Genomic DNA, 144179 nt, shown 5'->3' on the forward strand with positions numbered 1-144179 from the left:
CACGGAAGTTATGATTTCACCGCGAACTGATTGTCTGTTACTAGCGAAATTGAAGATTCAAAAGTACACATTGGTAGGGCTGCTCTGTTTGTCTGTCTGTATGTCAATCGCTTACAGGTCACATTTTTACTCCAATGTTTCACCACCTGGTAGAGGTGACAAGCTGGAAGCCTATTGGTTTTGAGGTCAAAGGTCAAGGTCACAGATTGTCAATTTTCAGCCGATTCACTTGGTGTCCATGTACAGTGCCTTCAAAAAGTATTCACACCCCTTGACTTTTTTCACATTTCGTTGTGTTTCAACCTGAATTTAAAATGGATTAAAATGAGATTTATTTTGTCACTGATCAAAACATAATACCCCAAAATGTCAAAGTGGAATTTTCGTTCTACAAATTTTTACAAAGTAATTCAAAATGAAAGACAGAAATATCTAATTTACGCTAGTATTCAAAGACCTGAGTCATTATTTTGTCGAGGTTCTTTTGGCAGCAATTACAGCTTCGAGTTTTCTTGGGTATGTCTGTATCAGTTTTGCACTTCTGGATTTGGGGGAGTTTCTCCCATTATTCCATGCAGATTTGCTCAAGCTTTGTCAGGTTGGGTGGGGAGCGTCGATGAACAGAAATCTTCAAGTCTTTCCACAGATTCTCAATGGGATTCAAATCTGGGCTTTGGCTGTGCCACTCAAGGACTTTCACGTTCTTGCTTTTAAGCCATTCCAGTGTTGCTTTGGCTGTGTGCTTGGGGTCATTGTACTGTTAGAATGTAAATGTTCATTGCAGTGTAATGTCTTTTACACTCTGAAGCAGGTTCTCCTCAAGGATTTGCCTGAATTTGGTTCCATTCATTGTTCCCTCTATCCTTACAAGTCTCCCAGTCCCTGCCGCTGAAAAGCATTCCCATAGCATGTTTGTGCCCCACCATACTTCATGCTCGGGATGATGTTAGATGGGTGATGAGCTGTGCTCGGTTTCCACCAGACGTAGCGCTTTGCATTCAGGCCAAAGAGTTAAATTTTTGTCTCATCAACCCACGAAATATTTTGCATCATGCTCTCAGTCTTTCACATGTCTTTTTTCAAACTCCAGGCGTACTGTCATGTGCCTTTTTCTCAGGAGTGGCTTCCATCTGGCCACTCTCCCATAAAGCCTAGATTTCTGAAATGCTGCAGAGACTGCTGGCCTTCTGGCAGATTCTCCCATCTCAGCCAAGGAACTCTGTAGTTCGTTCAGAATGGTCATTGGGTTGTTGGTCACCTCCCTGACCAAGGTCCTTCTTTCCCGGTTGCTCAGTTTGGTCAGACGGCCAGCTTTAGGAAGAGTCTGGGTAGTTCCATATTCCTTCCATTTCCTAATGATGGAGCTCACTGTGCTCTTGGGAACTTTCAACACTATAGAAAGTGTTTTAAACCCTGCCCCAGATATATGCCTCCTCAGAATTCAATCTCTGAGTTCTACGGACAGTTCCTTGGACTTCATGGTAGAGTTTCTGCTCTGACATGTGCTGTCACCTGTGGGACCTTATATAGAAAGGTTTGTTTCTTTCGAAATCATGTCCAATCAATTGAATTGGCCACAGGTGGACTCCATTCAAGTTGTAGAGACATCTCAAGAATGATCAAAGGAAATTGGATGCATCTGAGCTCAATTTGGAGTGTCATAGCAAAGGGGTTGAATACTTATTTACGCAAGACATTTCAGCTTTTCATTTTTAGTTAATTTGCAAAAATTTATAAAAAGAAAATGTTTTAGACAGGTAGACCTTTAGAGCCCTTTACACCTTTTATAATACAAGTAGTTCTCCAAATTTTTTGCCCACGACCCAAAACTTGAAATCACCTCGCAATCCATAGGGTCCCGGTACCTATAATAAAGTTGTCAGAAAAAATGCTTTTGAAGTGAAAAAACCCCCTCAAAAACTGGGATTTTGAGGTGTGGGGGGTTAAACTTTGAGTCATGACCCTGGTTTTGGGAACACATGCCATAGACCTTCAAGACCATTTTAAACATTTACACCCTTTTATATCCTTTGGACCTCTAAAACCCCCAATACTCTTTTAAGACCCTCTAAGATGCTTTAGACCCCAAAGACCCATAAGACCCCGAAGATGCAGAAGTTCTGGTGAAATCTCCCACGACTGCCCAAGATTACTGAAGTTCTGTTGGTACGCACTTTCCATCTTTGTGAGCATCATTGCTCCAATATTTCCTTTTCCGGTGAAGACAGTGAATGAATTGCATCCGGTAAACACATGTAGATCAATCAAACGGATACAGACATCAATACCTAGGTTTCTCGCTACCTAATTGACATGAATGTGTTTCTGACGGATCTGTGTCTACTTCTGGTAGAGTGGGCATGGAATGGTGTGACTGAACCCAAAGGTAAGCACAAGGATCTGTATCTTCAGCAGTAAGAACTACATCTTTGTACGCATCCTTTGCTGCGTTTTCAGTGTGAATCAGAACCCTCGTGTTGGCCTCGTCTGACCGTAGCTCACAGATTTCATCCTAGTTGTCTTATGTGATCCTGAAGCAGCAGTGGGTGCTCACATGTGACGTAAGGAAGCTTGTCACTCAGACTGACTTTGTGCTCCGACTACTTTCACTCTCGGCCCAGGATTTGATCAAGCTTGATTTGTTGAATGGGCTGCACAGAAAATTTCCCCACTGATGGATTTGTGTGACCCACAGATAAAATAATTTGATTTGTCTCAGAATTCCTGGAAACAATCCAAAAATTCCTGCATACCTGCTTTCTTCGTTCTTACTGGGGGCTGAGAGGATGGCCAGAACGTATGCAACCTACAAATTCCTGCCTTAACTCCTGCTGAGAGAGGGGCCACCCATATGTCCCCTTGCCTACAAACTGTTTTGGCAGAACCAAGGCTCTGAAACATAGAGTATATTAAGAACCAAGGCTCTGAAAGGATAAACACAGACATGTAGAGAGGAGATAGGGGTGGGGGAGGGAGCATGATGTGAGGGAAGTGAGAGGGGAATGGGGAGTCTGGGGAATGGGGAGGGACCAAGAGGTGAGGAGAGAGAGAGAGAGAGAGAGAGAGAGAGAGAGAGAGAGAGAGAGAGAGAGAGAGAGAGAGAGAGAGAGAAAGAGAAAGAGAAAGAGAAAGAGAAAGAGAAAGAGAGAGAGAGAGAGAGAGAGAGAGAGAGAGAGAGAGAGAGAGAAAAAGAGAGAGAGAAAGAGAAAGAGAGAGAGAGAGAGAGAGATAGAGATAGAGATAGAGATAGAGATAGAGATAGATATGGTGGAGAGAGGGTAGGGGGTAAGGGACAGGGGAGTGGGGGGAAGAGAGGAGTGGATGTACACAGGAAATTAGTATCCTACATCGGATTGGAGTTCCTACTGGAGAAGGTGAAACATGCCTATCCATTTTGAAATTTCCCATCCTTTATGCCAAATGCTTTGGGAGTCACCACATGTAGCTGTCAGGACACGCTCACCCAGCCCGCCTGGGGTACATTCTTAACCTGCACATTTTTACGCCGTAATTAGGATAAGTCTAGTTCTCGTTCTCTGTATTATTTAGCCTTGACGTGTAGCATGATTACCTAGAAAAACACCACTCCCTGACTCCCAGGAGCCACAACCCCAAAGTGTATAACTTACCTTATTTGCCAGAACATTCACAGTCTCATTCACTTTGCACTTCCTTGAAGTCGTCCTTTGACTTTTGCTCAGTTTCTTTCTTTAGCACTCGGGTCACCTGAACAGAAAGGCTTCTTTGTACCTCTCTTGGTAAGTTACATTCTGCATATTCTCATAATCGTGTGATTTCTCTGGAATATACAGGGTGTGTTTAATGTAAGGGTGGAAACAGGTCGGGTGGATTAAGAGAGCCTGTGCATTGGACCTGCTCTGGTTGATGATGTGTTGATATGCAATGTACGATAAATTTCTGCCCTTTAGACGAGACCAATGCCAAAGACTGGACCAAAGTCATAAATAAAACTGTTCATCTCGAAGGTCGAATTATTACCCGGCACATGCGGAGCGAAAAGCGGGGTTAAGCAGTTGGTTCACTTTGTCTGTCTGTCTGCCTGGCTGTCAGTTTGTCTAAAAATGTTAGTTTATGATCGAGGAATCCGTTTATGACTGAGGAATAACTTGATTTCAATTGAATGTTCCATTTTGAACACAAATCGGAACACGAACCTGTTGTTTTGCCGTACTTCAGATTTTTCAGATTTCAGTAATTCTTCAGACTCTGCACACGCAGAGAAGAATGAGATCATTTTTTTTTACTCTGTCTGCCTGTCTGGCAATAAAACAAAATTGAAAATCATTACAAACAGGAAAGCTACTGTTTTTAAGGCTGTCATAAAGGACACTAACAACAGGTATGAATAAATAATGCAATGTGTTAAATAAGGTGGTGTAAAAGACGCTGCATCAATGGCAGTAAACTTCCGAAAAAATATGTTTTTCTACAACCTTTAAAATCTTTATTTTATTTAAATTTAATTATAAATTTGAACAATGTAGAACACAAATCGCCTTTCTGACACTTTCAAAACCCTTCCGTTTAGCCGTACTTGGACAAAATATTACGGCATTTTACGTTATTACGGCCAATCAAATTTGCCACTTGCAGACCCTGCCAATGTCCTTGAAACTTGGTCGTCGGTGATAGCTCTAAATCTAGGGATTGGGGCAATGTGGGATTAGTTGTATCCGTCACTTTCTCTAGATCACAATTGGTTTTATTTACTGAGTAAATCCAATTTACTTTGTCGAACATCGATAACCTCTCTGGAATTGCCTTTAGAGGCCATTTTTCCCCACAGAGCAGGGGTTTGTCCTTTTGTGGGCACCTTGGTCCCCTTTTTGAAGCAATGTTTTATGGCCGGATGTCCTTCCTGCCACCAGCCCTGTTAGTCGCCTCTTGTGACACACAGGGAATTACCAGTGAGCTGGTACTCAATTTGCCGACCTCAGAGGTTAACCCCCTGGTGTTAATTCAGCGATCAACTGGGATTGGAACCGAGGATCCCAAGCCGGCACCCTAACCGCGAAGCCAACACCAGGCTGATAACCTCTCTGGCAACAGGTGAAATTAGTTAATTGCACTAAACTGATGAAAGGGGCTCAAAACAACTGACTACAACACCATATTCCTTGTATTTCAAATTGTCATTTTCTCTTGGTCTTCTTCCTTCAAACGAGAACAAATATCACACTGGTTCACAAAAAGGGACATCGCAATGATCTCACGATAATGTAATCGATATCGGTATCAGATTTCATCTTTAATCAGTACGGTACTAACATCACGCATCATCATTTTGGGTTTTACTCCACTCAATTGACCTTGGACGTGTTACTTTTGATCTGACAATGACAAATATTTGAACCACAACATAGTGGCCTCCTTGGATACTCTTTCACACAATATGAAGCATAGACAGTGGATGGGTTTAAACTAGAATTGAATGGGTACCTCAAAGCAGTGGGGATAGATGGGTACATGGATGTTGGCAGGATTCTGCAGGTTTGATGGGCCGAAATGCATCCGACTTAAGTCAGGTCAGTCATTTGGGACTTTTGGGACATGTAACCCAGCGGTACCTGCCGCATGGTCAGGTTGTCGGCAACTAAACCTACAGCCGTGGAGAAGAGGGTGGGTACGCAGCATTGCTGAAGACGAGTAAGGTATGTTCTCATCCGTCGTCCGAGGTGAACCTTAATCGTTGCGCCCCTCTGCCCCCCACGCCCTCCAATTAACTTTAGAAAAAGAATATTGTGCATTTTTATGAATAAAATTTATGCTTTATAATCAGATTTATTTTACATTAAAAAGGAAAATATAAATGATACTGATTGCACATTCTCATTGTCCTTCGCTTGCAGAGGATATTATGTACAAGAGGAAATTCATGTTCTAATGCATAATATGGCTCACGTGATGTCATACTATGTGCTCCTGACAATAAAAGCCTTGTGTATTTATAGTTTACATTTATACCTCTTGGGTGTTCATTATAATCTTTTATAGGAAGAGTACCCATCCCAAGTGACGGGAAAAGCTAGCAAAAGTTTCCCGCTCCTCCCTCTCCCTCCCCTTCTCACCCTCACCCCTTTCTCATCCTTCCCTCGCTCTCTCCCCCACTCCCCTGTCCCTCCCCTCCCTCCTCCACTCATCTCTTTCCCCCACTCCCCTGTCCCTTACCCCTACCTTATCTTCACCACTCCCCTCTCCCTCCCCTGTGTCCACCACCCTCCTGTCTCCCCCACTCCGCCCTCCCTCTCCTCGCCTGTTGGTCCCTCCCCTGACTCCCCATTCCCCTCTCCCTTCCCTCACATCATGCTCCCTCCCCCACCCCAATCTCCTCTCTACATGTCTGTGTTTATCCTTTTTAGTTTTACATCATCCACATACAGCAGATGCATCACTTTTCCTGTTTATTTGGGGATGTTATTTTATTAGATGTTCGGGTGTATCCGTGTCCTTGCTCATTAATGAGGTTACTTAGTGGTTCCAGGGCCAGGCAAAACAGGAGAGGAGAAAGGCTGTCTCCTTGGAAGATCCCAAGTTGTATCTTTACTTTTGGTATTTCAATCTTTCCTTCTGAGTGCTGCAGGATTAGTGTGGTATTCCATAGATCCATGTCTTTCTCAATCAGTTTGATTATTTGAGGATTTATCTTGTACATTTGCATGCACTTTATCATCCATGAATATAGGACACTGTCAAAAGCTTTTTTATAGTCTATCCATGCTGTGGACAATTAGGTTCTTCTCGTATTGCAATTTTCGAGTATGGCCTTGTTTAGTAATAGGTGGTCTATCGTTCCGTAACCTCCTCTCTTGCATCCCAGCCTCAAGGCTTCCTTGTTGTGTTAGATGGTGGTAGATTGTTTCTGTGATGATTCCTGTTAAATGTTTGTACGTTGTTGGTAGACGGGTTAATGGCCGGTATTTGTGGGGTAGTTGGGTCTCTCCAGAATTTGGGATGAGGAAAGTGTTACTTTCGGTGAGCCATTCATCCATTTCCTTGATGCCCTTGGATACGTTAATTGAATGCTCAAGCGCAGTGAATGTGGAGAGCATTAAATTGCTTTAACCAGAAGTTTGAGATCCCATCTGGGCCAGGGCTTTTGAAATTTGCCCTTTTTGCAAGATGTTATTTTCTATTTTCTGCATCAATTATTCCTCAAGATGTTGCTTCTTCTCTTTGAGGTTTTAGATTCATTCCACCTCCTTATTGTGTTATTTTCGAGCTTCATAAATTATTTTCCAGAATCGTTCCCGGTAATCTTTTTCAGGAGGGGATGACACATTCTGCTTCCGTTTCCCAAGTTCATGGTAGAATATTTTCGGGTTGTTTTCAAACATCTGACCTTGTTTTCTCATGTTATCCTCGTAGTTTTTTTATTTTCCTTGCTATCATTTCAATTTTCAGTTTGTTTTCAGCAACCAGTATGTATTTTATATTCGTATTTTATTTTCTGGATTCCCCTCTTTAGTTTTGGACTTTGGTTTCCTCTTTGGAATTGCTGTATTTGTCCTGTCTCCTTTCTGAGCATCTCCTTCCATCTCTCGAGTTGTTGCTTTCATGGTGGTGCTTGGTTTTTATCTGTGGAATCTGTTCTGCTCTTGGAATCTGTTTCCAATCTGTTTCCAATCTGTCTGTTTCCTTGTTACTTTTTCCTGTTGGAACCTGATCTGTCCATATCAGTGGAACGTGTGTGCGTGACTGCGTGTGTGTGTATGCATATGTATGTATGTATGTATGTATATATATATATATATATATATATATATATATATATATATATATATATATATATATATACATATATATACATATATATACATATATATACATACATACATAAATGTATACAGTCACGTGAAAAAGAAAGTACACACCATGTAAAGTTTTGACTTTTTCAACATATTTCAACACACAGCTATTTGATCTTCATTTTAAAAATATTGATAGATGAAGGTGATATAACATAACAATATCATGAAACATTTACATTTTGTAGTCCATTGTATAATTTAAATGAACATAAATGCAAATTTTGCATGTGGAAAAAGTAAGTACACCCCTACAATTATCACTACTTCAAATACCTAAAATTAGAATCAGGTGCACCCGCTCAGGTGCAAATGATTAGAATATCGTTAGAGAGGATCTTGGAGGAACCTGTCTTATTTAAACCTCAGACATTTAGTTTGGTTTGCTCTTTGTTGTTGAAGTGTGCGGCTTCACCATGCCTCGATCAAAAGAGCTCTCTGAGGCCTTCAGAAAGAAGGTTATAGATGCCTATGAGTCTGGGAAGGGATTTAAAAAGATCTCCAAACAATTTGAAATCAATCATTCGACTGTCCGGAAGATCATCTACAAGTGGAGAAGATTCCAAACAACTGCCAACTTGTTCAGGCCAGGCCGCCCCAGCAAGTTCAGCCCGAGAGCAGACCGCAAGATGCTGAAAGAAGTCTCTAAGAACCCCAGAATGTCATCACGGGACCTACAGGTAGCTCTTGCCACTGTTGATGTCAAAGTGCACAAGTTTACCATAAGAAAGAGGCTGCACAAATTTGATCTACATGGGAGGTGTGCCAGGAGGAAACCTTTGCTGTCCAGAAAGAACATCAGGGCAAGACTAAAGTTTGCCAATGCACACCTAGGCAAAGACCAGCACTTCTGGAACAATGTGCTCTGGACAGATGAGTCAAAGGTAGAGCTATTTGGCCACAGTACCAGAAGACATGTTTGGCAAAAACCAAAGACAGCATTTGACCACAAGAACCTGATACCAACTGTAAAGCATGGTGGTGAAAATATTATGGTTTGGGGCAGCTTTGCTGCATCAGGGCCTGGGCAGCTCACCATCATAGAATCCACTATGAATTCTTCATTGTACCAGAGGGTGCTTGAGGATAATGTGAGGCCATCTGTCAGAAAGTTGAAGCTCAACCGAAGGTGGACCTTGCAACATAACAATGACCCTAAACATACCAGTAAATCCACCAAGGAATGGCTGAAAATAAAGAAATTGACGGTTCTGGAATGGCCAAGTCAAAGCCCGGATCTAAATTCCATCGAGATGTTGTGGGGAGATTTGAAACGAGCTGTGCATGCAAGAAATCCCTCAAACATCGCACAGCTGAAAGAATTCTGCATGGAGGAGTGGGCAAAAATTTCTCCCAATCGATGTCAGAGACTTGTTGACAGTTATAAGAAACGCCTACTTGAGGTTGTTTCTGCCAAAGGGGCAATACCACCTATTAGAGCCAATGGTGTACTTACTTTTTCCACATGCGAAATTTGCATTTATGTTTATTTAAATTATACAATGGACTACAAAATGTAAATGTTTCATGATATTTGTTAGATTAAATCACCTTTATCTATCAATATTGTTGAAATGAAGATCAAATAGCTGTATGTTGAAATATGTTGAAAAAGTCAAAACTTTACATGGGGTGTACTTACTTTTTCAAGTGACTATATATAAATGTAAAATGCCATAAAATGCCCTAATGTATATATATATATATATATATTTGTATATATATGTATATACATGTATATGTGTATGTATGAATGTTTGCATTTTCTAACTAGTGCATTTTCTAACTAATGCATTTTATAACTGATGTGTTTTCCACTGATCGATAGGTGGCATGCCTCTTCCAGACTATGGCCCACCACTTTCACCAAGTAGCATGCCCGGCCGCTTCCATCGATTCAACAGCGTCACCCCCAAGGCAGCTGGTGATAAATTCAGCGATTACACAAGCAGACGGCGACACCTGAAGTCCATGTTTGGTTCTTGCTTGCGCCCTGGAAGTATTGATCATTCGCCTCGCTTCGAGGCTGATACTCATCATGCCTTTGATTTGGTGGACAAAAAATGGGGTTTGTTTCTCGCTTTCCTTTGATCACTTTTAACTTGATGTGTTTTTCTTTTCTCAATTCTCATTTTTGCTTGTCTGACAATGCATTTTTCTGATGTTTCCCAAATCGCCCTAAATGTCAGCCATATCCTTCCTTTCCTTCATCACCAATTTGCAATTTGTTTGGGTAGGGGGTTGGAATTAAAACAAAGATCATGAGTGTCGGGTTGAACCTAAAATTTCACCCTTGTATAATTTCCTAATTTTCTGATAATGTCAGAAATTTTTTGTAGTTGATATGTATCCGACTGACCCCACAACCAGATTCAAAGGAACTGAATGTGCAAAACGTGGATATGCTTGGTGCTGTTTTGGGGGACACCAAATTAAGGCATCATACAGAAGAGTTTGATCATACTAACCTGGTGGTGCGGAGAGGGGAGCCATTTTCGATAAGAGTGACTCTCAGCAATGTGTTCAACCCTTCTGAACACAATCTGCGCATTGAACTCTGCATGGGTGAGTAACTGGTATTGAGGTGATGGTGTTCATTGATGTTTCGTTCTCCTTGAAGCGGATATGTCATTGGTAGTTGCTTTAGGCCCAGCAACTCGTTGGATTATCACAGCACAACAAAACAAACTAGATGGGGTCTTTGGGTCACTCCTGGGAGATCAATCGGTTATATCCATGCCACGGGCCTGTTCGAGCAAAACTCTCATCAACAACATCAACAGCAACTTTCAGGGATGCGTCTTTGCAGTAGTTGTACCCCCCAACGCTAATTGGGGGCCAAATCCTCCACATTCTTCCCTGCTGCCCAGATTCGTCATGGCAGAACAGTCATGCACCAGCCCTTTCCCTCTTGCCTCTCTCTCTCTTTCTAACCCTGTCGTGGCCCTGACTTCGTGATGGTGGGGGTACACCATCCTATATGTGGGGAATCTCCGGGTCGTTCCTGGGAGATTGATCAGCTGTCTCCATGCTGTGGGCTTGTTCGAGAGAACTGTCTGGGGCTGTACAACACCAACAACATCAACAAACTTTGGCTTTACCTGGTGTTTACATGGTTCAATAAGCTTTACCTGGTGCTTTGAGGATCGGAGCCCATACACTAAATAAGTATTGAAATCTGGAGTGAAATCTGAAAAATTTAAGACATTCGCGATTCTTAAAACTAAATGCATTTATTTATTTATTTATTTAAGCAAGGCTGTCATCCCTCCTTCTGCTCTGTCGTCTTAATTCATACCTGTATAGGATAGGGTATCACTGTACTGTTCTGGGACCACTACCAGCGGTACTTGTCAGAAACCCGAAAATTTAGACCATCTGTTTTTAAAATTCCCTCGATATGACGGACCCAGATTCAGCAAAAGGTGAAATCCTTTTGGGCAGCATTTGTCTGGAATGTCTTACGAAACAGATAATGCATAGATTTTTATTTTATTTTAGAGCAGAGCATCTTGCTTTGACGAAGGGCTATAACATGAAAGCTACCAAAGCTTTTCATGCTTTGGCTGTCATGCTTTCATGCTTTCAGAATCATTGGAATCTCCTGCGATGAAGTCAACTCCGAGGGCCTTTCACTCACTCACCACAGGCAGGTTCGTGGTCTTTCTGTCTTCCACCGACTCCTCTCCGGCCTTGCTCCTCCATCTCTGTCTGTGCTCTGTCCCCCAAATATTCCTACAGGTCGCACAAGATCTGCCAGCCACCCTCTGATGGTTAAACTGCCAAAATCAAGACTCTGCTCACCTTCACTCTTTTTCCCCGCCTCTGGAACAAACTCCCTCACTCTCTTCATTCCCACTCTTCCCTCCATGTCTTTAAAACAGCTGTTGACCACCATCTCTTATCTTCCCCCATCCAAAACCTTGATCTTTTCTACCCCCGTTAATTCACCCCAAATCCACTTTTTTGAAATACCGACTTCCTTCCTGGAAGTCCTAGCAGTGTCCACGTGTTGTTGTTTTTTTTACCTCTCCCACCCCACCCCACCCCCCTTCCCATGCCTCCTCCCCCCAAGCCCTCTCCCTCCCACAGATCTCCCGATGTCCCTGCTCTCCATCTTGTTCTCCCGCTCCCTTTATCATATATTTTATGTTTTATGCGTCAATTTGTCTTTTTGTGATCAATGTTAGCTCTTACACTAGCCTCAATCTTGTATAGAAAAAAAAAAGAAAAAAAAAAGTCAACAATATGTTTTCAGGTGAGAGTGACTTCTCTTTTGAAACACTGTTTCTTTGCAGGTTTTTCTCCCAAAGTGAACAAAGGGACATTAGTTTCCCTACCAGTGACACTGGAACGCCAGCAAGACTACCGCGGAGCTTGGTTGCGGCAAGGCCAGGGTTCATGTGTGCTTGACATTGAGGTGACGCTCTCTCCAAAATGCCTTGTCGGACGCTTTGAGCTTTACCTGGTGCTAATGGGAGCCGATGGAAAGCAACGCTCGAAGAGAGTCCCTGAAACAGACATCTATGTGCTCTTCAACCCGTGGTGCCCAGGTGAAAGTTTATGACTGGACGGAAGCGTCCAGGAGAAATTTTGGCAAAGTTGTCTTGACTAAGAATGATAGGATTCACATTTATAATTAGTCACATTGATGTTCTTTACTTTTAAATACTTCACAAAAAAGCTCAAGTTAATAAACTTACCTTAGTAATGGAAAGCTGAAATTACGAATCAAAAGATGAATTCCATGAAAATCGTCACCCACGTGTGATTCCGTCACATTACCTGGTCTGCCTCACTGAGAGTAGTACTCGTCTGTAGCCATGTGACAGTTCTGGTTCAATACATATAATTGAATTCTCTCTGCTCTTCTTAGCATTCAAGATAATTACCTTATATGTTCAAAATTAGAGTGCACATGGTGATTCCGTCACGATGGAATTCATGAAAAGCTCAAATTAGTAATCAAATTAGTAAATAAAAGGCCTCTCTTGGTTAATCTCGTCAAATAAGGCTTACCACCCAACTCCTCTCTTATGTTCTCCTTTTCTCCTATTTGTGGAAATTCCAGGATGGGGAGATGGTTAAATCTTCCTCTTATATCTAGGAATTTGAACAGGTGGTTCCCTTATATCTACGATGGGGAGAGAATTTGGGGAGATGATTCAGACCAGATAATTCCATCTTAGATTTCCTGCAGTACCAGAGAAGTTTCCTGCAGTACCAGCTCATGTGCCATCCATCACTCCTCCCCATGTACATTATTTTCTACCCCCATTAACCCTACCTCACTCAACCCTCTGACTTGCCAATTACTGCAGTGTATTCATTCTCTCTCTTCCTGTTCAGTCATTGGCTTGCTCATTTCTCACATTATCAGTACTTTGCCTTTTTACCCTCTGCCACCCTGCTCTTCCAAACCTGATGTTGGTTTAATGGTTAACGTGGCTGGCTTAAGATCTTAGGGTCTTGAGTTTGAGCCCCTGTCGTACTGTTGAATTAACACCAGATGGATTGACTCAACCTGTCAGCTTACTGGTAACAGGGGCACTGCATTAGCAGCACAGCCGAGCTTCCAGGAAATGACGCAACAAGCAGCCATAGGCTGCATATGAAACACCAACAACCACACTCTTCCATGAGCTTCAGTGTCATATATATATATATATATATATATATATATATATATATATATATATATATATATATATATATATATATCATTGGTCAATCTCGCCCCAATTGACCATCGTAGAGCGGCCTGCGTGCCCCGATAACCCAATGAGTTATACTGGACAGGTCTAACGAAACCAGGCAGGTCAAAAGGTAGGGTAAACCTCAATGTCAAAAATCCTGATGTCGGCAGGAGGGCCTCAGTAGTTGAAATGACGAAGCCGAAAGACTTTTTACCCAGCATTTCAAAGATTTAAAAAAAAAAAACCCCCACCTTTAGAGGCCATTTTTCCCCGCAAAGCGGGGGTTGGCCTTTTTCGGGGACCGTGGTTGTTGTCGTTTTTCGGTCCCCTTTTTGAAGCAATGTTTTACGGCCAGATGCCCTTTCTGCCACCAACCCTGTTTGTCACCTTTTTACGACAAACAGGGAATTACCAGTGAACTGGTACTCAATTAGCCGACCTCGGAGGGTATGACAGGCTGAGTCAACCCCCTGGCGTTAATTCAGCGATCGACCGGGATTCGAACCCAGGATCCTAGGTAACATCCTAAGCTGGCACCCTAGCGGCTAGCCAAACACCAGGCCCAACACCATTTCAACGATGAAGATCATAAATTCTGAGAAAAAGAATGCTGCGTATTCATGTATAACTTGCGACCACATAAGTATAATTAGCAACCGAAAGAAGAAAGATATATATACAAATACAGATACATTCAAAGTACAGCGCCCCCATGCCAAATAATTAAATATCCTCCAGCTCATAGAGACTGTATTTGGAGGGAGAGTTGCACAATAATTGATTGATTAATTGCATAATTAAAATCAATAAAAGATTGTCATAAAATATTTTCTTAATCAATTGGCTAAAACTATAACTCAACCACTAGTGCCTCGTCCGAAGATGTAACTTTTAGAAATTTAATTAAATAAGTCATTAATAAAAAATAATAATAATTCTTTAATTAATGCCAAATAATTAAATATCCTCCAGCTCATAGAGACTGTATTTGGAGGGAGAGTTGCACAATAATTGATTGATTAATTGCATAATTAAAATCAATAAAAGATTGTCATAAAATATTTTCTTAATCAATTGGCTAAAACTATAACTCAACCACTAGTGCCTCGTCCGAAGATGTAACTTTTAGAAATTTAATTAAATAAGTCATTAATAAAAAATAATAATAATTCTTTAATTAATCAAAAAATAATTAATCGATTAATTGATCAATCAATAAATCAAAAATACCCTTTACAGCCAAATCATTTGATCATTGTCAAGTCCAAATATCAGCTTCGTAGCTCAGCTTCCTATCAGCTTCTTTTTTTTTTTACGGACGCATTTACGGTTTTTAATATAAATTTTAATTTATGTGTGCTTTTGTCATTTATATATATTATTGACATTTATTTCAGAGTTTACACTTATAGAAGTTACAATTTTCAAATGCTAGCTATTGATTGAGGTTTTTTTTTCGTTTTGTTTTTCACACATGCCTTTACGGTTTTGTGCTTAAATTTTCATTTCCGGACGCTTTACGACGGTTATGTGATTTTTTTTTTTCCCGATGTACCTGCTCGATGTCCGTCGGCACGCCAGCTTTATATTATATGTATATGTATGTATGTATATATATATATATATATATATATATATATATATATATATATATATATATATATATATATATATATATATATAAATATATATATATATATATATATATATATATATATATATATATACACATATATACGTATATATATATATATATATATATATATATATATATATATATATATATATATATATATATATATATATATATATATATAGTTGATACCAGTCTACATATTATGGTTGAAGCCTTTGGGGCTGCATTAGAATGTTACGTCTGAAAAGGCAGCACTGCCAAAAATACTGAATGGAAAAGAAAAATAAATAACCAAGAGTACCTTCTATTGCTCCATTAAGAAATATAAAACATCATTTATATGAGTTTGCTTTTCTTGTGTTATTATGTTGACAATTCAGCAGAATCTGAATCAACACCAGGAAGGATACACATGGGAAGATCAAGGAAATGCATTTGAGATCGCATAGATTGATAAAAAATATGAAGGTCATGCTGCGTCTCACAATGACCCTTTAAAATCTCTCCCTGTAAAAAGGAATAACTTTTACATTTGTAGAAAGTATTATTAAAAGTCCAAGTTGTAATTAAAGAATGTTTGCAGAATTTCACATATTTTCGAACATTTACTAAGTAAATCATGAAGTAGAATGCTGTGGCAATTTAAATCCAGTTCTGGCTCCAAAGTAGGCACGTGATGCTTTGCAGGTCTCCATTTCCACAATGGATTCAAATGATCACAGGGATGTGTCATTTCATTGTTTGCAGATGACTCGGTGTACATGGAGAGCGATTTGGAGAGGACGGAGTATGTTCTGAATGAAACGGGCATCATCTTCCAGGGAACCCAGAACCAAATTAGCAGCCGGCCTTGGGTGTATGGACAGGTTAGTTGAAATTGGATTAATAATGTTTCTAGTTCTCCCTCAAAATCCCTTCATATGGGGTGAGACCGGCCCGGAAGCTGCTGCTCTGTCCACAACACTCCTCCACCACCTTCAATCATTAGCCATTTCTCTGCACTCTCCATCCATCTCCACTTTTCTGACATCCATCTTCACACAATCCTCCCATCTCAACCGAGGCGTTCTCCATTTTCTCCTGCCTCACTATTTCAACACATCTGCTCTCTTTGGAAAGCAATCTACCTCCATCCCAACTTCAGCCAGCTCTTTATCAAACCTCCTGTCAAGCTCATCTGCATATGAATTTCCTCCCTCAGTTGGCCCATCCTCCTCCTATCCACACGCTTCACTCCCACAATCCTCCTGACCGAGCTCTTTATGCAGACCTGCAGCCTACGTTGTTGTCTCTCTGCCAGTGCCACCGTTTCCAGAGTGCAGAAGTAGGCTAGCGTAACACAAGACACCGAAACTTTCGCCTTCAATTTCTTTGACATCTTCCTGTCCGCCATCAAACCCCCAACTTTCCAACATGCATTCGCACCCACTTGTACCCGCCTCCATAGCTCGGTCTCCAAATGACCATCACTGGTCACCGTTTCACCGAGGTACACAAAACTATTTCTCTACCTTATCTCCTTCCCTTTTACCTTAATGCACAGTTTCTCTTTCTGCTGTCTGACCCACATTACCGCCATCTTCTCCAGGCTCATCTTCAGTCCATGCTTCTCAAATGCCTCCTTCTGCTCCTCCAGCACTTCGTGCATTTCCTGTTTGCCTTCTCCTACTATTGCCAGATCATATGCATACAGTATTTTCCTGAGGACATCTTTCATGCTGATCTTTCTGCCGGCTCGTCAAGAATCGTGGAAGAGCGAGAACACAGAAAGGATCAAGACACAACGGAACAAAGGGAACAGCAGAAAGAGAAGGGGGAAATGCCAACAGCAGGGCCGATGTACAAAATAGATGGAGACGGACAACAAGGGATGTGGGTAAGCATGAGGGGTAGTGGAGAATGCAGGGGGGTAGATAAGATGGATACAGAAGCAAACTCCCAGAAAGGAAAACAGGAAACCTGGTGGGGGAAGGAAGAGGAGAGTGGGGTAGGGGTGTGGGAGTGGTTTTATAGGGGTAGAAAAGATCATGGTTTTTGAATAGAGAGTGATGTGAGATCGTGGTGAATAACTCTCTTGTAGACCTAAAGGGAAGAGTGAGATTGAAGACAATGTGGAAATTGGTTCTGCAGGTGTGAAAAACAGGGAACAAATGAGTGGAGGTGAGCAGTAATCCAAGGTGGAATGACCTGGTCTGAATCCAAATTGGTGATCTGAGATGAGGTTGTTGAAGAAAAGGAATGACTTCATGTCAACTGAGGTGATGAATTCCATGACCTTGCTGATGATTGGAAGTAAGCTGATAGGTCTGTAGTTAAGGGGGTCGTTTTTTGCTCCTTTTTATTTAATTCAGTGATATAACCTGACTTCCAGGCAGACGGAAGATGATCCCGGGCAAATGATAGGGAGAAAAGGGCAGAGAGAGGAAGTGCAAGAGCAGCAGAGCAGGCTTTTAGGACATGTGAGCTGATGCCGTCCATTCCATTAGCAGAGTAGATTTGAGGGTTTCCAGAAACATGCAAATCCTTCTCATGTGCAAAAGACACAGAATCCAGGAGCAGTTGGGTGTGACTAGTAGGGTGGGTACAGAGAGGGAGGGGTTGGTTACGCAAGATTTGGATTAAGGGATTTGGCCTTCTCATGAGCACTCCTCCACCACCTTCGAAATGAAAAGTTCATATATATAGGGGCGCCCTGCATCTGGCAAATAAAATACATGCTTCTTCATGCAGCTGTATGAATCAAATGGACGCCCCTTTATATGAACTTTTCTGGAGCATTACTTGGTTCCTCCTCAAAACACAAGGGTAGTCCTGCATGCACACGAGATTTTTTTGAATGCCCCTTACTTTGTATTGTTTGGCATTTTCTACGAGCTATGGGATGTCCCTTCTTTTCTATACTTTGTCACATGGTACATACCCTTATATAAAGGGGCCTTTTCTATGCCCTGGCATTTTACCCAAGAATGAAGATGTAACTGTACACCACAATGGAATTCTAGGTTTTTTCAATTGTTGTTGTTTTTGGAGTGAAGAAGACATTTTTGTTGTTTGTATTTTTTGGAGTGAGTAGGGTAAAAGGATTAAGATGAGGGATCAGAGGTAACAATACTTTGGAGAAAAGGAGTGAAAACAAAGCATGTGTGGTCAAAATTGGAGAACGAAGCAAGAACTTGACTAGCCGAGCCCGACGCAACTAGGCCGGACTTTATCATTGACACAAATTTGACAATTCAAAACAACAAGGTACGGTTTGGCACAGAAACTTGGATGAAAACATGACCAGTAACAGAAGAATGAAAATAAAACAGTAAAACACAATGTATCTGGTCTGGGAAATATAGCTTTGTCGATCTCGACGAAGGAACTCACGAAACAGCAACACAGGTGTCCGCAACCCGGAACCGAAAAACTTATTTCACCCATACACGCCTTACATCATCATAACTTTTGTGTCTGGCGCTTCCATCCTTGTTAGCGTCACCATCACCATCTCGACTGGGACAGTGTCATTATAAGCCTTCTCAAGGTCCACACTTCCTATTGCCATTCTCCCTTACATCTCCAACCCCTTCACTCTCATCTGTCTGTACATAAACAACCCATCTGTCACCTCACTTCCCTTTTTAACCCCTGTTGTTCATCACCTATATTCTGTTCCACATTTTTTCATATCCTGCTCTCTATGAGCTACATAATGTGACTTAGAAGCATAATGACTGATCTGTACTTCCCCAGATCTTATACATACCTCTCCTTTCCTTTTCCATACTGTTATAATTAGACCAGTTCACTCCTCCGGAATCTTACCCTCTGTCCTACAATATATTGAACAGTTTGTTCATCAAACTGATTCCAATCTCACCAATTGCAATTAACATCTTCACACGTACCTTAGCGGCTAGGGTGCCGGCTTGGGATCCTAGGATCCTGGGTTCAAATCCCGGCCGATCGCTGAATTAACGCCAGGGGGGTTGACTCAGCCTGTCATCCTTCTGAGGTCCGCAAATTGAGTGCCAGTTCACTGGTATTTCCCTGTGTGTCACAAGAGGCGACTAACAGGGTTGACGGCAGGAAGGGCATCCGGCCATAAAACATTGCTTCAAAAGGGGGACCACGGTGCCAAAAAAAAGGCCAACCCCCGCTCTGCGGGGAAAAATGGCCACTAAAGGTGGTTGTTCTTCTTCTTCTACACGTACCTCAGCAATGCCTCGTGCTTTCCCTTTCTTCAGCCTCTTTAACACTGTCTGCACCGCCGCCTCCATAATCCCCACAACCTCCACTTTCCCCTCTATGTTGCGTGGCAACTTGAGCTCTTCATTGCTTCCGTCCTGGTTCAGCATACTCCTTGAAATAGGCTTCCCCTATCGTCAGTATGCTGCTTTCTTCTTCTGCCCAAACAAGTGCAACAACATTGCATCCAGTTGTGCTCCATCCTCTTCCAAACCTCCTTCTTGTAGACCATCTTTGCTACTTCCGCCCCACCTGGTTTATATTACCTGGTGTTGTGCCCTTTCCCGATGTTCTTCCACGCAGATTTTCACAACCCACGAATGCCTCTCTGTACTTCTTCCACTCCTCGTCCAGACCCCTGACTTATTTTCTAATTTCCTCATACTCCTCCTTCACCATCTTCTTGTACTCTACAATGACGTTGTCTTTGCACACACATTTATATAAAGAATTTGCATCCCTCCTCTCCCTCCCCTCCCAGACCACTGGCAAAGATAAAAACACCCCTATGCGCTAATTGGGGTCATGCTGATCCTATGTAGCAAGTCTGGATGTAATTGTCCCAGAACTGTAGGAGGAGTTGCATGACAAACAAACAAACAAACAAACAAACACCGGTCCGTGAATTATAGTGAGGATTGCGGCTCTCCCACTTCTGGAAGAATGAAGCAGTTACAGCAAGGCCGCTTTTTGCCACCAGCTCCACCAGATCATAACCCTCTCTTCCACGTTCCTCATCTGAATCTACTGACACACTCCTCTTCACCTGGCTCAACTACCCCCACATGCGCATTATTCACATGTTTCATGTGAAAAATAATAATAAATATAAATGGTATTGCATAGCACTACTTCATTATATAGCATTAGTTGGATTGGCTTATAACAGAATGTGGAACATTCAATGACAAAGCATATTCTTCCACCACTAATAATCTGGTTATCGAAAAGCCTGGACCCAGTGGGTTTCTCAAGAAGCTGTCATTGTCGTCATAAATAGTTATATTTATCCTCAAAGGCTCAGGATGACCTAGAGGAGGGCGCACTCATTTGTGAGCGGTCTAACCTGGCCTTGAAGCTCGATCAACCTATAAACTGTCACCCTGGTATTTTGGGAGCAGGGCGAGGCATCATTATGTGTCTGTACCACCCTTGGATGGATGCCAAACTGGCTGCGACTATGGCATTAATTGGTAGGGCGTTAAGGGTCTGACGGTGTTTTTCGATGAAAGGTAGCTAGGTTATTGCCAGAATCTTGAACAAGTTGCCAATTCCTGCCCTGACTAATGCTTGGAAAACAATGGTAAACCACCCAGTGTAATCCTTAACAGGAGACTGCTTCTGTAGCAAAAAAGCTGCCCTCATGGAGTCATACAGAGCACATGAAAAGAGAGAGATTTGACTGACAATATTGCTTCTTGAAAATAGTTGGCCTTCAGGTTGATACTTTAGGCTCATTTTACATATTTTCACCCCCACATAACCTTAAGGATCCTTACTATATTCATGGACCGGTGTGTGTTTGTGTGTTTTTTGTCACGCTACTTCTCCAACAGTTCTGGGCCCATAACATCCAGACTTGCTACATAGGATAAGCATGACCACAATTAGCGTATAGGGGTGTTTTCATCTTTACCCATGGTTTTGGTGCGGAACACAAATTCTCTATGTAAATGTGTATTGTGTAGCGCCTCCTCCAGGTGGGAAAGGGTATTACAAGTCCCACCCTTTATGGTACAGTATTCCTGTCCCCACTTTTTTTTTTTTTTAATACAAGATCGAGGCTCGTGTAAGAGCTAACATCAATCACACAAAAAAAAAAACGGACACACAAAACATCCAAAAAAGGAAGCGGGAGACAAGATGGGGAGAGAGAGGGAAGCACACAAGTACAACAGCAGAGGAGGACAGGGACAACGGAAGATCTGTGGGAGGGAGGGGGCTTGGGGAGAGGAGGCAGGGGAAGGCAGGGTGGTGGGTGGTAAAGTATAAAACACATAGACACTGCTAGAAATTCCAGGAAAGAAAAGAGTCGGTATTTCAAAAAAAAAAAAAATGTGGATTTGGCCTTCGTGCATGTAACCCGGGTTTTTTGGGGGGGAGCGATTGAGGGAGCTGTCAATTACCTATACACCACCCAAATAAAGGTATGTGTCAGAAGAACGTGTTGCAAGGTCGCCCGTAGAGCGGGTACTCTACGAGTATAACTTAATTATCCAGTGCTTCATATAACCTACAAATCAAAATAACCGCTCAAATTGTTCCTGTTTTGCTTCAGTTCAATGCAGGCATACTGGATGCATGTCTCTTCCTCCTGGATAAAGGTCAGCAACCATACTATGGACGAGGGGACCCTGTCAATATTGTTCGAGTGGTTTCAGCTTTGGTGAGTGTTGGTGACTTTTATATTATTGGTTGATTCATCTGGCATTCCAAAATATATTTTCTAAATCCGATAAATGCATGAACCACTGCAGGGTCACCAAAAGTGTGCTGCTGAGGTTAGTTCTCTCGAGGCTTGAACATTTGTGGACCACAAGCAATAAGGCACCTGAGGCTGACTCTGATCTTTCCTATTTGCTCCAAAATTGGAAGAGTGGAGTTTAGTTATTTTTATTGATTCAGCTGTGCCTTTTATATATCAAAAATGGATAATCCCAACCACATCAAACCATTGACGTGTATGTATATATTGTTGTAGAAATGGCTCTTAAGGGTTAATGCTACTTTGCATAGTTCATTTATTTAATGCATGTCTTAAAATAAGCCTGAGGTGATGTAGTCTTGAGCCAGGTGAAGATGCAGATATGCATATTTATATTTAATAATCAAAAACCTCAATCACTTTGACCTCATTTTAATGTCCTTACCTTTATAAATCCATCTAAATGTCTCCTTTAAGTGTTTGCAAGGCCTTGATATGCTACTTCTGGTGAAAAATTCAAGTTGCAGGTACCACCAGACTGAGCGGTCTGAGTCGTCAGCAGCTGCCGATGTGAAAGGCTCATGGATGGGTTTGCCCCGCCTACAGACCGAGCCGGCGACCAATGTTAAGGGAGAGAGAGGAGGCGCTTGGCGCACCAACAATGTCGTTATATTCCAAAGGGATAAAAGGGTGGAGCGAGGATGGAATCAGAGAGTTTTCAGAAATTTTGGAGGAGAAGTTTTGCCCATCACATGCTCCTGGTGAGCCAAAGCCACGCCTCACCAGAGCCACGGCAGTGCTCTCTCCTTTTCTCAGCCCGATGAGCACATGGGAATATCAGTTGCTGGGACATGCGGCCCATTGCCCTGCCGGGAAATCGAACCACGGTCTACTGCACGACTCTGCTGGGTTTGCCCAGAAACTCTTCTTGTCTCGTGGATTCCCTATTGTTTGTCTGTTGCGGTTTTGCTTGTCAGGCCCTAAGGCTTAGGAAATTAAGGATCTCTGTTGGCTTCATGGGTGCATATGGTTCAGTAATAATTAAGGCGCATTGGTTTCTTACCTCATTATTGGTTCATTGCTTCCCCTTGTATTTCCTTCCCCGTAACCATTGGCATTATAATTAAATATAGCTAGTCTTGGGGTGAATTCATTCAGGTTGTTGTGGTCCCTCATTTGGTGATTGGGAAAGCCTGTTGAAGGTTAATTTGTGGAGGTCATTAGGCCCATCAAGCCTGCACAATGGTTGCCAACTTATGATTGATTGTCCAATGCTGAATGTCAAGCAAGAAAGCAGCACGTGCCATTTGATATAAGCAGCACGGGTTGGGTTTGAACTGCCAACATCTCAGACTCGGAGCAGACGATTTAACCATTATACCACCGAGTCTGATTAAGTGGTCATTTCGGTGATATAGCAAAGTGTAATTGAACAAAAGCAGGAAAACAATATGCCATTTTGGTTACACTACAAAAAAAGCTCAAACAACACATACAACAAAGTATAGATAACTGTCTGATATAAATGGGGCACAGAATAATTTTATTAACCTCGTTCAGCCTCCAAACATCGTGTCTGACATGTTTCATCCATGTACTCTGTAGATTAACTTCAATGATGATAAAGGCATACTGGTTGGGAAGTGGACGGGAAACTACCGCGATGGGATTTCCCCAAATGCCTGGACAGGCAGTGAAGAGATACTTCTACAGTTCCACAAAACTGGAAAAGCAGTCTGCTATGGCCAGTGCTGGGTCTTTGCAGCTGTTTCAAACACTGGTATGGACTTATTTATTCGTTTTTTTTTTGTATTTTGCATCTGCCATTTCTAATATATTCAATTGAAATTATGGACAAAGCAGCTGGGCATACGCAAGCAATATATCTTCCACGAGCCGCGAGCATGACCTCGCAAGCATGACCGGCTTCTACATTCACGACCTTTTTCATGAATCAGGAACCGCCAGGAACCTATCCTCCCTCCCCCTCCCTTTCCCCATTGAAGCAATGCCCCCACATTCACGGTTTTGACATTCACGCCATTTTCCAGGAACGTATCCTCCACGAATGTCAGGGTCTCACTGTACATTGCTACTCCATCACCACCCTTTTTACATATATTTTTCCATACATACAAATTTTACATACAGAGAAACCAATAACATTAAATTGGAAGTTCAGAATATTTGGAAAATTAACAAAAGAATCAATATGCTTTTTCATGCTTCTTTAATTGAAGTGTGTAGTAGAGACTAGAAGAAACACATTTTGTCTAATTAAAATATTGTACAGGAGGAGGTGAAAAATGTGTGTCCATCAGACCAAAGTTTCAGAGAAAAAAAATTCATACTGATCGGATAAAGTGTTATACTTGTCGAATTATGACGTTATAATGAAGGCACCAATGACATCATCATTAACATATCTTATTCCCCATGGGGAGAACTTCATAATGAGCCTTGTTTAAATTTTTTTCCATTGCATTGTTTTGGAGATATAGAGGTATAACTTTTTTCCAATGTGGTGTCCGTACCACGTGACTGATGACGTCATAATTATGAATTATGAATAAAAAATTATACAGGCAGAGGCGCTCCGATGGTAACATTTCGTGTCAATCGGAGCAACGGTTGCCGAGAAAATGAATTTTTGAAATGCAGTCACGCATGTACGGCACATGTACCGTACATAGGCAATGATGATGTCCACTCCCACATCCGTACATACACAACCGAATACCTAACCCTGCTTTTCGCTTCGTGAGCGCAGGGTAAAAATACTTTGTGGTGAGTTTATAGTCCTGTATTACTAAGCTGGCTTTGCCTGCCAAGTTTCTAGTATTACATGTCATGTCAACCTCTGGTGTATGCTTCACCTCCATCCCCTTCCTCCCCCCAAATGGCATCACCACAGACTCTGCTGAAGCTCAGGCAGAATGTGTCAACTAGGCGTTTGCCTCCAAATCTTATGTTCCAAACACATCTCGCTCTGTGCCAATCTTAGCATCTCGTATCTACTGTCTAGTGGACCGTGTATCTTTATCAACTGAAAAGTGGAAACATTCTGTCCAGCCTCGACCCTACTCCAATGATGAGCCCAAATGACATCAGTGCCCATGTTCTCAATTTCTGCTCTGCTGCTCTTGCTTCTCCTTTGTCCACACTATTCAGCCTGTCCTTCTCGTTTGGCCACCTCACGTCAGCCGAGAAGTCAGTAAACATCCACAAGAAGGATGTATAAACCGATCCTCAACTTTGGATATGCAGCCGCTTCTGTTTGTAGAATGGATGGAGTCCCGAAATCTCAAGCAAGAGGTTAGGACTGTCTCTTTGTACTCGTACATATCTTGGGCAATCAACACAGTCTGGCATTCTACTCTATTTGCCAGGCTCTTTGTCTGTGGCAAACAAGGCTATCTTCATATTTTGCCAATTGACTTATATATTTATCTCACACAGTCGATGTGTTGCTATGAATGGAATCCTCTCCTCTCCTCTCCTAATGGAGGCTGGAGGTCCACAAGGAAGTATATTGAACCCAGTCTTGTTCCTCATTTAGATAATTGACCTCTCTGATGCTCTGGAAAAAGCTCTCCTCCAATTTACAGATGACTGTACATTTTGTCATACCGTTCCCAATCACCTTAACATGTAAAGAACAGATGTGACACACTCTGTTGATGTAGAACTGATTAGATACTGGTCTGATAAAGGTATAACATCTCTTTCAATCCTAGCAAATTTCTTAGTGTTAACCTGTGCCCCAGAAAGATTGTCAAACTAAGCCACCTTTCTTTTAACATGGTGAGCCACTGGAAAAAGGTTCAATCATCCTCAATCGTCCCAAGTCATTCCTGGAAAAATCAGAACTACTGACAGCCTACAAGGTGTTTGTCCATCGCTCAATGGAGGACTAATCTCCCATACAGGCCTGCTCCCCAGCATCACATCTGCTCCTCCGGAATACGTCGGATCAAAATCTCTCAATATTAATGCCATCTGCAACAACGAGGCCAAAGTAAAAAGCCTATATTGCTCTCATATCAAAGGCAGGTCCATCTTCTTTGAGATGAAACACATAGCTGGTGTAGGGCCACTGTGGTTGAGGGTGCGGCTGTGCCGCTGATGAAACACCTTCTGTAGGTTAGGTAATTTGGACAGGGTGCCGCCTTTGCGAAGGACACTGTGGGGTCTTTAACGTCCACCAACTAATACTGGCAGGCAGGACGCCCAGTTTAGCCTAGACATGAGGGCTCAGAGGTGTGTGTACATATCTCTAGGCCATCTTTCCAGTCCCAGACAGGTCAATGTCCTCTGTTGTTTTCCTGCTTCTCCTCTCTTGTATTTCCCTTTTGTTTTCTTATCCCTCTGACTCTTCCTAGAAACTTCTGCATGCACGAGTTCTCCCAGTAACCCACTCCTGGTTGAACTCCTCTAAATCAGGCTCACATTCATTCTTTTGTTCCTTGTTCATCCCATTTGTGTAACTGCCTTCCTGAGGCTGTTCAGTCCCACCCTTCGCTTCAGGGCTCCAAGCAGGCGGTACACTACCATCTCTTGTGATCCTGTATCTCTACCTGCAATCTCTCTACCCATATTTACCGTTCCTAATAACCCTAGGCTAGGCCTATACTTGCAGGTTCATGTTTCCGGATCCCCTCCTCTTTTCTTGCCCCTTCATTTTCCTGCTTATAAGGTATCCAACTGTTGTTCCAACAGTCCCACTGTTTGTTCATTGCCTTTTAGACTCGCTCACATCACTCTTCCATGAGCCTTCATCTTGTATTGAAAATAAAGCTCGTTGTTGCATTATCATGTCTAACACTGCCAATCTGTTTTGAGCATTTTTACTATGTTTTGCACACCTACAATTTGCTACGGTTATCTATACACAATCTAACCACTTACTTGTGATTTTATATACCCATGTTATCTTTAACTCTGAAGTATACATTTCTTTGTGCTTCTAGTTCTCAACATCCATGCATGCCCAAAGGGTATTCAGTAATTGTTTGGGTTGGGCTGTACGACACAGGCAGAGGAATCTGTTGCTGCAGATTTTGTCATAATTAAAATGGAATGTCGTGTGGCAAGTCCAGCACTGTAAAAAAAAAAAATTTCTTTTTGTATACAAAGTCGAGGCTCATGTAAGAGCTAACACATTAAACGTAAAAAACATAAACGGACACATAAAACATACACTCGGAACCCGTTAATAGCTGGCGAAGCCGGTGTTGTGAATGAACGCGAACGTATTATGTTGAAAAACCAGATTTTGCTGGATCTTTTGAGAATTCCAAGCTTTGACGCACCAAATCACTCAATGGAGGCCGCCATCTTGTGGATGCGGAAGTATGCATAAAAAATTGCGAAAAAGTTCAATAGGAGTTTGTTCCACCTGTCTTTTTTTGATTCACAATCTTATGCACCTCTAATTTGTAATTAAAATACTTTAAGACCAACCTCGTTCCCCGGGCCCGCATGGGCCTTGGTTATCTTCAACGAAAATCGTCACCAAACACCGGAACCAATGAGATTCGAGCATTTGAAAAAATATTTCAAAAACCAAATCGCTCCATGGAGGCCGCCATCTTCCGGATGCGGAAGTATGCATAAAAAAAATTGAGAAAAAGTTCAATAGGAGTTTGTTTCACCCGTCTTTGTTTGATTCACAATCTTATGCACCTCTAATTTGTAATTAAAATACTTTAAGACCAACCTCGTTCCCCGGGCCCACAGGGGCCCTGGTTATCTTCAACGAAAATCGTCACCAAACACCGGAACCAATGAGATTCGAGTATTTGAAAAAATATTTTTAGAAAGCTTATTACCGCGAGGCTGAAAACGGCGTCAAATATTCTAAAATTGACGAAGAATTATTTTTTAGAAATCTCGCGGCCGTAGGGGATAGTTTTTCACGGCCGGAAATATCCGAAGTTGAGACGGAATTCACCGAATTAATCAAGAAGGAACTTTTATAAATATTTAATCTCATCCAGAATGCAAATGGTGTCATTTTGAACTAGGTACGGTACCTACACCTACCTACTACCAACTACCTAACCTGCTGATGCCATAGTGATTTTGTATACAAGATCGAGGCTCGTGAAAGAGCGAACATTAATCACACAGAAAGACAAACCGACACATAAAACATATAACATAGGGAGCGGTAGACAAGATGGGGAGAGAGGGGGAAGGACACAAACACAACATTTGAGAGCAGGGACCGAGAGACATGGAGACATCGAGAGATCTGAGAGAGGGCGAGGGCTTTGGGGGGGGGGGCGTGGGAAGGGGGCAGTGGGAGAGGTATAAAACATATGGACACTGCCAGGACTTCCAGGAAAGAAGTTGGAATTTCAAACAAGGTGGATCTGGGGTGAATTAGCGGGGGTAGAAAAGATCAAGGTTTTGGATGGGGGAAGATAAGAGATGGTGGTGAACAGCTGTTTTAAAGACCTGGAGGGAGGAGTGGGATTGAAGGGAGTGAGGTAGTTTGTTCCAGAGGCGGGAGAAAAGAGGAATGAAAGAGTGAAGGTGAGCGGAGAGCCGAGATTTCGGCAGTTTAACCATCAGAGGGTTGCTGGCGGATCTTGTGCGACCTGTAGGAATATTTGGGGGACAGAGCACAGAGAGAGCTGGGGGTGCAAGGCCGGAGAGGAGTCGGTAGAAGACAGAAAGACCACCTACCTGCCTGCGGTGAGTGAGTGAAAGGCCCTCAGAGATAGCTTCATCGCGGGAGATTCCAATAATTCTGAAAGCTTTGGTTTCAACAGCGTGAAGCCGAGCTAGGTGTGAGGCAGGAGCACCGGCCCATAGGGGAGAACAGTATTCCATTGAGCTGCGGATGAAAGCCTTGTATGTGGTGAGGAGCTCAGGTGTGCCGAGGAAGGACTTCGCACGACGGAGGATGCCCAGTCGGCGACTGGCTTTGGAGGCCAGCTTGGAAATGTGGTTTTCCCAAGAAAGATCATGGCAGATAGTTTTTATTTTTGTGATGGGTAAAATAGTGGCAAGAGGCTTTGGCTTCGCCGGCTCATTGCGGCTTTGCAGTCGGGTACTCGTATGCGATTCATGGGAGCCAGGAAAAACGACCGTGTGCTAAGTGAGACCGTGTATTACCGATCTTCCAGCGCGAGCGTGGTGGCCGCCATCTTGGATTGTGTCAGGTGACGACGAGTGAAACTCGGTCAATTTTTTAAAAGCTACTTTTTCGTAATAAAACAACACACATGTATTAATACTTATACAATTTTTATTATACAAAACAACATACAAAGAACATAGAAAATAAAGAAATATTGTTCAAAATACAAATCCATTTGCATGGGTTAGTGGGGAAAACGCGTTGCCTTGCTGCAGACGCGGATACGAAACGTCGATGGAGTCATCACTGGTGATGGTGTTTATACAATGTTTATACATATTTATACAATAGTGTGACGTTGGGTGTGCTGGTGATGATGATTTAATTCATCAAGAAGTCATCCATTGCCTTTTGCTTCTTGGAGCTCTCAGCTATGTCCTTAGACTTCCTCAGAAGACTATCTGCCTGCAGTGCTTCAAGATGACCACCATGATGGTCAAACCAGTCAATGGCATCCTGTAGACCCTTGAACACTTCAGCAGCTCTAGGAATCTTCTTGGGTGTCCCCTCCTCCTCCTCCTCTTCCTCCTCTGGCTCTGCAGTGACTTCAGCTACAATGTCTTCATCAGACTTCTCTTCAGCAACCTGAAGATCATCATCAGCATGGGCCCATTCATCCATGGCTTCGCTGAGGTTCTCAGGTGTAGTCCCCAGATGAGCTGAGACTGCTGGGTGGCCTTCTCCTCCAGGTACTTGTTCTTGAAGCCCCAGAATGGCTGGTCATCTTCATCCTCCTCATCATCACTGAAGACCTCCCCATTCTTCACCACCCTGACAATGCCGTGTCTCTTCTTAAACCTGGACAGCCAGCCTCCAGAAGCCTTGAAGTCTGGTGCATCGGCAGATTCACCATGAATCTGCTTGTGCAGCTTCTGAGCTTGGGCCTTCAGGATGGGCCCAGAGATAGGAACATTATTGTTCATCTTCTGGGAAAACCAGGTGTATGTAGCACGGTCCAGCTGGGCGTCTGCTGCCTTCCTGGCCCTCTTCCTGGTTAGTCCATCACTGTGCTCGATGTCTCGGACGGAAGACCTCAATTCATCCTCCAATCTCCAGCCACCCACGGAGTGTAGACTCGTTCAGACCTCCTAGAGCTCTACACACCTGAACAAGAAAAAATACAAGGTTAGTAAAAGTGTATAAAACATCATCTCTCTTCTCTCTATATTATAAAAGAAAATTTTTGTTTGTTTGTCTGCGCAAGCTAATCTCCTGAACGGTGAAAGATAGGAGAAAACCTCTAATACAAAAAAAATGTCGGGACGGGCCCCGGGAAGGTTATAGGCTAGGTGGCGAGGCCGGGTGAGGCCGCTTCGGCCGGGCCGGGCCCATTTCGCAATTAAAAGCTGAGCTGAAATATCGTAGTCTATCTTCTACGGCCGTGAGTAAAAGCTGAATTATGGTAGTAAATTCATTCAAAAAGAACCAAAAATGTCGGGACAGGCCCCGGGAAGGTTATAGGCCAGGTGGCGAGGCCGGTCGAGGCCCACCTCGGCCGAGATGGGCCCATTTCGCAATTAAAAGCTGAGCTAAATTATAGTAGTCAATCTTCTACGGCCGCGAGTAAAAGCTGAATTATAGTAGTAAATGCATTCAAAAATAACCAAAAATGTCTGGACGGGCCCCGGGAAGGTTATAGGCTAGGTGGCGAGGCCGGTCGAGGCTCACCTCGGCCGGCTGGGCCCATTTCGCAATTAAAAGCTGAGCTGAATTATAGTAGTCAATCGTCTACGGCCGCGAGTAAAAGCTGAATTATAGTAGTAAATTCATTCAAAAAGAACCAAAGATGTTGGGACGGGCCCCGGGAAGGTTATAGGCTAGGTGGCGAGGCCGGTCGAGGCCGCGTCGGCCGAGCTGGGCCCATTTCGCAATTAAAAGCTGAGCTGAATTATAGTAGTCATTCTTCTACGGCCACGAGTAAAAGCTGAATTCTAGCAGTAAATTCATTCAAAAAGAACCAAAAATGTTGGGACGGGCCCCGGGAAGGTTATAGGCTAGGTGGCGAGGCCGGTCGAGGCCGCATCGGCCGGGCTGCGCCCATTTCGCAATTAAAAGCTGAGCTGAATTATAGTAGTCAATCTTCTACGGACACGAGTAAAAGCTGAATTATAGTAGTAAATTCATTCAAAAATAACCCGGGCAACGCCGGGTGCTTTCGGCTAGTAAATAATAAAATACTGATCCATAAAATAAACATCCTTTAAATAGAAAACTAACCTGAGCCTGGGTCTCTCAGTTCCGTACTCGCGTAACCGCATCCAGCTTTTCCTGCATCGTGTAGCTCGAGTTTTTTCTTTTTGCCTTGCGTGAAGAAGAACAAGATGGCGATTGGATTCGATTGCTCGAAAAAAACGTTTTCAAGTGATGTAAATGATGTAAACGCCGTAGAAACTGGAGGCGATATGATTTGAGTTGAAAAGGATGCCATATTTATACGGGAAGCACTGACAGATGAGTCGGGGAGAGAGACAGGTGTCAATGAGACACTTTGCAGTTCCCGGGCCCGGCCAGTGGAGATGAAAGGTTAAATCAGCTTACGTAGATAAACACTCGTGTCAATATCATATTAATAATAACTTGTGAAATGTTAAGTAAACCAGAGGTGTTATGATCGTTATGTTGGTGTTATGAGAGCGAACTTTTACGCGCGTGATTTAAAAAAAATCAAGATGGCGGCCGTGTACAATGTACTACATGCTCGATTCTTGTCATTTAAAAAAAAAATTCCGACTAATTTATCAAAATTTTTGGGTACCAAGTGTCGACCGTGTGCAATCCGAAATCGCATATTAATGGATCGCATATCAACGGGTTCCGTGTGTATAATAAAGGGAGCGGGAGACAAGAGGGGGGGGGGGGGGAGAGAGGGAAGCACACAAGCACAACAGTAGAGAACAAGGACGTTGGTAGATCTGTGGGAGGGAGAGGGCTGGGGTGGAGGAACGGGTACACGGTATAAAACAAATGGACACTACTAGGAATTTCAGCAATGAAGTCGGAGATTGAAAGAGGTGGATTTGGGGTGTGTTAACGAGGGTAGAAAAGATCAAGGTTTTGGATGGGGGAAGATAAAAGATGGTGGTGAACAGCTGTTTTAAAGACCTGGAGGGAGTAGTGGGATTGAAGAGAGTGAGGGAGTTTGTTGCAGAGGTGGGAGAAAAGTGGAATGAAAGAGTGAAGGTGAACAGAGAGTCTTTATTTTGATTATTTTTATTATTTATATTCATAATCATATTACAATGGTGTGTGTGCATGTATATGTGTAAATGCATGTATGTGTGTATGTATGTATGTGTGTGTGCATGCATGTAAGTATGTGTGTGTGTATGTATATGTGTATGTATGTGTGTGTGTGTGTGCATGCATGTATGTATGTATGTATGTATTGTTACATATTTATGTGAATGTATGTGAATTACCATTCAGGTCTTTGCTTATCCGTGTGTAGTATATTAAGTTGTTGTGTAGTTGTTGTGGTTGGAGGGTCAGGAGCCCTTCTGGAAAAGTGGCCGGAAACGGAAGTGACCGGAAACGGAAGGAAAAAGACACGAGGAAAAAAGGACGAGTATTCTTCTTCCTCGCCCGGCTCCGACGAAAGGTGGGATTGATTGAGCCGTGTGGAAACGCGGCGTTCCCGAGCCTGTCTGGCGAGAGGAGTTACCGGGGCGGATACCTGCCCGGTGGACGTCAAACTGTCGTGTGGCCGTGCACCGACCCAGCGTTTGGCGCCGTCCGCGACACCGTCTAAAAAGACGCGTACGGGTCGCCCGTTGGGGCCTAACACGCCTGGCAAGCGGCGTGGGGCATTTGGCTGGCTTTCCCGTACCCGCTCCGCGTGGCCACGAGGGGCTGTAGCCGGGGTGCCTGGTGCGATACCTGCCCGGGGGAAACACGTCCACCCGGGGTCCGTTCAACCGCCCGAGTGCGGCGACGCCGACCATCATCTTGGTCAGGAGGGGCCCAGAGACATTGTGCGGGACCGAGACCAAACGGGGGTCGTGAGTACTCACCGGGACACACATATATAAGATGGCCATCTTAATCATAGGGAATTGATTGTGAATTGGGAATTGTTGATGGTTGTGTATTGTTGATTGCTCGGGGAAAATCTCCGTGGTTGTATCGTTGAAATTGTATGGTATCATTACCATTGAAATATATCCTTGAACATCAGTTGTCTCTTGGGTGAAATTCATATGGATTGCGTGGCGAAAGCGCATATATAATACAGCTTTCTGGCGAAGTTCCTCTCACGGTCCGGGGGTCACCGAGACCAGGTATTCACCGAGGGGACCACGTAACAGAATTGGGGGCTCGTCCAAATTACGATTTGCGGTTTCGCAATTGGGTCTACGTCCGGGATTTAAAATTGTATAACATAATAAAATAATAATTTTTTATTAATTAAAATTTATTAATTAATTATTAATTGGTAAATTTTTGTTTGAGAAATTGGGGTAAAGTCTTGGGTGAAGGTTAACAGGTGTTAACGATAGGCACCATGGCGTTTGTGGCACAGAACTTTGTGGTAACCCCGAGTGAAGCACAGTTCCGAGCGTTGCTAAAGTCGGACCTCTTGAAATTGGCCAAACATTTTAACTTGGAGGTCCGAACTAATTTGAGGAAGGCAGAGTTGCAGGCCACGGTGATAGAATCTATGGTGGGATTAGGAACATGGGACGAGTTAGCCTGGGAGTGGCTACCCGAAGAACCAGAAGACGTTGAGCTCCGGAAACTGGAGTTGCAATTACGGAGCCAGGAACGGATTAAAGAAGAAGAAAGGAAAGCAGAAAAGGAAAGAGCAGAAGAAGAAAGGAAAGCAGAAAAGGAAAGAGCAGAAGAAGAAAGGAAAGCAGAAAAGGAAAGAGCAGAAGAAGAAAGGAAAGCAGAAAAGGAAAGAGCAGAAGAAGAAAGGAAAGCAGAAGAGAGGAGGGAAGAGAAACAAGCAGAGGAAAGGAGAGTGGAACGAGAACTCCAGGAAAAGTTAGCAGAAGAAGAAAGGAAAGCAGAAAAGGAAAGAGCAGAAGCAGAAAGGAAAGCAGAAGAGAGGAGAGAAGAGAAACAAGCAGAGGAAAGGAGAGTGGAAAGAGAACTCCAGGAAAGGTTAGAAGGGAGAAAAGCGGAGGAGAGGAGAGCTGCAAGGGACCTCGAAGCAGAGGAGAGAAAAGCGGAAAGGGAATTAAAGGAACGTGACATGGAGCTTCAGCAAGAAATCAAAGTCAAGGAGCTGGAGTTAATGAGAGAACGGGGAGAGGCACCACCCTTGCTGACGGGGTCGACACCTAACCAGAAAACCTGGGATGTGGGCAGACATGTGAGGCTGGTTCCACCGTTCAGTGAAAAAGAAGTCGCGAAATTTTTTCCACACTTTGAGAAAGTGGCTCGACAATTAAACTGGCCGGAGGAGGCCTGGACCATACTCGTGCAAAGTGTGCTGGTGGGGAAAGCTCAGGAAATTTATTCGGCGCTACCAATGGACCAATGTGCAGATTATGAGGTACTGAAGACGCACATCCTCAAAGCGTATGAGTTGGTTCCGGAAGCTTACAGGCAAAAATTCAGGAATGCCAGGAAGAGGGAGAGTGAGACCCATGTGGAGTTTGCCAGAGTGAAAGAAAACATGTTTGATCGGTGGTGTGAGTCAAAAGGAGTCGGGAAAGACTTCGAGACATTGCGGGACTTGATCCTGGTGGAGGAATTCCAGCAGTGTGTCCACGAGGACATCAAAGTGTACCTGCAGGAAAAGAAAGTACCAAAGTTGTGGGACGCAGCCACCATGGCAGATGATTATGCCTTAACCCACCGAATAGGGGTCCACGAACCTAACTCCTCGCCTAGATCTCCGCAGGGGAGGTGGGGAACAGCAGGTGCGGAGAACGACCATACATGGCGGCGGCCTCGAGATGATTATGGGGACAACTATGATACCCCACCTGTTCGAAATCAGAGGGATGCGGGCCCAAGACAAACTTATAGTTCGGGGGGCCCGAGGCAGACCACGAGTTTTTCCTCCGGGCCTACTTGCGCTTTTTGCAAGAAACCTGGACACTTGATGTCCAGTTGTTACCGCATGAAAAGCGAAGACCCAGAGCGGAGTCCGACTACGACGACTCCAAACGCAATGGCCATTGTGAGAAATCGCCATCAAAAGGGTTACCAACCATTTATTTCAGAGGGGTTTGTGTCACGGGATGGAGCCTCGACTAACCGGAAACCGGTTAGGATATTGAGGGACACAGGGGCACATCAATCTTTAATGCTTGAAGGCATTTTGCCATGGTCCGAGGAGGCGGCAACGGGGGATAGTGTTCGTTTACAGGGGATCGGGGGCGGTGTTAGTGCTCCCCTTCATGTCATCCATTTGGTGTCCGATTTGGTGTCAGGACCGGTCACCGTCGGTTTACAAGCCACGCTTCCTGTAGAGGGTGTATCTGTGGTTATCGGGAATGATTTGGCCGGGGGTCAAGTTTATGGTAACCTGAGGGTTGGTAAAGAGCCCAGCAGGGAAAAAAACGCCACACCAGCTCGGGATGGCGACAAAAGTGCCAAGTTATTTGTAGGGGGACTGAACTTCAAAACAGAGGAAGAAGTTCTGACCTCTGTCTTCAACAGATATGGGCCGCTGGTGGAAGTGCGGTTGGTAAGAGACTGGGAAACGCAACAGTCAAGAGGGTTCGGCTTTGTCACGTTTGCCAGCACAAAAGACGCCAGAGAGGCAGAGAAGAATTGGAATGGCAAGGATTTGGAGGGTCGGACCATAACCGTAGGGAAGGCATTTCGTAGACGTCGAGAGGTCTACAGGAGAGGACAACTGGGCGGTAGTTTTAGTGGTGGCCGCAATCAATATTATTATGGAGGCTCCCTGAGTTACGGCCGCTCCCGAAGGAAGGATTGGCAAAGTAGTGGCCGAGAAGGAGACCGCTATTCATGGGACTACAGGGACAAGTGGTCCCACCCTAAGTATTAGGGAAGTTCTGAGAAGTTGAAGCACTGAATGCGGCGGAGCCGCCGAGCCAAGATTCCTACACGGATTAACCGTGAACGCCGTTCCTAAAGGCGTCCATGTAGTGAACTTTCATGCACGGACTAACCGTGAACTCCACGTTCCTCAAGGCGCCCATGTAGAGAACTTTCCTGCACGGACTAACCGTGAACTCCATGTTCCTAAAGGCATCCATGTAGTGAATACTCGGCTTGGCCTCCCGGAAAAAGTGCTATCGAGTGGCTTAACTTTGGATCTTTGATCAACCCCTTAACCTTCATTCACAAGAAACTGACGGTCAAAGTCAGAGGGTCATGAGATGGAGTTTGATTTGGCAGGGACAATGTCGTTGCTGGTGATTAGTCCAGAGTGAGTAATCTGGAGGGGTTGTGGTGAAATTTTGGTTGCTTTATTTTTAAGTGATAACTGTGCCCGGGGGGAACTGATAATGTGGGGGGGTTGAGTTATCTGGTTTGTTTCTCCAAATTGGCCGGCAAAGAAAGTTTTCGCTGGGTTCAAACTTTCTTTCTTGAAGGGGGGGAGTGTTACATATTTATGTGAATGTATGTGAATTACCATTCAGGTCTTTGCTTATCCGTGTGTAGTATATTAAGTTGTTGTGTAGTTGTTGTGGTTGGAGGGTCAGGAGCCCTTCTGGAAAAGTGGCCGGAAACGGAAGTGACCGGAAACGGAAGGAAAAAGACACGAGGAAAAAAGGACGAGTATTCTTCTTCCTCGCCCGGCTCCGACGAAAGGTGGGATTGATTGAGCCGTGTGGAAACGCGGCGTTCCCGAGCCTGTCTGGCGAGAGGAGTTACCGGGGCGGATACCTGCCCGGTGGACGTCAAACTGTCGTGTGGCCGTGCACCGACCCAGCGTTTGGCGCCGTCCGCGACACCGTCTAAAAAGACGCGTACGGGTCGCCCGTTGGGGCCTAACACGCCTGGCAAGCGGCGTGGGGCATTTGGCTGGCTTTCCCGTACCCGCTCCGCGTGGCCACGAGGGGCTGTAGCCGAGGTGCCTGGTACGATACCTGCCCGGGGGAAACACGTCCACCCGGGGTCCGTTCAACCGCCCGAGTGCGGCGACGCCGACCATCATCTTGGTCAGGAGGGGCCCAGAGACATTGTGCGGGACCGAGACCAAACGGGGGTCGTGAGTACTCACCGGGACACACATATATAAGATGGCCATCTTAATCATAGGGAATTGATTGTGAATTGGGAATTGTTGATGGTTGTGTATTGTTGATTGCTCGGGGAAAATCTCCGTGGTTGTATCGTTGAAATTGTATGGTATCATTACCATTGAAATATATCCTTGAACATCAGTTGTCTCTTGGGTGAAATTCATATGGATTGCGTGGCGAAAGCGCATATATAATACAGCTTTCTGGCGAAGTTCCTCTCACGGTCCGGGGGTCACCGAGACCAGGTATTCACCGAGGGGACCACGTAACAGTGTGTGTGTGCATGCATGTATGTATGTATGTATTGTTACGTTTGTGGGGGTAGATGATGAAATACCATAGTGGAGGCAGGATCATATCGGTATATCATGGACCGTGGATGAGTAGGAGACATCTCGATGTATTTAAGCAGGGAAACTGGAGCTTAAGATTGCTTGTGTGTCTTCACACGGGGGGTGAAGCTGTGTTAAGTAGACAGGGGTTAAGATTAGTTTCCCCCAGTATGTGATTGCCCCCCTATGGCTTTTCCCCCACGTTTTTACAAACTACAACAAGGCCGGCCATTAACCAACCATAACCGACATAACTGCCGACAGAACCCCGGACATTCTCGATCGGCAAGTAAACCCCGCCTCCAAAGGATCGTAACTGGCAGGTCACGCCCTGAGCTTCGTCATTGGTCGTGAGAACACGGGGTGATTCGATGGGGCTCGGGATTGGCCAGAGTGACGTGATCGAGAAGGTTTGAGCAGGAGGAGGAAGAATCACTCTCTCGGTCACTTTTGTCTCTGGGTTTTCGGTTGCGGCTGGCCTATATTTCGAGATCCAGATCCAGCCTATCATTGGGATAAAAAACGTAAACTGTTCAGCCTGGCGGAGGTATACACTCTACCAAGTGCTCTTCTGGTTGCCCTCGCCAGAGGAGAGGTCATTACATTCAAGCCCGTTTGTTTGTCTGTTTTTCTGTTTGTCCGCACAGAATAAATATGATTTTCCCTGCAACTGTTGGTCCACTTGACAGGAAATTTTCACCATAGGTGCACCTCCTCCTGTATATTTTTTTACATGAAAATTATGACATCATAGGTCACGTGGTACGAGCGCCATCTTGGAAAAACCTAAAAACCTAGCACCTCTTTATCTCTGAAAGCGCTGCATAGAAAAAATTGAGGCATGGCTCATTGTAACGAATTCTCCATGAGGAATAACATATATTAATGATGATGTCATATATCCCTCCATTATGACGTCAGAATTCGACAAGTACAAAGTTCATCTGATTAAGACGAAGTTTCTTGAGCATCACCTAGGGATAAATTGGTGGAGAAAAAAAAAAGATGACCTCATCGGTCACGTGGTTTGGCCGCCATAGTTGTTTTAACAGAAAAGCCTTAAAACACGTCCTGGTGAGGGTTTGCAATCTCTGAATGCTCTTTCTTGCTTCTTTTGTTTTTGGAGATTTTTAAATTTCCTGTTCTTGCCCATACAGACATATTTCATTTTGAATTATGAAGAAGATTATCCTACATAGTACGAGCTGCCTTTCCTCAAAGAGAAAGCAATGTCCAGCCATTTGCTTTTATCAAAGTTCTTCCAATTCTGTTACAATCAAACTAGATGACCATTATCGTCGCACAAATCATGATAACCTCACTCAGTATTGGCTCTTCAACCTCTGCAGCTCATCAGAATTAGTGCTTCAACATTAATGATGATTTAAGACAAGCTTGACCAGTCTGCCAACCACACACCTCAAAAGAACATGAGTGGAGGAAGGCCTTCGTCCTGCAGGACATTGAAATGGGAAACCTCCTTGGGGTTGTCAACCCCGAGGGACGGCAGGATAGTTCAGGTTGACAGTGTGCTCATCGTGTAGATATTTGGTCATGGATTTGTGGGAGTTGTTTTCCGGTAGGGTTTAACTCTACTTGTCTGTTGCTATTCCAACCTGAAGAACCTGTTATCCAATCCTATCATCCATTGTTCCTTTTTTATTTTGGTGTTGTCTTGTCTTGGTGGCATCTTCAGTTTGATTGCTCTCTGAATCTGTTGTCTAGCTTCACAACACCCCATTAACCCCTTTCATAAACACTGATAGAGTTATTAGTGATATAGTTATTCAGTCTAAAGCTTCACTTCACAATTATGTTTCTGCATCTTCTCTTTGCAGTGTTCCGCTGCCTTGGCATTCCAAGCCGTGTCGTCACAAACTTCTCGTCTGCACATGACACGGATAAAAACCTCACTACCGACGTGTTTCTTGATAAGAACATGCGGCCCATCGAAAACCTCAACACGGACTCCATCTGGTAGAGTTGGGGAGGTGGGGAGAATGGGGGAGCATTGGTATGTATATATATATGTATATATATAGCATATAGTCATGGCCAAAAATATTGGCACCCTTGCACCTATTTCAAATAACTCACAATTTTCGCTAAAAATAAGTTGAAATTGACAAAAGTATTTGGTCTCCACAATTCTGTATTTCACTGTCAATATTACAGGACCATTGTTTTTGATTCAGAACTTAATATATCCTTTCAAATCAGAAAATAAAAAGAAATGCGATTGACAAAATTATTGACACCCGAGACTTAATATTTGGTAGCACAGCCTTTGGACAAAATAACTGCAGTAAAGTGTTTCCTATCGTCATGAATGAGCTCCCTACACCTCTCTACTGGCAGTTTGGCCCACTCTTCTTGTGCAAACTGCTCCAGTTCTCCCAGATTTGAAGGGTGCCTTCTCCCAACTGCTGTTTTCAGATCTCCCCACAGGTGTTCAATGGGATTTAGATCTGTACTAATTTTTGGCTACTTCAGAACAGTCCAGCGTTTTATCTTGAACCATTCCTGGTGCTTTTTGAAGTGTGTTTGGGATCATTGTCGTGCAGCAAGACCCATGACCTTTGACGGAGACCCAGCTTTTTGACACTGGGTTGAACATTGCACTCCAAAATGCCTTGGTAATCTCCTGATTTCATGATGCCATGCACACATTCAAGGTACTCAGTGCCAAAGGCACCACAGCAACCCAAGGACATCACTGAACCTCCTCCATGTTTGACTGCAGGGAAGGTGTTCTTTTCTTTGAAGGCTTCTTTTTGTTTTCTGTAAACATAGAGATTATGTTCTTCACCAAAAAGCTCTAATTTGGTCTTATCTGACCACAGGACATTCGCCCAGAAGGATTTTGGCTTGCTCAGGTGTGTTTTGGCAAATTCCAGTCGGGCTTTGTTAGCAGTGGGGTCCTCCTGGGTCTCCTAAAGGTGCTTTCTCCACCATTTGAACAATCCTTCGCTACAATGTTTGATCAGATTTTCTCTTGCGGCCACGTCCAGGGAGGTTGGCTGCATTGCCATGGGCTTTAATCTTCGTGATAACATTGTGTACAGTGGACACAGAAACATCAAGGTCTCTGGAGATGGACTTGTAGCCTTGAGATTGTCCATGCTTGGCTACAATCTTGTGTTTGACCTCCTCAGACAATTCTCTGGTTTTCTTTCTTTTTTCCATGCTCAATGCGATACACACCGTGACACAAAACAGCAGAATGACTCCTTTTCTCCATTCAAACTGGTTGAATGAGTGATTTTTATATTGCAGGAACCTGCAATTCACTACAGGTGAGTTCAATTCCAAAGAAAAGGAGAATCACCTGCTTGAAATCTAATTATTTCTAACAACTTTGAAAAGGTGTCAATAATATCGTCCGGTCCATTTTAGGATTTCTGTGTGGCATAAGCTAAGATTTAGTAGTTTTTTAAACTTTTTTTTTGTTCAACTGCAAACCAAAGAAATACACATGTGAATACGAAAATATTTTTTATTTCAACTATTTCCTGGAAGAAATGGTGCATTATTTGAAAAAAGTGAAAGGGTACCAATATTTTTCGCCATGACTGTACGTTTGTATTGGGTGGGTGGGGAGAGAGGGAAATTTTGTACCATTGTAAATACCTAGTAGATGATCTCTACTCACTTCTCAGCATGAACTCTACATCTCTATACCTATCTCACTTAATCTAGACAGAGTACCAGCACACAATGGCATATGCTTTTTAAGATATACCATAGGGTCTTCAACATTCACAACTTAAAGGCAGATCCAAAGGGTTATATCTGGCTCTGAGATGGAGATTTTTTTTACAGATTTGGCTTCAGAATGACCTTCAAGGGGAAAGGCCGTTCAACTTCTTTTATTATGTACAAGATATTGGGCTTGACTTTTCTGTTGGCCACACCCAGGGCTATGCAAAGTTTTCTTTGTCATTTCACTATCTTGCACCATCTACCTACTCCTCCCTCCACTACCCGCCATACCGACCTCTTCCTTGCGTAGTATTTTGTCTTTTCTGAATTAAAACTTGGCTAAAAGTAACATGAACTGATGTAATAAAGGCATTCATAAGCAAACTAACCCTTACGAAACAAACAACACAGGAACTTTCATGTGTGGAATGAGGTGTGGATGGAGCGCCGAGATTTGAAATCCGAGTATGGTGGTTGGCAAGCTATCGATGCCACGCCTCAGGAAACAAGCCAAGGTATAAAAGCCTTTCATACCTTTCTTGAAAAAGTTTTTGCAAATGCATTGTTTCTTGACTAACAGACGTCACGCCCTGACATTTTAGGGTTCTTTCGGTGTGGACCTGCATCAGTGAATGCTATCAAGCAAGGGCATGTTCATCTCCAATACGATACTCCATTTTTGTTTGCTGAGGTAGGAATGAGGAGTAACCTATATCATATCAAAGACGTGCCCAGTGCTGTTATAATCCATCCTGTTGGCATTTTGAAGAAATACAATTTTGTTTAAAAATATATTTTTGTGGGGACCAAAACACTTCCCTACACACACTAAGGAATGGGGTCAGGGCTCATTTAATATTTCCTTTCACATAGCTACAAAGATTTAGGCACTACAGAGGGATTAAAATTATTATTTTTTAATTCCCCAAAAATGTAACTTGAAAAATATATATATTTTTCAATTTTGTTTTGCATAAACACTCCCCGTCACTCACTGATGAAACTCTGAAAGTTTGACGAAAATCCGGTTGGGCATCTTTTAAAAATGGCAACAGACAAATCTCTATCTAGTAGAGATAATTACCTTTTTCCTTCATTTTTACACGTATTGTAATTTGTAGTTCATGAGGCACAATTTCATAGAAAAAAATAATTACAATATAAATGATGTATGATTAATTCATAAAATAATAATGATATATATAAAATAATAATGAATAGATAATTACCTTTTTCCTTCATTTTTACATGTATTGTAATTTGTAGTTCATGAGGCACAATTTCATAGAAAAAAATAATTACAATATAAATGATGTATGATTAATTCATAAAATAATAATGATATATATAAAATAATAATGATATATATAAAATAATAATGATATATATAAAATAATAATGATATATATAAAATAATAATGATATATATAAAATAATAATGAATAGATAATTACCTTTTTCCTTCATTTTTACACGTATTGTAATTTGTAGTTCATGAGGCACAATTTCATAGAAAAAAATAATTACAATATAAATGATGTATGATTAATTCATAAAATAATAATGATATATATAAAATAATAATGATATATATAAAATAATAATGATATATATAAAATAATAATGATATATATAAAATAATAATGATATATATAAAATAATAATGAATAGATAATTACCTTTTTCCTTCATTTTTACACGTATTGTAATTTGTAGTTCATGAGGCACAATTTCATAGAAAAAAATAATTAAAATATAAATGATGCATGATTAATTCATAAAATAATAATGATATATATAAAATAATAATGAATAGATAATTACCTTTTTCCTTCATTTTTACATGTATTGTAATTTGTAGTTCATGAGGCACAATTTCATAGAAAAAAATAATTAAAATATAAATGATGTATGATTAATTCATAAAATAATGATGATATATATACATAAAATATAATGATATAAATGAAAATATAAATAGGGCTGGCAGGATCGCCTCGAGGTGTCTCATTACCTCGAGGTAATCATCTGCGATGATTGAATCTCATCCCAGCTATAAACTGTCATCTTGGTGTTTCACAGGAAGTGCGAAGCATCACTGTGCGTTTCCATCCTTTGGATCATGGATGTTAAACTGGGTGTCACATCTACTGGCATTTGGTGGTATTAAAGATCCCACGGTGTTCTTCCCAAAGAGTAGGCAAGCTATTGCCGACACGCTGGCCAAATTCAAAATCCCTGCTCTAACCTAAAGGGGATACTGCATTCGTGGCAATACCGCATCGCTGAGAGAACTTCTGCTAATCCACAGCCAAGTTTTGCATACGAACGACGACGATGATGTACCGTGTGGTGAAGCCATTTTCCAAACCAAATATTCTGCTCTGCCTGCCAAGGGCCAAAAAGAGCCCCAAAAAAACGTTTTGATGGCATTTTTTTGTTAATGGCCAGCATCCATGCTTAAAATGTTCCTTAAGGCATAACAATCATCATCCATGGTGGATATTTAGGTTTAAGGTCATTTAGGGGTCAAAGGTCATCCAGAGAGCTTATTTTAGAAGTAGTATCATATTGGTGCAGATTTAACCACATAAACAGGCTTAAAACTGTCATATATCATAGATAGATGTCTACAAAAAGTATTTTGTCTGTTTTAAAAGAAACAAAAAACAAGTACAGATACATTCAAAGTACACCGCCCCCATGCCAAATAATTAAATATCCTACAGCGCGGACTTGCCGGGGCGCCTACAGCGCCCAGCAATACCGCAGTGCAGCTCTTACAGACTGCATTGGGAGGGAGAGGTGTACAATAATTGATTGATTAATTGTATAATTAAAATCAATAAAAGAGTATCACAAAATATTTTCTTAATCAATTGGCTAATAGCATAACTAAACCACTAGTGCTTCATCCGAAGATGTATCTTTTAGAAATTTAATTAAATAAGTCATTAATAAAAAATTAAATAATTAATTGATTAATCAATAAATAATTAATCGATTAATCAATAAATAATTAATTGATTAATCAATAAATCAAAAATATCCTTGATAGCCACATCACTTGGTCACTGTCATGTCCAAATATTAGCTTCCCAGCTCAAAAGGTGCCTGAGATATTGGCCAAATGAGAAAGAAAATAAATAAATGATTAATAATGAAAATAAATAAATAATAATCATGTAAAAATTAAATTATTAATCAATTCGGTCACAGAACACATAAACCACCACCATTTCATCAGAATCTGTAACTGAATTTTTTTTAAAAAATAATTAATCGAATAATTAAATAATTAATCGATAAATCAAAAATATCCTTGATAGCCACATCACATGGTCACTCATGTCCAAATATTAGCTTCCCAGCTGAAAAGGTGCCTGAGATATTGGCCAAATGAGAAAGAAAATAAATAAATGATTAATAATGAAAATAAATAAATAATAATTACAAAAAAATTAAATTATTAATCAATTCGGTCAGAGAACACATAAACCACCACCATTTCATCAGAATCTGTAACTTTAAAAAAAGAACATTTTAGTCATTAATCGAATAATTAAATAAATAATCGATTAATTGATTAATTAATAAATCAAAAATAGCCATTGCAGCCAAATCACCTGGTCATTGGCATGTCCAAATATCAGCTTCCTAACTCAAAAGGTGCCTGAGTTGATGGTCAGAAGAGAAAGGAAATTTGATTAATTTACAAAAAAAAAAACACCTTTAGAGGCCATTTTTCCCCGCAAAGCGGGGGTTGGCCTTTTTCGGGCACCGTGGTTGTTGTTTTTTTTTTGTTTGTCCCCTTTTTGAAGCAATGTTTTACGGCCAGATGCCCTTCCTGCCGCCAATGCTGTTTGTCGCCTTTTTACGACAAACAAGGATTTACCAGTGAACTGGTACTCAATTAGCCAACCTCGGAAACCAGTGAACTGGTACTCAATTTGCCGACCTCGGAAGGATGACAGGCTGAGTCAACCCCCCTGGCGTTAATTCAGCGATCGACCGGGATTCGAACCCAGGGTCCTAGGATCCTAAGCTGGCACCCTAGCCGCTACACCAACACCAGGCTCAAATTAAATTAAATTACAAATATAATTTAAATTATACAAATTAAATTTGATTAATTAAATAAGTACTTAATTAATCGCTAATAATTAAATAACTCCTCAATTAATTGATTAATCAAAAAACAAAAAATACCGTTTTTGACAAAGGACTTGCTCACTATTGTGCCGAAATTTCAGCTTCCTAGCTCAAAGGATAGCTGTGATATCGCCCGGACAAACAAACAAATAAACAAGAAAGAAAGAAAGAAAACAAACAAACAAGTACACATACATTCAAAGTACACCGCCCCATGCCAAATAATTAAATATGCTGCAGCGCGGCATTGCCGGGGCGCCTCCGGCGCCCGGCAATACCGCAGTGCAGCTCATTAAGGCTGCATTGGGAGGGAGGGGTGTACACTAATTGATTGATTAATTGTATAATTAAAATCAATAAAAGATTATCACAAAATATTTTCATAATCAATTGGCCAATCGCATAACTAAACCACTAGTGCTTCATCCGAAGATGTATCTTTTAGAAATTTAATTAAATAAGTCATTTATAAAAAATTAAATAATTAATTGATTACTCAATAAATAATTAATCGATTAATCAATAAATAATTAATAGATGAAATGATTAATCAATAAATCAAAAATATCCTTGATAGCCACATCACTTGGTCACTCATGTCCAAATATTAGCTTCCCAGCTCAAAACGTGCCTGAGATATTGGCCAAATGAGAAAGAAAATAAATAAATGATTAATAATGAAAATAAATAAATAATAATCATAAAAAAATTAAATTATTAATCAATTTGGTCAGAGAACACATAAACTACCACTATTTCATCAGAATCTGTAACTTTAAAAAAAAAAATTTTTTTGGGTCATTAATCGAATAATTAAATAATTAATCGATTAATTGATTAATTAATAAATCAAAAATATCCTTTGCAGCCAAATCACCTGGCCATTGGCATGTCCAAATATCAGCTTCCTAACTCAAAAGGTGCCTGAGTTAATAATGGTCAGAAGAGAAATGAAATTTAATTAATTAAATAAGTACTTAATTAAACGCTAATAATTAAATAACTCCTCAATTAATTGATTAATCAAAAAACAAAAAATACCGTTTTTGACAAAGGACTTGCTCACTACTGTGCCGAAATTTCAGCTTCTTAGCTTGAAGGATGGCTGAGATATCGCCCGGACAACCAAGAAAACAAACAAGTACAAATACATTCAAAGTACACCGCCCCATGCCAAATAATTAAATATGCTGCAGCGCGGCATTGCCGGGGCGCCTCTGGCGCCCGGCAATACCGCAGTGCAGCTCATTAAGGCTGCATTGGGAGGGAGGGGTGTACACTAATTGATTGATTAATTGTATAATTAAAATCAATAAAAGATTATCACAAAATATTTTCATAATCAATTGGCTAATCGCATAACTAAACCACTAGTGCTTCATCCGAAGATGTATCTTTTAGAAATTTAATTAAATAAGTCATTTATAAAAAATTAAATAATTAATTGATTACTCAATAAATAATTAATCGATTAATCAATAAATAATTAATAGATGAAATGATTAATCAATAAATCAAAAATATCCTTGATAGCCACATCACTTGGTCACTCATGTCCAAATATTAGCTTCCCAGCTCAAAAGGTGCCTGAGATATTGGCCAAATGAGAAAGAAAATAAATAAATGATTAACAAGTACACATACATTCAAAGTACACCGCCCCATGCCAAATAATTAAATATGCTGCAGCGCGGCATTGCCGGGGCGCCTCTGGCGCCCGGCAATACCGCAGTGCAGCTCATTAAGGCTGCATTGGGAGGGAGAGGTGTACACTAATTGATTGATTAATTGTATAATTAAAATCAATAAAAGATTATCACAAAATATTTTCATAATCAATTGGCTAATCGCATAACTAAACCACTAGTGCTTCATCCGAAGATGTATCTTTTAGAAATTTAATTAAATAAGTCATTTATAAAAAATTAAATAATTAATTGATTACTCAATAAATAATTAATCGATTAATCAATAAATAATTAATAGATGAAATGATTAATCAATAAATCAAAAATATCCTTGATAGCCACATCACTTGGTCACTTATGTCCAAATATTAGCTTCCCAGCTCAAAAGGTGCCTGAGATATTGGCCAAATGAGAAAGAAAATAAATAAATGATTAATAATGAAAATAAATAAATAATAATCATAAAAAAATTAAATTGGTAATCAATTTGGTCAGAGAACACATAAACTACCACTATTTCATCAGAATCTGTAACTTTAAAAAAAAATTTTTTTGGGTCATTAATCGAATAATTAAATAATTAATCGATTAATTGATTAATTAATAAATCAAAAATATCCTTTGCAGCCAAATCACCTGGTCATTGGCATGTCCAAATATCAGCTTCCTAACTCAAAAGGTGCCTGAGTTAATAATGGTCAGAAGAGAAATGAAATTTAATTAATTAAATAAGTACTTAATTAAACGCTAATAATTAAATAACTCCTCAATTAATTGATTATTCAAAAAACAAAAAATACCGTATTTGACAAAGGACTTGCTCACGACTGTGCCGAAATTTCAGCTTCCTAGCTCAAAGGATGGCTGAGATATCGTCCGGACAACCAAGAAAACAAACAAACAAGAAACCAGAGTGAAAACTGAGTACTCTCTTTCAGCGTGCGTCACTGCCGAGCCCCCTTTGGTGCCCGGCAATGACGATTTGCAATGCCTGGAGATGGCATAGGAAAGGAGCGGTGTACAATAATGAAAATAAATAAATAATAATCATAAAAAAATTAAATTATTAATCAATTTGGTCAGAGAACACATAAACTACCACTATTTCATCAGAATCTGTAACTTAAAAAAAAAAAAATTTTTTGTCATTAATCGAATAATTAAATAATTAATCGATTAATTGATTAATTAATAAATCAAAAATATCCTTTGCAGCCAAATCACCTGGTCATTGGCATGTCCAAATATCAGCTTCCTAACTTAAAAGGTGCCTGAGTTAATAATGGTCAGAAGAGAAATGAAATTTAATTAATTAAATAAGTACTTAATTAAACGCTAATAATTAAATAACTCCTCAATTAATTGATTATTCAAAAAACAAAAAATACCGTATTTGACAAAGGACTTGCTCACTACTGTGCCGAAATTTCAGCTTCCTAGCTCAAAGGATGGCTGAGATATCGTCCGGACAACCAAGAAAACAAACAAACAAGAAACCAGAGTGAAAACTGAGTACTCTCTTTCAGCGTGCGTCACTGCCGAGCCCCCTTTGGTGCCCGGCAATGACGATTTGCAATGCCTGGAGATGGCATAGGAAAGGAGCGGTGTACAACAAACAAGAAACCAGAGTGAAAACTGAGTACTCTCTTTCAGCGTGCGTCACTGCCGAGCCCCCTTTGGTGCCCGGCAATGACGATTTGCAATGCCTGGAGATGGCATAGGAAAGGAGCGGTGTACAACAACCAGAGTGAAAACTGAGTACTCCCTTTCAGCGTGCGTCACTGCCGAGCCCCCTTCGGTGCCCGGCAATGACGATTTGCAATGCCTGGAGATGGCATAGGAAAGGTTCAGTGTACAATAAATTTGGCTCAAAGGTCAAGTGTCAAAGGTCACAGCCCCAACGGTCAAATATAAGATATTTCACTAAAAAGTCATGGCTAATTGAACTTTTAAAAAATGACTATGTCTCTCATTCTCATTTTATATCGAGAATTAAAAAATATACAAAATAATTTGGGATGTTTTTTAGAAATTGTTTATTTCAACTTTTCAAAAGCATGATTTTATATTTTCAAAATAGCAGTTGTGTATTTTTATTGTACCAGTGCACACTCAGTTATACGGAGATATTCTACATTTCATCATCGAATAAACCGTCAATCTGCAGCAGCCTCTAAGGTCATTGGATTTGCGAATCTATCTGCGTCACACGCACACACACTCGTACGTGTAAATCTGGCTTGCACGATAACACCTGCAATCTCGCTGTGCTCCATTTGGTTTTACATCCACAGGATGGTAGTTTGATTTTTTTAAATGCCATCAAAACTTTTCTTTTTTGGCCCTTGGCAGGCAGACTAAAATGGATTGCACAGCACAGGTGGCCTCTTAATCAAGGGACCGCCTAATGAAGGTTTTCCTTTGGTCAGTTTTCCTCTTGTGGCCCCAAGAGTGGCCTTTGCCCTTGTGAGTTCCATAAAAAAGAGTAAGGATAAGCTTACTCCTTTGTTGTGCAACAGTGGAGCGAGTTTTTCAGAAGCTCCAATGACGGAAACTGCAGTCACCTTGGGGAAACCTTACGATCACCGCTGCCACACGTCTTTTGCAAAAGAGAAATCTGCTTTCATGAAAAATAGGGAAGTACATATTTCCTTGTAAAATGGCTTATGTTGTGTCGCCCTGGTAAGAAAAGTTCAGCAGTTTTTTTTTTTGTTTTTTTTTGTATACTGAATCGAGGCTCGTGAAAGAGCTAACATTTATTTCACAAACAAATCAGCCAGACAAACAAAATATACAAAAAGAGGGAGCGGAAGACAAGATGGGGAGAGAAGGGGAAGCACACAACCACAACATTTGAGAGCAGGGAGAAGTGTGGGAGGGAGAGGGCTTGGGGGCAGGAGGCGTGGGAGGGGGAGGGGGGGGGGATTTAGTTTTAGGTTTTAGGGTTTTAGGGTTTAGGGTTAGGAGGGTTTTAGATTTATTGCCTCCAAAGCTTTGTTTGACTGCATCAAATGTCGACCCACATATCCCCCACAGGTAAACAGCGATCGGATCTATTGGATGCAGCAAGATATCGGACATTTCACTCAACTGAATGTCGAGGAGAGGGTCGTTGGACAGTACATCAGCACCAAAGCTGTTGGAAGTGATGAGCGGAATGACATTACACATCATTACAAGTACAAAGAAGGTCCTCAAACCATTTTCACCACAAACGGTTTCCAAATATATAAAAACATATAATAGCATAGGTTTTACTCATTGTCAGTTTAATTCATCTATTGTTCATGATCACTTACTAATTACAGTATATGCTTATTTGAATATACTAGGACGTGCCCGTACGTGGGTGCCCGTTCCTTGCCAAAAAAAAAAAAAAAAATGTCTTCGCCCATGAGCCCATGGGCGTGCCCGTAAGTGCGTGATGTGACCGTACAATGAATGTATCGTCCCGACGCCGCAGCTCGGATGGCGCTGCAGTTAATCGGGCCTGTATCGGCAGAGTTATTATAAACGTGTACTACAATCGATCGTACCTTACAGCGTCTGCTCGCCACGTTCAGCATCAGTACGTCGTCACTATGACTATCCGTAAGTCCGGAAGTGACGTCCTCATTTGACTGTCCGGAAGGTCGCATATCGCAGTTACGATGAATCGCAAATTAGTTTTAATTAGTTTTAAAACATAGTTTAACGCCAACATAGCGCCAACATAGTTTGCCAACGTGAAATAAATGAATACGCTCTCAAATGTGCCGTCCGAGGCAGAGTCTGTTCGCCACGTTCGGCACACGTGATAGCTCGCTGCTCTCTGATTGGTTGAATCGTTTTTTGGACATAGCTCGGTAACTACTTGTCCGATTAATATGAAACCTTGAAAAGGCACATCCTCGGGTCCCCAGCAATATACCTGGCAAGTTTCAAGTATATCGGACCCGTGGTTGTCGAGAAACAGCGGTCACAGACAAACAAACACACAGACACACAGACACACAGAGATTACTGGAATTATAGATAGATGTATATGCTTATTTTAATTTAAATGGCGCACGCTTCCCCTCTTTTGGCTGGAGCTGCTGCTTCTCTTTTTCTTTCTATTTTCTTTTTTTTTGTACACAACATTGAGGCTCGTGTTAGAGCTAACATTAATCACAAAAAGACAAACTGACACATACAACATATGATAAAGGGAGCGGGAGACAAGAGGGGGAGAGAGAGGGAAGCACACAAGCACAAAAGTAGAGAACAGGGACATCGGGAGATCTGTGGAAGGGAGAGGACTTGGGGGGAGGAGGCATGGGAAGGGGGGTTGGGGGTGGGAGAGGTATAAAACACATGGACATTGCTAGGACTTCCAGGAAAGAAGTCGGAATTTCAAAAAAGTGGATCTGGAATGAATTAACGGGGGTAGAAGAGATCAAGGTTTTGGATGGGGGAAGATAAGAGATGGTGGTGAACAGCTGTTTTAAAAACCTGGAGGGAGGAGTGGGATTGAAGGGAGTGGGGGAGTTTGTTCCAGAGGCGGGAGAAAAGAGGAATGAATGAGTGAAGGTGAGCAGAGAGTGTTGATTTTGGCAGTTTGACCAGGAGAGGGTTGCAGGCAGATCTTGTGCGACCTGTAGGAATATTTGGGGGACAGATCACAGACAGAGCTGGGGGAGCTATGCCGGAGAGGAGTCGGTAGAAGACAGATTGTGGAGTTTTGCTGTCGTTAGGAGTTTGTTAAACCTAACACTCCAATGTAGGCATCATTTGTGTATCACAATTTTACGGTTAAATGAAATCTTTCGAATTCTCCACAATCCCATCAGCTACCTACACTGAGGCTCTCATATTGTACTCATGATGTTCCCTTATATTCTTCATATAGGTTCAGGAAGGGAGCGCGAAGCTGTGAAGACTGCCTGTCAGTATGGATTACTGTTACGCGAAGGATCGGCCGAGCCAGATGTGACCGAGTGTCCAGATTCAAAGGCCATCGTACTCACGGTGCGTGTGAAACCCGGTGTGGAATTGGGCGGTGCTGTCACTGTGGCTCTGCTGCTTTTTAACCAAGGCAAAGTGAGGCACACCCTCGACCTGCGCTGGCAAACGGAGGCAACTCATTATACCGGTGTACGGTGCGGCCGTGTTGCCCACAATGACTGCCAAATCGAACTCCAGCCCAGAGAAGGTTCGTTACTTCCTCTTTTATTTATGGCTGTCATGTTATGATTTTACTTGGCTGGATGAGACGAAGAGGTGTCGAGTTCCAATCATTTCCTGTTAATACAAGCAAGCGGCCATGGATATATAACAACCCACACACAAACACACTTCTCTTTTTAGCAATAAATGCAAAAGTCTAGTATATTTTCTCTCACGGCCCCGGAATCAAACAAGCAACATACGAGTATTTATAACGACACCGACAACCCCCCATACCTCCAAACCCACCCCAACCCTGCCCAGGTATGTTCATTCATAAACACCCAATGCAGATGCACAAGCTTGGTGTATTTTCACGTAGCGAAGATATCATTTGCTGAAGAGTTGGTTACCGTTACTCGGTAATGATGCACAGCATCGTCTTTCCAATTGTCGGCATCCATTAAATAAATTGTCCTGTCCGCAGCTGGTTACCACCCAGCCGTGGACGGATGAACCGAATTAGCTTTACCTCCCGAGGCGATCTCCAACTATGGCGGGTCTGAAGAACCACGAAACGTTTATTCTCACGAACACACAGGTTTTTTTTTGGTTTTTTTGGTTTTTTTTGTATACAAGATCGGGGCTCGTGAAAGAGCGAACATTAATCACACAGAAAGACAAACCGACACATAAAACATATAACATGGGGAGCGGTAGACAAGATGGGGCGAGACAGGGAGGAACACAAACACAACATCTGAGAGCAGGGACATCGAGAGATCTGTGGGAGGGAGAGGGCTTTGGGGGAGGGGATGCATGGGAGAGGGGGGGGGGGGGGGGAATTTCCGAATTAAGTTTATTCCAATAACAATACAACAAAAACGTAACAATCATTATTTACAACCAAACAAGGAATGGAATGAGAATAAATAGAATAAAGTGCTGAGGTAAAAATACTGCGATGAGGATCCTCTACACTACACAGACATAAAAAATATACACAGGGTGTGGTAAGAAAATAAAGGACACACCCCAGCACTCAGCTGGACCAAATGGATCCTGCGGTAAGTCAGCAGCCACAGAAGGCTGAAGCCACATCGGCGGAAAGCCCGGCCAAATGGTGGCAACGTCGAACGCCCATGCACCCAGGATTGAGGCGAGTGGCGAGATGGCCCTCTTTTTCTCCGGTCTCTCAAAATTCCACAATCCTTTTATTTGTGTGATCAACGAGATCCTCCTCCTGGGAAGGACAGTGTGGCCTTCAGCACACGAGCGGCAGTAGCACACCTCCACACGGTCACACCACCAAAATCCTCTCAGAGACTCTCGAACCTTCTCTCACACAGCCTTGCTTGGCGCTCGCCCCACCAACGTCATCGGGCCACGCCACTCCTGGAGGGGAGGGATGGGGGGTGTAGCCTGCCGATCCCATCCCCAGCCCATCGAACCATTGTAGCGCCACCTCTCCTAGGCAGGTCTTTGCCTTATCGTGTCTATTGGAGCGTGAATAACTTGGCCGGGCGATGTTATAAATGTTAGGAATGGCCACAGGGGGTATTACGAATAGGGGACAACAACAACACAACATGCATTTTAAAAGGCCATTTTCCCTGCTAGAGCGGGGGTTAGCCTTGCGGTCCCCATGACAATCTTCTCCATTTTGCCCTATTTTTTGCATCTCTCCTTGTTAACCCCCTTGCCCGCATTTCTTCTTCCACCATCTTTAGCCAAGTCTTTCTCGGTCTTCCCCGTCTTCTACTTCCTTCTACATTCATTTCCATCACTCTTCTCAACCAGTCACTTTCATCCTTCCTCAACACATGACTAAACCATCTCAACCTGTTCCTCTTCACAGCATCAATCACAGGCTCTATTCCCATCATCTTTCGCAATTCATCATTTGTCTTCCTCTCTCTCAACGATACTCCACACATCCACCGAACCATTCGCATTTCCACCCTTTCCAGCCTTCGTTGCTGCTCTACGTTAATTACCCATGTCTCGCTCCCATAAATCATAACACTTCTCACACATGCAGCATACACCTTTCCCTTCAGCTTCAACGACACTCCCCTCATCATCAGCACGCCACTCAATTCCCGAAACTTCTTCCTTGCACATCTCACTCGAGCAACCGTTGCCGAGTCTGATCCACCTTCTCCATTCAGCATGTCTCCGAGGTAGCAAAATGTTTTCACACCTTCCAGCTTCACGCCGTCTCCAAGATCCAACTCAACATTTCCTCCATCTGCAGCTCCCTCTGTGCACACCTTACATTTGAATGTAGCTGCCACACTGGTTAATGACCCTCTCAGACCACTACATTTTTGATGAACCCACTCAGCGCACATTGTACACTGAATGGAGTTCACTCCGACACCCTTCCTACACACAGCACAGGGCCACTTCCCAGTTCTTTCCACCTCACCACATGCTTTACCACTTGCCATCACCTTCGTCTTTCCGATATTCACCTTCAGACCTTTTGTCTCCATACATTCCTTCCACGTGTTCATCTTTTCCTTCAGTCCATCCATACTTTCCACAATCAACACCAGATCATCTGCGTACAACAACTCCCACGGTAAACCCTCCTTTACGTTCTGAGCCAGCACCTCCATCACAGCTACAAATAGCAGTGGACTTAGTACCGACCCCTGATGCACTCCCACCTTCACCTCAAGCTCACCACTGTTCCCGTCCTTCGTCCTTACAGCTGTGCGCGCTCTTTTGTACATTGCCATCACTACTCTGATCAACCATTTCTCCACTCCTAACTTCCTCAATGCCCATGTCAATACTTTGCGTGGAACCCGATCGAATGCTTTCTCCAGATCAACAAACCCAAGAAACAACTTCTTCCTCTTCTCCATGTACTTCTCCTGCAACTGCCTCACAATGAAAAGCGCGACTGTCGTTCCTCTTCCTGGCATGAATCCAAACTGCATTTCGTCGATCTTCACTTTCTTCCTTATCCTCCTCTCCAACACCCTTTCCAATACCTTCATTCCATGCTCCAATAATTTTATCGCTCGGTACGAGCCACACTCCAGAGGGTCACCTTTCCCCTTGTATAGAGGGACGAGGGTACTCAGTTCCCAACCACTGGAATGCGGCCTTCTTTCACCACCAGATTACAGATCTCTGTCATTCTCTTCACACCCCAACTTCCTGCTGCCTTCAACATATCTCCCACAACTCCCGTCGGCCCTCCCGCTTTTCTACCCTTCATTGCTTTTATCGCTTCCTCAACTTCATTCTCAGTTATATTTTCTGCTTGTCCTAAAACTGGGTTACTCTCTATGTTGCCATCCCATTCATTCTCTGTATTCAACAGCATTTCCATATATCTTTTCCATCTTCCTTTAATTCCATCTGGGTCGACAACGATTTGTCCCACTTCATCCTTCAAGCAACTCACCCCCATCACATCACACCTCTCTTTCGCTATCTGCTTTGCAATCCTGAATACTGCTTTCTGACCCTCTTCCGAATCCAAGCGTTCTCCGAACATTTTCCTACATGCCTCCTGCGCCTTTGCTACCTCTTTCTTTGCAGCCTTCCTGGCTGCCTTATAACTTTCATGCTCTGCTGTTTCTGCTCCCGTACCCTTCGCCTTCTGCCACTCCTTGAACCTCTTCCTCTTCTCGTCAGTCCTCTTTCCAACTTCATCATCCCACCACCATGTTTCCGAGTGCCTCGGTGGTCCTTTTGTCCATCCACATACCTCACCAACGGCTCCCAACAGACTAGCTTTCATTGACATCCAACCACTTTCAAGCTCAACCACATCATCCTCGACCCTACTCAGCCTCTCTTTTAATGCCTCCCTTACTGTCACCTCTTTCAACCTCCACACCTTCATTCTCGGTTGGTACTTCACCCGCCGAGCTCTCCTCGCACCTTTCACCCTTACGTCGCAGACAACCAAGTGGTGCTGTGAAACAGCCTCCTCCCCCGGGATCACCTTTGTGTCCCGGAGGTGCCCCCTATCTCGCCTACGCACCATCAGGTAGTCAACGGTTGTCGTCGACCCACCTGACGTGTATGTAACAAGCTTATTATCCTCTTTCTGGAACTGAGTATTACAAATCAACAAATCAGCTCCATCAGCAAACTCCAAAATCCTTTCACCTTCTCCATTTCTCACACCATATCCGTAACCCCCATGAACTCCGTCAAAACCATCCATACTCCTTCCCACATGTCCATTTAGGTCTCCTCCTACCACAACAACTTCCTCATCTTTCACGTTTTCCATCAGCTTCTCTATCGCACACCAGAACTTGTCCTTCTCTTCATCGCTTTGACCAACCTGCGGAGCATATCCCGAGATGACGTTCACCAAGAGCTTTCCAATCATCATTTTCACCATCATCAACCTATCACTCACTCTAGTCACACTCACCACACTGTCTACAAACTCCTCAGAAAACAGGACACCAACACCATTCATGCCCTCCGGGCACCCTTGCCAGAAAAACTTGTATTTCTGTCCCTGCCTACCCTTCACCATTCTCACACCACTTCCCTGCCATCTCGTCTCTTGCACACAACATATGTCCACTCTTCTTCTGACCAATACTTCCACCACTTCTCCTGATCTCCCTGTCATTGTCCCTACATTCCATGTCCCAAACCTCAGAAACCGATCTCCACTTCGGGCTGTACCCTGCCCATATGTCGTTGTAATTGTCATGGTTCTCTTTTTGAGGCAATGTTGTTATGGCCGGATGCCCTTCCTGACGCCAACCCTCTTAGTCACCTCTTACGACACGCAGGCATACGGCGTACCTATTCTTATCCAGGGTACACACTGGATAATATTACGAATAGGGGAAATTATCCTTAATCCCTACTACTAATTAACATGGCAACCCCCCCCCCCCCCCCACACCTCCCACCCCCTTATGATGCACATTTAAACACAACCTTAAGCTACATTTTCCCTACTTATTACATTGAAATGCTCCTACATGTCACACGGTCCATACTATTCCTATTCAATCCTACCTTTTCTGCGGTATTCTCTAATCTACCCCCTTAAACGTAACAAAATCATCAAAGCCTGCCATATTCACAGGAGATGCTCCCACAAGGTTCAAAATTCATTCACTGGTAGAGAGCCATCAGGGATCTGTCACGCCGGTCCATTTGGGATTTGCACCGGCCTACATGGCCGGGAGTTTTCAGAACAAGCAGCTACCCATTCAGCGAGCTTAGAATGTTCTCCGAGTCATTTCGTGTGCAGAGTGCAGAGGCGCAGCCCTTTCTCTCATTACATTACAAAGTATTTTCGACTTCATTAGAAGCATTTTGAGCCATTTCAGGTAACAATCCTTATCTCGTACACATTAAAATACTTTATTTTGCCCCATACACAGCCGTTTCCTGAGGATTCTGCACGTGCGCAACAAGCATTCGGGGGAGGATTACGTAATTTAGGAAGTCACTTATTGGCTGGCCGACCTTTGCTCATACAACGCGATAGCCATTCGTCACAAGCACAACCGCATTACTGATCCGCACAGGCTTCAACCGGCTGGAAGCATCCAAAGTTTTCCATGCCTTCACGTCTTCCAGGGTCTAAATATTTTTTGTAAACACAAGATAATTCACTATATCTGGATTTAAAATGGTTGTAAAGTTCATCTCGCTTTTTGACCTTGCTGTATTCGGCAATTCATATTGGTCTGTTTTCCCGATAACATGCATCGTTATAATATCGCTCCCTGGACAAAGTGTCCAACATATTGACATTTCCAAGCTTCAGGACGAGCTCTGAGCACAATTATTTGGCCATGAAAGTAAACAAAGCACAATAACTCAACCGATCGTGAAAGTGGTTTTATTTTATTGTTGCGGAGTTAAGCTCCGACTCGGATGGATTGTGGTGCAAGAGGTCCACTCCGGTGCGCTCCTGCAGGACTACACCACTACTCCCACCGACTGGTCCTGCTTTTATTTGGCATGTATTGTTTGTGATCCGAATCTGCCTCCCGTCGCGTCTCGGTGGTTATCGGCCAGTTTAAACTAGTTTTGAGAGAGAGACAGCAGGCGAAAATTGTGGCAGGATGTGATTATCCAGTTCAAACCGGTTCAAGAAGAAATGAGAAAGAAGAAAATGAGACGTTATATGATGAAAAGAAGACTGTGGATCAGGAAAAGACCATCAATTTAATACATACTCAATGCATATCTGTCCACATGTATTACAATACTCTGAAATAAGCAGTTACTTTGGAATAACTATTGTTGCACTATAGATGCATTCTCAACTAGCAGCTAGAACCACAAAAAATATGAAATTATGTGTCGTTATAGTTCTGTCAAGTCATGGTCGACTTCAGGTGACATTCGTGATCAGATTTCTCCAAACATCCTGTTCCTACATTCCTCCCCGAAACTCTGGCAGAGTGCAGTCTTTATCCCATCCATCCAGCACATACACGATCTCCCTCTACCTCTTCTGCAATCCACAATATTCCAGATGGGACCACACTAAGTTCCGATAGTGTTAAAACCACAACTTTTGACTTGCAATTGATCCCCTTGTGAATACAACCTAAAACCTGTCTGCTTACCCCCCCCCCCTCCTCCCCCCTTCCCTCCCCGTGTCTATTACCACCCCCAAATCCTTCTCCTGCGTGGCATGCTCCAAGATTGCCCCTTGCATCATGTAATCCCTATTTTAATTATTCTTACCCATCCCCAGCACCTTCCACTTGTTTAGGATAATCTGCATCTGCCAATCTTTTGCCCAATCTATGCAAGTATCAATACTTACCTGAATCTGATCACTACCTACTCTGCTATCTACCTTACCTCCAAGCCTTGCGTCATCTGCAAATTTGGAAAGCCTACTCTTGACCCCCACCATCCAAATTATTGATGTCAATAATGAATAACTAGCATGGGCTGGACCATCAGGCCCACCTCATTGTTGCCGCAAAACGACGTTTCACTGATCTCCGCCCCATTCCCGCAAGGGAATTGGGTGAGGAACTCCCTCCCTCTCTCTCAGAACACTGGCACCTATCTCCAGCATGGCTCATACCACCACTTAGGCCTCGAGGCTGCAGAATTGCTGAAGGAGGCGGGGCAGTCGGGCGACAGAGCTGCTTTGTAACCCGCCCGAATGCTTTAGTATGTACATTACTGTGGTTACCACAACATGAAATGTGAAGGAGATATTTACAACCTATTCATCCACCCATTGTACACCCCTCTGGCATTTTCATCACCTGTCATGAACATAACATAACTCTGAAGGAACTGCGCTCCAACGCGAGTCGAAAGAATTGACGCGACCAAAGACGGAATTCGTCCGAGTTGCTTTATTGAAACAAAACAGCTCAGGTATTCTGACAAGCCCGTTTATCGGGCAGCAATATATATACACATTTATGTCGGGAAGTTTGCCCGGCAAAAGCTATACCGGGCATGCCCGGGTGTCAAGGGCGAGCCTTGGAAAGGCGAGTCTGGACCTGCCCGGGCGTGTTTGGCTGCGGCCTGGCAAGTCGAGGCTGGGCGTGCCCGGGCGCTCTGGACGAGCCCTGGAAAGGCGATAGCGGGCATGCCCGGACGCTCTGGGCGAGCCCTGGAAAGGCGATAGCGGGCATGCCCGGACGCTCTGGGCGAGCCCTGAAAAGGCGATAGCGGGCATGCCCGGACGCTCTGGGCGAGCCCTGGAAAGGCGAGAGCGGGCATGCCCGGGAAAGACGAGACCGGGCGTGCCCGGGAGGTTCGGGCGTGCCCGGGAACAGTGAGTCCGGGCATGCCCGGGAGAGGCGCGTCTGGCCGTGTTCTGGCCGGTGCAAGGCGATTGTGTGCATCCAGCGGTAACCGCTACACACACCCCTCCAGAATCGACCTGCACCGGCAGGGTCAATTTAAGGGGGGTCTGGATGACCCGGCCGAAGCGACCCCTGGAGGGTCGTGGGGAGGGGTCCGACGTGGCGGGACGTCGGCACAGGGGCAAATTGTCGGGCGGCCTCCTGGAGGTCCGAGCGCTGGCGAGCGGCGGACCAGGGACTGGTAGCGTCGGGCACGAATTCGCCCGGGACGCGGAGCGGCTGGCCGTAGACGAGCTCGGCGGCGGACGCCTGGAGGTCTTCCTTGGGGGCCGTGCGAAGGCCCAAAAGGACCCACGGCAGCCGGTCGGCCCAACCGTCGTCCTGAAGGCCGGCCATGAGTGCGGCCTTCATGGAGCGGTGAAACCGCTCGCACAACCCGTTGGCTTGGGGGTGGTAGGCCGTGGTGCGGTGCAGCGTGACCCCCAACGAACGGGCGACTGCGCCCCAAAGCTCAGACGTGAACTGTGGGCCGCGGTCGGACGAGATGTCCGCTGGTGCGCCGAAGCGCGCGACCCAGGTGGCGATGAACGCCTGCGCCACGTCGGCGGTGGTGGTGGAGGCGAGGGGCACGGCCTCCGGCCACCTGGTGGTCCTGTCCACCATGGTGAGCAGGTGGGTGAACCCCCGCGAGGGGGGCAGGGGACCCACCAGGTCCACGTGGACGTGGTCGAAACGCCGTTCAGGCACGGCGAAAGGTGCCAGCGGGGCCTGGGTGTGGCAGTGGACCTTGACCCGCTGGCAGGCCGTGCAGGCGTTGGCCCAGTCGCGGATGTTTCGTCGAAGGCCGTGCCAGACGAAACGCGCCGACACCAGCTTCTGAGAAGCTTTCCGGCCCGGGTGAGAAAGGCCGTGGATGGAGGCGAAGATGTGGCGCTGCCAGGAAACGGGCACGATGGGGCGAGGCTGGCCCTGGGAGACGTCGCAGAGCAGGACGGTGCCCGCGAAGGGAATGTCGGCCAGGCGGAGGCCCGTGTCCGCCGCACGGAGTGCCTGCACCGAGGCGTCGGTGGTCTGGTCGGCCGCCATGAGCGCGAAGTCCACGCCGAGGTGGACCGCGTTCGCGCTGGCCCGAGAAAGACAGTCGGCCACGGCGTTGTCTTTGCCGGCGACGTGCCGGATGTCCGTGGTGAACTCCGACACGGCGGAGAGGTGGCGCTGCTGGCGGGCCGACCACGGCTCCGTGACCTTAGCCATTGCGTAGACCAACGGCTTGTGGTCGACGAAAGCCGTGAACGGGCGGCCCTCCAGCAGGTGTCGGAAATGGCGAACAGCCAGGAATAGCCCGAGCAGCTCGCGGTCGAACGTGCTGTAGTTTAACTCGTTCGGCCGGAGTTGCCGGCTGAAAAAAGCGAGTGGCTGCCAAACCCCGTCCACCCATTGCTCATGGACGGCGCCCACCGCGTAGTTGGAGGCGTCCGTAGTGAGGGCGATGGGCGCGTTGAGCACCGGGTGAGCCAGCAGCGTTGCGTCAGCGAAGGCCCGTTTGGCGCTGGCGAAGGCCGCGTCCATGGCCGCGGACCAAACAATGTCATGCTTGGCCGGCTTGCCCCGGAGGGCCTCGTAAAGGGGCCGCATGAGCTGAGCAGCGCGGGGCACGAATCGGTGATAAAAATTCACCATGCCGAGGAACTCTTGGAGGGCCTTGATGGAACGGGGACGCGGGAACGTGGTGATGGCCTCGACCTTGGTCGGCAGCGGCACGGCCCCGGTCTTGGTGATGCGGTGGCCCAAAAAGTCAACGGTCGTCGCGCCGAAGTGGCATTTGACCGGGTTGACAATTAAGCCGTGCTCGCTGAGGCGACCGAACAGTGTTCGGAGGTGGAGGAGGTGCTCGGCGCGGGACGTGCTGGCGACGAGGATATCGTCCAGATAGACGAAAAGAAACGGCAGGTCACGCAGCACGCCGTCCATCAAGCGCTGGAACGCCTGGGCCGCGTTCTTGAGGCCAAACGGCATCCGCAAAAATTCGAACAGGCCGAACGGCGTGATGACGGCCGTCTTCGGGACGTCGGCCGCCCGGACAGGTACCTGGTGGTAGCCCCGTATCAGGTCAATTTTCGAAAAGATGACCCGTCCCGCCAAACGGGTGGAAAAGTCCTGAATATGCGGGATCGGGTACCTGTCGGGGGTGGTAGCGTCGTTGAGACGGCAGTAGTCGCCACACGGGCGCCATCCACCCCCCGGCTTTGGCACGATGTGCAGTGGCGAGGCCCACGCGCTATCAGAGCGCCGCACGATGCTGAGGTGCTCCAACGCGTCGAACTCGGCCTTCGCCACGGCGAGCTTGGCCGGGTCGAGGCGGCGGGCCCTGGCGTAGACCGGTGGGCCCGTAGTGGGTATGTGGTGCTCGATCCCGTGCCGCACCGCGACGGCCGAAAACGTCGGCCGCGTGAGGGCCGGGAATTCCGCGAGCAGGCGAGCGAACTCGTTCGCTGCCGGGAGGGCGCACGCCAGTTCGGTCGGCGCGGAGCTGCTCATCGTGCACGCCAGGGAGCTGAAGGTCTCGGCGTTGACAAGGCGACGACGTTTGACGTCGACCAGCAGCCCGTGCGCGCAGAGGAAGTCGGCGCCCAGCCGACTCAAATCAAATCAAATTAATAAATCAAAAATATCCTTTGCAGCCAAATCACCTGGTCATTGGCATGTCCAAATATCAGCTTCCTAACTCAAAAGGTGCCTGAGTTAATGGTCAGAAGAGAAAGGAAATTTAATTAATTAAATAAGTACTTAATTAATCGCTAATAATTAAATAACTCCTCAATTTATTGATTAATCAAAAAAAAAAATACCGTTTTTGACAAAGCACTTTCTCACTATTGTGCCAAAATTTCAGCTTCCTAGCTCAAAGGATGGCTGAGATATTGATCTTGATCTTGGAGGGCCTTGATGGAACGGGGACGCGGGAACGTGGTGATGGCCTCGACCTTGGTCGGCAGCGGCACGGCCCCGGTCTTGGTGATGCGGTGGCCCAAAAAGTCAACGGACGTGGGGACGCAGGCGGTCACAAAAGTCCATTGAAAACGCTGGCTGCCGAAGCAGAGGGTGACGACGCGTGGGCCAAAAGTGCGTATGGCCGAGCCATTAGCAGCGACCAAAGAGGGGCCGCAAACGGCGTCCCGCCTGTCCTGCTCGGAGGCGGGTATGACGCTCAGTTGGGCGCCGGTGTCACACAGGAAACGCCGCCCAGACGCTTTGTCCCGAATAAACAGCAAGTTGCCCGAGTGGCCGGCGCTCATGGCTGGGAATGAACGCCGGCCCGGCCGTTTCCCGACCTGCCGAAAGTGCACGGGGGCCGGCACGTCCGAGCCTTGTGTCCGAACCTGGCGTGGTAATAACACCACGCCCGGTCAGGTGGAGGCCCCGGCCGTCGTGTCGGAAGCGGGCGGTGCGGCGTGGCGGCCGCCAGTTGCACCGGCAGTTCGGCCTCCAACCGCGCAGGGCGCTCGGGTGTCGTGGGCGTCGCCTCGGACGGCGGCAGGCTCCAGGTAACCGCGCCGATGTGCTGGCCCGCCGAGGAGATCTTATCGGCTTCCCTGGCGAGGGCGCGGGAATCCGTGATCAACGTGCCAGCCAGGGCGAGGCGTACCGGGTGAGGCAGCTGGCGAAGGAACAGCTCGCGGAACAGAAAATCCGGAGAGTGCTCACCGAGCAACGAGAGCATATAGTCCATGCGCTCGGACGGGCGCGTGTCGCCGAGCTCGGGCAGAGCGAGCAGGCGCCGTGCGCGTGCTGCCGGTGAGAGGGCGAAAGCGTCGAGGAGGAGTGTCTTCAGCGCGTCGTATTTGTCAGCAGCCGGCGGGTGCTCGAGGAGGCTCAAGGCGCGGGCCGCGGTGGCGGAACCGAGCGCCGCCACAACATGGTGGAAGCGGGTGTCGTCCGCGGTGATGCCTCGCAGGGCGAACTGAGAGTCCGCCTGAGCGAACCAAACAGCCGCGTGAGCCTCCCAGAAGGTAGGCAGTTTAATCGTCACTGCCGTATCCATGTCGGTAGGTCACCAATGAAGGAACTGCGCTCCAACGCGAGTCGAAAGAATTGACGCGACCAAAGACGGAATTCGTCCGAGTTGCTTTATTGAAACAAAACAGCTCAGGTATTCTGACAAGCCCGTTTATCGGGCAGCAATATATATACACATTTATGTCGGGAAGTTTGCCCGGCAAAAGCTATACCGGGCATGCTCGGGTGTCAAGGGCGAGCCTTGGAAAGGCGAGTCTGGACCTGCCCGGGCGTGTTTGGCTGCGGCCTGGCAAGTCGAGGCTGGGCGTGCCCGGGCGCTCTGGACGAGCCCTGGAAAGGCGATAGCGGGCATGCCCGGACGCTCTGGGCGAGCCCTGGAAAGGCGATAGCGGGCATGCCCGGACGCTCTGGGCGAGCCCTGAAAAGGCGATAGCGGGCATGCCCGGACGCTCTGGGCGGGCCCTGGAAAGGCGAGAGCGGGCATGCCCGGGAAAGACGAGACCGGGCGTGCCTGGGAGGTTCGGGCGTGCCCGGGAACAGTGAGTCCGGGCATGCCCGGGAGAGGCGCGTCTGGCCGTGTTCTGGCCGGTGCAAGGCGATTGTGTGCATCCAGCAGTAACCGCTACAACTCAATTTTTTTCAGTGGATCCTTCTGAAACTCTACTTGTCTTGTGTCTGGAGGTATTTTTGGATAACTGTCTTGATTTGGCTCCTCTTACTTCCCAATACTGTATTTTACCAGTTAATTTAGAAATTCTCTATATTTTGCTGATGCCTTTGGGTTCGGCTATCAGTATTCCCTCTGCCTCTATAGGAACTCCAACAACTTCTCTCTTCAGCCCAACATAGTCTTCCCAATTCCATAAAGATTTTAAACTTTTTGATATTAAATGTTGAGGTTGTCTTCTTCTTTGTATGCAGCACAAGGCTGCAGGGTAGCATCATTGGCTGATAAGGCTGAATGTCCCGTCTGCTGCCATTACTTGATGGATGTTAAACTACAACAATGCGACCGTGTCGCCAATATGCTTCCGCATAGTCCCATAACGGGTACATGCCCTCGTCCACTGTACTAAAAATAAGCAAGTTTGATTTAAATCTCTTCAGCTGTTCTCAAGTATCACATTTTTACCCGACATGACAGGTTTCACATCGATCGGTGAAGCAGTTTCAGAGAAGGGAATTTTTAAAATATCAGCATTCAAGCTGCATGGCATATGATTTCTAAAAATGTATACTCTGCATATGTATGGTTAGGGGATCACGTTTGTGAAGTTTCGTATTGATCGGATAAGGCTAGTTTTTCTATCCAAGATGGCTGCCAACCCACGTGACCTACGAAATAATCATTTTCAAACTATATGCAACAGTGCTGTTAGATGATATTTGTAAAATTTGGCATCGATAGCGTGAGTAGTTTCAGATATATAATTATTTACTATTTTCCATCAATCCAATATGGCTGCCAAACCATGTGACCTATGATGTCATAAGTTTTATATTTCAATATAAATGGGTCATAGATCATGTGCATGCAATTTCAGATATTTAGGATAAGGAATTCGATTAAAACATATTTGGCTGGTATACCACTTCACCTATGATGTCATTATTATCATGCTTTTGTTCCCCATTGGGAGTACTTGACAATGTGCCAAGTTTCAAATTTTCCATTCAGCGGTTTCCGAGAAATAATTATTTGCTTTTAATCCAAGATGGCTGCCATACCACGTGACCTATGACGTCACAATTATTATAAAAACATTCTGCATGGGTGTCACTCCCACCCTGAAAGTTTCAGCTCAATCGGTCATACGGTTGCTGAGAAAAACGAGGTTTAGCCCGTACGGACAGACGGACGGACAGACAACCCGAAAACATAATTCCTCCGGCGAGGCATAAAAATGCCACGGTTTTCCTCCTGATGAGTCGGCAGCTTATTGACATCATCCTTAACAAATCACAAATGTTTGCCTGGCCTGTGGTTAGCAAGCGCTCTGGTCTCGTAAGTTCCCTGACTTCAGGTACTACTACCTGCCATCTCATCATGTGATTACTGTCTGTGCACAAGCTTCTGCACAATAACAAATTGGACCAGGTCGTTCAAACGTTTTATGTGAATGGCCATCTTCAGATTTATAACGGGCAACGAATTCTACTCTATTCTGTTGTATTCTAAATTCCATAAGCTTCGACTTTGTATGCAAAATATAGAAACAATTTCTCGGCTGAATCCCTTGGATTTGTTTTGGTGTATGCAGAGATTCAGAAAGAGCTTCTTTTGAATCCAGATAACTACATGGATCAGCTGGCTGATCACAGCAGCATGTTGGTCACTGTCACCGGTTTCGTCCATGAAAATGGCCAAGTCCTGACCTGCCAGCACTCGTTTGCGCTCCAGCCTCCAGTCATCAATGTTGTGGTGAGACATACTGAATTGAAGAATTGTTATATGAGCAAGCTGTTTTTTGACATACTGAAAGATTCCTTTGTCTGAAATGTAATTTTGGTTTAAATGGTCAATTTGTATCCATTTGCTTACCTTTTTCAACTGAAGTGTTGTTTGTGAGTAATTATATATGTATACACAAAGAATTAAGTTAAGCACCCCCCCCGTTTTTTTACAACCTCGCACATTACAAGTTTGTTGTCGTCAAAACAGTGTAATATACCCATGATATTGCTATATTTTCTGGAGAAGTGATATTATGGTCACATAAAAACATAACAATCATGCCGTTTTCAATATTTTATTCTGAATAATTTAAGGTGAATTTTTTTGGGAATTTTAGGCATATTTTCACCTCAATTTAAGTATGGAGCTATAGGTCCATCACGGACAGTGTGGATGACGTTTATGTTTTCTAACGTACAGTCATTGTTCTGAGAAGACCTCTAGCGATCTTTGCGTCAATAACGTGTGTAGGACCCACGTGATCGGATCACTGACTCAACCCTACGTCTCATAGACCCTGTAAGCCGTCGTATGCGTTGCTGTGGCAGGTTGTTCCATTCCCGATGTAATGCACGTTCCAATTCATCCAGATTGGCTATTGGAGGGACCATCTTCGCAATTTGTCGTCCCAACATGTCCCAAACGTGCTCGAGGGGGTTCAGGTCAGGACTGTACGCAGGCCAGGGGATGGTTGTCACAGCACCTTGCTTCAGCAAGGCTCGGACGCGTCTCGCACGGTGAGGCCTGGCGTTGTCATCCATGAAGATGGGATTGACGCAAAGATCGCTAGAGGTCTTCTCAGAACAATGACTGTACGTTAGAAAACATAAACGTCATCCACACTGTCCGTGATGGACCTATAGCTCCATACTTAAATTGAGGTGAAAATATGCCTAAAATTCCCAAAAAATTTCACCTTAAATTATTCAGAATAAAATATTGAAAACGGCATGATTGTTATGTTTTTATGTGACCATAATATCACTTCTCCAGAAAATATAGCAATATCATGGGTATATTACACTGTTTTGACGACAACAAACTTGTAATGTGCGAGGTTGTCAAAAAACGGGGGGGGGTGCTTAACTTAATTCTTTGTGTATATATATACAGACTTGGCATTTAATATGGAATATTTTTTTTGTGGGGGTGAACTTACTTTTCAAGATGACTTAGAACCAAAAGTTCATTGGAATTATGTTGAAATTATTCTAGATTTTGTTAATGTGACCTTTAAAAGAAACAAAAACCACATTTGACATTTCGAAGCAAATAAATTGATCCTTGAAAGTGATGTAAACTGATATTGAACTCAATTCACGGACAGTACTGTGTTAAACTTCTGTGCGTTTTCCAGAAGTATCTCTTTATTTTGCACATTAGCCAAAAATATCTTTAAACAAAAACAAAAGTTAAATTACGACTGGGATTACGGACAGTAAAATTACAGTTCAGTACTTCGTGTAACCCCCATGAGCATTCAGGAGAGCACATACACGTCGAGGCATGCTGTTCACGAGATTTGCCAAGGTTTGGACAGGAATCGCTTGCCATGCAGTGACAATAGCCTGTTGCAATTCACGCACAGAGGCAGGCTGCTGGTCCAAGTTGTCGATTTGACGCGTTGATTCTGCCCACAAGTTCTCTATCGGATTCATATCCGGGGACATGGCAGGCCACTCGATATGCTCTTCACCACGGTCAGCAAGAAAGTGTTGGATCATGCGAGCACGATGAGGCCGTGCATTGTCATCTTGGAAGACAAAGTTTCCTCGAAAGGCTGCACGAACAAATGGAAGCAATTTTTCTTCCAGAATGGCTCTCTGCTTGAACTGGTTCAGGTTTCCATTCAGAACAACCAGGTCAGTTTTGCCCCCTGCATGAAAAGCAGCCCAAACGGTCACCCCACCACCTCCAGCTTGGACTCTTGGCACTGTACAATCTTCGTTGTAGGCTTCATGCACTTGTCTGCGCACTCGGACGTGGCCATATTGACGATAGACCAGAAATCTAGACTTGTCACTGAAGATCACGTGATTCCAGTGTCCTGGCTGCCATTGACGGTGCTCTCTGGCCCACTGCAATCGGTGCTGGCGGTGTTGTCTGGTCAGACGTGGCTTTCTCAGGGGACGCCTGGCACGATAGCCTGCTTGAACCAGTCGTTGGTTGACTAGCCTTCTGGATACAGGCACATTTGTCAGTTGCTGCCACTCAGCCCTAAGCCGATTAGCTGACTTGGTACGGCCATTGCGGACTAACCGGTGCAGCTGGCGATCATCCCTCCTTGTGGTTCTGTGGGGACGTCCTGACCTCGGTATTGGAGTAGGGACACCCCTCTGAGCATTTCGTTTCAGGATCTTTGACACCTGACCTTGAGTGATGCCATACTGCCGAGCAATAGCACGCTGTTTCATGCCGGAATTTCGTAAAGCCACCACTAAATGACAAACAGCATTGTCGAGTTGATGGACCATCTCCAGGGGAAGCGGCAATAACTTTTGTAGACGTGCAGCAGTTGTTTTCCACTAATACAGAACGCAACAACCCTTATATACCCGATTGTGAAGCCAATCGTCAAATGTACCTGTCCGTACATTTTGTCACGCCACCTGTGATATAATCCTGTTATTGACTTCTTGCTGCGACAAACAATCAGTGACATGGTTCTTTTAACAAAGAAATCACCGAAGCATAAAAGAAACTCGCCAGATTGATATACCGAGTTCAAAAAGTAAACCCAAGTCAAGAAAAAATATATATTCCATATTAAGTGCCAAGTCTGTATATAGGTCACGTTGAAAGTTTATTTGTTGTTGTGAATGTTTTTCTATTTTAATGCTACTTCGGGGCCCATTGGTCCATCGAACCAAATTTTCATTGGTCTTCACGGCCTTGGGCGTTTTTGCTAGTCTGAACAAAAACAATAGGTTTCCCAGCCTGGAAGCCTTGGAACCTTAATAATAATAATTAGAGGTCTTTTGGGGGTCTTGGGGGCCTTGGAACCTTAATAATAATAATTAGAGGTCTTTTGGGGGTCTTGGGGGTCTTAAGGGTCGAAGGGGTCTCAGCAGTCCAGTATAACTCCACAAAAAACATGGCTGACACATACACACATAAACACACACACATTGGGAGAGACTATTTTCAGGGTAAGCTGGAGACAGACAGTTGACGAGTTGGTACGGTAGTAAAATTCAGGCAGACAAAAAAAAAGAAAAGGGCAGGGCAAACTCTGGTATGAGACATAAAGGAGTGGAATTGTTAGAGATTGGCAGAGCAGATAAATGCATGCTTGGTCCTGCACATGGCTGGAAGAATGCTGGTGGCTTTTGTTCGGTGATGTTTTCATCTGTCTTCAAGAGTCTGCAATTCCACTGCACATGTTTAGGCAGATAATCCCCTTTCAATGACTGTGCCAAACAAAACACCGTTGTTCCCGCAAGTAGAGCACCCGTTTTCCCGCAAAGAGACAGCTTAGCACAACACAACGTTCACTGAGAAAAGGGGCGGAGCACCACCCACGCGGAGTGAGTCACTTCCTTAACAACACAACTTAAGTACACTAGAGTACATCATTTCTGGTGCTGCACTCTTTGCACAGTCGACACTGTGGTGCCAAAGTCGTTCTATAAGTAGTTGCTGCCAGCACTTGCTTCCCCCCAACTCTTCGTATCCTCACAACAGGTTTGATTCTCCCCCCCCCACCCCCCTCTTTTATATCACCGTTTAACCCTTCCAATCTTACTTGATTGCATCTTTCCACCTTTTTTCTCTAACTTCCCCTGTTGGCCCATAGCATTGCAACTTGCGTTATTGTAGATCTGTGGCCCTACAATGATAGGCCCTACAATGATAGGAATGATTGGCAATGATAGGAATGATACAATGTTGGCCCTACAATGATAGGGGGTCTGGCGATTATTGTTTTACACCGCTCCTTTCCTATGCCATCTCCAGGCGCTGCATGACGTCATTGTCGGGCACTGAAGGGGGGCCGGCAATGACGCATGCTGAAAGGGAGTACTCAGTTTTCACTCCAGCTTCTTTCTTTCTTTCTTTCTTTCTTGTTTGTTGGGCAATATCTCAGCCACACTTTGAGCTATGAAGCTGAAATGTGGGCACAATAGTGAGCAAGTGCTTTGGCAAAAATGGTATTTTTTGTTTTTTGATTAATTAATTAACTGATTAATTACTTAATTATTATCGATTAATTAAGTATTTATTTATTTTCTTTCTCATCTGGTCAATATCTCGGGCACCTTTTGAGCTAGGAAGCTGATATTTGGACACGACAGTGACCAAGTGATGTGGCTATAAAGAATATTTTTGATTTATTGATTAATCAATTAATTATTTAATTTTTTCCATTAACGACTCGTTTAATTAATTTTCAAAAAGTTACAGATTTGGATGAAACGGTGGTGCTTTAGGTATGCTATTAGCCAATTGGTTAAGAAATTAATTATTTTACAATTATTATTTATTTCTTTTAATCATTAACTACTAATTTATTTTCCTTCTCATTTGGGAAATATCTCAGGCACCTTTTTAGGTAGGAAGCTTATATTTGGGCACGACAGTGGCCAAGTTATTTTGCTGTAAAGGGTATTTTTGATTTACTGATTAATCAATTAATCGATTGATTATTTGATTTTTTCAACGAATTAATTAATTTTCAAAAAGTTACAGATTTGGATGAAGCAGTGGTGGTTTAGGTATGTTATTAGCCAATTGATTAAGAAATTAATTATTTTATGATTATTATTTATTTATTTTAATTCTGCTATTAATCAAGCAATTATTGTACACCACTCCTTTCCAATTCCATTTGCTATTCCACGCTGAAGGCGGTAATGTCGCCCACTGGAAAATATGTTATTTATTTATTTGGCATGGGAGAAGTGTACTATAAATGTATCTGTACTTGTTTAATTTCTGTTTTTGTCCACCTATAATATATTTGGGTTTTTTGTTTAATTACCAAGGTGGTGCTCCTTCAATTTTTTTTTTTTTTTTTTTTTTTTTTTTACCAAGGTGGTGCTCCTTCACTTCTGTGGTGCAATTACCCTCTCAGTTAAACCATTTGGGCGATTTAAGAGAATGGGTATCTGCATGAACTGTTTGGTGGTCTGAGCTCAGAATTATAAGAGGCCCACCCTCGGGGAATTGCAAAGTGCCGCCTCGAGATGCTTGGCAACATATAGTTTGCATTCCGTCATTACACTTACAATAAAGGTCTCATGATTAATTAGTGAGAGTCATGAAGCATTGGATTGCATTGCCTTAACCCATTGTGCGATTGTGGTACCATTGTAGAATTGTGATTTAGAGTTTGAATCAGTCGCAAAGCATTGTGTATATGGCAGTAAATTTTGAGTGTACAGTAAATTTTACCATTATGTTATGCACTGCGACTCTGCCAGGTTCCTGATAACATTAGAGTGGGTATGAAATGCACGCTGCGGATCAACTATGTAAACCCAGTACCTCAAACGCTGCGCCTGGTTGTATTTCGCCTTGAAGGTCCAGGAATTGTCAGGCCCCATGCTGTACCACACAGGTAAACCTTTTTTTTTTTTTTTTTAATAACTGCATCACGTTTCTTCTTATTTAATACTAATTTGTGGGCAAGATTTGCAGACACCGTTTGCAGATAAAATAAAACTACTGCTTTATATGATATTTTCTTGACCAGCCTATTTAGTCTTAACTAGCGGGACGAAGGCCTCCCTCAAAATGTTCCATGTTTTCTGTCCAATGAAATTTGAGGCCATTCTACTCCAGTAAATATTTCAATTTCATCTGTCCATCTCATCTTTGGTCAGGGCCTTCCCTATGTTGCTAGTTTATAATCCTTGTTGTCCACTGGATTTCCGTTCTTATTGCTACATTTCCAGTTCAGTCCCCTTTCAGTCTTTTATTTTTCATCATAATGATTAGGAATTCTACTTTCTGTTTGATCCATTATAGTTTGCATTCTTCTCCTTTTTGGTTATGCTAAGACAGCATCTTTTGATGGCTCTTTGTATGGGAATCACTGTTTGCTCCATCTTCTTTGCTGAAGACCACGACTCACCGCCACATGCCATTGCTGGAAGCACACCCTGATTATATACTTTCATTTCGAGATACAAGGGCAGATTCCTTTTCAAGAGATTTTTAAGTTTTCCAAATGCTGCCAATCCTGCTCTTGTACGTCTCTTGACTCCTTCAAAGTTATCCATACAAATTGTCCTAAGTAAACGCAATGGCCCATTTCTTCAATTTTGCGATAACCATTTTGAATCATCTTCCTTTTTTGCACATCAGTTGACAATTTTGTTGTTGTCATCTTCCTTTTTCATTTTGACTCTCCAAATTGAGCTCTTCCGTCATGATTTTCAATTCTAGTGTTGTATGAAGCTAAAACAATGCCCTCTGTGAATGGTAGGAGGTTTCGATTTTCTACATCGACATTTTTTTCCTCTATTTCCTCAGTTTAGCTGTTGGAACTCCTTGGCAGGCAGTGAATAATTTTGGTGAGATCACGTCCTGTAAACGCACTCCACCTGCAAGCTTTAAAGCTTATTTTCTTTAAAAAAAAAATTCTGTTTCTCTCATATTGAAGTTTCTTAGATTTTCGATGATGATGATGATGATTTATAGTGCGAGTCGTCGCTTTTTATGAATCTCTTCCCTTCGTTGGTGTGCTCACTAAGCATTGTGCGTTGTGCGATGGTGGTATAGTCCACTGCGGGACCCAGAGTGTCTACCACAAACATCACAGGTATAGACTGGTCCTTTTGCGGAGATGGACGTTGGCAGGTTTTCCTTTCTTGCCTCCGCTGTCTCTCGATAGCACGGCTCCCACATACAAAGTGGTCCAGGGTTTTGTGCCAAATGTTACGCCAAACTGACCTGCATATGGCCTGATGTTCCCAGGTGACAACTGGAATGGCACAAGACTTGAGTGTAGACTTAAAGACGTCCTTTAGAACTTTCCTTGTCCACCATGGGATGGTTTACCAAATATAAGTTATCCATAGAAAAGTGCTCTTGGGAATCCTTGGTCTTCCATGCGTGTGAGGTGTCCTGACCAGCTAAGCTGGGCTTGCATCAGGAAATACTCAATTCCTTGGATACGACAGCGATCTAGGATTGAGGTGTTGGGTATTCTGTCTCACCACATAATGCCAAGAACCTTACAAAGGCATCACATATGGAATTGATTAAGGTGCTTGATATGGGGACGGTAGGGTGTCCAAGATTTGCATCCGTACAGGAATGTCGACAAGACGACGGCACGATAGACACTGATGTTGCTCTCCAGGAGAATTCATTTTCTCTAATCTTGTTCTCTAGTCTTACTCAGCTCACAATATTCAAAATCTTCTTTCACTGTTATGCCTGATTTCAACTCTCCTCTTGAATGTTTGAAAAGACACTGTGTTGTGTGGATTGTACTTTGGAACATCATGACCACTGAACCCAGGTTGTACTATAATACAACAACAACCAGGATATTTGAATTACCAAAGTTAAGGTTTAATAGGTCGAATAAGTATGATATATACAGTGCATTCAGAAAGTATTCAGACCCCTTCACTTTTTTCACATTTTGTTATGTTGCAGCCTTATGCTGAAATCGTTTATATTCATTTTTTCCCTCATCAATCTACACTCAATACCCCATAATGACAAAGAGAAAACAGGATTTTAGAAAGTTTTGCAAATTTATTAAAAAGAAAATACGGAAATATCACATTGACATAAGTATTCATACCCTTAACTCAGTACTTAGTTGAAGCACCTTTGGCAGCGATTACAGCCTCGAGTCTTCTTGGGTATGACGCGACAAGCTTTGCACACCTGGATTTGGGGATTTTCTGCCATTCTTCTCTGCAGATCCTCTCAAGCTCTGTCAGATTGGAGGGGACCGTTGGTGGACAGCCATTTTCAGGTCTCTCCAGAGAGGTTCGATTGGGTTCAAGTCAGGGCTCTGGCTGGGCCACTCAAGGACCTTCACAGAGTTGTCCCTAAACCACTCCTGCGTTGTCTTGGCTGTGTGCTTAGGGTCATTGTACTGTTGGAAGGTGAACCTTCGGCCCAGTCTGAGGTCCTGGGCGCTCTGTTTCAGGTTTTCGTTAAGGATATCTCTGTACTTTGCTCCGTTCATGGTTCCCTCAACCCTGACCAGTCCCCCAGTCCCTACTGTTGAAAAACACCCCCACAGCATGATGCTGCCACCACCATGCTTCACCGTTGGGATGGTATTGGGCAGGTGATGAGCGGTGCCTGGTTTCCTCCAGACATAACGCTTAGAATTGAGGCCAAACAATTCAATCTTGGTTTCATCAGACCACAGAATCTTGTTTCTCACAGTCTGAGAGTCCTTTAGGTGCTTGTTTGCAAACTCCAAGCAGCTTTCACGTGTCTTTCACTGAGGAGAGGCTTCCGTCTGGCCACTCTGCCATAAAGCCCAGATCGGTGGAGTGCTGCAGTGATGGTTGTCCTTCTGGAAGTTTCTCCCATCTCCACACAGGATCTCTGGAGCTCAGCCAGAGTGACCATCGGGTTCTTGGTCACCTCTCTTACCAAGGCCCTTCTCCCCCGATTGCTCAGTTTGGCCGGGCGGCCAGCTCCAGGAAGAGTCCTGGTTGTTCCAAACTTCTTCCCTTTAAGAATTATGGAGGCCACTGTGCTCTTGGGAACCTTCAAGGCAGCAGAAAGTTTTTTGTAGGCTTCCCCAAATCTGTGCCTCGCCACAATCCTGTCTCTGAGCTCTGCAGGCAGTTCCTTCGACCTCATGGCTTGGTTTTTGCTCTGATATGCATTGTCAGCTGTGAGACCTTATATAGACAGGTGTGTGCCTTTCCAAATCATGTCCAATCAATTGAATTTACCACAGGTGGACGCCCATCAAGGTGTAGAAACATCTCAAAGATGATGAAGAGAAATGGGAGGCACCTGAGCTAAATTTCAAGTGTCTGAATACTTATGTCAATGTGATATTTCAGTTTTTTATTTTTAATAAATTTGCAAAACTTTCTAAAATCCTGTTTTCTCTTTGTCATTTTGGGGTATTGAGTGTCGATTGATGAGGGAAAAAATGAATTTAAACGATTTCAGCATAAGGCTGCAACATAACAAAATGTGAAAAAAATGAAGGGGTCTGAATACTTTCTGAATGCACTGTAGATAGGAACAGTATGCTCCTCAGATATAGGCCTCATATTGCTGTCAGATTGTGATGTAATAACCAAACTGTAATATTAAATTCTCCTTGTAGTGTCACAATGTGAAGGTCAAGTTGTGAGCTTCAAGATGTCAACTTACAGATTTGACCACTTTTGACTATTTTTTTTATTTTTTACTTTTACCTTTTCAAATTATCTCAACTTGCATTCACTCTTTCCTTTTGCTTCACCAGGGATATCCCACAGCGTGGAAAAGCAGCCATTACCATTCGATTTGTGCCATACAAGCCTGGCACGTTCCGTTTGGTGGTCAGCTTGTCATCCATACCACTCGTGCAGTCTCAGGGTGGTGTCCTCATCACTGTTTTACCTTGAATATCTTGGCCCGTTCGTCCCATTGGACCAAATTTTCATTGATACTTCTGTTATTATTGTTAATATTATTAATATTAATTTATATATGATTTGTTACAATGTTATCTTTCTTTTTGTTATTACCTCTGCTACCTAAGGTCGACAGAGGTTATGTTTTCACCCCAGTCTGTCTGTCTGTGTTTGTTTGTTTGTCTGTCTGTGAACAAGGTATCTCAAAAAGTTGTGGAAGGATTTTGATGAAATTTGGTGGAGAGGTTGGGTATGTGACAAAGACGAAATGATTAGATTTTGGTGAAGACTCAGATCTGGATCAGAAATTTTTAAAGTCATTCTTCACCAATAAGTGATAGGGTTAAAAACGATATCTAGCATGATATCTCAAAAATTTATGGACGGATTCAGCCGAAATGTTGTGGACTGGTTGCGTGAACGACAAGGACGCACTGATTCAATTTTGGTGAGAATCTGAATGCAGATCCTGATACAATAATATTTTAATTCTTCAAGTGATTCTTCACCATTGAGTGATAGGGTCAAAATCGATATGTAGCACGATATTTCAAAAAGTTGTGGACAACTTATAACAAAACTAGGTGGATGAGTTTGTTATGTGACAAGAACAAGCTAATTCGATTTTGGTTCAGGTCTGGATCCAGATCCGCCCTATCAGTGGGATACAAAATGTAAACTGTTCAGCCTGGCTGAGTTACGTGCTCCACAGATTGCCGTTCTGGTTTATTTTGTAATTAGAATGCCATGCCGCCCGCGCGGAAGGACGTGTTAAGCTGCCCTATACACCTTAATATGACATGCATTTAAAACATGGGTATTCTTCTGGATTTTTTGTATTTGATTAGCCTATCCAACTCAGGATATCATGACAATCATTTTGGTGTATCACATTCCTCATCAGAAAGCTGCACTAGAACTCCACAAAAACATGCCTCACACACACACACACACACAACTACTCCATTATGTAATAGATCTCAGGTTCATTTCAAGTATTTCATGCTTTCCAGCTGGAACATATCCAAGCGGTGGAAAATATAGGACAGAAAAATTAGTTCGTGGGAATATAAAGGGGTAAGTATATTTATGCACGATAATCTTCTTTTTTTTGTACACACAATTTAGGCTCATGAAAGAGCAATACACATAAGGACGCAATACAGATCCACATAAGGTAAATATATGATCAAACCATGATCATATATTTATGATCCACATAAGGTACACAAAAGGTAAATAGCATTGAACTGGCAGTGGGGCAACAGTTAGATACAACAAGCAAGGAATGTACAAACAGCAAAAAATGAGAGAGTAGAGAAGGAAACAAATTAACCTGAAAGTAAGAGGGTTGGGTCAGTTAGGCGCAACGGGGGTAGAAAGGATTGTGAGTACAGATGGAGAATAACATGGTCGTGGTTCACTGCTTACTGGGAAGCACTGGAGGGAAGAGTGCAATTGAACAGTCTCTAGAAAGCAGTTCCACAAATGGGGAAAAAGTGGTAAAAATAAAAGTGGTGGTGGGTGGAAAGCAATGGATTTTTGGAGTCCCGTATTTTTTTGGGGGGCACTAAAAAAAAAAAAGAACAGAGACCACAGAGCTGTCTCCAGTGTGAGAACAGCAGTCCTTGTGCTTCGGGCTCATTGGAGGAAATACCAATAATATTGATAGCTTTAGGGTACACATAATCCAGGAGAGATAGTTGTGATGCTCGGGTACCAGACCATCAGGGAGAACACTCCATTGAGTTACAGACAAAGGCAATGCAGGCTGTAAGTTTTTCTGATTTTTCAAGTAGGATGCCAGTCTGTAGCTGCAATTGGAGGCTGACTTTACCATATGGTTCGCCCAGGAGAGTTTGTGACTGATGGTGAGGACTAAAAGTTCAAGAGACTGAAACTCTACCAGTGGCCGACCATGGATTCCAGTGTGACACAGTGATATTTCCCAGGATTGAAGTACATGTTACATTTATGAGACATCTAATCAATAGCAGATCAGCAGACAGTGACACAGCTGCTGCTGTCTACCTGTCCATGCGATGCAGGTATGTATTTATGCTATAATGGTGAGTCATCTGCAAAATGGAATTGACGGTTTTTCAGAGCATTGGATAGGTCTTTTATGTAGATGAGGACAAGACTCGGCCTAAGAAGCTGCCTTGGGCAACTAAACCCTCGAATATGAGAGGAGTGGCGAGGATTCCATTGATAGCAACATGTTGACTATGTAAGTGGAGGAAGTCTGAAAGCCAGTACTAAGACAGCCTTGCATGCCACACACAATGAGTTTAACAAGCAGAGCAAGATGTCAAACTGCATTAATCATGACCTCTTGTTTGAGATTCATGAACTAAGAGGAGATTGGAATCATTTGATTCCAAAATGATATATCTACATTGCATATTTGGATATGAGAATTCTTCTGAAGGAAACTACAGGCAGTGGACAAAAAATTGGAAACACCAATGTTAAATCACTTAATCGGGCATTTTGCCACCATGTGCGGCCAGTACGGCCTGCATGCACCATAGCATACGGTCCACCGGCGTCTGTAATTCTGCAGGAGGGATGCGTCACAATTCTTCCTCGAGAAAGTAAATCAACTCACACCTGTTTGATGGAGGTGGAAAACGCTGTCTCGGGCGTCGTTCCAGAATATCCCATAAATGCTTGATTGGGTTCAGATGTGCCGACTGAGAAGGCCATGACGTATGGATAACATCAGTGGCTTGTTCACAAAACCATCGGGCAACCACAATTGCTCTGTGGATGCGGGCATTGTCATCCTGAAAGAGACCCCTCCTGGCAGGAACAAAATGCTTCAACATGGGGTGAAGATGATCACTCAGTTCCACAAAGTAGCGATTGGCATTTACCTTGCCTTCTAAGGGAACGACTGCACACAGACCATGCCAGGAAAATGTACCCCACTACATTACATAACCACCAGGACCCTTCACTGTTGGAACCAAGTACTCAGGGCTGTAGAGTTCTTTAGGTTGGTGCTCCACTGAGAACATGTTGAAGAATGATTTATCTGACCACTAGGAATCTAGAGTACCTGTCCCAAGTCATGGGAAAAGCTAGAGAAAGTATCTGCTTCCTCTCTCTCCCTCCACTTCTCCACCCCTCCCCTCTGTCCCGCACTTCCCTCTCCCTCCCATCCCTTCTCTCCTATCTCACCCACTCCTCTCCCTTCCCACTCCTTCACCACTCCCGTCTCTCCACCACTCCCTCCCATCCCCTTGCCCTCCCCCCCCCCCCCCCCACTCTGCTCTCCCTCCCCTCACATCCCGCTCCCTCCCCCACTCCCTTCTCCTCTCTCCCCCTCTGCCTCCCCCCACTCTGCTCTCCCTCTCCTCTCCCCCCCCCCCCCCTGCTCTCCCTCCCCTCTCCCCCTCTGCCTCCCCCCTGCTCTCCCTCCACTCACATCCTGCTCCCTTCTCCTCTCAAACGAAATACTGCATTCACAGGCATGTCAATGGGCTGAATGACCTCCTGCGCCAAAGTTCCTTTTATCGTATCTGTGTATGTGTGTGTGTTTTCATTTATATTCTGCTTTGTAGATAATTGGATTTTGTGGCTCTCATCTGGATTGTTTATTTCTGCTCATCAAGTTTGTTACAATTTTTTTTTAAAGTGTTCATGAACTGATAAGATGTCTTCAGAAATGTTTTTTTTAGCGATTCTAAAGGCCATTTTATACAAAGAGAACTACATTTTTGTAATTAACAAATACCTGCCATTTTCTGAAATGCTGGAACTACAATTATGGCTGTTATATTTACGTTACAATTGCTTCAATATATGCATCATTATCTTAACGTTACAAAGTTCTGCATTGTCCCAAGTGAGTGACATCACATGATTGCCGCATTCAGAGCCTTGAATATTCCATCCCATACACCATAACCAATGTTTTGTGAATTATTTTACATCTTAAGTTATTACTTTCATGATCGTTTGTTTATTCCAGCTGCATGTGTTTAGAGACTATTGTTTCTATTAAACTTGTAAAATGTTGACCGAGACAAATATATTTTCTACTCTTATTGTGAGTGAAGCACAAGAAAGGATGCCAAGTGAGAAATAGTTGGCTGTATCTGGCATTATTGGCTGGACAGCGAGATGTCATACGAGTGTGCATACATACTGTGTGGAGACATACTGTGTGTGTATATATATATATACAGTCACGTGAAAAAGTAAGTACACCCCATTTAAAGTTTTGACTTTTTCAACATATTTCAACATACAGCTATTTGATCTTCATTTCAACAATATTGAGAGATAAAGGTGATATAATACAACAAATATCATGAAACATTTACATTTTGTAGTCCATTGTATAATTTAAATAAACATAAATGCAAATTTCACATGTGCAAAAAGTAAGTACACCCCGACATGTATCACTACTTCAAATACCTAAAATTAGAATCAGGTGCACCAGCTCAGGTGCAAATGATTAGAACATCGTTAGCTAGAGGATCTTGGAGGAACCTGTCTTATTTAAACCTCAGACATTTAGGTGGGTTTGCTCTTTGTTGTTGAAGTGTGCGGCGTCACCATGCGTAGATCAAAAGAGCTCTCTGAGGCCTTCAGAAAGAAGGTTATAGATGCCTACGAGTCTGGGAAGGGATTTAAAAAGATCTCCAAACAATTTGAAATCAATCATTCGACTGTCCGGGAGATCATCTACAAGTGGAGAAGATTCCAAACAACTGCCAACTTGTTCAGGCCAGGCCGCCCCAGCAAGTTCAGCCCGAGAGCAGACCGCAAGATGCTGAAAGAAGTCTCTAAGAACCCCCAGAATGTCATCACGCGACCTACAGGTAGCTCTTGCCACTTTTGATGTCAAAGTGCATGAGTCTACTATTATAAAGAGGCTGCACAAATTTGATCTACATGGGAGGTGTGCCAGGAAGAAACCTTTGCTGTCCAGAAAGAACATCAGGGCAAGACTAAAGTTTGCCAATGAACACCTAGGCAAAGACCAGCACTTCTGAAACAATGTGCTCTGGACAGATAAGTCAAAGGTAGAGCTATTTGGCCACAGTACCAGAAGACATGTTTGGTGAAAACCAAAGACAGCATTTGACCACAACAACCTGATACCAACTGTAAAGCATGGTGGTGGAAATATTATGGTTTGGGGCAGCTTTGCTGCATCAGGGCCTGGGCAGCTCACCATCATAGAATCCACTATGAATTCTTCATTGTACCAGGGGGTGCTTGAGGATAATGTGAGGCCATCTGTCAGAAAGTTGAAGCTAAACCGAAGGTGGACCTTGCAACATGACAATGACCCTAAACATAAAAGTAAATCCACCAAGGAATGGCTGAAAAGAAAGAAATGGAGGGTTCTGGAATGGCCAAGTCAAAGCCTGGATCTAAATCCCATCGAGATGTTGTGGGGGGATTTGAAACGAGCTGTGCATGCAAGAAACCCCTCAAACATCGCACAGCTGAAAGAATTCTGCATGGAGGAGTGGGCAAAAATTTCTCCCAGTCGATGTCAGAGACTGGTAGACAGTTATAAGAAACGCCTACTTGAGGTTGTTTCTGCCAAAGGGGGCAATACCACCTATGAGAGCCAAGGGTGTGCTTACTTTTTCCACATGCAAAATTTGCATTTATGTTTGTTTAAATTATACAATGGACTACAAAATGTAAATGTTTGATGATATTTATTATATTATATCATCTTTATCTATCAATATTGTTGAAATGAAGATCAAATAGCTGTATGTTGAAATATGTTTAAAAAGTCCAAACTTTACATGGGGTGTACTTACTTTTTCACGTGACTGTATATATATATATATATATATATATATATATATATATATATATATATATTGTTACGTGTTGCCTCCCCAAACTCCGGTTACGGTGCCATTCAGAATCTCGAGAGGGAACGCGGCAGAAAGCTTTGTTATTTCGAGTGTTCTAATAAACCATGGTAAAACCACACCAATGCAATTGTGCAGAACAAAACAGAGAATTGTATGAATAATTCTCACATACAGGATAATAACACTCTTAAAGAAAGTACAATGAAAATATCACTTGCATCAAATGAACAATACATGTGATGGTTCCATCATTCCCCAATGCTCTCAGAGCAATAAACTCACGATACACCAAACGTGAGTGGAATGTAACATTCCCCAAAGTCCGTGAACAAATCCCAACACGGGGTGAATGCCGAAGTCGTGCAGAACGGCAAGAACAGGCAGGTATCGGCACGGCGGCGGGCGAGGAGTTACGAGGTGAGAGGTCGATATGGGAATTGTGCCGATATGGAAACCAACGACAATCAACACAATGATGTCGATATGGGAATCTAAATGACAAAGCACGATGCACCAGACAGACGGCCTCCTCGAGGGAAAATGGCGGTCGGCCTGTAATGGAGGCTCTTGCTTCCCCACCAACAATAGCTCACGCTTGGTAATAAAACCAGAGACGCAGGTTTAATAGCAATTGCAATATAGGATGATGTCGCGGGCAATCCCTTTCATGGGAAGCCTCAACTCATTTGCGACCAACATCAAAAAAGTCCGCTCGCAGCCTCACAGATGTATCTCTCTCATGGCCGTCTCGTCTCCTTCCTGCAGATCTCCTCCTCTCTCGTCTTCCGGTTTCTTTGCCGCGTTTTCCTTTTTCCTTCACAAACATTTATTTTTACCTTTTACTAAAGTCATCTCCATTTCACACAACAATATTACCTGAAACTAAAAATCCTACAAGTACATAATAACAACAAAGGTGGAAGTGACGAATCCACAACACTCCCCGCCTTCAAAGAAGAAAGTTCGAACACGGTGAAAACTCTTTCCATACCAAAACGTATCTTCAACAACCAAAAGTAATACTCACACCCATAAAACTACAAATCAAAACTATGGTTGATCAAGGCCCTTAAGAAACAAAAATTCCAAACAACGCACAGGAATCCTCAAGGTTAATTCACTCTGGATAAAGCATCGGCGACTACATTGTCTCTGCCATTTACATGCCTAATTTCCAAGTTGAACTCTTGCAAAGATATGCTCCATCTCATCAACCTCTGATTTTTATTTTTCATTTTTTGAATGAAGGTTAAGGGGTTGTGATCAGTGAAGACCTTTATAGGAAAGGTAGTAGTTCCCAGGTACACCTCATAATGCTGTAGAGCTAGTTGAAGAGCAAGGGTCTCTTTTTCTAGTGGCATAATTTTTCTGATGTTTGTCAAACTTCCTCGAATAGTAACACACCGGGTGATCAATGCCATCATCACCTTCCTGCAGTAGAACTGCACCAGCCCCCACACCACTTGCATCGATGGCCAACTTCAAAGGTTTTCGAAAATCCAGTGCTGCTAGGACAGGAGAGCTCATCAATATCACTTTGACTTGGGCAAAGGCAGCCTGGCATTTGTCATCCCAAACAAACTTGGTCTCTTTCCTCAGAAAATTCATTAAAGGGGCTACCACATCAGAAAAATTCATACAGAACCGCCGGTACCAACCAGCCATGCCCAAGAATCTCATAAGCTCCTTTTTCCCTTTTGGAATTTGGAAGCGATCAATGGCTTCTATCTTGGCTGTCATTGGTTGCACCTGACCCTGACTGACTACATGGCCTAGGAACAGCACCTGTGCTTTAACAAACTCACTTTTAGCTAAGTTGATGGTCAACCTTGCCTCAGTCAATTTCTTGAAGAATGCATGAATTTGTTTAAGATGATCTTCCATTGTCATGGTTTGGATGATGACATCATACGGTAAGCCTCCACCCGCTCAAGGTCTGCAATAAGCTTATTAATTAGTCGTTGAAACGTAGCAGGACCGTTTTTCAACCCAAAGGGAAGAACCTTGTACTGAAACAACCCATTTGGTGTGACTAAGGCCGAAATTTCTTTTTCCCGATCGGTAAGAGGAATCTGCCAATACCCCTTGTTTAGAGACTATTTTAGAGACCGATACCCCCAAATAAAGCAAGTCAAATTTGCTTACAAATTTAGCTGGGCCTATTCTATCAATACAGACATCAATCCTCGGGATGGGATACTAGTCTGCCTTTGTCACTGCATTAACCTGTTTTAAATCCGTACAACAGCGAAAACTGCCATCTGGGGTTTGGAACCAACACACATGATGAGCTACATTCACTGCTGCTTGGTTCGATGATGTCGTTCTCCAACATATACTGAACCTCCTTCTGAAGATAACATATCTTAATTAACAGGGTTCTTATATTATCCGGTAGAGATAATTGTCCTCGTTGTTCTCTCGTCAATGACCTAATTTCTGGTCTAGGTTCCTTAACACTTCATTGTTCGTAAATTTGGGGCAAGCCTGGTCATCAATGCCATATAACTTCACACTGGCCTCTGAGGTATAAAACAAATGGACACTGCTTGGACTTCCAGGAAAGAAGTTGGTATTTCAAAAAAGTGGATATGGGGTGAAATAACGGGGGTAGAAAAGATCAAGGTTTTGGATGGGGGAAGATAAGAGATGGAGGTGAACAGCTGTTTTAAAGACCTGGAGGGATGAGTGGGATTGAAGAGAGTGAGGGAGTTTGTTCCAGAGGCGGGAGTAAAGAGGATTTAAAGAGTGAAGGTGAGCAGAGAATCTTGATTTTGGCAATTTCACCAGAAGAGGGTTGCTGGCAGATCTTGTGCGACCTGTAGGAATATTTGGGGGACAGAGCACAGACAGAGCTGGGGGAGCTAGGCTGGATAGGAGTCGGTCGAAGACAGAAAGACCACCAACCTGCCGGCGGTGAGTGAGTGAAAGACCCTCACAATCAGCTTCATCGCGGAAGATCCCAATGATTCTGAAAGCTTTGGTTTCAACAGCGTGAAGCCGAGCTAGGTGTGAGGCAGGAGCACCAGCCCAGAGGGGAGAGCAGTATTCCATTGAGCTGCGGATGAAAGCCTTGTATGTGGTGAGGAGCTCAGGTGTGCCAAGGAAGGACTTCGCACGACGGAGGATGCCCAGTCGGCGACTGGATTTGGAAGCCAGCTTGGAAATGTGGTTTTCCGAGGAAAGATCATGACAGATAGTGAGACCCAAAATCTTGACTGACAGAACTTCTTGGAGATTATTGTTGAGAAAGTGGATGGGAGGGTTGTCCAGTCGGTCTTTTCGGAGAGACATAGTAAGAGTGTGAGATTTGTCAGGATTGAAAGACACGTTCCACTTTTTTGACCAGTCTAAGTTACTAAAGTCATCTCCATTTCGCACAGAAAAATCTTAACAACAGTATTGAAACTAAATATTCTACAAGTACACAATAACAACAAAGACGGAAGTGACGAATCCGTTACAATATATATATATCATAAGTGTGCTAACAAAGAGTTAGTAAATTGAAAACTCACCATTCGTAATCTAATGATTAGTTTTGTTGTAAAATCGTAATTTTCAGTAAAAAATAAAAAGTTTCATAAAAATACTTTTGGTAAAGATTTTCATAAAACCTTCAATTGAGAAAATGCATTTCTTGACTTTGCATTGATTTTATGGATTGTGAATGGTTATTCTACTGAAATTAGCTTGTCTTCCGCAAATTTAACATATCTGATCCACCCTTTAACTACACCTATGCTTCAGGTGAATTCACGTTGTACAACGTTGGTGTGAGTGAAACAAGTGTGTATTTTACTCCATAATTATGTTTTTTTTTTCATTGCATTATGCATCTCACCGAGTAACAACACAGGTGGTTATGGCTCGGATCCAGCTCTTTGAAGTTGCTTTCCCACTGTTAGGGTTTTGCAAGAGACAAATCCTTAAATTTCGCAAAATTACCTCTAGCGTCATGGGCGATTCCCTTTAAGTCCTGCAAGCTAATCTTTCCCTGCAGGGCCCACTAACCCACCTCGCTATATTATCTCCTGGGAGGAAAATCAAAACACATGCGGTGACAAACTTAATGAGGTGGCATGGCACCACAAGGCTCACCTGCTGTCGTAGCCCGATGGAGAACATGCTTCATGCTTACCCCTACACTACACAAATTTGGGACACAATGAGGCCACGCAAAAAACACTTACCCTACTTCGTTATCCCAGCGGCCGCAGACATCCAAACATGGTACCAATGGGGGGTGTGGAGGGGGGGGGGGGGGGGGGAGAGCGGCATCCCTACTATAACCTAACAATAAGAAAACTCATTTCTATTTTTACCATTACACTCCCCTACAGTAGTTCTCTGCAGCCAATCTACCCGTCGTCCCGCGTGTTGGTGCTTCATCACGTTTGGGCCGAGCCCTCAATTTTTTTGGCTGAGGCTATCACCAATATTCTCCCTCAAAACATGTTGCATTGCAGTTGAATAATACCCAGAATGCTTTGCTCAGGTATAACATCACTCCACAGTCCACACAGAAGTTGCCAAACATTGTTACAACCACATACCTTCATTGATTTGTCATTCTTTTAATGATTATCTACAACAAAAATTATAAGTTAGAACCTCGACACATCATCGCACTATGAACCCAAATATCTATCGTCATCGCACAATGAACCCAAACATCTATTGTCATCGCACTATGAACCCAAACATCTATTGCCATCGCACTATGAACCCAAACATCTATTGTCATCGCACTATGAACCCAAACATCTATTGCCATCGCACTATGGACCCAAACATCGATTGTCATCACACTATGAACCCAAACATCTATTGTCATCACATTATGAACCCAAACATCTATTGTCATCATACTATGGACCCAAACATCGATTGTCATCGCACTATGAACCCAAATATCTATCGTCATCGCACAATGAACCCAAACATCTATTGTCATCGCACTATGAACCCAAACATCTATTGCCATCGCACTATGGACCCAAACATCTATTGCCATCGCACTATGAACCCAAACATCTATTGTCATCGCACTATGAACCCAAACATCTATCGTCATCGTACTATGAACCCAAACATCGATTGTCATCGCACTATGTACCCAAACATCTATCGTCATCGCACAATGAACCCAAACATCTATTGTCATCGCACTATGAACCCAAACATCTATTGCCATCGCACTATGAACCCAAACATCTATTGTCATCGCACTATGAACCCAAACATCTATTGCCATCGCACTATGGACCCAAACATCGATTGTCATCACACTATGAACCCAAACATCTATTGTCATCACATTATGAACCCAAACATCTATTGTCATCATACTATGGACCCAAACATCTATTGTCATCACACTATGAACCCAAACATCGATTGTCATCACACTATGAACCCAAACATCTATTGTCATCGCATTATGAACCCAAACATCTATTGTCATCACACTATGAACCCAAACATCTATTGTCATCACACTATGAACCCAAACATCTATCGTCATTGCATTATAAACCCAAACATCAATTGGCATCACACTATGTACCCAAACATCAATTGGCATCACACTATGTACCCAAACATCAATTGGCATCACACTATGTACCCAAACATCAATTGGCATCACACTATGTACCCCAACATCTATCGTCATTGCATTATGAACCCAAACATCTATTGCCATTACAATATGTACCCAAACATCAATTGGCATCGCACTATGAACCCAAACATTTATTGTCATCGCACTATGAACCCAAACATCTATTGTCATCACACTATGAACCCAAACATCGATTGTCATCACACTATGAACCCAAACATCTATTGTCATCGCACTATGAACCCAAACATCTATTGCCATCGCACTGTGGACCCAAACATCTATTGTCATCACACTATGAACCCAAACATCTATTGTCATCGCACTATGTACCCAAACATCTATTGTCGTCGTACTATGAACCCAAACATCTATTGGCATCGCACTATGTACCCAAACATCTGTTGTCATTGTACAATGAACCCAAACATCTATTGGCATCGCACTATGTACCCAAACATCTATTGTCATCGCACTATGAACCCAAACATCTATTGTCAACTCACTATGAACCCAAACATCTATTGTCATCGCACTATGAACCCAAACATCGATTGTCATCACACTATGAACCAAAACATCTATTGTCATCGCACTATGAACCCAAACATCTATTGTCATCGCACTATGAACCCAAACATCGATTGTCATCACACTATGAACCCAAACATCTATTGTCATCGCACTATGAACCCAAACATCTATTGCCATCGCACTGTGGACCCAAACATCTATTGTCATCACACTACGAACCCAAACATCTATTGTCATCGCACTATGTACCCAAACATCTATTGTCGTCGTACTATGAACCCAAACATCTATTGGCATCGCACTATGTACCAAAACATCTGTTGTCATTGTACAATGAACCCAAACATCTATTGGTATCGCACTATGTACCCAAACATCTATTGTCATCGCACTATGAACCCAAACATCTATTGTCAACTCACTATGAACCCAAACATCTATTGTCGTCGTACTATGAACCCAAACATCTATTGGCATCGCACTATGTACCCAAACATCTGTTGTCATTGTACAATGAACCCAAACATCTATTGGCATCGCACTATGTACCCAAACATCTATTGTCATCGCACTATGAACCCAAACATCTATTGTCAACTCACTATGAACCCAAACATCTATTGTCATTGCACTATGAACCCAAACATCCATAGTCATCGCAAAATTAACCCAAACATCTATTGGCATCGCACTATGTACCCAAACATCTGTTGTCATCGCACTATGAACCCAAACATCTATTGTCATCGCAATATGTACCCAAACATCTATTGTCATCGCAATATGAACCCAAACATATATTGCCATTACACTATGTACCCAAACATCTATTGTCATCGCACTATGAACCCAAACATCTATTGTCATCGCACTATGTACCCAAACATCGGTTGTCATCACACTATGTACCCAAACATCAATTGGCATCACACTATGTACCCAAACATCAATTGGCATCACACTATGAACCCAAACATATATCGTCATTGCATTATGAACCCAAACATCAATTGGCATCACACTATGTACCCAAACATATATTGCCATTACACTATGTACCCAAACATCTATTGTCATCGCACTATGAACCCAAACATCTATTGTCATCGCACTATGAACCCAAACATTTATTGTCATCGCACTATGAACCCAAACATCTATTGTCATCGCACTATGAACCCAAACATCGATTGTCATCACACTATGAACCCAAACATCTATTGTCATCGTACTATGAACCCAAACATCTATTGCCATTGCACTATGGACCCAAACATCTATTGTCGTCGTACTATGAACCCAAACATCTATTGTCATCGCACTATGTACCCAAACATCTATCGTCATCGTACTATGAACCCAAACATCTATTGGCATCGCACTATGTACCCAAACATCTGTTGTCATTGTACAATGAACCCAAACATCTATTGGCATCGCACTATGTACCCAAACATCTATTGTCATCGCACTATGAACCCAAACATCTATTGTCATTGTACAATGAACCCAAACATCTATTGGCATCGCACTATGTACCCAAACATCTATTGTCATCACATTATGTACCCAAACATCTGTTGTCATCGCACTATGAACACAAACATCTATTGTCATCGCAAATGAACCCAAACATCTATTGTCATCACACTATGAACCCAAACATCTATTGTCATTGCACTATGAACCCAAACATCTATTGTCAACTCACTATGAACCCAAACATCTATTGTCATTGCACTATGAACCCAAACATCCGTAGTCATCGCAAAATTAACCCAAACATCAATTGTCATCCCACTATGAACCGAAACAGCCAGCACGCGTTGGTTGGTGGATGTTATAGATCCCATGGTGTCTCTCATGAGAGGTGGTCGAGTTATCGCCGGCACCATGGAATAAATGACAAACTTTTTTTTTAAAGAAAAAAAGTTTCAAAAAACCAACATTATATGTGACCCCGAAACTCTTATTCCCAATAACAACACGACAAGCCAAGCCAAAGTAAGCCTTTCGCGGTTCTTGTCTGGTGATAAATAATCCATGTAATGATGCGTTTATCATGTAAAACTACACGACGCTCCACACCATCAATTACCGCCGCTGCAGTTACCACTTTCAAAGTGGCTTTGCGGTTTCGCGTTCAAACGGCGCTCTTCCCCCAAAAGAAGCTGACTTCATTATTGCAGGTGACATGTCTGAAGGTATGCGCATTGCTTTATCCTCGAGTCTGGGCAGTGTTTTTGGTGTAAGGGGGTCGATCAATGTCTCAACATGGAAAGTGGGGGGGAAATAAAGAATTGTTCCGTTAAAATTGTCAGAATTTGCAGAGGAAATAATATTTGTGAGTGTATCATGACCGACGTTTTAATGTCGGGCTACTTTTCATAGAAGTTGGAATTTTAGGCCCAAAGCGGGCATCAGCCCCAGGGGTTTGTTTGCTGTCAGTCCGTTTACTTTTAATCATTTATTTATTTATTTATATACACTTTACCATCACGTCTAAGCCTGGTGCTGGCTTAACGGTTAAGGCGCTTGGCTTGAGATATTGGTCCTGTGTCCAAGCCCCTGTTTTTACTGTTGAATTAACACCACATCGGTTGACTCGGCCTGTCATCCTTCTGAGGTCGGCAAAATGAGTACCCGCTTACTAGGAAGAAGGAACCATTCGGGTATCCTGCGATGGAGTGGCGACCCATCCAGGTATGTGCCCACTAGCCTAGAAACTGGTTCGGCACCCCGACGCATCTGAAGATGTAAAATGGGACTCTTAGTGGTCTTAGCCAGATGGTCTTAGCATGGACCCGGTGGACCAGATGGACCCAGTGGTCTTAGCATCACCGCTACCTGAATACTACCCTTAATTATTTATTTATATGGCTTTTGGCATTCTACTGCAGTACTTATGCGTACATTCGTTCACCTTGAATTACTTATTTATTTATGTACACTTTATCAAGAAAGTACCTTTTGACCTTTTACTTTAAAAATACAATAGCTGTAAACTGTAAAATAAAGAGCTCATTCTGGTCACTCATTCTTTATTTACTCGATTTATTTAGCTGCTTGCAGAATGGAACCGCAATCCACTTCATCAAATATATATAGTTTATATTTACTACGAGGAAGAGTACCCGTCCCAAGTGATGGGAAAGCTAGCATAGAATCCCCCTCCCATCTGCACTCCCTCCCTCCCCTCTCAATTCCCTCACCCTCCCCATCCCTCTCTCCCCTATTTCCTTTCCCCGTCCCCTGTCGCCCCCTCCCTCCCCTCCTCTGTCTCCCTTCCCTGACTCCCCTATCTCTCCCCTGTCCCCACTCTCCCTTATCTCTCCCCTGTCCCCACTCTCCCTTATCTCTCCCCTGTCCCCTCTCTTCCTCCCTCCCCTGTCTCCCCTCTCCCTTCCCTGTCTCCCCTAACTCTCCCATGTCCCCCCTCTCCCTTCCCTTTCTCCCCTATCTCTCCTCTGTCTCCCCTCTCCCTTCCCTGTCTCCCCTATCTCTCCCCTCCCTGACTCCCCTATCTCTCCTCTGTCCCCACTCTCCCCTGTCCCCTCTCTCCCTCCCCTGTCCCCCCTCTCCCTTCCTCCCCTATCTCTCCTCTGTCTCCCCTCTCCCTTCCCTGTCTCCCCGATCTCTCCTCTGTCCCCACTCTCCCCTGTCCCCTCTCTCCCTCCCCTGTCCCCCCTCTCCCTTCCTCCCCTATCTCCCCTCTCCCTTCCCTGTCTCCCCTATCTCTCCTCTGTCCCCACTCTCCCCTGTCCCCTCTCTCCCTCCCCTGTCCCTTCCCTGTCTCCCCTATCTCTCCCCTGTCTTCCCTCTCCCTCCAATGCCTCCCCCCCCCCCCCCCCCCGCCGCTATCTCCCCCCTGTTCTCCACTCATCTTCAGTGCGTTCAGACGGAACACCTATAACCATGCCAACGTTTTCTTTCAATTAAGTAAATCGATGATTACCTTTCCAACGGTAGATGATTTAGGTATGGTAAAGGTTTCAGGGCAGGGGTTGAAGTTCAAAACCGCAAACACGTTTTTTGGGAACGACAAACGTCACCAGTGAATGAAGAAGAAGATGTCGTAGGGTGTGGACAAGCATAGAAACACTCCGCTGGGACCCGTTTCCGTATCAATAACAGTCGCTACATGGATGGTGATCTTACGCACTTGTGGCACTACTTTATTAATAAACAATTAATATCAATAAAGAGATGCATAATAAAAGAATACTGGATTTTTTTTTTATATACATCATCAAGACTCGTGGAGGACCAAGAACAGACAATGACGTTCACGGGAGCAACAAAAGTTGACACCACAAGTCGAATCCGAAACCAAAAAGATCGCTGCCGGTGTCTTTGGCCGGTAATAAAATAAAATCAAAATACGGTGTCAAATAAATATCAAATATATTGTGGCGGGCACAAGGGGCAATAATTCCGCGCACCAGTGGGTGGCGCGAGTGTCCAGGCGGGGGACGAAAGCACATGCCCCGCCTTTCGACCGATCGGCCACGCCCGGGGACTTGGCGTGGCCTCGGCACATATATGCGGGCTCTAAGCTCGAGCCCGCCCAGTGCTGAAGTGCGAGCTTTGAATAAAGACTCTTTGTTATACAAACGCGTTGTGGCCTACCTCTCTGGCAATCGAGTCGTGTGTGCGCAGCACCACACTGGTGACCCCGATTGGTTCAGCCGTTGCTGACCACCGAACGCGCCATGGCCACCAACGCCGTCGCAGTCCAACTCTCGGAGTTCTGGGAAGCGCAAGCCGACGTTTGGTTTTTGCAAGCCGAAGCTCAATTCCAACTCCGAGGCATAACGGCAGATGAGACCCGGTACTACCACGTGGTCGCCGCCCCCGGGCCCGGCACTGCCGCCCGAGTCGTGTCCATCCTTCGGCGCCCGCCGGGCGACAACAAGTACAAGGCGCTCAAACGTCTCCTTATCGCCACGTTCGGGCTCACGGAGATCGAACAGGCCGACCGCCTCCTGGACCTTCCCACCCTCGGCGACACACGACCATCCGTCCGGATGGATTCCATGCTGTCCCTGCTTGGCGACCAGCCCCCGGATTTCTTATTCCGAGCACTTTTCCTACGCCAGCTACCTGCACAGGTATGCCTCGCGCTGGCCGGTTCCAAAATAAAGGAACCCCGCGCCCTGGACGTAGAGGCCGACAAGTATTTCGCGGCCTGCGACACGCGGTTGGTGTACGGTGCTGCCGTAGTGGATCCCGGTGCGGAGGCTCCAGCACCCCCGGTTTCCCTCATGGCCGCTGCTACGCCCCGTCCACTACCGCCGCCGCCACCACCACCGCCGCCGGCACGGCCGCCGCGGCCGTCACCACCGCAAACCTGGTGCTACTACCATGCCAGGTTCGGCCGCCAGGCTAAATCGTGTCGCCCACCGTGCTCTTTTGACGGGTCGGGAAACGACCGGCGCTCACTTGCGGCCATGAGCGTCGGCCATTCCGGCAGCCTCCTTTTCATCACGGACACCTTGTCCGGGCGCCGTTTTCTTTGTGACACAGGAGCACAGGTAAGCGTCCTCCCCGCCTCCACGTCCGACAAGCAAACCGCGGGCCGGGGCCCCGCTTTGCTTGCCGCCAACGGTACACCCATCCGCACATTCGGGAAGCGTTGCCTCTCCCTGCGGTTCGGAGGGCAGCGCTTTCAATGGTCGTTCGTGACCGCCAGCGTGCCAATGGCACTGCTCGGTGCGGACTTCCTATGTGCGAATGGGTTGTTGGTCGACGTGAAGCGCAGACGGCTCGTCCAGGCCGAAACCTTTAGCTCGCTCGCTTGTTCGTTGAGCGGCTCGTTGAACGGCTCACTGAGTGGCTCACCGAGCGGCTTGCCAAGCGGCTTGCTGGAAGGTTCCGTCCCGGCGAGTTTAGTTTGCACGCTTCCGGCAGCGGACGACTTTACCCGCCTCCTCGCCAGTTTCCCGGCCCTCACGCGGCCCACCTTCTCAGCGGTGGCCGTTAAACACGGGGTGGAGCACCATATCCCCACGGTCGGGCCGCCGGTCTATGCCCGGGCACGCCGACTCGAGCCCACGAAGCTCGTGGTGGCGAAAGCGGAGTTCACCACGCTGGAGCGGCTGGGGATCGTACGGCGCTCCAACAGCGCTTGGGCTTCCCCTCTGCCCATTGTGCCGAAGCCCGGCGGGGGATGGCGGCCGTGCGGGGACTACCGCCGGCTCGGTGATGCCACCACCGCCGACCGCTACCCGGTCCCGCATATCCAGGACTTTTCCGCCCGGTTGGCAAACACAACCGTGTTTTCCAAGGTGGACCTCATCCGGGGCTACCACCAGGTCCCCGTCCAACCGGACGACGTCCCGAAGACGGCCGTCATCACCCCTTTCGGCCTCTTTGAGTTCCTGAGAATGCCTTTCGGGTTGAAGAATGCGGCCCAGGCGTTCCAGCAGCTTATGGACAGCGTCTTGCGCGACTTACCTTTCCTGTTTGTCTACCTGGATGACATCCTAGTCGCGAGCGCGTCCCGGGAGGAGCACCTGCTCCACCTCCACACGCTTTTCGAACGCCTGGGCCAGCATGGCTTAATCATCAACCCCGCCAAGTGCCGTTTTGGCGTCGCCACCATCGATTTATTGGGGCACCGCATCACCTGGCACGGGCCGTCCCTTTACCGGCCAAGGTGGAGGCGGTCAGGGATTTCCCACAGCCCCGCACGATCAAGGGGCTCCAGGAGTTCCTGGGCATGGTAAATTTTTACCACCGCTTCGTGCCCCACGTCGCCCAGCTCCTCCGCCCCTTACACGAGGCCCTCCGGGGCAAGCCGGGCAAAGGTGACATCGCCTGGTCGGAGCCGATGGCCGCGGCGTTTGCGGGCGCAAAGCTGGCCCTGGCCGATGCCACCATGCTGGCGCACCCGGCGCCCGATGCACCGATCGCCCTCACCACCGACGCGACGCGGAGGTGGAGCCCTCACCACTACGCTGCTACCTAAGTACTAACACCCACCGGAAACGAGGGAATAACTCCCGCTCGAACCACGGATATGATGGATACTGCCGAGCGGTTAGCAATCCGCGATCCGAGCTATTAACCAAGAGACTAAACCCGATTCTAGCGGTTCCGAATCGTGCCACAGGTACTCAATTGAAAGAAAGGACGGAGGCGATCGGATTAGGGAAAACCAAGAAAGAACAAGGTAATTTATTTACAAATCAAAAAGAAGAGGAAAGGAAAGAATGTACAGGAAGAAGAATAAGCAGGACACAGAGCAGTCTTATTACAGTCTTATTCTACGACCCCAGACAAACAGACGCACTCACACGGGGATTGTAGCTGGTAGGGTGGAAGGTCCAGGTAGATGGTTCAGGCGATGGGGTCCAGGTTCCAGGTGAGGCTCCGGTTCCGTGGTCGTAAACCCGGCAGGCAGCTTTGCGCGTATCGTTCAACCACGAGCTGACCTTACATATGGCGGGGGGGGGGGGGGGGGGGAGGGGAGGCTCGTGTCCTTTAGCGTACGTAACAGATGGATGGTCGTGCTAAACGCTCCCTCTCTCTCAAGTTCTCATTCAGCGCTAGCGAGTGAGTCCTCCTTTTCCAATGTGCGCTCCATATAAGCTTTCGCAATGCACTCAGCGCTCTCTTATCAAGTTCACCAAAAGAAGAAGTTCCTTCTATCACTACGGTCCCCTGCCCAGTCTGTTACAATCAGCGCCGCTCAATAATTCCTTGCGCAGTCCGTGAAAGGGCTTTGCGCACGCCCTTTTATAACGCGCCTCCAGATCACTCCGCGCTCCGCCAAGCCACGCCCGTTGGTCATATCACATCAGCCCTGGTTGGCTGGTGGGGGCTTACCGGCCATGCCCTGATGGTGAGTTGACGTGGCCACACCTTCTTCCTGGGGTTCCGCCCCCTTTTTCCTCGAGCCGACGGCATGGTCAATGGCGGCGCTTGAGCGAGCGCTAAAGCAGCGAACGCTGCTGGCGAGGCGCGTAATGGCGTCGCTTGGAGAGGGAGGTCGCAAAATGGCCGAAATGAAATGGGACCTACTCTTATTTAATTGATGCAATGCAGATTCAACTATTGGAAACACGGCCTTAATTAAAACACACAATAATGAAATAACTGAGGAGTTCCTGTGGTGGCCTACGTGTTGCTGTGGCCTAACTAAGGGTGCTACCTTTAACCTTTAATGTCATATTTACAAGAGTGTGGGTTCTCAAAACCGCAACAATATATGTATATATATATATATATATATATATATATATATATATACACAGACACACACACACACACACACACACACACACACACACACACACACACACACACACACACACACACACACACACACTTTATACCCCTTTAAAATGTTTCAAAAAGAATTCTGACGTGCTGTATCAATGGCCTAATTGATAAAGCATCAGTCTCTCCAAGCTGGGGATTGTACCTTTAAAATGTATCTTGGGGAAAATGCCAGGGGCATAGAAAAGGCCCCTTTATATGGTACGTGCCATGTGGCAAACAAAAGAAAAGAAGGGACATTCTTGGGTAAAATGCCAGGGGCATTCTCCCCTTTATATAAGGGGATGTGCCATGTGGCAAAGTATAGAAAAGATGGGACATTCCATAGCTTGTAGAAAATGCCAAACAATACAAAATAATGGGCATTCAAAAAATCTCGTGTGCATGCTGGACTACCCTTGTGTTCTGAGGAGGAACCACATAATGCTCTTGAAAAGTTCATATAAAGGGGCGTCCTACATCTAGCAAAGAAAATACATTTACTTCTTCATGCAGGTGTATGAATCAAATTGGCGCCCTTTGATATGAACTTTTCTAGAGCTTCAGGACGATCGTTATCCGTGACAAGCTTTCGTCCAAATAGGCCTTCTTTTTGGTCTTCCTTGAGAATGAATGTACCAGGTAGATATGTATATGTATATATATGTAGTTTTTTTTACATATGTGTGTGCATATATGCCCATATATGTATGAACATGCATTTTATTATAGGTAAGTTATAAACATGCATTTACACTAATGAAAGTTGAAAAATAATTCCCACAGAAGTTTCTATCCTGGAGGTACAGTCTCTAGAGTGGAATGCTGCAAAATCTGAAGATGGTAACCCGGATACCAGAACACGCCACCACACTGCAGCTTACATCTGTACTGAGCTGGTCGTACGAAGAGGCCAACCGTTTGATGTCATCTTGACCATAAATCGGCCATTTAATGACTCCAGTGATGGTTTGACACTTGAATTTAAACCAGGTGATTGGATTGCTTTTCTACTTCCATATTTTTGAAAAGTAAAGGCGTAGTTACAGAAAGCTGGAACTTTAAATCTTCAACACACCGACAAAATATTTTGTCCCACTAGACGACCAGCAGAGACAAAGTTTGTGGAATAAGCTTGAAAAGATGACACATGAATATCAATACCTTATTTGAACAGAAATGATTACCAGTCATAAAGATCACACAAACCTTTTGTTCGGCAACAACAATTTACATGCAAGATTAATTTTTCTCACGAACAGATAGCTAGAGGAAAAAAAAAATCCATAACTTGAGTGAACAAATAGCCAAAGGGCCAAACACCCCACATGGATCCCTAAAAGCATTAACACCCACAGGAATGGTCGCTCGCAATTAATAGATCAACAGGTAAGTATATAACCATCAGCAGCATCGCTGGGATTGGTGTGCACACATCTCAGATAAGATTTTGGCCAAAATACCAACATACTTTTACATAATTTTTATTAAATACTAGCGGAGCCTACTCGTTGCTTTGCTGACTGACCATTAGTCATCCTGTTTGCCAAAATTAATTTACCCATGCAGAGTGCTTTAATCTCAGCGTTGCCCAGGTAAAAAAAGGTAATTGTAATACCCTCTACCACCACCACTTGGTGGCAGTACATGGTACACATTTACATAGAAAGTGTATGCCCCTCGCCTCTCCACTCGCGCCCCCCCCCCCCCCCCCCCCCCCCCCCCCCCCCCCCATCCCAGACCCGCGTGTGAGGCAGCGGCCACATAGACTATGTTACTCCCCATGCAAAGTTGTATTTGTACCCACAGTTTGGAGCTTGTAACTTAAAAGATGTGGCCGTGCATAAGGAAGAGAGGAGAGAGAGAGAGGAGAGAGAGAGAGAGAGGAGAGAGAGAGAGAGAGGAGAGAGAGAGAGAGAGAGAGAGGAGAGAGAGAGAGGAGAGAGAGAGGAGAGTGAGAGGAGAGAGAGAGGAGAGTGAGAGGAGAGAGAGAGGAGAGTGAGAGGAGAGAGAGAGGAGAGAGAGAGGAGAGAGAGAGAGAGAGAGAGAGAGAGAGAGAGAGAGGAGAGAGAGAGAGAGAGGAGAGAGAGAGAGAGAGAGAGGAGAGAGAGAGAGGAGAGAGAGAGAGAGAGAGAGAGAGAGGAGAGAGAGAGAGAGAGAGAGAGAAGAGAGAGAGAGAGAGAGAGATTTTTGCGTTTTATCGGTGTGGATGTATTTTTTCTTTTTTGTATGCAAGATCGAGGCTCGTGTAAGAGCTAACATTAATGACAAAAAAAAAACGGACACATAAGACAAAATAAAGGAAGCGGGAGACAATATGGGGAGAGCGGGGGAAGCACACAAATACAACATTTGAGAGCAGGGACATCGGGAGATCTGTGGGAGGGAGAGGGCTTGGGTGGAGGAGGCGTGGGAAGGGGGTGGGGTGGGAGAGGTAAAAAAAAACACATGGGCACAGCTAGGACTTCCAGGAAATAATTCGGTATTTCAGAAAAGTGGATCTGGGGTGAATTAACAGGGGTTGAAAAGATCAAGGTTTTGGATGGGGGAAGATAAGACATGGTGGTGAACAGCTGTTTTAAAAACCTGGAGGGAGGAGTGGGATTGAAGGGAGTGGGGGAGTTTGTTCCAGAGGCGGGAGAAAAGAGGAATGAAGGAGTGAAGGTGAGCAGAGAGTCTTGAATTTGGCAGTTTCACCAGAAAAGGGTTGCTGACAGATCTTGTGCGACCTGTAGGAATATTTGGGGGGCAGAGAACAGACAGGGCTGATGTATTAATACAGGAAAAGCAGCTGACAACAGTGTCCATTATAATCAGTGTCTAACTTTATGCAGTTTAGCTCAACCCAAAGGATTGGGATGCATCATTCATTCATTTCAGCTGGCAATACTAATCTGATCACAGAAGGTGAAAAGGCAGATCCAAGAATGTGCGCTGGCCAGTCGAATGCATGATATGTTTCCAAAAAGATATGATTTCTGATTTTTTCTTGACATTCAAAATCTCTATCCACCATTGTCTTTTGCAGAGCAATACTTAGCAAATTCAAGCCTATTAAGATCCATAGGCTGTCTACATCATACACATATAATAATCCAATGAATTTTATATTCTAAGCTTCACATGTCCTTCCCATCTTCCTAATCCACTTTCTTTATTACTGTTTCAGTATGCTTTCTGGATTTCTTTCTCCCTCCCCTCCGCATGTTCAAACCTGACACCAAGCCCAAACTGGAGCAACGCGAGCTGCTGCCATCCTTGTGCCTGTGGGAACGCGAGGATCAAAAGACAGTTGGGGACTTTCCGTTGTAAAGCAAGATGGTTCGACACTAAAATTGAGCGTTATTACAGCAACATCTTGTCCTGTTGGGCGCTATGATGTCTATGTACGGACGGTGTCTGGTGGCCAGGAGCGTCGGACAAGAAGGGATCCAAGCACTGATGTTTACATCCTCTTCAACGCCTGGAATAAGGGTAAGACTGAATTGATGTAAAATAAGACACTCTAACTCTTGAGTGAGCTTAGAGATATAAAGCAAAGGCTTAAATAAATACAACTGCTCATGATGACACAATTTGGTGTGATCCTTTGAAGACGACTGTTTGTAGTTTATGAAATTGTTTTTGTTTTGAACTGGATTATATCTCAACATTGAACGATCCCACAAAAATGCACATCGACATTATTTGTATATCCATATTAATATCATAGGGCTGGGAAAGCATTGAGACTCAGGGAGGTTGGAAAGGATGGAAGAGGACTAAGAAAGGACGTTGGGAAAACATTGTTGAGTAAATAGTCCAGGAGCCAGGGATCAGTTATTTGTTGGAAATGACCAAGTGTGTGGTTGTTATAGATATATTTTATCAGGCATTCCAAAAACCCATGTCTTAAGGTTCAACAGTAGTGGGTTGGAGTTTTAAGACTCTGGAAGTGTGGGTACCCTAAAATTCGTCATATCGCGACTTCCCAAAATCCTAGGTTGAATTGTGAAACATTCATTTTTTTTTTTTTTGCTCATGAGATATCATAAGGAAGAGAATTCTTTACTGATTCACGTGGTATATAATATTGAACTCCATCTGCATTTTTATACAATTTCTGATGTCCTTGGTAGCAATGCCTGACACCGTCTCTTTATACATCCCGAAGAAACATACTCATTTTTGACTTTTTTTTCTTCTGGCTTCCAACTTCTTTCATAAAACAAAGAGTTATGTATATTTCCTGAAAGATTCACATCCATTTTTATTTTGATACCAAGTTTTGTCATAAGTCGTCCACAACTTTTCGAAATATCCTGTTATATATCGTTTTTGACCCTATCACTCAAGGGTGAAGAATCACTGAAAAAATTATCGGATCCAGATTGAGATCTTCAAAATCGAATAGATTTGTCCTTCACCACACATGCAACCTGTCCACCAAGCTTCGTCCGAATCCGAGTATATCTGAAGATTTCGATTTGACTTTAACAGAATAAAGAAACTTTTATCAACATCTCTTTCAGTTTGCAAATAGCTTGTTAGAAGTTTAAGACACTGAGTCCTGAAATATTTGAGTAGGATCTTTCCTCCGCATCTTTTTGTGGGAGATTACAAGCAATCCAAATCTCAAAACTTTGAAAACAATTCCACAATCTTCAATTTAGAAGTCTTTCGAAATTGAAGGTATTTTATTTTATTCAAAGGTATTTTATCAACATCTCTTTCAGTTTGCAAATAGCTTGTTAGAAGTTTAAGACACTGAGTCCTGAAATATTTGAGTAGGATCTTTCCTCCGCATCTTTTTGTGGGAGATTACAAGCAATCCAAATCTCAAAACTTTGAAAACAATTCCACAATCTTCAATTTAGAAGTCTCCATTCAACCCATGGTATACTGTTTGCTAAACTTATTTTTCACAAACTACTTACTCTCACTTTATATCTTTCCAACTTCAACTTCTTTTTCCAATACCTAATCTGGTTCATGGTTTCTCTTTTCTCTGAACTTCACCTGAATTATTTCTCTCTCTTCCAATCTTAAATCCAGCTTCTGGAATTATCCTGTGATTTTTCGTGTCTTAAATCTTCCCAGCTGGCACAGCTACGTTTGACCAATGGTTGGGCTTGGGTTGGCACCATTGTGGTTGGTCATATTGGCTTTTAGGCGGGGTCGCACATTGCCAACGTTAGTTTACGTTGACTTTTAGAAGGAAAAACGTTTGGCATTTTCCAACGCTAGTTTACGTTGACTTTTAGAAGGAAAAACGTTTGGCATTTTCCAACGTTAGATTACGTTGACTTTTAGAAGGAAAGACGGATGACATTCGGCCAATATTGCTGGGTGTTAATCTGCCAATGACAGAACAACTTTTGGATGATGGAACACAATGGTCGACCAGAGATAAAATTGACGGCCTAACAGAACGGACACTGTTGGGTCAATGTTGGTCATTTCCTTTTTGTAAGCAGATGCTCCAGAGTACATGGCTGGCGAGAAGTTGAAGCAGGAATATGTGCTGAACGACACTGGGAGAATATTTTATGGAACTGCAAAGCAAATCGGCTCTCGAGGCTGGAATTATGGACAGGTATTACAGCATTAACAGCGTCCGTCAGAATGGTATCGAGATATCACATTTACCTTTGAGTTGTTTAGTCCTGGTAACCTGGCTGTACACACCTAGATATATAACAGTAGCTGCACATCCAGTAGAGTGATGATCATAGTGCATGGAGGTTTTATAATGCTCAATTTCACACTTCCATTCGACAAATTTTCAGTGCTCTCATTTTCATTGAGACACAAGAAAACGTACATGTAAAAATTGTACAGTACATGAAAATAATGTAAACCTTAAATTCCTTTCCAATGAAGAAACAGTGAATCAGGTTTTCATTGATGTTTGAAAGTTTTTTTAATGGGACAAAATACAATGCTGCCCAAATAGGTATCCAACCAATTTGCCAGGAAGATGACAAATCTAATTAATCTAAATTATTATAAAATTAAATAAATAATAAAATTCACAAACCACAAATAATTTACCATTGTATCAAAAGTCATTGCCATGGTAAACCATTTACAGCACCATTGAATGACCATTCCTCTTTTCTTTCTTCTGACCTGCCATACTATAGGATACCATTCACGACGTTTTTATAAGGGACATTTGATGAACTTGAATAATACAACACAACAACAACAACAACAACAACAACAACAGGCATTTTAAAGCCATTTTCCCTGCTGGAGTGCGGGTTAGCATATGAACTTGAATAATGTAATACAATAATTTGATTAAAACTGGAAAATCAAGTGAAAAAGAAACCGAAACATTGAAATCATGGGCAGCATGTATTATTAATCTTATCCGAGTATTGGTACAATGTTCTTTCATGGTTTTACTAATTTTAGCTCACCGGGAACTAATTTCAGGGGAGCTTACGCGATGGCGCGTTGTCCGTCCGTCCGTAAACACTTGACACTTCTTCTCCGAAACCGCTGATGGGATTGCGACCAAATTTGGCACAAATGATATTTGTTGTGTTGTGACTAAAATTTGTCGACGGCATTTAAAATATCAGGGTCTAAGGGAGTTTACCGGGGATCAAAGTGGGTCCAGGTTTGACCCCCCAAAATAGGTATTTGCTTTCTTCTCAGAAACTACACGTGTAATTCTGATTAAACTTAACCACAACATTAATCGCCTGTGTTGTACCAAAGTTTGTTGCTGGCATTTAAAAATCGGGGTCTAAGGTTGTCTATGGGGGGGGGTCTTTCCCCCCCCCCCACACCCCCCAAAATAGGTATTTGCTTTTTTCTCAGAACCTACACACACAATTTCAATGAATCTTCACCACAACCTTCATCATCTGTGATGTACCAATGTTTGTTCAAGGCATTAGAAAAATTACGATCTGAGGAGTTTTATGGGGTGGGAGGGGAGTGGGGGGAGTTGCCCCCAAAATCGGTATTTTTTTGTTCGTTTGTTCAAAGTCTTATGATTATGTTTGTATGCTTCTACAAGGTGCCCTGTCTTCTAGCAAGCATTGAAATTTGTATAAAATACCTTTAGTCGGTGTATACTGTTTATTATACCAGGTGAGCACCGGGAGTATTGCCCCTATGTTTACTATTATAATAACAACCTATGGAACCATAATTGTGAAATGTAATTAATGTAACACTTCAAATAACTCCTTTAATCTCTGGAACACAGTCCCATCTAACTTTAGCTAGTTTTTAGATATTCTTAATTCCAGAAAATCTACAGAGACTCCTCCATTAACTCTTTTATCTCACTTCCAAGTCTTTCTTCAGATGAATCATGAGGAAGAGCCTTTTCCTTTTTTTCCGTGTGCATTTACATTTTTTAAATGTAAATTTTCATTTACAGACACTGTTTCTTTTTTTAAATTCAGGGACATTATTGTCATGTTTATTTCATAGTTTACAGTTATATAAATTACAATTTTCAAACACTAGATATTAATTGCGGTTTTCTTTGTTTATTCTTTTTAACGTATGCGTTTACGGATTTTTTTGCATACATTTTTATTTAGAGACATTAGCTTTTATTTTTCCTTTCAACCTACATCAACAAGAATACCCACCCTCCTTCCATTAATAACTTATACAAGTCTTATTCTGAGTAATTTTTAAAGTTTCACATTTCGTATCTAGAAAATCCAAATGGTTGAAAAACATCAAAATGAGATCTGATTTTCCTCCTGACACGATAAATCAAGAGCTTAAGTTTAAATTCTTTAATTGATCATTTCAGGGGTTTATAAAGGCGTGGCATTTTCAGTCAATTTTCATTTGCAAGGTTTGCAAGCCTTAATTTGCAAACTCAAGATACCAGAAGCGGTTAAAGCTTCGCTGGAAACAACCAAAATTAAAGCGTATCTATATACAGTAGATATCTGTGCAGTGTCTGCACTGTGTTGTCACTGAACTACTTTCTCAAACTTTTGTGAAATCCTACCAAACTTCTGGTATGCACCTACCTCTCCCGTCGGTATGTCCTGAGGGTTTTTTTTTTGAAAATTTTTCCATTTTTTTTTTTTTTTTTTGGGGGGGGGGGGGGGGGGGTGAAGTGTTTTTCAATGATGTGGTGGTGAGGTGTTTTTAAATCACGTGGTGGTGAGGTGTTTTGAATTACTTGGTGGTGAGGTTTTAAAAATTACGTGATGGTGAGGTGTTTTGAATTACGTGGTGATATGGTGTTTTGAATTACGTGGTGGTGAGGTGTTTTGATTTAAATGGTGGTACGGTGTTTTGAATTACATGGGGGTGAGGTGTTTTGGATTACTTGGTGGTGATGTGTTTTTAATTAGGTGGGGTGAGGTGTTTTGGATTACTTGGTGGTGATGTGTTTTAAATTAGGTGGGGTGAGGTGTTTTAAATTACGTGGGAGGTGAGGTATTTTAAATTGCATGGAGGTGAGGCGTTTTGAATTACGTGGTGGTGAGATGTTTTGAATAAAGTGGTGGTGAGGCGTAATCGTCCCAAACTTCCAGTCTGCACCTACCCCTCCTGTATGTATAGTGCTGAGGGGTTCTTTTTTGAATTATATATATTTTTTCAATCTAAATCTTCAACCTAAATTGCTTATAAAAATGTAATATCACAAACACTACAAATAAATTTGTGGAAAATAATTGTTTGTATTATGATTGCTGTAAATCATGACAACACTGCGACTCAGGTACAGTCATTCTCCTCAGCTAAAATAAGCCCATTCCTCAGTAACGAGGTTTGGTGAGGCGAGCGCAGCGTGTCGAGCCAAGCTAGTATATACAGACTTGGCATTTAATATGGAATATTTTTTTTTTCTTGACTTGGGTTTACTTTCTTAACTCAGTATATCAATCTGGTGAGTTTCTTTTACACTTTGGTGATTTATTTGTTAAAAGCACCATGTCACTGATTGTCTGTTGCAGCAAGAAGTCAACAACAGGATTATATCACAGGTGGCGTGGCAAAATGTACGGACAGGTGCATTTGATGATTGGCTTCACAGTCGGATATACAAGGGTTGTTGCGTTGTGTATTCGTGGAAAACAACTGCTGCACATCTCCAAAAGTTATTGCCGCTTCCTCTGGAGATGGTCCATCAACTCGACAATGCTGTTTGTCATGGAGTGGTGGCTTTACGAAATTCCGGCATGAAACAGCATGCTATTGTTCGGCAGTGTGGCATCACTCAAGGTCAGGTGTCAAAGATCCTGAAACGAAATGCTCAGAGGGGTGTCCCTCCTCCAATACCGAGGCCAGGACGTCCCCGCAGAACCACAAGGAGGGATGATCGCCAGCTGCACCGGTTAGTCCGCAATGGCCATACCAAGTCAGCTAATCGGCTTCGGGCTGAGTGGCAGCAACTGACAAATGTGCCTGTATCCAGAAGGCTAGTCAACCAACGACTGGTTCAAGCAGGCTATCAGGCCAAGCATCCCCTGAGAAAGCCACGCCTGACCAGACAACACCGCCAGCACCGATTGCAGTGGGCCAGAGAGCACCGTCAATGGCAGCCAGGACACTGGAATCACGTGATCTTCAGTGACGAGTCTAGATTTCTGGTCTATCGTCAAGATGGCCGCGTCCGAGTGCACAGACAAGTGCATGAAGCCTACAATGAAGATTGTATAGTGCCAAGAGTCCAAGCTGGAGGTGGTGGGGTGACCGTTTGGGCTGCTTTTCGTGCAGGTGGCAAAACTGACCTGGTGTTCTGAATGGAAACCTGAACCAGTTCAAGTACAGGGCCATTCTAGAAGAAGCATTGCTTCCATTTGCTTGTGCAGCCTTTCGAGGGAACTTTGTCTTCCAAGATGACAATGCACGGCCTCATCGTGCTCGCATGATCCAACACTTTCTTGCTGACCGTGGTGTAGAGCATATGGAGTGGCCTGCCATGTCCCCGGATATGAATCCGATAGAGAACTTGCGGGCAGAATTAACGGGTCAAATCGACCACTTGGACCAGCAGCCGACCTCTGTGCGTGAATTGCAGCAGGCTATTGTCACTGCATGGCAAGCGATTCCTGTCCAAACCTTGGCAAATCTCGTGAACAGCATGCCTCAATGTGTACGTGCTCTCCTGAATGCTCGTGGGGGTTACACGAAGTACTGAACTGTAATTTTACTGTCCATAATCCCAGTCGTTATTTAACTTTTGTTTTTGTTAAAAAAATTTTTGGCTAATGTGCAAAATAAAGAGCTACTTCTGGAAAACGTACAGAAGTTTAACACAGTACTGTCCATGAATTGAGTTCGATATCAGTTTACATCACTTTCAAGGATCAATTTATTTGTTTCGAAATGTCAAATGTCGTTTTTGTTTCTTTTAAAGGTCACATTAACAAAATCTAGAATAATTTCAACATAATTCCAATGAACTTTTGGTTCTAAGACATCTTGAAAAGTAAGTTCACCCCCACAAAAAAAATATTCCATATTAAATGCCAAGTCTGTATATATATATATGATTTGAAGGTATATATATATATATGATAAAAAAAAAAAAAAATGAATTATTATATATATATATATATGTATATATATATATATATATATATATATATATATATATATATATATATATATATATATATATATATATATATATATATTGTAAGCAATAACAAACGGTGATTCATACATAATAAATAGAAGCTTCATGATTACAGGTAAGCATCACCGACTTTTTTTTTTCTTTTTTTTTTTGTATACTGAATTGAGGCTCGTGAAAGAGCTAACATTTATTCCACAAACAAATCAACCAGACAATCAAAACATACAAAAAGAGGGAGCGGAAGACAAGATGGGGAGCGGCGGGGAAGCACACAAACACAACACCTGAGAGCAGGGAGAAGCGTGGGAGGGAGAGGGCCTGGGGGGAGGAGGCGTGGGAAGGGGGGGGGGGGGGAGAGGTATAAAACACAAGGAGACCAAGGACTTCCAGGACAGAAGTTGGTATTTCAAAAAGTGTAGGATTTGGGGTGAAATAAGCGGGGGTAGAAAAGATCAAGGTTTTGGATGGGGGAAGACAAGAGATGGTGGTGAACAGCTGTTTTAAAGACCTGGAGGGTGGAGTGGGATTGAAGAGAGTGAGGGAGTTTGTTCCAGAGGCCGGAGAAAAGAGGAATGAAGGAGTGAAGGTGAGCAAAAAGTCTTGATTTTGGTAGTTTAACCATAAGAGGGTTTGCAGGCAGATATTGTGCGACCTGTAGGAATATTTGGGGGACAGAGCCCAGAGAGAGCTGGGGGGGCAAGGCCAGAGAGGAGTCAGTAGAAGCCGGAAAGACCACCAACCTGCCTGCGGTGAGTGAGTGAAAGACCCTTGGAGTTAGCTTCATCGTGGGAGATTTTGTTTTTTGTATACAGAGTCGAGGCTCGTGAAAGAGCTAACATTTATCAAACAAACAAATCAAACAAACAAGCAAGCAAACAAAGTATATAAAATGGGGAGCGGTCGACCAGATGGGAAAAGAAGGGGAGGAAGCACACAAACATGACATTTGAGAGCAGGGGGCATCGGGAGATGTGTGGGAGGGAGAGGGCCTGGGGGGAGGCAGGATAGGTATAAAACGCAAGGACACCAAGGACTTCCAGGAAAGAAGACAAAAGTCACCTCAAAAAAGTGGCTTTGGGGTGAAATTAGCGGGGGTAGAAAAGATCAAGGTTTTGGATTGGGGAAGATAAGAGATGGTGGTGAACAGCCGTTTTAAAGACCTGGAGGGAGGAGTGGGATTGAAGAGAGTGAGGGAGTTTGTTCCAGAGGCAGGAGAAAAGAGGAATGAAGGAGTGAAGGTGAGCAGGAGAGTCTTGATTTTGGCAGTTTAACCATAAGAGGGTTGCAGGCAGATCTTGTGCGACCTGCAGGAATATTTGGGGGACAGAGCCCGGAGAGAGCTGGGGGAGCAAGGCCGGAGAGGAGTCGTTAGAAGACGGAAAGACCACCAACCTGCCTGCGGTGAGTAAGTGAAAGGCCCTCGGAGATAGCGTCATTGCGGGAGATTCCAATGATTCTAAACGCTTTGGTTTCAACAGCGTGAAGACGAGCTAGGTGTGAGGCAGGAGTACCAGTCCAGAGGGGAGAGCAGTATTCCATTGAGCTGCGGATGAAAGCCTTGTATGTGGTGAGGAGCTCAGGTGTGCCAAGGAAGGACTTCGCACGACGGAGGATGCCCAGTCGGCGACTGGCTTTGGAGGCCAGATTTGAAATGTGCTTTTCCCAGGAAAGATCATGGCAGATAGTGAGACCCAAAAGCTTGAGTGACAGAACTTCTTGGAGAGGATTATTCAGAAAGTGGATGGGAGGGTTGTCCAGTCGGTCTTTTCGGAGAGACATCGTAAGAGTGTGAGATTTGTCAGGATTGAAAGACATGTTCCACTTGTTTGCCCAGTCTGTGATTTTGACCAGGTCTGCAGAGAGTGAGGAGGCTGCAGACTGCCGATCTGAGGGATGAGGGATGGAGCGACAGAGAGTAGAGTCGTCAGCAAAGAGATAGAGAGGATTTTCAAGAGAGTCAGAGAGATCATTGATGAAGACCAGAAAAAGCACAGGGCCCAGGACACTGCCTTGGGGAACTCCAGCCTGAACGGGAAGAGGAGATGAGAGAAACCCATTCAGGGCCACACGTTGACTACGACTGGAGAGGAAGTCCGCCAGTCATGCGTGGAGATTTCCATGGATACCAAAGGAGGAGAGTTTGGTGAGCAGAGCGGGGTACCAGACCGTATCGAAGGCATGTGATATGTCAAGGGAGACAGCTCTAATTTCCTGTTTGGCATTGAGGACCTCCATCCATTGTTGAGAAAGCAGAAGCAGCATGTCTAGAGTAGAGTGACCAGGTCTGAAACCAAATTGATGGTCAGAGATCAAGCCATTGGAGAAGAGGAAAGATTTCATATCTGAAGCAATGATGGATTCCATGACTTTGCTGATAATTGGGAGGAGGCTGATTGTCTGTAATTGGTAGGATCTGTTTTTGCACCTTTTTGTGCAAAGCGGTGATGTTGGCTGATTTCCAAGCAGAAGGCAGATGACCTTGAGCAAAAGACAGGGTGAAGAGAACAGAGAGAGGGAGTGAAAGAGTGGAAGAACATGATTTTAGGACCCGTGGGCTGATGCCATCAGGACCAGTTGCAGAATCAGAGTCGAGGGTTGACAGAAACTTTTCCACCTTGTCAGGAGGAAAGGACACAGAGTCCAGGAGCAGCTGGGTACGACTGGGTACGGTGGGTACAGAGAGGGATGGGTTTGGGACACAAGATTTAGAGGCAAACACAGAGTTGAGGCATTCAGCTTTTTCACGTGCGGAGTCAGCCGTGTAGCCGTTTGAGGTGAGGGAGGGGATGGAGGGGGAACAAACACCAGAAACAGATTTGACCAGACGCCACCAGGATTTGGAAGAGGGAGACAGATAAGAGTGTTCGGTCTTGAGAACAGAGAGATATTGTTTCCTGGCTCTCCTGAGGGTGGACACCCACTTGTTTCGGGCTTTGTGAAAGGAAATGAGATTTCCTTCCGTTGCATTTGCTTTCCATGAGACGAAAGCAAGTTGTTTCTGGGCAACAGCCTCACCACAAGATTCGGTGTACCATGGACGGGAGGAAGGGTATGTCAACTGAAGACGAGATGGGATAAATCTGTGCATGAGAGAGAGCAATTTACTTTGGAAGAATTCCCAGGATGAGTTGATGTCAGAGGCGGTAGAGATGGGAGACCAGTCCAGATGATTGATGGCTGCTTGAAGACCATGCCAGTTGGCCTGAGTGAAATGCCAGACTCGTCGACGCTGAGGAGGCTCTCTGAGAATGGTCAGAGAGATGTCCACTTTGACAAGCACATGATCAGATGAGCGGATTGGAGCAGAAGAAGAGCAGCAGACATTTTCAGGGAAGTTAGTCATAACCAAGTCCAGAAGAGAAGATGCAGAAGAGAAGATCTCAGTCAACGGAAGATCCGTTGACTGAGATCCGGGTCGGGAAATTGACAGATTGTGTCAGTCCCAGTGAGTCGCAGAAGTCCTTTGCTGAAGAGCCATGGCTGGTGAGAGAGGTACCCACACCCAGCCAACTGGCGTAGTGACAATTGAAATGACTTGGTAGATATCATTCAGGTTTTATTTATTACCCTGCGCTCGCGAAGCGAAAGGCAGGGTTAAGCATTCGGGTACGTACGTACGTGCGTGTCTGCATTTTAAAAATTCATTTTCTCAGCAACCGTTGGTCCGATTGACATGAAATTTTCACCATAGGAGGGCCTCCTCCTGCAGAATATTTTAGTGAATATTATGACGTCACAGGGCACGTGGTATGGGCGCCATCTTGGAAAAACCAAAAAACTTTGCTCCTCTATAATCTCAAAAACTGCTGCACAGAAATAATTGAGACAGGTCTCATTGCAAAGAACTCTCCATGCGGAATAACATATGTGAATGATGACATCATAGGTGCCACCGTTATGACGTCATAATTCGACAAGTAAAAAACTTTATCCGATCAGGAAGAAATTTCTTGAGCATCTTCTCGGTATAAGTTGATGCAGAAATAAAATTACAATGACGTCGTAGGTCACGTGGTTCGGACGCCATATTGTTTTCAGTGAAAAGCCTGAAAAACCACTAAAATCTAATTTTCTCCAAAACGACTGAATAGATCGAGGCCAAGCTTTGCAGGCAGAATCGCATACCCATGACGAACAAAAAAGTCAGCGAACATGACGTCATGTGTCACATGGTTTCGGGGTTATGACGTTTTTAAGCATAAACTTTTAAAACCGAGCTCCTCCCTCATTTTTTAGCCTATCGAGGGGAAACTTCACAGATGTGTTCAGCCTATGAGTCTACTCAAATGACCTTTTGGAATTTGTGATAGGTTACGTGGTTTGGCAGATATAAATAATTAAACGAAAATATTTGAACATTTATAACTCTTCAACCGCTTCATTGATCGATGTGAAACTTTACATTATCGTCGAGGTAATGAAGTGTAACAAGTGTGCAAAATTTCAAGATGATTGGATGTACGGTCTGGAATATAGAAGTTGTTATTGCATGAAGAAGAAGACTCTTCTAGAGTGGGCATGGAATTAATTATCACACTGCACATGACGAGCAGGCAAAGTACGGAGCGACCTCACGGGGTCATTTTGGCCTAAAATAAAATTCTGATTTCAGATTTTTCAATCGCTGAGGTATATTAACACATGAACAAAACAGATTTGGCAAAATTCTGACGATTTTTGATGAAAATATAACATTTGTGTCTGCATTTCAGTAAAGTAAAGTGTGCGCCGTATCAGCATTTAAAAAATTGAAACGTGGGTCATTGTAAATAACTCCATATGGGGGAATAGGTGTTGTTAACGATGACGTCATTGGTGCCATAATTATGACATTGTAGCGGTTACCGCTGGATGTACATAATCGCCTTGCACCGGCCAGAACACGGCCAGACGCGCCTCTCCCGGGCATGCCCGGACTCACTGTTCCCGGGCACGCCCGAACCTCCCGGGCACGCCCGGTCTCGTCTTTCCCGGGCATGCCCGCTCTCGCCTTTCCAGGGCTCGCCCAGAGCGTCCGGGCATGCCCGCTATCGCCTTTCCAGGGCTCGCCCAGAGCGTCCGGGCATGCCCGCTATCGCCTTTCCAGGGCACGCCCAGAGCGTCCGGGCATGCCCGCTATCGCCTTTCCAGGTCTCGCCCAGAGCATCCGGGCATGCCCGCTATCGCCTTTCCAGTGCTCGCCCAGAGCGCCCGGGCACGCCCAGCCTCGACTTGCCATGCCGCAGCCAAACACGCCCGGGCAGGTCCAGACTCGCCTTTCCAAGGCTCGCCCTTGATACCCGGGCATGCCCGGTATAGCTTTTGCCGGGCAAACTTCCCGACATAAATGTGTATATATATTGTTGCCCGAAAAACGGGCTTGTCAGAATACCTGAGCTGTTTTGTTTCAATAAAGCAACTCGGACGAATTCCGTCTTTGGTCGCGTCAATTCTTTCGACTCGCGTTGGAGCGCAGTTCCTTCATTGGTGACCTACCGACATGGATACGGCAGTGACGCTTAAACTGCCTACCTTCTGGGAGACTCACGCGGCTGTTTGGTTCGCCCAGGCAGACTCCCAGTTCGCCCTGCGAGGCATCACCGCGGACGACACCCGCTTCCACCATGTTGTGGCGGCGCTCGGTTCCGCCACCGCGGCCCGCGCCTTGAGCCTCCTCCAGCACCCGCCGGCTGCTGACAAATACGACGCGCTGAAGACGCTCCTCCTCGGCGCTTTCGCCCTCTCACCGGCAGCACGCGCACGGCGCCTGCTTGACCTGCCCGAGCTCGGCGACACGCGCCCGTCCGAGCGCATGGACTATATGCTCTCGTTGCTCGGCGAGCACTCTCCGGCATTCCTGTTCCGGGAGCTGTTCCTCCGTCAGCTGCCTAACCCGGTACGCCTCGCCCTGGCTGGCACGTTGATCACAGATTCCCGCGCCCTCGCCAGGGAAGCCGATAAGATCTCCTCGGCGGGCCAGCACATCGGCGCGGTTACCTGGAGCCCGCCGCCGTCCGAGGCGACGCCCACGACGCCCGAGCGCCCTGCGCGGTTGGAGGCCGAACTGCCGGTGCAACTGGCGGCCGCCACGCCGCACCGCCCGCTTCCGACACGACGGCCGGGGCCTCCACCTGACCGGGCATGGTGTTATTACCACGCCAGGTTCGGACACAAGGCTCGGACGTGCCGGCCCCCGTGCACTTTCGGCAGGTCGGGAAACGGCCGGGCCGGCGTTCATTCCCAGCCATGAGCGCCGGCCACTCGGGCAACTTGCTGTTTATTCGGGACAAAGCGTCTGGACGGCGTTTCCTGTGTGACACCGGCGCCCAACTGAGCGTCATACCTGCCTCCGAGCAGGACAGGCTGGACGCAGTTTGCGGCCCCTCTTTGGTCGCTGCTAATGGCTCGGCCATACGCACTTTCGGCCCACGCGTCGTCACCCTCTGCTTCGGCAGCCAGCGCTTTCAATGGACTTTTGTTACCGCCAGCGTCCCCGTAGCTTTGCTGGGCGCCGACTTCCTCTGCGCGCACGGGCTGCTGGTCGACGTCAAACGACGTCGCCTTGTCCACGCCGAGACCTTCAGCTCCCTGGCGTGCACAATGAGCAGCTCCGCGCCGACCGAACTGGCATGCGCCCTCCCGGCAACGAACGAGTTCGCTCGCCTGCTCGTGGAATTCCCGGCCCTCACGCGGCCGACGTTTTCGGCCGTCGCGGTGCGGCACGGGATCGAGCACCACATACCCACTACGGGCCCGCCGGTCTATGCCAGGGCCAGCCGCCTCGACCCAGCCAAGCTCGCCGTGGCAAAGGCCGAATTCGACGCGTTGAAGCACCTCGGCATCGTGCGGCGCTCCGATAGCGCGTGGGCCTCGCCACTGCACATCGTGCCAAAGCCGGGGGGTGGATGGCGCCCGTGTGGCGACTACCGCCGTCTCAATGACGCTACCACCCCCGACAGGTACCCGATCCCGCATATTCAGGACTTTTCCGCCCGTTTGGCGGGACGGGTCATCTTTTCGAAAATTGACCTGATACGGGGCTACCACCAGGTACCTGTCCGGGCGGCCGACGTCCCGAAGACGGCCGTCATCACGCCGTTCGGCCTGTTCGAATTTTTGCGGATGCCGTTTGGCCTCAAGAACGCGGCCCAGGCGTTCCAGCGCTTGATGGACGGCGTGCTGCGCGACCTGCCGTTTCTTTTCGTCTATCTGGACGACATCCTCGTCGCCAGCACGTCCCGCGCCGAGCACCTCCTCCACCTCCGAACACTGTTCGGTCGCCTCAGCGAGCATGGCTTAATTGTCAACCCGGTCAAATGCCACTTCGGCGCGACGACCGTTGACTTTTTGGGCCACCGCATCACCAAGACCGGGGCCGTGCCGCTGCCGACCAAGGTCGAGGCCATCACCACGTTCCCGCGTCCCCGTTCCATCAAGGCCCTCCAAGAGTTCCTCGGCATGGTGAATTTTTATCACCGATTCGTGCCCCGCGCTGCTCAGCTCATGCGGCCCCTTTACGAGGCCCTCCGGGGCAAGCCGGCCAAGCATGACATTGTTTGGTCCGCGGCCATGGACGCGGCCTTCGCCAGTGCCAAACGGGCCCTCGCCGACGCAACGCTGCTGGCTCACCCGGTGCTCAACGCGCCCATCGCCCTCACTACAGACGCCTCCAACTACGCAGTGGGCGCCGTCCATGAGCAATGGGTGGACAGGGTTTGGCAGCCACTCGCTTTTTTCAGCCGGCAACTCCGGCCGAACGAGTTAAACTACAGCACGTTCGACCGCGAGCTGCTCGGGCTATTCCTGGCCGTTCGCCATTTCCGACACCTCCTGGAGGGCCGCCCGTTCACGGCTTTCGTCGACCACAAGCCGTTGGTCTACGCAATGGCTAAGGTCACGGAGCCGTGGTCGGCCCGCCAGCAGCGCCACCTCTCCGCCGTGTCGGAGTTCACCACGGACATCCAGCACGTCGCCGGGAAAGACAACGCCGTGGCCGACTGCCTTTCGCGGGCCAGCGCGAACGCGGTCCACCTCGGCGTGGACTTCACGCTCATGGCGGCCGACCAGACCACCGACGCCTCGGTGCAGGCACTCCGCGTGGCGGACACGGGCCTCCGCCTGGCCGACATCCCCTTCGCAGGCACCGTCCTGCTCTGCGACGTCTCCCAGGGCCAGCCTCGCCCCATCGTGCCCGTTTCCTGGCAGCGCCGCATCTTCGCCTCCATCCACGGCCTTTCTCACCCGGGCCGGAAAGCTTCTCAGAAGCTGGTGTCAGCGCGTTTCGTCTGGCACGGCCTTCGACGAAACATCCGCGACTGGGCCAACGCCTGCACGGCCTGCCAGCGAGCCAAGGTCCACCGCCACACCCAGGCCCCGCTGGCACCTTTCGCCGTGCCTGAACGGCGTTTCGACCACGTCCACGTGGACCTGGTGGGTCCCCTGCCCCCCTCGCGGGGGTTCACCCACCTGCTCACCATGGTGGACAGGACCACCAGGTGGCCGGAGGCCGTGCCCCTCACCTCCACCACCACTGCCGACATGGCGCAGGCGTTCATCGCCACCTGGGTCGCGCGCTTCGGCGCACCAGCAGACATCTCGTCCGACCGCGGCCCACAGTTCACGTCTGAGCTTTGGGGCGCGGTCGCCCGTTCGTTGGGGGTCACGCTGCACCGCACCACGGCCTACCACCCCCAAGCCAATGGGTTGTGCGAGCGGTTTCACCGCTCCATGAAGGCCGCACTCATGGCCGGCCTTCAGGACGACGGTTGGGCCGACCGGCTGCCGTGGGTCCTTTTGGGCCTTCGCACGGCCCCCAAGGAAGACCTCCAGGCGTCCGCCGCCGAGCTCGTCTACGACCAGCCACTCCGCGTCCCGGGCGAATTCGTGCCTGACGCTACCAGTCCCTGGTCCGCCGCTCGCCAGCGCTCGGACCTCCAGGAGGCCGCCCGACGATTTGCCCCCATGCCGATGTCCCGCCACGGTGGCCCCCAGTCGTACGTCCCCCCGGCGCTTCGCACAGCGGAGTACGTCTTTGTGCGTCATGACGCGCACCGGGGGCCACTCCGGCCGCCGTACGACGGGCCCTTCCGGGTCCTGCGACGGGGCGACAAGTCTTTCATCGTCGACTTCGGCGGCCGGCCGGACCGGATTTCTGTGGACCACCTCAAACCGGCGCACATGGACGTCGACCGACCACCACGGTTCGCCCTTCCTCCGCGGCGAGGCCGCCCCCCGTCCACAGTTCCCCCCGCTCGACCACCCACCACCACGTCAGACCCCTCCCCACGACCCTCCAGAGGTCGCTTCGGCCGGGTCATTCGGACCCCCCTTAAATTGACCCTGCCGGTGCAGGTCGATTCTGGAGGGGCGTGTGTAGCGGTTACCGCTGGATGTACATAATCGCCTTGCACCGGCCAGAACACGGCCAGACGCGCCTCTCCCGGGCATGCCCGGACTCACTGTTCCCGGGCACGCCCGAACCTCCCGGGCACGCCCGGTCTCGTCTTTCCCGGGCATGCCCGCTCTCGCCTTTCCAGGGCTCGCCCAGAGCGTCCGGGCATGCCCGCTATCGCCTTTCCAGGGCTCGCCCAGAGCGTCCGGGCATGCCCGCTATCGCCTTTCCAGGGCACGCCCAGAGCGTCCGGGCATGCCCGCTATCGCCTTTCCAGGGCTCGCCCAGAGCGTCCGGGCATGCCCGCTATCGCCTTTCCAGTGCTCGCCCAGAGCGCCCGGGCACGCCCAGCCTCGACTTGCCAGGCCGCAGCCAAACACGCCCGGGCAGGTCCAGACTCGCCTTTCCAAGGCTCGCCCTTGATACCCGGGCATGCCCGGTATAGCTTTTGCCGGGCAAACTTCCCGACATAAATGTGTATATATATTGTTGCCCGAAAAACGGGCTTGTCAGAATACCTGAGCTGTTTTGTTTCAATAAAGCAACTCGGACGAATTCCGTCTTTGGTCGCGTCAATTCTTTCGACTCGCGTTGGAGCGCAGTTCCTTCAACATCATAATTCGACAGGGACAACGCTTAGTCTGATCAGTTTGAAATTTAATTGAGCATGATCTATGCAACAATTATTTAGAGAATATAAATGTATGATGTCATCGCTCATGTGGTCTGGCAGCCATATTGGATAAAAAAAAAAGAAAGGTTCAAAAATAGAAGAGTTGGCTCACACCCAGTTGACTGCGCAGGGTAAGTATTCTATGAATACCATCTAGTTTATTGGTTCACGAGTTATCAAGTGCCCCCTATATTCGTCATGTGTGTGTGTCTGTCTGTCTGTGTGTGTGAGTGTCTGTCTGTCCGCAGCACAACTACCCGATGATATCATCCGATCTTGATGAAACTTGGGTGGGAGGTTGATATCATGATCTGGTTGTGTCCTGCTTGGAGTGGGAGTATTGCGCCCATTGTGGGCGGAGCCACGCCAGAAAAAAATGTATTTTTAGGGGGTAATCGAGTTCAAGCTACATCTTCTCCGAGGGAGTGGGTGGAATCTGACAGGGGTTTCGATATTTGGTTAGGCCAATGTCATGTGTCTAGCCCCACGGAGCTCAATTTGTCTTTTCTTTTTTTTTTTTTTCTTCATTTCATTTTTCACTGAATTTTCGGTATTGTGTAGCTAACGAACCTCATAACTGATTATTTAGACTACGGATTTTTATGTTAAGAAAATAGGCCTTTTATGTTTTGAAAAGCGGCTTCTTTTTTTTTTTATGTGAAAAAATCCCGAAATATTTTTTTCCCCCGTTTTATTTATTTTTTATTATTACCAAATTTTTCAGAAATCAGTCAAAAAAAGAACAAAAAATGGTAAGCTTTTTCCTGCACAACATTAAGCACTCTGGGCTAGTAAACAGGTAAAAAATGACGTTCAGGTACCTTTATTGCAACCGCATTGTTTGATAAGTAGAGGACTAGAAGAAATTGCAAGACCCTTTTAGGAACGGTTAAAGTAGGTGTTTGAAATCATTATCTTGGTAATGTTCTCCTTGGTGAGGCGGTGTCGGCGGTCGGTGAGGACGTTTCTGTAGACGGCGAAGGACCTTTCCACGTCGACGCTGACGATGGGGCAGTACCTCAAGAGGGGGATGTCGGCAAGCTTGACTCCAGCCGGCACACCAACCTCAGATCCGTGCTGATCTCCATCCAGGATCAAAGCCACTGTCCTCAGCACACCAATGTCGGGATTGCGCTGCAGCACCGCCTTGAACTTGGTGAGCAGGATCTCCTTACGGCAGCCTCGGATCTTTTCGAGCTCCTCCTTGGCCTGATCAAGGAGCTGGAAGGCCTTGGCCAGCTCCATGCCGGCCTCCTCCAGCTGCTTAAGGATCTTCGGGATGAACGACACGTGGGCATTTAAGAAGACCAAACTGAGCTTGATGTCCGCCTTTCCGAACAGGTCCTTGGCACTCCGGATTGCCATCGCGTCGTCATCGTTCAGCTGGTCCACAATGTCCTTGACGGCCTCGAAGTGCTCAGCGTAAAACACCGCGGCGTCGATCCACGTCCCCCACCGAGTCAGAATGGGCTCCGGGGGGGGAGAGAAAGATTGGGCTGCTGCTCCTTCCAAAGGACAACACGCGACGGGGCTTTGACGAACACCTTCTTCGTCGTGGCAATCAGGTCGTTGACGTCCTTGAACATTTCTCGGACTGTCTCACAGACACGGTGGAGCGCGTGGGCAACGCAAGTCACATGCAGCAAGTCCGGGAAGAGTTCTTTCAGGGCATGGCCGGCCTTGATCATATAGGCTGCGGCGTCGCTGACGAGGACCTTGAGGCACTCCGGCTTGAAATCAGGCCAAAGATAGCGCAGCGTGTCATTGACTGCGCGCACGATCTCCCCGGAGTTGGTCTTCTCCAGAAACATGCACTGGACGAGGTGGGGACGAAAGTACCCCTCCTTGGACAAGCGTCCCGCGATGATGTTGGCCACATATCGATCTGCCGAATCGGTCGTCTCGTCGACGGACAGCCAGATGGGCTGCTGTCCGAGGTCGGCACGGATCCCCGCCAAGGATCGTAGCACTTGTCGAGGTAGTGCTTTCGAATCCAGCTTTCATCGGGGATCTGGAGAGTGATGTGCTTCTCCAGGAACGACCGGAGGGCAGGGTTTTCCAATTTCGACCATGGGATGCCAGCGGCCAGCATGGCCTGGCACAGCTCCTGAGCCACGACGTCGCACTTGTGCCTCTTTCCGCCACCAAAGTCCTCCATGGTGGCTTGCGTGACCGTCCTCTTCTTCTTCAAGGCCAAGTTGTTCTTGTGGCGGTCTCCTCGGACATGTTGGGCCAGCTCAGACTTCTGCTTCGCCCGGAAAGTCTTTTCACAAGCTCGACAGAAAGCCGTGTCACTCGACACGTACTTGAAGGTGGCCCCATCGCCGCCAGCGTTGAATTCCTTCAGCCACTTGTCATGAAGAGCAGCACTCATCTTGATAGGAGACTTGTTCACACTTTGTGTACACTCTCTCACTGTAGTACACCGCCTCACTGCTGTACACGCTGGGGACGCAACGCACGCAAGTGGACGCAACATTTTGTTTTTGAGATCGATCGCAGTTAAAAATTTCGATCATAGTTTAAAATTTCGAAAAATTCCCTATTTTTTTTTAGCATTGCCAGACATTTTCGACCAAAAAGGGCATTTTCTTTTATTTTTCCCGAAAAAGGGCGAAATATTTTTTTTCTCTGAAAATAGCAAAATATTTTTTTTGCGCGCAAAAAAGCGGTTTTAGGTGAAAAAATATTTTTTATTTTTTCACATAAAAATCCGATGTGCACTGATTATACATTATTTTCTATCTCCTTTCAAGGTCAGTAACCTTCGTTTTGACATTTCCAGGGCTGGCCTGCCCAGGCCTGTTTCGGTTACAGTCCATCCTTTGTCATTGAATACCGCTCGCTCGTGAACCATCGTCGTCTCCTGACTTGTTTCTTTTACGGACGCATTTACGTTTTTAATGTAAATTTTCATTGTGGTTTTTATTTCACAGTTTAGACTTATATAAATTACAATTTTGAAATGCTAGATATCAACTGAGGGTTTTTTTTTATGGACGTGTTTATGGTTTTTTAACGTACATTTTTTAGTAAAGACGCTTTTTCTTTTTTTAATTTATGCACATTATTGTCATGCTTATTTCACAGTTTGCAGTTGTAGAAGTTACAATTTTCAAAAGCTAGCTATCCATTGAGGTTTTTGCTGTTTTATATTTTTTATGCCTCCGCCGACAAAGTCGCCGGAGACATTATGTTTTCGGGTTGTCCGTCCGTCCATCCGTCCGGGCTAAACGTCGTTTTTCTCAGCAACCATATGTCTGATTGAGAAGAAACTTTCAGGGTAGGAGTAACACCCATGCAGAATGTTTTTATAATAATTGTGACGTCATAGGTCACGTGGTATAGCAGCCATCTTGGATTAAAAGCAAATAATAATAAAAAAATTCGCAGAAACCACTGAATGGAAAAATTTGAAACTTGGCACATTGTCAAGTACTCCCAATGGAGAACAAAAGCATGATAATGATGACATCACAGGTGAAGTGGTATACCAACCAAAAATGTTTTAATCGAATTCCTTATCCTAAAAATCTGAAAATGCATGCACATGATCGATGCCCCATTTGTATTAAAATATTAAATTTATGACATGATAGGTCACATGGTTTGGCAGCCATTTTGGATTGAAGAAAAATATTAAATAATTATATCTCTGAAACTGCTCACCCTATCGATGTGAAATTTTACAAATATCATCTAACAGCACTGTTGCATATAGTTTGAAAATGTTGATGTCATAGGTCACGTCGTTTGGCAGCCATCTTGGATAGAAAAACGAACCTTATCCAATCAACACGAAACTTCACAAACGTGATCCACTACCCATACATATGCAGAGTGATGGCATCTACCCATTGCGAGACTATGCGGAGGCGTATTGGCGACATAGTCACATTGTTCTAGTTTACGTATGCATTCACGTTTTTTTTAAACGTAAATTTTCAGTTATGGACACTTTGCGATGGCTCCGTGATTTTTCCCCGATGTACCAGCTTCGATGTCCGTCGTCACGCCAATTTCAGCTTTCCACAACACCCAAACATTTATATCAGTCACGGGCATTGTGTTTAGAAAGAAACAGTATAGCGAGATGCGTATATCTATCACTGGCACCGATCTCATATACGGTATATCGAGATGCGTATATCTATCACCGGCACCGATCTCGTATATGGTACAGTGAGATGTGTATATCTATCACCGGCACCGATCTCGTATAGCGAGATACGTTTTACCTGACAGTTAAAAAAAAAAAAAAAACTTCACTGAACCAACAACGCCATGTAGGCAACCATCCATTTTGTGAACCATTACATCAACCATCCATCAACAATGTCCATTTCGGCGATCGACACAGTTTACGTGATCGTTTTCTCACATGCCGACTCTATATACAGTCACGTGAAAAAGTAAGTACACCCCATGTAAAGTTTGGACTTTTTCAACATTTTTCAACATACAGCTATTTGATCTTCATTTCAACAATGTTGACAGATAAAGGTGATATAATATAACAAATATCATGAAACAATTAGATTTTATAGTCCATTGTATAATTTAAATAAACATAAATGCAAATTTCGCATGTGGAAAAAGTAAGTACACCCCTACATTTATCACTTCTTCAAATACCTAAAATTAGAATCAGGTGCACCAGCTCAAGTGCAAATGATTAGAACATCGTTAGAGAAGATCTTGGAGGAACCTGTCTTATTTAAACCTCAGACATTTAGTTTGGTTTGCTCTTTGTTGTTGAAGTGTGCGGCGTCACCATGCCTCGATCAAAAGAGCTCTCTGTGGCCTTCAGAAAGAAGGTTATAGATGCCTACGAGTCCTACGAGGGATTTAAAAAGATCTCCAAACAATTTGAAATCAATCATTCGACTGTCCGGAAGATCATCTACAAGTGGAGAAGGAGAAGGATATATATATATATATACACACAACAACAACAACAACATGCATTTTAAGGCCATTTTCCCTGCTAGAGCGGGGGTTAGCCTTGCGGTCCCCCATGACAATCTTCTCCATTTTGCCCTATTTTCTGCATCTCACCTTGTTAATCCCCTTGCCCGCATTTCTTCTTCCACCATCTTTAGCCAAGTCTTTCTCGGTCTTCCCCATCCTCTACTTCCTTCTACAGACTTGGCATTTAATATGGAATTTTTTTTTTTTCTTGACTTGGGTTTACTTTCTTAACTCAGTATATCAATCTGGTGAGTTTCTTTTACACTTTAGTGATTTATTTGTTAAAAGAACCATGTCACTGATTGTCTGTCGCAGCAAGAAGTCAACAACAGGATTATATCACAGGTGGCATGGCAAAATGTACGGACAGGTGCATTTGATGATTGGTTTCACAGTCAGGTATACAAGGATTGTTGCGTTCTGTATTAGTGGAAAACAACTGCTGCACATCTCCAAAAGTTATTGCTGCTTCCTCTGGAGATGGTCCGTCAACTCGACAATGCTGTTTGTCATGGAGTGGTGGCTTTACGGAATTACGGCATGAAACAGCGTGCTATTGCTTGGCAGTATGGCATCACTCAAGGTCAGGTGTCAAAGATCCTGAAACGAAATGCTCAGAGGGGTGTCCCTACTCCAATACCGGGGCGAGGACGTCCCCGCAGAACCACAAGGAGGGATGATCGCCAGCTGCACCGGTTAGTCCGCAATGGCCGTACCAAGTCAGCTAATCGGCATAGGGCTGAGTGGCAGCAACTGACAAATGTGCCTGTATCCAGAAGGCTAGTCAACCAACGACTGGTTCAAGCAGGCTATTGTGCCAGGCATCCCCTGAGAAAGCCAAGCCTGACCAGACAACACCGCCAGCGCCGATTGCAGTGGGCCAGAGAGCACCGTCAATGGCAGCCAGGACACTGGAATCACGTGATCTTCAGTGGCGAGTCTAGATTTCTGGTCTATCGTCAAGATGGCTGCGTCCGAGTGTGCAGACAAGTGCATGAAGCCTACAACAAATATTGTATAGTGCCAAGAGTCCAAGCTGGAGGTGGTGGGGTGACCGTTTGGGCTGCTTTTCATGCAGGGGGCAAAACTGACCTGCTTGTTCTGAATGGAAACCTGAACCAGTTCAAGTACAGGGCCATTCTGGAAGAAACATTGCTTCCATTTGCTCATGCAGCCTTTCGGGGAAACTGTCTTCCAAGATGACAATGCACAGCCTCATTGTGCTCGCATGATCCAACACTTTCTTGCTGACCGTGGTGTAGAGCATATGGAGTGGCCTGCCATGTCCCCGGATATGAATCCGATAGAGAACTTGTGGGCAGAATTAACGCGTCAAATCGACCACTTGGACCAGCAGCCGACCTCTGTGCGTGAATTGCAGCAGGCTATTGTCACTGCATGGCAAGCGATTCCTGTCCAAGCCTTGGCAAATCTCTTGAACAGCATGCCTCAACGTGTACGTGCTCTCCTGAATGCTCGTGGGGGTTACACGAAGTACTGAACTGTAATTTTACTGTCCGTAATCCCAGTCGTAATGTAACTTTTGTTTTTGTTTAAAAAAAATTTGGCTAATGTGCAAAATAAAGAGATACTTCTGGAAAATGTACAGAAGTTTAACACAGTACTGTCCATGAATTGAGTTCGATATCAGTTTACATCACTTTCAAGGATCAATTTATTTGTTTCGAAATGTCAAATGTGGATTTTGTTTCTTGTAAAGGTCACATTAACAAAATCTAGAATAATTTCAATATAATTCCAATGAACTTTTGGTTCTAAGACATCTTGAAAAGTAAGTTCACCCCCACAAAAAATATATTCCATATTAAATGCCAAGTCTGTACATTCATTTCCATCACTCTTCTCGAACCAGTCACGTTCATCCTTCCTCAACACATGACCAAACCATCTCAACCTGTTCCTCTTCACAGCATCAATCACAGGCTCTATTCCCATCATCTTTCGCAATTCATCATTTGTCTTCCTCTCTCTCAACGATACTCCGCACATCCACCGAACCATTCGCATTTCCACCCGTTCCAGCCTTCGTTGCTGCTCTACGTTGCTGCTCATCTTCATATATATATAAAGTAATGACTTGCGGTTGGGATTAAAATCAAATGAATCCATTTTTAGTTCTCCAACCTTTAATGAGCAAACAAACAACTGCTCGACGTTGCGATCAGCAACACGGATAAACGTGCATCCACTGGCCTTTCTCAAGAGTAAAGCAAAACAACTCTATACCCTCCCTTATATAAGGGGAAAAAGGGGGGGGGGGTGGGGACACCGAACCACTAATCAATCAATGCCATTCTGGAACAACTCGTGCCATTCAAATTTAAACCGTACATCAAAACCGTTGCACCACTGAAACCACACCTTGGGATGTTACATCAAAACAACCGTTAAATCACACGTTGAATCAAACAAAATGTAGCATAATTCAAATAAATCAATGAAAAATAAACAACATGATTGGTAATAATTTATATGCTTGGTGACGCAGTTACTCTGGTACGTTTCCGCACGAGAGGGCCAAAAGCTGGTGGTAAGTCCAACACCTCCTCTGTGAGCGACACAACAGACTCCTCCACATGCCATGCCTCCAAAATCCTCCTTCTTCGTTTACTGGGGGTTGCCCCCAAAATGCTGGCATTATCCCATAGGGGAACATGGCCAGCCTTAAGACCATGTTTGGCAATGGCAGATCTCTTTGGAAAGTTGCACTCGAAGGCCTTGTGGTGCTCAATGTGTCAATGTGTCAACGTGTCAATGAGCACTGCAAGGCCTTTTGGCACCAACTACTGTCAAGCACAGCTTAACCATCGTATATCTATCACCAGCACCGATCTCATACAGCGAGATGCATTTTCCTGACAAAGTTAAATAAATAGAAACTAACACCAGAATGAGAATCCCAGCCTCGCTTAAATAAATGCATATATACACATAGTTATAAAATCGCATAACACACCTGTCATATGGATGTCATAACACACCAAAACACCCAGTTTTCATCCCTGCAATCTGTTGGAGGTCCAGGTGTATGCATGGAAAGTTTTGGGTCACTAGGTTTCATGGTTTTGGAGTTATGGAGAAGACAGACAGACAGATGGACAGGCGGATGGACACTGCCTTTTATTATTATAGATTGCACTTTCAACACCTCTTGTCCCTTTGCACATTTGCGTCAAGCTTGCTCATTGAGCAGTGCCACCCAAATCAATTATCAACCACTGCTTCACCTCATACACCTCCCACACTTTGCCACCAAAACCGATATCCGGTTCATGTTGCGAATGAAAACCTGAGTGCACGGAGAAGGCAGCATGTGGTGATGGCGAGGAGGGATTGCGAACAGAGCATGAGGGGTCCAGACACCAGACCATTTTCAGAACCATTAGTGGTGCCAGTTCCACCAAGCCGGCACGAGTGCGAAGGGGCACGGATGCATTTGGCACCAACTACTGTCAAGTTGCGAAGTCACTGTTAAGGTCCTGAGGGCGGATATGTTGCATAGGCGTAATGCTAATGTATACTGTACGTGCTGAACATACCTGTCATAGACGTGCCATTGTGTCTTCTTGTAATTACTTGCCATTTTCTTATTACTGCCACAAAAAGCCATTTCATTAAGAAACGGTTTCCTGATTTATTCGGTCAGTTCTGACTGCGGCAAATGATAACCAAGGGTTAATTGGGCTTGGTAAGTGCTAGAAACGGTTGTATAACTGGTGGTCCTGCTCGGCCAACTGGTTAAGATTAGTTACGTAATCGTCGGCATGGTACCTGCTTGTACTCGGGCTTTTTTGTATGGTGTTACATATTTATGTGAATGTATGTGAATTACCATTCAGGTCTTTGCTTATCCGTGTGTAGTATATTAAGTTGTTGTGTAGTTGTTGTGGTTGGAGGGTCAGGAGCCCTTCGGAGGGAGTGGCCGGAAACGGAAGTGACCGGAAACGGAAGAGAAAAAGACACGAGGAAAAAAGGACGAGTATTATTCTTCCTCGCCCCGCTCCGACAAAAGGTGGGATCGACCTTGCGCTGCGTGGAACAGCGGCGTTCCGAAGCCTGGCTGGCGAGAGGAATTACCGGAACGTGTACCTGCCCGGTGGAGACGTCAAGTTGACGTGGGGCCGTGCATCGAACCCGCGTCTGGCCTCGTTCGCGGCACCGTCCAAACAGACGCGTGCGGGTCGCACGTTGGGGCCTAACGCGCCTTGCAAGCGGCGTGGGGTTTGGCGTGCTCTACCGTATCCGCTTCGCGTGGCCACGAGGGGCTGCAGCCTCGGTGCCTGGTACGATACCTGCCCGGTGGAAAAACGTCCACCCGGGGTTCGTTCAACCACCCGAGAGCGGCGACGGCGACCATCATCTTGGTCAGGAGGGGCCCAGAGACATTGTGCGGACCGAGACCAAAAGGGTGTCGTGAGTACTCACCGGGACACACATGTATAAGATGGCCATCTTACTCATAGGGAATTGATTGTGGCTGGGGAATTGTTGAGGGTAGTGTATTGTTGATTGCTCGGGGAAAATCTCCGTGGTTGTGTCATTGAAATATTGTTGATGGTTGTGTATTGTTGATTGCTCGGGGAAAATCTCCGTGGTTGGGTCATTGAAATTGTATGGTATCATTACCCTTGGAAATATATCCTTGAACATCAGTTGACTCCTGGGTGAAATTCATATGGATTGCGTGGCGAAAGCGCATATATAATACAGCTTGCTGGCGGAGTTCCTCTCACGGTCCGGGGGTCACCGAGACCAGGTATTCACCGAGGGGACCACGTAACAATGGCAACACGACTTTGTGTGTGGGACCCAAAAAGGAGTTCTGGGGCGACGAGCGATCATGATCTTTTAAAGATACGCCGTCTTTTCAGAGTTATCCAGAAACACCGTCCGTAATGTGGGGTCAGGATAGAAACCCGAACCCCATCACAGCATGATAAAATACAGAGGATACAGATTATTCATTTATTTTACTATTGCTTACCTTATTATCATCTAACTTATCCAGTATATATAATGTTTTGGTTTACTTCTTCAATTCCATATTCACCTGTATTTGTTGCTGATTTTCAGTTTGAGCCTGGAATCTTGCCAATCTGCACATCTTTGCTTTCCGGTCTCAAGTGGTCTCACAGGGGAGATACAATCGCCGTAGTCCGCATCATCTCTGCCATGGTAAGTACCCATGGGATGCCATTCACTGAAATGGTTCATTCCTAAATATTTAATTGGGTTTGAGGGTAGCGGAATACGAGCAGCTGACACCCAAATTCTATCCAGGTTCCTCCTGATGACTATCTTTGTCTTTTTCCATTCCTCCTGATATTCCAGTGCTGCATTTGGTCAGGTATTTGATTACAGCTTCTCGTGTGTGTGTGTGTGTGTGTGTGCGTGCGCGTGTGTGTGTGTGTGTGTGTGTGTGTGTGTGTGTATGTGTGTGTATGTGTGTGTGTTTTTCTACCGATAAAGCCAATGACATGAGCAAAGTTTTTACTTTTACTATAGGAATTTCAAATTCCCTATATATATATATATATATATATACATATATACATATACACTACCGGTCAAAAGTTTTAGAACACCTCATTTTCTCCAGTTTTTATTGAAATTTGAGCAATTCAAGTCCAATGAATAACCTGAAATGGTACAAAGGTAAGCAGTAAACTGCTCGAGGTTAAAAAAGAAGTTTAGGTTAGCAAAAACGGGAAAATAATGTAAATTGCACAGTTATATTGTTAAAAAAAAGGCCTTCTTCAGGGAACAAGTAATGGGTTAACAACTTACAGCTGTTCTGCAGCAATGTAAGTAAATTAAGCCTTGAAAGTTGATGCAAACAATTCCTACTGGTGTCCCAACCTCTGCTGATTACTTGATTACAAACCCCCTGTCTGTATAAAAGCAGTATTGGAACAGACTGTTATTACACCCTCTGAAGCATGATTTGGACAATATTGCACTGCAGGAAGTAGTATATTGGAAACTAGAGGAAACTCTGACAGGAAGAGGTCTGGCAGACCCAAAGCCACAACAGAATCAGAAGACAAGTTTCTGAGAGTTAACAGCTTGCGTGATCGGCGGCTCACAGGACAACAGCTTCAAGCACAGCTTAACACTAGTCGAAGTAAGGAAGTCTGAGTTTCAACTGTGAAGAGAAGACTTCGAGCTGCAGGTTTGACAGGTCGAGTGGCAGTAAGAAAGCCATTGCTAAGATGGCAAAATAAGAAAAAGAGGCTTGCCTGGGCCATGAAGCACCGCCAGTGAAGTACTGAAGACTCGAATAAGGTCTTATGGACCAATGAATCAAAATTTGAAATCTTTGGTTCATCACGCAGGGTTTTTGTATGCCGTCGAGTAGGCGAAAGGATGGTTCCTCAGTGTGTGACACCAACTGTCAAACATGGAGGAGGAAGCGTGATGGTCTGGGGCTCTTTTGCTGGATCCAGAGTCGGCGACTTGCACAGAGTGACTGGCACCCTGAACCAAAAGGGCTACCACAGCATTTTGCAGCGCCATGCAATACCCTCTGGTATACGCCTAGTTGGTCAGGGGTTCATCCTACAGCAAGATAATGATCCTAAACACACCTCCAGGCTATGTCAAAACTACCTTCGAGGAAAAGAACAAGACGGTAGGCTTCAAATCATGGAATGGCCAGTACAGTCTCCAGACTTAAACCCCATCGAGCTGGTTTGGGATGAACTGGAGAGAAGGGTGAAAGCAAAGCAACCTACAAGGACAACACATTTGTGGGAACTTCTGCAACAGTGTTGGGAAGAACTTCCCGAACAATATTTGATTTCCATTGTAGAATGAATGCCACGAGTGTGTTCGGCGGTTCTATCTGCAAAAGGTGCCTACTTTGCTGAGTCAAAAATTAAAATTAAATTTTGTTAAACAAAATGATTCTACGATTTCTTTTTTATCTCTCATTGTTTCTTTGTTCTATGTCTTACGTGGTCCCCTCGGTGAATACCTGGTCTCGGTGACCCCCGGACCGTGAGAGGAACTTCGCCAGAAAGCTGTATTAAATATGCGCTTTCGCCACGCAATCCATATGAATTTCACCCCAGGAGACAACTGACGTTCAAGGATATATTTCAATGGGAATGACCATACAATTGCAATGACACAACCACGGAGATTTTCCCCAAGCAATCAACCATATACAACCATCAACAATTCCCAATTCACAAGCACTTTCCTATGAGTAAGATGGCCATCTTATATACGTGTGTCCCGGTGAGTACTCACGACACCCTTTTGGTCTCGGTCCCGCACAATGTCTCTGGGCCCCTCCTGACCAAGATGATGGTCGCCGTCACCGCACTCGGGCGGTAGAACGAATCCCGGGTGGACGTGTTTCCACCGGGCAGGTATCGTACCAGGCACCGTGGCTGCAGCCCCTCGTGGCCACGCGAAGCGGATACGGTAAAGCCAGCCAAACCCCACGCCGCTTGCAAGGCGCGTTAGGCCCCAACGTGCGACCCGCACGCGTCTGTTTGGACGGTGCCGCGAACGAGGCCAGACGCGGGGTCGATGCACGGCCCCACGTCAACTTGCCGTCTCCACCGGGCAGGTACACGTCCCGGTGATTCCTCTCGCCAGACAGGCTTCGGATCGGAACGCCGCTTTTCCACGCAGCGCAAGGTCGATCCCACCTTTTGTCGGAGCGGGGCGAGGAAGAAGAATACTCGTCCTTTTTTCCTCGTGTCTTTTTTTCTTCCGTTTCCGGTCACTTCCGTTTCCGGCCACTCCCTCAGAAGGGCTCCTGACCCTCCAACCACAACAACTACACAACAACTTAATATACTACACACGGATAAGCAAAGACCTGAATGGTAATTCACATACATTCACATAAATATGTAACACTCCCCCCCCTTCAAGAAAGAAAGTTTGAACCCAGCGAAAACTTTCTTTGCCGGCCAATTTGGGGAAACAAACCAGATAACTCAACCCCCCCCCCCCCCCCCCCCCCCCCCAGATTAACTCAATCTGGACAAAGCGTCCGCCACGACATTGTCCCGGCCCCGTACATGTTCAATTTCCAAGTTGAACCCCTGCAAAGCCAAACTCCATCTCATCAACCTCTGATTTTTATTTTTCATTCTTTGAATGAAGGTTAAGGGGTTGTGATCCGTAAAGACCTTTATGGGAAAGGACGTGATTCCTAAATACACCTCATAATGTTGAAGCCCTAGCAGGAGAGCCAGGGTCTCTTTCTCCACGGTGGCATAATTTGCCTGATGTTTATTGAACTTTTTGGAGTAGTAGCACACGGGGTGGTCCACCCCATCCTCATCTTCCTGTAACAAGACCGCTCCAGCCCCCACATCGCTTGCATCTACGGCCAACTTGAAAGGTGCCTGAAAGTCCGGAGCGGTTAGGACCGGAGAGCTCATTAGTATCGCTTTGACATGGGCAAAGGCCGCCTGACATTTGCCATCCCAAACGAATGGGGTCTCCTTTCTCAACAAACTCGTTAAAGGGGCTACCACATCCGAAAAATTCTTACAGAACCGCCGGTACCACCCCGCCATACCTAAGAATCTCATCAGCTCTTTCTTCCCCTTTGGGACTTGGAAGCGATCGATAGCTTCTACCTTGGCGGTCACTGGTTGTACTTGACCCTGCCCTACTACATGGCCGAGGAACACTACCTGTGCTCTTACAAATTCACTCTTGGCTAAGTTGATGGTCAGACCTGCCTCGGACATCGTCTGAAAAAATGCATGGATTTGCTTAATATGGTCTTCCATGGTCATGGTGTGGATGATTACATCATCCAGATATGCCTCCACCCCCTCCAGGTCTGCAATGAGCCTATTAATCAGTCGTTGAAATGTCGCCGGCCCGTTCTTCAACCCAAAAGGGAGGACCTTGTACTGATATAACCCATTCGGAGTGACCAAAGCTGAGATTTCTTTGGCTCTATCGGTAAGAGGGATCTGCCAATACCCTTTCAGCAAGTCAAATTTGGTAACAAATTTAGCTGGGCCTATTCGATCAATACAGTCGTCAATCCTCGGGAGCGGATAGGAGTCGGTCTTGGTCACTGCATTCACCCGTTTTAAATCCGTACAACACCGGAAGCTGCCATCGGGTTTCGGAACCAACACACATGGGGAGCTCCATTCACTGTTGCTTGGTTCGATGATGTCATTGTCCAACATATATTGCATCTCCTTCCGAAGGTACTCCATCTTCACCGGGTTCATCCGATAGGGGTGTTGTTTCACTGGAGTGGCCTCCCCCACCTCGATATCATGATATACTAAGTCCGTACGACCAGGTACATCTGTGAACAAATGTTTAAATTCGAACATTAGGCTGGACAGTTGTCCTTGCTGTTCCCTTGTTAAATGACCTAACTTCTCATCCAAATGATTCAACACTTCGGTGTTCGTCAATTTGGGGCAGGCCTGGTCATCCAAGTTATCAAACTTCACACCGGCGTTTCCGTCCATTGTCACCGGTACGACCGGTGAGACAGGAACTACGTCTTCCACCGGTTCCCTCTCATGATATTTCTTCAGTCGGTTGACATGACACAACTGTCGCTTTTTTCGTCGGTCGGGAGTGGTCACCACGTAGTCTGTCTCATTCACCCTCTCCTCCACTGCATAAGGACCGAAATATCTAGCCTGGAGGGGCTGACCTGGAACGGGCAGCAATACTAACACCCGGTCCTGAGGACTGAAATTCCTTATCTGCGAGGTCTTGTCATGTCTCTCCTTCATTTTCCCCTGGGCCCTTCTCAAGTTCCGTCGTGCCACCTCACACGCCTTTGCCAATCGGTTTTTTACTGTGGCCACATACTCCCTCATCGGTGTCCGGGACTCCTGTAGTAACCACTGTTCTTTCACCAATTTCAACGGTCCCCGCACTGCGTGTCCAAACACCAGTTCAAACGGGCTGAATCCCAAGGAATCCTGCACGGACTCCCTCGCCGCAAACAACAATAGGGGTATCCCTTCATCCCAATCCTTGGCACATTCAAAACAATACGTTCGGATCATATTCTTTAAAGTCTGGTGAAACCTTTCCAGGGCCCCTTGGCTCTCGGGATGGTAGGCGCTGGATCTTACTTGTTCCACCCCCAACAGGTGTACCACTTGCTGGAACAGTGTGGACATGAAATTGGTCCCCTGATCCGATTGAATGATCCTAGGTAGGCCAACCCAAGTGAAAAATTTAATCAAGGCCTTTGCAATAACTGCCGCCGTTATTTTCCTCAGAGGCACTGCCTCGGGGAACCTGGTGGACGCACACATGATGGTCAGTAAGTATTGATGTCCAGCTTTGGTTTTGGGTAAAGGGCCCACACAGTCCACAATGACTCGGCTGAATGGCTCTTCAAAAGCTGGAATTGGCTTTAACGGGGCGGGGGGGATTTTTTGATTCGGCTTTCCCACCAGCTGACAAGAATGGCAGGACTTGCAGAACTCCGCCACATCCCGTCGCAGTCCCGGCCAGAAAAAATGTACCAATATCCTGTCACAGGTCTTGTTCACTCCCAGGTGCCCGGCCCAAGGGGTCTCATGTGCCAAACTCAAGATCTCCTTCCGGTACAGCGGTGGCACCACAATCTGATAGTGAACTTTCCACTCATCGTCTGCGGGTACCTCCGGGGGCCTCCATTTCCTCATTATGGTTTCCCCCTTCATGAAATACCCCACAGGTATCTTCGTAGCCTCTTCTTCCGTAACGGCTTTCTCAATTAACCTCTGGATCTCCGAGTCTTCGTGTTGTTCTTCCACTAGTCTCCTTCGGACCAGCGCGGTTTGCTCCACTTCGTTCTCCGCGGTCTCCGACGGACACTCCACGTCCCCTTGCGTTCCAGACGCTACCCTTTCTCGAAATTCCTGGGAATCCCTCCCCTGGTTATTTCCCTTTTTCGAGTTGTCTTCCCGTACCTCTAAGGGTTCCAACTCCCCCTCTCTTTCTTCCTCCTTCTCTTCCGCGTGCTTTCTACCCATAGCCCGAGTCACTGCACAGGATGGAAAGATACCCGGAATCTCCATCTCTAACCGAGTGGTGTTATTTTCCTTACTGGGCTTGTCCACCATTATTGGATTACCCGAAACTCGCCCCCCGGCCAAATCATTCCCGATAATAAAAGAGATTCCCTCCACAGGAAGGGTGGCTTGTAAGCCTACGGTGACCGGCCCGGATACCAACTCAGAACTCAACTGGATGACATGAAGCGGAGCTTTAACATAGCCCCCGACCCCCTGTAAAAGCACACTAACCCCAGTTGCCGTCTTCTCCGACAATGGCAAAATGCCCTCCAGCATCAACGATTGGTGTGCTCCTGTGTCCCTCAATACCCTAACTGGCTTCTGGTTACTCGGGTCGCCATCCAGCGACACGAACCCCTCTGAAATGAAATGTTTGTAGCCCTCCTGAACAAGGTTCTCCCGGGACGCCGTACCTTTGACAGGGGAATCTTCCCCCAGCTCTGCTCTCCAAGAATGATTTCTCACACTTGCCAGTGCATTCGGAGTCGCACTAGACTGATTCCGTTCCGGGTTCTCCCTTTTTCGGAGGTAACATTGGGACATCAAGTGTCCAGTTTTATGGCAAAAAGCACAAGTAGGCCCGGGGGAGAACCTCGGGGTCGGCCTTGAGCCCCCCGAAAAATAAGTTTGTCTTGGGCCCGTAGCCCTCGGATTTCTAACCGTTGGGGTATCATAGTTGTCCCCATAATCATCTCGAGGCCGCCGCCATGTAAGGTCGTTCTCCGCACCGGGTGTTCCATAACTCCCCTGCTGAAGTCTAGGCGAGGAGTTAGGTTTGTGGACCCCTATTCGGTGGGTTAAGGCATAATCATCTGCCATGGTGGCTGCGTCCCACAACTTCGGTACTTTCTTTTCCTGCAGGTACACTTTGATGTCCTCGTGGACACACTGCTGGAATTCCTCCACCAGGATCAAGTCCCGCAATGTTTCGAAGTCTTTCCCGACTCCTTTTGACTCACACCACCGATCAAACATGTTTTCTTTCACTCTGGCAAACTCCACATGGGTCTCACTCTCCCTCTTCCTGGCATTCCTGAATTTTTGCCTGTAAGCTTCCGGAACCAACTCATAGGCTTTGAGGATGTGCTTCTTCAGTACCTCATAATCTGCACATTGGTCCATTGGTAGCGCCGAATAAATTTCCTGAGCTTTCCCCACCAGCACACTTTGCACGAGTATGGTCCATGCCTCCTCCGGCCAGTTTAATTGTCGAGCCACTTTCTCAAAGTGTGGAAAAAATTTCGCGACTTCTTTTTCACTGAACGGTGGAACCAGCCTCACATGTCTGCCCACATCCCAGGTTTTCTGGTTAGGTGTCGACCCCGTCAGCAAGGGTGGTGCCTCTCCCCGTTCTCTCATTAACTCCAGCTCCTTGAATTTGATTTCTTGCTGAAGCTCCATGTCACGTTCCTTTAATTCCATTTCCGCTTTTCTCTCCTCTGCTTCGAGGTCCCTTGCAGCTCTCCTTTCCTCTGCTTGTTCCTTTTCTGTTCTTTCCTGGAGTTCTCTTTCCACTCTCCTTTCCTCTGCTTGTTTCTCTTCTCTCCTCGCTTCTGCTTTCCTTTCTTCTTCTTTTAACCTTTCCTGGAGTTCTCGTTCCACTCTCCTTTTCTCCGCTTGTTTCTCTTCCCTCCTCTCTTCTGCTTTCCTTTCTTCTTCTGCTCTTTCCTTTTCTGCTTTCCTTTCTTCTTCTGCTCTTTCCTTTTCTGCTTTCCTTTCTTCTTCTGCTCTTTCCTTTTCTGCTTTCCTTTCTTCTTCTGCTCTTTCCTTTTCTGCTTTCCTTTCTTCTTCTTTAATCCGTTCCTGGCTCCGTAATTGCAACTCCAGTTTCCGGAGCTCAACGTCTTCTGGTTCTTCGGGTAGCCACTCCCAGGCTAACTCGTCCCATGTTCCTAATCCCACCATAGATTGTATCACCGTGGCCTGCAACTCTGCCTTCCTCAAATTAGTTCGGACCTCCAAGTTAAAATGTTTGGCCAATTTCAAGAGGTCCGCCTTTAGCAACGCTCGGAACTGTGCCTCACTCGGGGTTACCCCAAAGTTCTGTGCCACAAACGCCATGGTGCCTATCGTTAACACCTGTTAACCTTCACCCAAGACTTTACCCCAATTTCTCAAAAAAAAATTACCAATTAATAATTAATTAATAATTTTTAATTAATAAAAAATTATTATTTTATTATTTTATACAATTTTAAATCCCGGACGTAGACCCAATTGCGAAACCGCAAATCGTAATTTGGACGAGCCCCCAATTCTGTTACGTGGTCCCCTCGGTGAATACCTGGTCTCGGTGACCCCCGGACCGTGAGAGGAACTTCGCCAGAAAGCTGTATTAAATATGCGCTTTCGCCACGCAATCCATATGAATTTCACCCCAGGAGACAACTGACGTTCAAGGATATATTTCAATGGGAATGACCATACAATTGCAATGACACAACCACGGAGATTTTCCCCGAGCAATCAACCATATACAACCATCAACAATTCCCAATTCACAAGCACTTTCCTATGAGTAAGATGGCCATCTTATATACGTGTGTCCCGGTGAGTACTCACGACACCCTTTTGGTCTCGGTCCCGCACAATGTCTCTGGGCCCCTCCTGACCAAGATGATGGTCGCCGTCACCGCACTCGGGCGGTCGAACGAATCCCGGGTGGACGTGTTTCCACCGGGCAGGTATCGTACCAGGCACCGTGGCTGCAGCCCCTCGTGGCCACGCGAAGCGGATACGGTAAAGCCAGCCAAACCCCACGCCGCTTGCAAGGCGCGTTAGGCCCCAACGTGCGACCCGCACGCGTCTGTTTGGACGGTGCCGCGAACGAGGCCAGACGCGGGGTCGATGCACGGCCCCACGTCAACTTGCCGTCTCCACCGGGCAGGTACACGTCCCGGTGATTCCTCTCGCCAGACAGGCTTCGGATCGGAACGCCGCTTTTCCACGCAGCGCAAGGTCGATCCCACCTTTTGTCGGAGCGGGGCGAGGAAGAAGAATACTCGTCCTTTTTTCCTCGTGTCTTTTTTTCTTCCGTTTCCGGTCACTTCCGTTTCCGGCCACTCCCTCAGAAGGGCTCCTGACCCTCCAACCACAACAACTACACAACAACTTAATATACTACACACGGATAAGCAAAGACCTGAATGGTAATTCACATACATTCACATAAATATGTAACATATGCTTAATTTCAAAGTACATTGAGACATTAAACTGCGTAAATTTCAATAAAAACTGGAAAAATTGAGATCTTCTAAAACTTCGGACCGGTAGTGTGTATATATATATATATATATTGTTGCGGATCTCCCGAAGCCCGTCGACGTTACAAGGTTAAACCCTTTTTTTCCCTCGGGTCTTCGTGTCCACGAGGCCGAGTCACCACTTCCGCAGCGAGCGTGGAAAAGGGTATCGGGTCGATGCCACACGTACCTTTGACCCACACTACCACGAAAATGGGGACCGGACCTCGCACAAGCCACGCTAATCGAATTCGCCCAAGCGGTGTGCGTATCACGTGACTCGTGCCCTTACCTTTTGTTGAACCCGATTCGAGCGGTTCTGTTCGTGCGATGCTCGGCCAATTGTGAAATGATGGGAACGATCAAATAAGAGGAAGAACAGGGGTTTATTATTTATGTACAATGATCCGAAGAGACACAGAGCAGGCACTTAAGCAGTCTTAACTTATTCCCAGTCAAAGGGCCCACTCACTCACGTGGGGAAAAAGAAGGAAGGAAAAGTTCGCGTTCCCAAACGCGTCCTGGCGTCGTCCACTCCGGACAGCTTGCCCGGTGTGGCCCTCTGGTGGTCACAGCACGTATGCAGGGAGCCCAGGTAGGAGGGTTGTCGGCGTAGGTGGCTCCGGGATGGATCGTCTCCACACAGCGCGATTAATACAGGCACGGAGCGCAGGGCACGGGGAATTCGTGTACAGCGGCTCTCACAAGCGACTCAATCCACTCACGGTGGGACAACAGTTCTGACTGTTGTTCTCTGACAACAGTTCTCTGATTCGGCTCTCTCTTGTCCTCGTGCGTTCTCGTCTCCCTCTCTCTCTTGGGGCTTGAGCCAGGGTTTTATATAGCCCCTCCCCGGTCCTACCCAAATGTTCCAAGCCCCTCCTCTCGTTGCCATTGTGAGCCACTCCCCTCGAGCACCGATTGGCTGCTCGCGGCTTACCGGCCACTCCCGCTGCAACTCCTCCCTTCGGCCTTGCCAGACTTGTTCAGGCCGAGCACATGGTATTCCAGCCTAATCGAGGCCTACACTTTCTGGCCTGCTCAACGCAAAACTAACACAGGAAAGGACTACGCTTACATTTACTAAGAAATAACTAAGCTACAGCGAGGCTACATGTTGTGGTGCATCTACCTACGAGGGGCCTCACACTCATCTCCAATCGCGCCTCACACTCCTCTCCAATCGCGCCTCACACTCCCCTCCAATCACTCCTCACTCTCCTCTCCAATCGCTCCTCACTCGCCTCTCCAATCGCTCCTCACTCGCCTCTCCAATCGCTCCTCACTCGCCTCTCCAATCGGCTTTCCCCGTCTCGTTTCTCTCGTTTTTCTCCCATCTCGTTCTTTTTCTTGCTCCAAATCGGCCCGTCTCGCCCGTCGGCCCGTCGGAATCGGAAATCGGCCCGTCTTGCTTTTGTGCTTGCGCGTAAATAAATTGTGTTCATTACACCATTACAAATTGTAATTTTGTAATTTGTTCATTACAAATGTAATTGTTCATTACAAATCCCTGGTGTTGGGCTAGCGGCTAGGGTGCCGGCTTAGGATCCAAGGATCCTGGGTTTGAATCCCGGTCGATCGCTGAATTAACGCTAGGGGGGTTGACTCAGCCTGTTCATCCTTCCGAGGTCGGCTAATTGAGTACCAGTTCACTGGTAATTCCCTGTTTGTCGTTAAAGGCGGCAAAAAGGGTTGGCGTCAGGAAGGGCATCCGGCCGTAAAACATTGCTTCAAATAGGGGACCGAAAAACAACAACAACCACGGTTCCCGAAAAAGGCCAACCCCCGCTTTGCGGGGAAAAATGGCCTCTAAAGGTGGTTTTACACCATTTCTGGATCTGATGACTTGCCAGTAACCATTTTGTAAAAATGAATGTGCAGCATCTAACTCAATATGTCGAAATGTCACACACATCCATGCCCGTGGGATTCCCACGGGTGACCCCGCAAGTTTGCATTGACGTTCGTCGATGGACTCGTTCGCCCGTCTCATTCGTTTTCTTGCTGCATCCTGTTCAAGTCTGCGTTCTTCATCGAGCGTCTCATTCATTTTGGAAATAGAAGTTTCCACGCAGCGCATGAATTGTCACGATTCTCAAGAGGAATTTGTCTCGTAATCATCAAATGATAAATGGCAAGTAAATTATATTGTGGAAAATTAAAGATTTCAAATAAACCTATTTAAAGTGTATGCGCACATAACTAATTAAAAAAAACGAATAAATATCTCTCGGTAATTTCCTGAAACATATTTTACTTCCGGCTAATAATGTTGAATGAAATAAAAACGAAGAAATATATGTCGGCAACATTGTTGACGTTTTTGTGACGACTGTCATCAAACGAAAAAGGAATATATCTTAACGGAAAAGCAAAAGCGAATTTTGAATATATATCGACACGTTGCCGTCGGTGTCATGTTGGGCGGTGTATGATACACCATGACGCGATTTTTAAAAATATATCTCTGCATTTTCCCGCGTGTGTGGAATGTTCTCAATTATTGCTGACACCGAGTCCAAAACCATCGATAAAAATGAAATCATATGGTGAGTTAGATTGGAGATAAAGGCGTGAGAGAGACTCAATGGCCTTGAAGTTAGGCGTTTGAGAATTCATTTCGTTCTATAAACGGCAACTTTCATCGGATTTTCTTCCCGTTTTTTTTCAACCGAGTCGAAAACTATGTTAGCGACTGTGAAAAATGAAATGATATATCGAATTTTTAATACTAGGGCATGCCCGTACTATATATATGCCCGTACTATATATATATCTAAAATTATATCCCCCCCCCCTCTATTTACATGAAATGGTTTGGTCCATTCGCAACGCCAAAGCGAACGGCTTGCGAGTATGGTGACAATCCCCCCCCTCTATTTACATGAAATGGTTTGGTCCATTCGCAACGACCACAGAACCCCCCCCCCTCTATTTACATGAAATGGTTTGGTCCATTCGCAACGCCAAAGCGAACGGCGAACGGCTAAATCGCCATAGCTCGGTAACTACTTGTCCGATTAATTTCAAACCTTGAAAAGGCACATCCTCGGGTCCCCAGCAATATACCTGGCAAGTTTCAAGTATATCGGACGGGTAGTTGTCGAGAAACAGCGGTCACAGACAAACATACATACATACATACATACAAACATACAAACATACAAACATACACACAGAGATTACTGGAATTATAGATAGATTTTTAATATGTATCGACACGTTGCCGTCGGTGTCATGTTGGGCGGTGTATGATACACCATGACACGATTTATAAAAATATATCTCTGCATTTTCCCACGTGTGTGGAATGTTCTCAATTATTGCTGACACCGAGTCTAAAACCATCGATAAAAATGAAATCATATGGTGAGTTAGATTGGAGATAAAGGCGTCAGAGAGACTCAATGGCCTTGAAGTTACAGGTGTTTGAGAATTCATTTCGTTCTATAAACGGCAACTTTCATCGGATTTTCTTCCCGTTTTTTTTCAACCGAGTCTAAAACTATGTTAGCGACTGTGAAAAATGAATAGTAAGGGAAACATGAAAATCTGTTAACTAAATTGTTACCAAAAAATTTCTTCACCAATATGTTTGTAAAGGTGTGTAATAAGTAATAACGTGTTAAAATGTTGAAGGTCAACTCCCGTGGGAAACCCAGAAAAAAAGCTGTTCAATTCGGGTACCGAAAAATTATTTTCGAGAATTTTTATTTTTTTTAATCGGCCCTTAAGTAACTTATGAGGGGTCAAATAAGGGTTTTTCATGATTCTGAGTTGATTGTTAACATTTATATTTCACCACAGACACTCCTTTGTGGAAAAATAATTTCTAAATATATCTCATTTTCTACTTTGCAGGACATGGAGTCTAGCAATATGGATGAAGACGTTACTCCACCTGTGCTCAATTGCTTCATCTGTGCACGCTCGGATACACCAGCTGAAAGGCTCATACAGGCAACTCCAAAGGGATACTCAACTTTATTGAAACAAGCAGAAACTGTCGAAAATGTTACTGTTGTGGAACGTATGAAGGAGGCTCAAAAGGAAGGAAAACTGAGGTACCACCAGAAGTGTAAAAATGATCTGTATGTCTGTAAAAAAATGTCTCTTCAACTTTGTTGCAACCACCAATAAGTCAGCTCAAGCATCAAAGGCAGAGAAAGAGTCATCAAAGTTGAAGAGAAGATGCACTACTTGTGAGTTCAGTTCATCAACTGGCTGCAGTTCTAGAAGATCACAGTCAGTTGACCTCCTGTATAAGGATGTATGCATTCTTTGCAACCAACCAGCCCAGCTCTACAAAAATAATCCAGCACAAGCTAGAAAGAAATACAGAGTGCCAGATAATTTGACTGCAGATACACTGAAGGCAAGCTTGCTGAAGACAGCGCGGAGTCGCGGGGATGACTGGGGCACTGAAGTCACTGGACGCCTGGAAGGGATCAACGACTTGGTAGCAGAAGAAACACTGTACCATTTGCGATGCAAACTTATGTTTGTGAGAGGTGACAGTTTGTCCAAGACTGATGAGGAAGGAAAAAGGAAGAGAGGACAGAGGAGTATTGATGAGGAGCGAGAGGCAGTTTTTGAGCATGGGGTAATGAACATGGACCAAGTCCATGAAAAGCTGCAGGAGTTTGATCAGTCACCAGAGAAGAGCCTTTCTTATTCAAAGCATTGGCTAAAGATAAAACTTCTAGAGAAATACGAAGACACTTTGTATTTCACAACACAGGAAAGAAGGGCAGATGTACTCTGTCTCAAAGATGGCACCGACAATATTCTGCGAGAGCATCATGCTAATCTTGACCATGGAGATGAGAAGACTCAGATCATAAAGACGGCACTCAAGTTCATATCCAATGATATTGCCTCGATTGATTTAGGTCCAAAGTCATACCCCACCACACACAGTATGACTGACATCGATAGTCAGCTGACACTTGTTCCTGCAAGCCTTCAGATGTTCTTGAGACCGATTGTCAAGACAGACGTCCCCGCGACTCCGTGCTGTCTTCAGCAAGCTTGCCTTCAGTGTATCTGCAGTCAAATTATCTGGCACTCTGTATTTCTTTCTAGCTTGTGCTGGATTATTTTTGTAGAGCTGGGCTGGTTGGTTGCAAAGAATGCATACATCCTTATACAGGAGGTCAACTGACTGTGATCTTCTAGAACTGCAGCCAGTTGATGAACTGAACTCACAAGTAGTGCGTCTTCTCTTCAACTTTGATGACTCTTTCTCTGCCTTTGATGCTTGAGCTGACTTCTTGGTGGTTGCAACAAAGTTGTTGTACAGATCATTTTTACACTTCTGGTGGTACCTCAGTTTTCCTTCCTTTTGAGCCTCCTTCATACGTTCCACAACAGTAACATTTTCGACAGTTTCTGCTTGTTTCAATAAAGTTGAGTATCCCTTTGGAGTTGCCTGTATGAGCCTTTCAGCTGGTGTATCCGAGCGTGCACAGATGAAGCAATTGAGCACAGGTGGAGTAACGTCTTCATCCATATTGCTAGACTCCATGTCCTGCAAAGTAGAAAATGAGATATATTTAGAAATTATTTTTCCACAAAGGAGTGTCTGTGGTGAAATATAAATGTTAACAATCAACTCAGAATCATGAAAAACCCTTATTTGACCCCTCATAAGTTACTTAAGGGCCGATTAAAAAAAATAAAAATTCTCGAAAATAATTTTTCGGTACCCGAATTCAACAGCTTTTTTTCTGGGTTTCCCACGGGAGTTGACCTTCAACATTTTAACACATGTTATTACACACCTTTACAAACATATTGGTGAAGAAATTTTTTGGTAACAATTTAGTTAACAGATTTGTGAAATATCTCATAAAATGCCCTTACTAGAAATGATATATCGAATTTGATTTGAAATAAAACTGGGAGAGAGAGCAAGACACCACGGGCCTACAAAACAGGCCTCAAAGCTATGCGAGTTAATAAAATGGTGGATATTTGTTTATAATTATATGAAGCCACTCCCAGAATGGGTGGAGCTATGGGTGGAGCTACTCTGCAAACCGAGTAAGCCACACCCCGGACAGACGCCCAACAGACAGACAGACAGACAGAATCATCTACGGCTATTATAATATAGATACATTACCATATGTGTTTATATAAAAAAAAAATAAGATAACCAAATTGGAGGAACCCAAAATTCTCACTTCAACCTCCTTGTTTCACGTTAATGTTTTTGCAGGTAAATTCGAATGATGACGGTGGCATACTGGTTGGACGATGGGAAAAGAGTAACTCGTACAGTGGGGGCACTGCACCCACGGCGTGGAATGGCAGCGTGGAGATACTGTGGCAGTATGCGCGTACACAGAAGCCTGTCAACTACGGCCAGTGTTGGGTGTTTTCAGGACTTACCACAACTGGTAAGAATACCATGCGTAAAAAGGAACATATGAATACCAATTGAGCCATCTTTAAAATCTGAACTTAACCGACCACTTTGATCAACACAGCTCACGACACACAAAGTACAAGATAACAACACAATGAAACACAAAGGTAGAGATAAAGTTCAAGTATCACACAATCTTGTATAATGTTCCATTTCCCTTAATAGGAGGGTACATGTTGCCAAAGCTGTCCCACAGTAAGGAAAGCACTGGGTGGTTTGCCATTACTTTGACTTCTGGGTTGAGAGTTGACTTACCAAATCATAATACTCATACTGAGCCAATCAGCAACCCCGTCACATGCTGAAGGCCAACCTAAATAAAGTGTTTACCTATGCAAAGGTAAGGGTATCCAAAATAATCAACATAAACAACCAGTTGGGCAATTCAGGAGATTGTGGCATCTTATTATAATAGAGCAAACGTATATGGTTATGTATGTCGCTATGTATGTTTATATGCGACAAAAAAGTCTTCTTCTTCTTCAAATAAAATGACCACCCTCTTAATTGCGTTAAGACTGCTGAGACCCCTCAGACCTTTGACGACCCTTTAATTCCCCCAAGACCCTTCAGGCCACCAAGACCCCGGAAGACCCAAAATACCCTGAAGACCCCCAAAGACCCAAAACGCCCCAAAGACCCAAAATACCCTGAGGCTCAAAAAGACCCTGAATACCCGAAGACCCAAAAGACCCCGAAGACCCAAAAGACCCCGAAGATCCAAAACACCCCGAAGACCCAAAACACCCCAAAGACCCAAAACACCCCGAAGACCCAAAACACCCCGAAGACCCAAAACACCCCGAAGACCCAAAACACCCCGAAGACCCAAAACACCCCGAAGACCCAGAACACCCCGAAGACCCAAAACACCCCGAAGACCCAAAACACCCCGAAGACCCAAAACATCCCGAAGACCCAAAACACCCCGAAGACCCCAAAGACCCCAAAGACCAAAAATACCCCAAAGACCGAAAAGACCCTGAAGACCCTTAAAGACCGAGAAGAACCAAAATACCCTTAAGACCCAAAAGCCCCTGAAGACCCTGAAGACCCAAAAGACACTGAAGACCCTTAAGACCCAAAAGCCTCTGAAGACCCAAAAGACACTGAAGACCCAAAAGACACTGTAGACCCTTAAGACCCAAAAGCCTCTGAAGACACCAAAGGCCCAAATGGCCCTGAAGACCAAAAACACCATGAAGACCCAAAAGACACCGAAATAGTCAAAGATGCCTATCCCTCTGAAACGACGTGTGGTGAGGCGCTCGAAGCGCGCCGAGTCACGCTAGTGTTTGTAATGAAACACTAGCGTGACTCGGCTAGTGTTTGCACTGAAATAATTGTGTGTACCATTTACTTGCATGATAGATCTCACAGGACCATCAGTCAGGTTCATCACATTCAGTTTTGTGTGGCCTTTGTTTTTTGTTTTTTAGAAAAGCTCACAGTTAAATACTAATTGTCACAGGATTGAATTTTCAAAAAAGGTTTCATTGCACGTTCGGTTCAAATAAGAGCAAATATGTGTTACACACAACGATATATACTAAGGAATTTTGGTGGAGAAGGAGGCCATTTGGCTCATCACGTGACTATAAACAGTTGGAATGGTGTGTTCACAAGCAG

At 45.1% G+C, this 144179-nt stretch overlaps 1 protein-coding gene across 1 annotated transcript; it reads left to right on the top strand.

Moving 5' to 3' along the window:
* The first annotated feature begins 3599 nt into the window (after positions 1-3599).
* On the top strand, positions 3600-79997 carry LOC137436956 (protein-glutamine gamma-glutamyltransferase K-like). Its single transcript, XM_068131206.2, has 15 exons — positions 3600-3758; positions 9655-9894; positions 10197-10391; positions 12125-12379; positions 15906-16024; positions 21670-21777; positions 23422-23596; positions 39308-39446; positions 41583-41686; positions 41774-41862; positions 50048-50201; positions 51882-52184; positions 66216-66376; positions 71833-71969; positions 75819-79997. Exons 2-15 carry the CDS (start codon positions 9660-9662, stop codon positions 75958-75960), a joined length of 2316 nt encoding a protein of 771 aa, XP_067987307.2. The 5' UTR covers positions 3600-3758; positions 9655-9659; the 3' UTR covers positions 75961-79997.
* The last annotated feature ends 64182 nt before the right edge of the window (positions 79998-144179 follow it).

The sequence above is a fragment of the Myxine glutinosa genome, chromosome 11 (genome assembly GCF_964187855.1).
Source record: "Myxine glutinosa chromosome 11, kmMyxGlut1.1, whole genome shotgun sequence".
In the NCBI taxonomy this organism is placed as follows: domain Eukaryota; kingdom Metazoa; phylum Chordata; class Myxini; order Myxiniformes; family Myxinidae; genus Myxine; species Myxine glutinosa.

Excerpts from the sequence above, each read along its gene's own strand:
- LOC137436956 (XM_068131206.2), top strand. The coding sequence starts at position 9,660 with ATGCCTCTTCCAGACTATGGCCCACCACTTTCACCAAGTAGCATGCCC. Across the intron at positions 12,380-15,905 it reads CTTCAACCCGTGGTGCCCAG|ATGACTCGGTGTACATGGAG; the intron begins GTGAAAGTTTAT and ends CATTGTTTGCAG. Across the intron at positions 16,025-21,669 it reads GGCCTTGGGTGTATGGACAG|TTCAATGCAGGCATACTGGA; the intron begins GTTAGTTGAAAT and ends GTTTTGCTTCAG.